This window comes from Eublepharis macularius, chromosome 10 (genome assembly GCF_028583425.1).
Source record: "Eublepharis macularius isolate TG4126 chromosome 10, MPM_Emac_v1.0, whole genome shotgun sequence".
Lineage (NCBI taxonomy): Eukaryota > Metazoa > Chordata > Lepidosauria > Squamata > Eublepharidae > Eublepharis > Eublepharis macularius.
Window position 1 is genome coordinate 31,150,879 of NC_072799.1, and position 101,691 is coordinate 31,252,569.

General features: G+C 42.4%; 1 protein-coding gene across 8 annotated transcripts; it reads left to right on the plus strand.

Annotated features, from left to right (window-relative positions):
- The first annotated feature begins 45,622 nt into the window (after positions 1 to 45,622).
- On the plus strand, positions 45,623 to 101,483 carry SGMS2 (sphingomyelin synthase 2). Of its 8 annotated transcripts, XM_054989852.1 has the most exons (8): positions 45,623 to 46,022; positions 47,389 to 47,477; positions 75,956 to 76,043; positions 82,401 to 83,074; positions 84,734 to 84,851; positions 84,978 to 85,131; positions 92,017 to 92,183; positions 99,334 to 101,483. In XM_054989852.1, exons 4-8 carry the CDS (start codon positions 82,620 to 82,622, stop codon positions 99,535 to 99,537), a joined length of 1,098 nt encoding a protein of 365 aa, XP_054845827.1. In that variant the 5' UTR covers positions 45,623 to 46,022; positions 47,389 to 47,477; positions 75,956 to 76,043; positions 82,401 to 82,619; the 3' UTR covers positions 99,538 to 101,483. The 8 variants fall into 8 exon arrangements, with proteins under 8 accessions (XP_054845827.1, XP_054845826.1, XP_054845832.1 ...); XM_054989851.1 differs by lacking the exon at positions 75,956 to 76,043; XM_054989857.1 differs by lacking the exons at positions 75,956 to 76,043; positions 82,401 to 83,074.
- Positions 101,484 to 101,691: the final 208 nt, after the last annotated feature.

A 101,691-nucleotide genomic window follows, 5' to 3' on the forward strand; every position in this document is an offset into this window, starting at 1 on the left:
CCATTTCCTCACCGTCTTCTTAGTTATCTCTGTATGTATGCCGTGTGTGTTTTCTGTATGCTTGCCTTTTATTCCTCTGTTAATAAAGAAATCTTTTTCACATGCATCTCTCTCTCTTGGGCCGAATAGCTACAATTAAAATGAACATATTACCAAAATATATATTTCTATTTCAGACCATTCCAATTATAAGAAACCAATTATATTTTCAAGAATTAAATAAAATAATTTCAAAATTCATATGGCAAAGTAAAAGACCAAGAATAAGATTCAAAGTCCTACAGAACTCTAAAGAGAAAGCAGGCAGTCATTTACCTGATTGGGAGCTATACTATAAGGCCTGATTGGGAGCTATACTATAAGGCCTGTTCGTTGGTATGGATAAAGGAATGGATCCTACTGTGCAACTCAAGACTCCTAAAATTAGAAGGGCATTATCTTAAGCTGGGATGGCATGCCTTCCTCTGGTACCAAAAAACAGATACACATAAATATTTTAAGGATCATACAATAAGAAAATCCCTGATGAATGTTTGGGAGAAAATAAAATCCCAAATATACACAAAACCGCTAAGATGGATATCACCAGTGGAAGCATTTACCCAACCAAACTTACTAAAATGGGAGAATGTGCACACTTATGAACAGCTACTAAGAGAGGATGGAAAGTTAAAGTCAACAGAAGAGCTAAAATTGCAGAACATAGAGACAGGATGGTGGCTAAGAGCACAAATAGAATCTAGATTTACCAAAGATAAAATTCAAGGATTCTACATGGAACGATACATGCGTGCTCCGGCAGCTGGGAGTTGCTCCCGGCGCCCCCTCCCTGGCGGCGCCGGGGGCAGACTACCCCCCCTGCCCCCCACGCCCCCCGTCGATCCGGCCCTGAGACTAAATAGCTAGAGAGGGATCTATCTCTCATCTTTCCTACCATATTTGGTGTTCCAACCATAAAGAACTCTTATTTATTTTCTAAAGCTTAACAAAGGCTATGAGTGTAAGTTTGTTTCTCTCTCCCACGCACAGTCTGCAACACAGGCTCTCATATGTCATTTCTCTGCTTACAGGGCATCTCTGCTGACAGGAATTGGGAGGGTTGTATTTCATTTCATAGCAAGATAGCAGTTCTTTGGCATAAGCCTTATTGAAATAAATGGGATTTGCACCTGAGTGCTAATTGCATTCATCTTGAAGAGGGAGAGTGTCGGGTGGATTGAGGCCTACAGCTATGATGTCTCAGATTCTTCAAAGGCTTTTGGAATCTGTGTAAGATAATGATAGTTTGGGGTCCCACAAGAAAATGTCATGGAGGAGATGAAAAGCATGGGGGAAAGAGGATTCCCCCCCTTCTTCTTCTACCTAGCCTCTCACATACCCCACCACAATGCTTTCTAGCTATATCAGAGGGCAACTACAGTCACTTAGTCACCCCTTTGTTTGAAAGTCAAAGCACCAAGCCGGGGCAGAAAAGCTGCTGTGACAGCTATCTAGTCTCTAGATAACTGGGAGGATTGAGCTAAATAGTTTTTTTGACTTTTTCCTTTTCTTTGTCCCCCACATCCTTGAGGGACCTTTGATTCAGGAGATGACCACAGCAAAAACTATTCAGGGTCATGCTAAAACAAATAACAAAGAACAGGTATTGGGATCCATTGGTTCTTTCTGAATAGAATTCATTGAGTTTGCAAATGGCATGGGGAAGAATTAAAGGTAAGGTGATTGATTACTTACAAGGTAAGCTGTAGTCAGACAAAAAAAATGGCTTGGCAGACCATAATGCTTTCCCCCCAAACATTAATAAAAATTCCAGAGAGATTATACAAATATGCAACATTCAAAACAGTCACTGCCAAAGACCTTTAAAATTACAGGAAATAAGACATGGTCAAATTTTATTATCCAGTTCAGAGTCTCTTATTTATCAAATTATTTTTCTCCAAACAAGATTCACAGTTTGTAATTTAAACGAAGTGTTTTTGAAGGATATTCATTTTACTAATTTTGTAAACTTTCAAACTATTGTTTTTTAGAAGGTTCTGGGTAAAATTACAACAAATAAGGCTGTTGCAAACAGTTAACACCTGTTTAGCATTCTCTTATAAGTATCACTGTTGTTTAAGGCAAGGTAGAGAGGAGGGGAAGAGGTGGGAAATAGATGGGAAGTGGCATAGAGAAGAACTGGTAGAAAAGAGAAATTGGAGAGGGGATAGAATGAAAGAGAGGAAGGTAGGAAAGGTGCAAGAGAAGAGGAAAGGGAACACAACAATATGACTAGAGAGTTTGGGGCAGGAAGGAAAAAAAGAAGGGGGTAGAGGTGGTAAAAGGAGGGAGGGAGAAATAAGTCTGTCCATTCAATTATTGTAGTCTGCTGTCTGATAGAAATAATACTTAGCATTTATATAGTGTTTTCAGAAAGCAGTGTCCCCAATGACTGGGTGGGAGTATACATATACACACTTCCTCTGCACACAGGCCTCATACAATCTGGCAGCAGACTAATGGCTGCAAGCTTAACTCAGCAGCTTATCTCTCTGCCAAACATCTGTTGGCCTTGTATACAAAGTGAATCTAGAAGAAGGGGGACTGCCTCGATAACCCATTCCAGGCTAAGCCTTTAAGTGTTCTCCAAGAAACACTCTTTTGCTCTTCTGTGAAGAGCTCCTGAAACACCTGGATTCAACCACTACACCCTTCCCTTACTTATTTTAAAGAGTTATACTCTGCCTTTCAAACAGTTGAGCCTCAAGGTAGCTTATAAACAGTAGGACATTTTTTTAAATAAACTCCTCAGCATATTTGGACCTCTGACTGATGGTGAAGGTGAAAGAATCCTTTTTCTCACATCTGCCATCCCGAGGAAAATACCACTTAAACAGAGAATTATTTCTTAAAAGGAGCTGGAAGAATCATAGGGGAAATGCAATGGGTTGGCGATGATATCATTTAGATTCTCTGTTATAGGGTTCTCTGTTATAAGGTGACTTTCTTGTTCAATTTCGCTCCTAGCGCCTGCACTCCATCTCCCTTCCTCTACTAGAAATGTAAAATATAACAAAAAGGAGCGAATAAACAACAAATCCCTCACTGCATTTGTTGAAGCACATCTCAGTTTCTTAAGACAAATTAGGCTAGATTCTGAACACTCTTCACTTTATTTTCCTAAATATTTTCTCTAGCTATTATAAGAAATATATATTGAAACACCACTATGCAGAGTTAATTCAGTTCTCTGGTTTTGTAGATGCTTTCATTAAGCCACTGGAGCCCTGGTGCACAAAAATACATTGACTCCCAGAGAAAATATTTGTTGTTTCTGCTGAAGACAAAATGATCTCTTGGGAATATAATTCAGTGAATAGAAGACCTGAAATTACCTCTTCAATCAGCTATTGCATTACAGTCAGAGATTAAATAAATACAATGTTTGTATATTTGTTTTTGAGCCTTAACAAATAATTTCCCCCCACACACACACAGAAGATATTTTACTGTTCTAAAGACTATATTCTTAATACTATCACGTGCTCTCAAATTCCAAACAGTGATAAGTTCCAGAGGTCCAGCTACCATATTTCATCCTGTGGACAAGAGAGCTCTGGAGACTTAGGGGCATATTTCTGACCACGTAGTTCTTTTTGCAGAATGACATTGTCATTGGCAGAAGAGAGATTTCTGTTGATTCTCTCTTTCATTGCAGACCCCACTTTGCCTTGTGCTGTTCCAGAGGTTCTTCTGACCTCTCAGGAATAAAACAGCTGTGGCAGGAAGGGAAGAAGGAAAGTACCAGTCTGCAAAGTCTATGGAAGTGTAGGTGCATGGCATTTTGTCCGTGTAATATTTGTGATTTCTCAAATCTATGCACAGATCATATCGGAAGCAAGCAGGAACTGCTACTGCAGACCACAGATCCATTGTCTTTGGCCGTTTTCACATGTACCTGTAAGCATCCAGAATATCGTGCGAAACTCACGGCATGAAGCGTCTTCCTAGTGCAATTTCCCAACCCCTTTAACAACAACAACAACAACAACAACATTCAATTTATATACCACCCTTCAGGACAACTTAATGCTCACTCAGAGCGGTTTACAAAGTATGTCATTATTATCCCCACAACAATAATCACCCTGTGAGGTGGGTGGGGCTGAGAGAGGTCCTAGAAGCTGTGACTAGCCCAGGGTCACCCAGCTGGCTCCAAGTGGAGGAGTGGGGAATCAAACCCGGCTCTCCAGATTAGAGTCCCACGCTCTTAACCACTACACCAAACTGGCTCTCAGAATAGCACCAAAACGGCACGATGACGTCAGAAATTGCACCATTAAACAGGATATAATAAACTTGGTAATAAAACTGGAATATAAAATTAGAAAACAATAGAAACAGTATAAGACATTACGTATGTATTTATTTTACTTAGAATGTTTCTATTCTACCTCGCCAGGCCTAAGACTGCTTACAAAATAAAAATAATGAAAACAAAATATTAAGAGAGATTAATTAAAATCCAGCATTAAAAAGTCCCAGCCCAGCATAAAAACATAGATAATAAAAACAGACCACAGACAGCTTAAAACATTTTCCAGGCTAAAATTGTTTTAAAGAGGTCCTTTTAATTAAAAGCCTGTGTGTGTGGAAATGTTTTGGCCTGGTGCCTAAAAGAAAGCTGCAGAGGTGCCAGTCAAGCCTCAAGGGGGAAGAGCATCCCATAAGCAAGATGCCACTGCTGGAAAAGCCCTGTCTCTGGTTGCTCTCTGCCTCACTTTGAAGGTGGGGGCTGCAGGTACGCACTGTAGGGTTTCCAGGTCCTTCTCACCTCCCACCAGGAAGGTAGGGACACCTGGCACTTACCTCATGCTTTCCACGAGGATCCTCTTCATGTGCATGCTGACATCACAAGTTCAAATCGGCCCCAACCAAAGAGTGGGAATGCTCCTGCGGCCACCACAACAATGTCACTTCCGGAAGTGATGTCTCTGCACCTGTTGGGAGCGTATGCACGGCGCACATTCCAACCTTAGGAAGCTTGCCACTTCCTGCTGATCACTGAGCGATCAGTGGATGAGGGTGCAAATCCCTGGGAGTTTGCCCGCTACTGGCGGGCACCTGAGAACTCTAGTACACAGTGCAGGGTTTATGAGACAGATCTTAACTGGCAGTACGATTGCCAGGTCTCCGTACGTGCGCCTCCCGGTGGGAGGCCTGGCTCTTACCTCTTTCTTCCTGTTTTTATTCTTTACTCACATGCAGCATGCACAGCTCCATGGCTGTGCAGTAATATCACTTCACCGCGCAGACACAGAGGGCATGCCTGCTTCACAGCAGTCCAATTTGGGCCTCAAACAGGCCCAATTCAGCTCATTTGGGGCCCAAATTGGCTCGCAGCAAAGTGTGGGAATGCTCCTGGGGCGGCACAATGACGTCAGTGATGTCACCATGTCACCCCAGGAGTGTGTCCAGGAGGCCTGTTCCCATGCCTTCCTCCCCTGCTGGTCAGGTAAGTGGAGGCGGGGGGCAGAGGGTGAAAGCGGGGGATCCCCTGCCCCCACCCATGGAATGGGATCCTTAATTGGCAGACTGGACAATATGTGTGGGGGGGGCAGTCCTTCAGGCACCTTGCACCAAAGCCATTTAGGGCTTTAAGAGTAAGAACATGACATAAATGCAAAAACGGGGTTACAGAAATTAGAAAACAATGCAATAAAAACAAGAAATGTGTGCCATAAACTACAACTGAAGAATACTATTTTAGATGGCACAAGGCCCTTTATAAAAATGCTCTCCTGAACAGTTCCATTTTATACATTCTGTGGGATGATAAAATGGGGGAGCCTTCCTGATCTCCTCAGGCAGGCTATTCCTCAAAGTGGGAACCACAGCAGAGAGTACTCAGGTCCAGGCAGCTGTTGATCTAATCCATTCACTGGGTGGGACCTTCAAGAGACTATTTCAGATGAATGCAGCTGTCACAATGGGGCATATTGAGAGAGGTGGCCCTTTAAGTATGTGGATCCCGGGAAGATACTTTCTCCGCTTCCCTCCCACTAACTGGAGGATGCCACTTCCCAAATACTGCTGGATATTATCCAAAAATGGAAAAGAGATTTCCAGTTATCAGGAGAATGTCTTTTGTACCCATTAATGAAACATCAGACCGTTATTTTAAAATATTTGCAAGCAATCAGCCTTTCCAGCGTCCATAACAGCACTTTTAAAAGACATCGGTGCAAGAACTTGCTACGTGCTGGAACTGAAACTATGGTGATGAGTTTGGCCTTTTACAGTGCAATCCTATGGTGAGTTACTCCAGTCTAAGCCCATTGAAGTCAATGAGCTTAGACTGGAGTAACTCTCCATAGGATTGCACTGTTAGTGAAAGATAGCAGGTGTGAACACAGTGCAATGTGCAAGTTGTACAACTATCCAATGTTTTTGAGTTGTCCCACAGACAGGAAGTGATCAGGCTTGTCATATCTAACAAAACTGGAGAGAAAGCATACAAATGTTGACTCTCTGCAGTCAATCATCCTACATATTGCCATTTTCAGATTGCAGCTTTCAGAAACAGATGTGATTTGTGAGAACGTGTCTGTGCTTTTCAGATTTAGTATGATAAGGAGCCACCCTATGACAAGAAATTGGTCCCAGCACAAAGAAAGATTCATGTGGGATCCAAAATTAAACAAAGAAGGCTCTTTGCCTGCAGCACTAGAGATACAAAAAGAGGTTTCTACATGTATATATTTTTCTTTGCAGAAGTTCACTGATGATGCAATCATGTACATTGCTGCTCGCCTACTCAGTGTATAGGATTAAGGGGAGAATTTCTAAGGTGGGCAGAATAAAATAGTGGTGTGTATAGGAATGAAAACACTGGTGGCAGCTGCAGCCTTCCCTAGTGTAAAGCTGATATAAGTTAACACAGCAGTACTTTAATTCAGCATTCTCATGTTGTATTTCATATTGTAAACAGTTTAGTTAATAATTGAAATAAAAACAAAAATAATTTTTTAAAAAAAAATCAGCATTCTGAAGTCCAGTCAGATCCACTGAAATGGTCTCAGATATCAGGATGAGTGGAGGGTGAGACTTGGATCTTTGAATTCAGAAGTTTCCAGAGCCAGGCATACTGGAATTGTGCGAAATATTTAAACAAAAGCTTTCTTCCATAACAAAATTTATCATTGCCTGGAGCAATGCTTTGTTAGTCCCCAAGTGAGCACCCCTTAAGTTATGTGCTGTTCTAGTTCATCTATTTTTACTTCTGGAGTCTGTGAAGCTTTCCGTTTGTCTCCCACCACACACACACACACACACACACACACGCACAGAGTTATAATTTGAATCAGCAAAGGAACTGTTGACAGTCCTTCCTAAACTACAGAGACTATAATATGTTTAGGTTTGGACTTTAAGTACTAACTCTCAGGGGTAAATGCTTGGCTACAGAGCAAGAACTATCTGGTGGACAAGACCCTGGAGAGAGAGTCTATTTGTTTGTTTTCAAAGGAACTCTACAAACAACCACCATCAGCAGGTGTTGGCCTATAACTAGTCCCCACAGATTCAGGCAGCAGGAGATGGTGACTGAATTTACTGTCCCTTCAAAAACACAACTTATCCATGATATCATTATGAATTTGTGTGTTGGTTACTTATAGCACATAAACCCCTTCTAAATATTTTTCCATATCTCCCTTTTTTACCATTCTTCATTTTGAACATTTAAAAAGCAGCAATATTTCGTCCACTCTGGATCCCCCCGCCATCTTCTCTATTCTTCCTCTATTCCCTTCATCATATTTTCCCCTTAGTTCTTCTTTCTGTCTGTCTTTACTCATTGGAATGTCTTGTGACTGGCTTCAGGCATGTTTACAGAACAGAACACTTCTGGAACACTCGTTCATCTCAGAAGGATGAACACTTCATTTCATATCCCTTTTTAAAAGGATTATACATGTCCATATCTCTACAAACAGAGTTAACAGCGAGGGCAGGAGAATAAATACAGACACACCTTGAATTCTGGGAAGAGGCAGCTGGAAAATATCTGAATATCACTCAGGAGGGATTTGTCAGGTCTACATATGTTCTATGGAGGCTGCTCCGTTCAGCAGAAAAACATTTATTGGTAATCTCTGGCCCTAAGAAGGTTTGCCTTGCTTCAACCAGGACCATGGCTTTTTTGGCACTGGCACTAGGGATCCCATTCCTCCAGCGGGGACAGGGATCCCCTGCTTTCACCCTTCATCCCCCGCCTCCACTTACCTGGCTGGCAGAGGAGGAAGGCACAGAAACAGGCCTCCTGGGTGCACTCTAGGGGCAGCCTAATGATGTCATTCCTGGGAGTTATGTCATCACACACACTAGGCTTGCCATTCCCCTGCCCAGGATGGTGGATCCCCTGCTCCCACCCCACCACCTCCACTTACCAGGCCAGCAGGAGGCATGCCCCTGGGGCACCCCCCCCCCCGGCAGTATGATGCACCCCTGGGCGGCACGCTCTTGCATCCTGCAGTGGGCCTGTTTTGGGCCAAATCGGGCCCCATGGGGCGGGGGGATTCAGCCCTTTGGTGAGGACGGGAGCGCTTCTGGGCTGCCCTTTGACCCACGTGATTATGTCACTTCCTGGAAGTGACATCATCATACCTGCTGGGAGTGCGTGCACGAGATGAACACAAGGGGAAGGAGGGGAGGTAAGAGCCAGCATCCCAGTCTCCCGCCAGGAGAGTGAAGGCAACCCTAACACACACACACCAAGAGCACTCCTGTGCTTTGCAGTTGGCTGATTTGGGCCCCAAATGGACCTGTTTGGGCCTGTTTGAGGCCCAAATCGGCCTGCTGCAAAGCGCACGTGTCCTTGGGCCCCATGAGATGACATCACATCATCGTGCCAGTGCAGGGGGAGGGTAAGAAGATTCATGGTCCCAGCAAAAAAGTAAGTGCCAGGTTCCCCACTTCCTACTCGGAGACTAAAGGAACCTGGCAACCCTTCCTGCACAAACCTGGTGGAAGTCTCTGTCTGTGGAAACTTGGGCCCAGTCGGATTTGCTATCCTTCCACCGGGCCTGCAAGACAGAGACGTTATGCCAGGCATATGGCGGTTGAGACGGGTGGGCCATGAAACCGGCCTCCTGCCATAGGGTGTGTGTGTGTCCCAGATTTTGTATTCATCTGGTAGCTGGCCACCCTGCCCCACAGATGTTAGTTTGATGAATTGCGCAATATGTGCACAGCTGTTATCTGCTCTGAGCCTGTTTGTGGGGACAACAGAAAATAAATCTAATTAAATAAATAAAACATAACCCTATAAAACAATTTAACTCCAGGGTTGTTCACAGCTTTTCCTTGTGTCCTCTGAGAATAATTTCCTGATCCATATTCCCTGAACTGGCTCTAGACATGACAGGAGGCATTCAGAACTTGGAGGTTGGATGTCTTTAGAGGTTTAGGCAGTCCTTTCTCCCCACTTGCAATGGCTTCTGACAGTGAGCAAAGGAGAGTTGTTTTTACAAAGCTCGCCCCGTGGAGAGGATAAAATACCATAACCTAGATTTCTCCCACTGGTCCTTATAAAACTGACACACAGTAAACAGAAATCAAGCAACATCAAAGAGATGAGTGATGGCCATCGGATACAAAGCTCTCACAGAATGTATGGTTGAAATCTGTGTATTTATTTATTTACATTATTTATGTTGTCAGCATATATCAGAAATACCCGCTTGCCGCTCCAAAAGTGCTCGCCACCCTCCCCTCCCCTTCCCTGCTCCCTGCGGGGACTGCTCTGGGCTAGCTGTTGCTAGCCCACTTGCAGTACACCAGCCCTTTCTGTGTGGCTCTTTGAATTTCAACCTTTCCCCCCCTACAGTCGGCTTCTGAGATTTCCCAGGGTTGCAAAGCGCGAGAAGGTGGACTCACCTCTCTCCAGCCTAGGAAATCTCTTACTGCTTTGCTGCTCTGCGTCAGGCTGGGGATTCAAGAAAGGAAGCAACTCCTCCTGTGCACTGGGACACAGGACCTACCCCTGTTTTTTGCACGACTAGGCTCAGCGACCCTGCTAAAGAGCCTGAACTTTGTGCTGGAGGAAACAGCATGAGGTAGGCGGGGCTACCAGACAAGTCTGTTTGGAGAACTGCCGGAACGCCATTCAGGTGCATTCCGGCTGAAAAAAAGCCCTGCCTATGCAAATAAAGTTGTCTTGTTGGAAAGTTGCTTTTATGTCCTACGTTTTTACTTGTTGACTTGTTAAAAACCTGTTTGTCCATTGAGATACTCACACGCCTTTTCCTGGTTGCACTTTCCCTTCCAGCTGTCCGTTCAGCCACAACACAGCCCAACTGCTGTAATTTGGTGAGGGGATGCGCAAAGACTTGTGGGGAGCATCTCATTTCCCCCTTCCTTGCTGTTTCCTCTTTCCCCTCCCTTAAAGCCCCCATAGCTTCCTCTCTTTTCCTGCTTCCTTCTCTCTTTCGTCTTCACCAATCAACCTACCCTTTTCTGCGCCCATCTTCAGCTCCCCCCTTTGGCAGTTTGCTCAGCAAAACTATGTCCAGCTGCACGGTGCAAGCCCCGAGCCAGGCACAGTTGTGTGCTGCTGCTGACCACCAGGTCAGGCACAGTTGTGCAGTATGGAATCCAGAAGGACTTGTGGGAGGCACCTCATTTTCCCCTGTATTCCCTTTCCCATTTTATTTCCTCTCTTCCTCCTCCTGACAATCCCCTATATCCTCATCTTTCCCTGCTTCCTTCTTTCTTTCCCACTACCTTTCTAAACTTTCCCACCTTCCTATCTTTTAACATTCCCCCATCTTCAGCTATATTTATTATGTTTCCTTTGTTTATACCCCACCTTTCTCCATAATGGAGACCCAAAATAGCTTAAATTATCCTTATATTATCCTTCTCCTCTCCATTTTATCCTCACAGCTCTGTGAGTGTGTGTGACTGGCACCAGGTCACCCAGTGAGCTTCTGCTGGAAAGTAGTAATTGGAATCTGGGTCTTCCCAATCCTAGTCTGAAACTCTAATCACTACGCCACTGGATTTCGTGGGGTGGCTGTTGTTGAACAGTAGCAAGCAGCCACTCCTGGGTAAGCCATGCAAGTTGGGCAGTAGCGAGTCACCTGGCGGTTTCTGGTAGATCAGGCCCCAAGGAGTCCTCCCTCAAAGGCCAAAACAGCCCTGGAAAGGGCTCTGCCCCTCCCCCTGCCTTTTACTGTTCAGGTTGCCTAGCAATGGACACTGATGACATTTATTTCTTAAAGTCACAGGTGCTGCTTCTATTATTGAGGGGGGTTAACCCACCTTTTTTAAGTTTTCAGGCTTTTCTGCAATCCTGGGCATTTTCAGGTTTGTGGAAAGATCTGTCTTGTTTCTTCGTGGCTCCAGTCTCTGGATTTTAAGTATCCACAGACTTGGCCATGTTGAGAATTAGATTTGTCGATTCTGTGTGTGTGTGTGTGTGTGTGTGTGTGTGTGAGAGAGAGAGAGAGAGAGAGAGAGAGAGAATGCACATCTAGCTACCCTAGATTGCAATGCTGCAATTTAAGGGACGTTTACAAAGGAACATTTTAATAGATACATTTTGTTCTCCAGAAAATTATAATGCATTATTACATTTCAAAATGCTAGAGCAGCATGAAAAATAATGCTTCCAGTAGTTTGTAAGAAGAGAGGGCAAAGAGGTATTAAAGAAGCTGGTTAAAAAAAATGAAAGAACAAAGCAAGCTTTGAATCTCAAAGCCAAATGTTATTCTGGCAGAATCTCTGGCATGCAAGTTCCCAAACATTTGCCCTCAATTCCCCTTCTGCCTCAACCGGCTGTTGATCTGCACACACAAAGAGAGCTCATCTGGTGGTTGCTGTTGAAAAGCTCCTCCCTTCATAAATTGGACTTTCCTATTCATTTAAATGTCCATTTAATTGGTGCAGTATTGACCGGAGGTACTTATAACATGCATGTAACCGATGCGGCCCAACCTGTAACATCATTTGGGCTGTAATCCAGTAACGCAACCTTGCAAGGGCATGTGATGCTTCCCCATTGCCAGCTGTAGAAATATCTTTCTGGCTAGGGAAACTTCTTATGGAGCTCTATTTTCTGATCAATAAAAGCTCCATGCCTTCTCAAAGATGTAGAAACAGCCTGAGTATGAATCACTGTACACTAAAAACATATGGAAATCAGTGTAGTTTCCCATTAATAAGTGCATTATGTTGAAGTGGAGCAAATTTTCATAAATCTGCTGTAGTGCTGCGACAACAACCCAATTTCATGGGTTCACTGTATAATATTCATGCGGGATTCTCATTCCTGGGTGAGCACCTTCTGAATCACATCTTGGATAAGAGTACAAATAGGTTGTATACTGCAAAAGGCGGTAAAAATAGCAATTGAATCTTGGCTGCACAGATATATTATACATATCTATGCAGCCAAAATTCAATTGCTAGTTTTATTGCCTTTCACAATTTTACAGTAGACACAAAATAGAAGGACTCTTGACACATGGTGACCTTATGAAACAGTTCTTCATATTGGATTAAACAACCCTTGTTAAAATTAGAACTTTGCTTAAATATTTGTACAGCCTACAGAGAAACAAATTCTGAGGGTTGAATCCAATGTTGATTTTTACCATCAAGAGGGCATGTAACTTGCCAACAGGGTGTCTGTTCCAGAGCCTGGACACCTTTATGACATTACTCAAACCAAAAGAGGCTATCAAAGATGCTCACCCACCCAAACTTGCCCAAAAACACAAATGAGCACTGATACAGTGAACTAAATTCTTCACACAATGTTCACAAAAATAATTTAGTGAATTTGAAAGTAATATACAGGAGTGAATACAACATGTGAAATTCTAAAACATCATAATCACTATAATATCATCACAATCAATCACACACAGCAAGGTGTTACAACACCGAGTAGCATGTGTATCCTCAGAAAAGGGAAGAATCCCAAGAGTTCTCTTATGAGCTGTCTTCAGTCAGTACACTGAGGATTCCCGCTGAAACTGCGGGGGCAGATGAAAAGTCCCTCCAGACAAAGTGGAAAGGAGCTGGAAGACTGGGAGGAGAATAGAATGTGCAGGTGGAGAACAGCAACCGGGAGCCCCCGAGGGGGACCTCCCCGCCCGGGGGCTCCCGGTTGCTGTTCTCCACCTTGCTGTGTGTGATTGATTGTGATGATATTATAGTGATTATGATGTTTTAGAATTTCACATGTTGTATTCACTCCTGTATATTACTTTCAAATTCACTAAATTATTTTTGTGAACATTGTGTGAAGAATTTAGTTCACTGTATCAGTGCTCATTTGTGTTTTTTGGCACCTTTATGACATTGACATCCCACCTTCCCTCAGGGCCAAATACATGAGATGATCCTGTGTAACCTTCACAGGAACTTGTGAGGTAGGTTAGACTGAAAGGTAATGACCCACAACCCCTCTGAGCTATGTGGTAATGCAGCTATCTGAACCCAAATCTCCCCAGTCTAGCTCTCTAATCTGCTGAAAGTATCTGCTTCTCAAGTACCATGAAATAATTGTTACACAACAACCAAACAACAGTCCTGAACAACTCCCATTCATTTCAGTGGAACTGCATGAAGATTTCTCCCCCTTTCTATACAAGGATAACAATTCACATGCAACTGAATACTGCACTATTACTGTCAGAAAATCCATGAGGTGAATGGTTACAATTGTGCAAAATCTAATACGTGGAGCCAGTGTCCATATCAGAATCAAGTCCTGCGATAGCCAGTGCATTACAATGTATTGGCTTTGAATGTGGGAAGCCCAGATTCATATCTGAATTCGATATGAATTCAGATTCAACATTGAATTCAACACTGATTCAACATTGAATTCAACACTCAATTCGATATCCTTGAGCAAATCAAGAACTCTCAGCCTAATTTATTTCTTAGGTTACGAGGTTAAGATATCCTTTAGAAGACGTGGTAGTGGAGAGTGCCCTCAAGTTATTCCTGACTTATGGCGACCCCTGGTGGGGGGTGCCTGTGAGAAGAGAAAGTGCAAGTTTTAGTTTCTGGAAGATATAGATGTCATGTGATCAGTAGCAATCGTGTTCTGATATGTTAACACTCTTTAAGGAAGCTTCACAGAGGAAGGAAGATTAAAAACATGATCCAAAGGGAGTTCTTCTTATACTATCTTTAGTGCCCTTCTCTGCAGCTTTCACACGCTGAGAAATATTCCAAGCTTGCACTCAAGCACAGAACAGCCAGGTTTTAGCAACCTAAACATCAAATGCACTAGTATAAATTGCCTAGCATGTTCACTGCCTCTTGATTTTAGAATATTTGCTATTAGAGATGGAAGATTAAATAAAAATTATGCGCATAGATGTAAAAAAAATGGAGTTTCCAAGTCTGGTTTCAAAATAGTACCCGAAACAGGAGATATCTTTTATTACAACAACAGAGCTTTGACATTTTGTTTAGACTATAGCAAAGGCTGGTATTTAAAAGTGTATTGTATTATTAGATTAGATTTCCAAAAAGGGGCCAAATATTTGCTTTCACTTGTACCTCTCGCCATATGTCTCAAGATTTCTGCTTAACCATTGTTTTAAAGCTTTGCCATGTTATTTACTTACCTTATTTACACCCCACTTTTCTACACAACAGAGTCCCAAAATGGTTCATATTGTTCTCCTCTCTTCCATTTTATCATCACAGCATGAGGTAGGTTAGGCTGAGAATGTGTGACTGGCCCAAGGTCACCCAGAAAGTTTCCATGGCAGAGTGGAGATTTGAACCCGAGTCTCCTAGACCTTAGTCCAAAATTCTAACATCTACGTCATGCTGGCTCTCTTTTATCAGACTGTATACTCGGAAAAAACAATCACCTTTTCTGAGGTAAATACTTTGTATTATGAAACAAGGTCCAGGTGGTAAGTCATATTCAGTTTGAAGAATTTATCCCTTCCAAAGTCTTCACTTCATGTGTTTCATTGAGGGATAGGTTAGGCGTATATGAGAACAAGTCATGGGAAATAGAACAACAGTAGAGACTCCCCTCGTCTCTCTGACAGTGGGCAGAGCCACCACAGCCATGGGGCTCCTTCTGCCTGCTGTAAGAGAGACATGGAGAATCTCCTCATCCCTCTGACAGCAGGCAGAGCCGCTGCCATGGGGCCGCTTCTTCCCGCTGTCAGAGGGACGAGGAGAGAATCCCCTCGTCCCTCTGGCAGTGGGCAGAGCTGGCGCCACCACAGGACTCCTTCTGCATGCTGTCAGAGAGACGAGGAGAATCTCCTCACCCCTCTGACAGTGGGCAGAGCCAGTGCCACGGGGCTGCTCCTTCCCGGTGCCAGTGGGATGGAGAGATTCTCTCCATCCCTTTCGCACTGGGAGAGCCAGAGCAGCCCCCTTTGCTGTCATTTTCTCTTCACAGTGGCAAAAACTGTACTGCCTGTTGGAAGTTACTTTGAGGGGTTACAAAACTTACCTTACCAATGTCCAATACCTACCAAATCTGCATGGGACATAGTCCTCAGCGTCCTCTGAAGACCTCCCAAGTTTCAGAGCGATTGCACCCCGGGAAAGGCATAATGCATGGGTCTCCCCCTTTGTTGTCATTTTCTCTTCACAGTGGCAAAAACAGGACTCTCTGCTTTGAAGGGTTAAAGCCAGAAGGAAAGCCAGAAGGAGTTCAGACAGAGTTCAGTCCCTGCCGTTGCCAGGGGAATTGATTGAAAAGCCCCAGACTGTCTGGCTTGATGAAGGCTGACTAAGGCAACAATGAGGCTTGCAATGACCACTTGTTCGTTTAGAATGGAGCCTCATGAACGGCTTGTTCACGAACAGACGAATGGGCCGTTCATGGGTTTTTTCCATTCGTATTGCTATTTGTTCCCATGTCTAGTCCTTAGTCATGAGCCTGGCATTTGAAGGCAGTGTACACAGCTCAGAATAGGGTCACCGTATGCAGAAACAGACAAGTGGTGAACACTTTGAAGAAAACTGGAGATATCAGTTTGCTTTTCTTCATCTTTCCCCTCAAATAACAACAGTTATCACATCTTGAGGATCCCTTTCATTGTACGTACATTATACAGCACAGCTTCCTTTTCTGTTATGACTAATGAAAACAGATCTTTAAACACAGCAACATGTTCCTACAGTTCAAGAATTTATTTAACTCAAATACAGAGACCCATATAGAACAACTGCACTGTTCATTATTTTAAGGTTTTCAAGGGGTTTTTTTACAGGAAAAACATATTTCAAACAAAACCCAAGTTATGTGCCTTTCATTTAAGAAGAGTCCCCAAGTATTATTCTTCTTATGAAAAGTAGCAAAATTGTAACATTTTATTATCCATCCATCAGTGGCCTAGATGTGCAAAAAAAACCCAACACTCATTGCGTTCAGGCACCACATTTAATTTTCCTAGCTTATGAAGGAAATCTTTCAGTTCAAGCATAGCTACCTGATTTTTAAATTTGGTTTCTTGGACTGAAATAATATTAGGAAAGCTCTCTTAAGATTTATAAGGATACTTTAGAGTTTACTCTGCAACAAAAAAGATAGTAAGACTACCTCCTTTTGAGTTGTGTCTAAATTATAAATCAAGCTTTTCTTTAATCTCCTTAAAGAAGGAAAACTTACAATAATATTTTACTCTCCTACTATGCACACAAACCCATGGGTGTTTATTTATTTAGTTGTTTGGTTATTTAGAAATTTATATCCCTCACCCTTAACCTTGCTAGAATCACGAGGCAGCTCACAATCATATGAAAGAGAATAATACAGGGTTGCCAAATGCCCACTGGCAGCTGGAAATTTCCCACCCACAGTGGCCATTGCCTGCTGGCAATCCAATGGCTGGCAAGAAAAAAAATTAATCATCTGTGCTGACGGAGTGCATCAGTTCTCTCTAGGAATTGCCAGAATTACCTATGCTAGGTTTACCATAGAGTTTCCGGCAATTCCTATTGAGGATCAACATCATTTCCAGGTTTTTTCCTGAAATGACATCACAACATCGCCAACAGCACCTCCCCACCCCAGACTCCCACCAGTTGCCATACATGGCCTAAAGATTAAACAATATAAGTATAAAACTGTAACAGTAGATAAATGGTAAAAAGCCCTCAGTTAAAAGGACTTTAACTAAGCACCTAAAATTAGCAAGATTAGGCACCAAGCAAGACTAGACACCAAGGGACTCCTCTTTTGTATTGGTTTTCCCTATTTTAAACAGGAATATTAACAATAACACTAATAAAATAGATTATTTGAAGAAGTAAACAAAGCCCCCAAACCCAAAAGGAAAACCTCTTATTGCTACTAATTAGATTGTTTCTGAAGAATTTCAAGCAGTGTTAAAGATTGTTAGATATTTAACAGTTTCACTAAGCCAATGCATTTGAACACACTTCAAAAGGGCCCATGCTATGGTATCTAAGGTAACCTCAAAGCTAGACTACTGAACTGTATTCGATGTGGAGCTGTCTTGAGGACAATGCAGAAGCTTCAGTTGGTACAGAATGCAGCAGTATGCCTGTTAACAAGGGTAACATTTATGATGCACATTATTCTAAATTTGAAACCTTCACATTGGCTGCCAATTTGCTTCTGGGTTCAAGTCAAGGAACTGGTATTGACCTGTAAGCCTGAGGGATCATCTCCCCCCATATCAGCCCATATGGCAACTCCATTTATCATCCCATGCTTTGCTTTTAACTCCATCCAATAGGACAATGAGGACCGTTTCAGCTGGGATTTGGGAGTTTCAGTTTGTACTCCTATGTATGGAATGGAGTGCTAGAAGTAGCTAGGAATCCAAACTGTTCAAACATGCTTTGGGGTTCCCTGATTAAGCAGCAGCCTTGCTATTGCATATCAGAAGTGCTGCATTTTAAAAAAAAAGTGCTGGATTTTATGAAGTTCTGTGTATTTTTACAAATTGTAGCTTTAAACCTGTGGACAGTTTTGATGTAAGATGCTTTTCTCTGCAATGCAGGAGAAAAACAAGGTGTGCTTTTTATAAACAAGTAGAGATAAATGAATGAATAAACATCCTGAGTTAGGGAAGTCCCACTAAAATCCTTCCCCTAAACCTGTGGCGAGAGATTCTAGAAGCTACTGCCAGAAAATGCCAACTCCCTTTCAGATTTCTGCGATATCCAGACAAGGGCCGTTTCCACACATGTTGGATAATGCACTTTCAATGCACTTTAGCGATCCTTTGGAAGTGGATTTTGTTTCACACACAAAAACCTAGTTCCAAATGATCACTAAAAAGCATTGAAAGTGCATTATCCAACGTGTGTGGAAGCAGCCAAGGAAAAAATGTTCCATCCCTCAGTATTGCAGGCAAGGGCTTTACCTCATTTTTACAAGGAAAAGTCCCATTTAAATAATTTGTGCACGGAAATCAACAATTGTAGGTCCTCTCTTCCCAAGAGAGGTGGCGACCCCAGAAAGGACAGTACATTCTCTCAAAGTTTACAACATAACAATAAATACATGCAGGGGGATGGGGCTAGCCAGTGCCTTCCAGATATGCCCCCTCCCCATACTTTTACCATGTGTGTCTGGTCATCAGAAAAAAGTTAATGTTCAGTCATAATTGCATCTCAGGATCAACTGATTATAGCCTATACAAAAGAAACTCATTAGAAGAAATGGACGGCTAAGTGATTATTTCTCAGACTGAGAGACGGTAAATTATTTTCAAAGATAGTAAAAGAAAAAGAGCAAAATTATTGGGTTAGAACTGTGAGTAAGCAGATAAATATTTGGACTTGGTACAAGGTGATTACGATTCAAGGGAAATTACAGCCCACTCTGGTGTACTGCTGACGCTAGCATGGCACACACGCTACTAAGCAGTATCCTCTGCCCTCTCTGCAGAGGAGAAATCTGTAACAGAAACATCCCACCACAAGGTGCAGAGAACATGGCAATTACTCCAGAGTCCATAGCAACCCCATTGTAAGTCACCAATCACACAGCAGCATGTCATCAATGCTTCCATAAAGTATATCACAGAATGGAAGCCCCAAAGCGAGATGCAATTATGCATCCAAATAGAAAAATCTCCCAATCGATATTTAAATTTTATGTCAAAATTTTTAAGTTTTGTGAAAAAACATGTAAAGTGCTCAGTGCATATAATAAATAATAAATACAATTAATAAATAGTTCATACAAAATAGTCAATTACATCTACAACATTAGCAGCATAATAGCTCATATGTATACAATCTGTGTAGATGATAAAGTCCTTCTGATCAATAGATGGAACAGTCAATCCACTTGTGTAAAAGGGTATTGCTGTCTGGAATCCTCCCGAGGCTCCCACAGAAAGAGGCAACAAGAAAAGAGCAAAGTGCAACCAAATCTTCAATCTATCCTAAGAAATATATCTTGTATGGGTGTGGGATGCCACCGGGGCAGGCTCCGCCCAACCATCTGCTAGCTGTGATTGTTTTGCTATCCAAGCTTTTTCAAGAACAACAATATAGTGGTGACTCTTATTCTTACACTGGATATACCTTTTCCCCTTTCAACAGATGCAGTTTCCTTTTAGTTTCTTGTAGGGAAAAGATGGAGTATTTGCAAAAGTTATGAGTCGAACAGCAATAGGACATATTTACTACAATGTATGCTTGTTTGTATTCAGTGTCCTTTTGGTGTGCAAAGTGGTGTGGGTTTCCCTTCACCTGATATCTTTGGGTGTCAGGGCTGTGGTTTATATAGTGTGTAGGAGGGCTATAATTGACTGCAGCCATGGCATCCTACGCTGTGCGGATATGTTGAGGATGGAAGGGGGGCATTTGATTTTTCACTTCCATTGGATGCTACGGGATGTCTCAGAGACACACCTGGAGTTCTGTGCCAGCACTGGGGGCTTGAGAGGCTTAGGAACTCAACTAAGCCACCTCGGCTTATGCAACACTCCCGATGTTGCCCAGTTCTATGGAAGAGCTGAGGTTACACCAGCACAATCCCAGTAGGGCTTGCCATCAACATATCTTCAGATAGGATGGCATATTGTACTTAGCTGCCATCCTAAACTCTTTATGTCCACACTTTTCATCCCACAGAGAGAAACTGAACTGTAATTTGCATACATATCGTCATATATTGCAAAATAATAAGGGAATCCACCCACTCCTATAAAATGAAAGAAACTAACAATTTAGTAATATCAGCCCTCGGAATAAAATGGTGAATCTTTCTTTATGCCACTCATTCTGTGATGTATAAATCATAGTTTTGGCCACGAACCCTATTTGGATATGCCTAATTTTTAAACACATGGAGGTAATACAAAATGAAGATTTACCCAGAGAGAGGCATGTGAAAATGAAAAGTCCCCACATGTGCATAATCAAATTGAAGACCATGAATACAAGTTATGAGTTTGTACCTATATTTACTAAAATGAGAGAAATGGTTGTTCCAGGGGCAACTAAAATAAATGTTTGGCTTATAGTCATAGAATTATTGGTATACCACAGGTGTTATTAAGTCTTGTCAAGAATGTTTCCATGGCAAAGGACCACAGCAGTTGCTAAGAACATTAAGCAATGTCTGTGGTTCATGGGAGAGGCTTTTCCATAACCAAAGGTGCACATATACCATAGGAGAGAAGAAATAGAAATACTATATTTACAAAGTTAGTAGAGCTTGATTATAAGCATTAGTTATATCAAAATACCCAATGGCTATGGGTATGTGTGTGTGTGTGAACTTTTATATGAGAGTTCGTGTATGTACCCTCTTGCAGCACTTCGCAGCCACACAGGCACATTCCTTTCTGCCCATCTGTTGCCTGATCCGTCTCAGTGAAGGCGTGACTGTATGAGAAGGGACTTACCCGTATTCCAATGTTAGGAGGCCTCGATAACAGGAACCAGAACCCCAAATATACCAAGGCAAGACATATTGGCAAAGTATGAAAAGTTTATTTGAGTAGAAGACCCAAATAAATCGATGCATCACAGATGCCTCTGATGTTGCATGCCATGCTGGGCAAGTCCATATCTTATATAGTCTCTTACAAACAAATTATGAAAGAAGTGGAAATATCGAGTTCCTCTACAAGAATACAAACGCATCTATTCAAAAATAATTAGAAGACTGACAAATATCTGTGAAGTGTTACAATTGACACTGTTGGGGCACCTCTTGTTACTGTTTTGCATACCAATGGGTACATTCAAGAGACAATAAGGGGAATACTGGGGAATCAAAATCACAACATCGGCACAGTCTTGAGGTCACCACCTGTTGTAAATCATGGCACTCCCGGAACATCCCTCTCACCCACCATATCCAGACAAATTTCTACATTACATGTAAAGGAAGTGAGGGGGCAAAAGGAGGGAGGCAGCCAAAACTCATCCCAGCATGCACTGGGAGGTCCAAACTCTGCCTAAACTCAATAAATATAAAACTCTACTTAAAATAAATGTAACAAAAAATGCTGTACATTACAATTACATGTCTATTTCAAACAACACTATTTCATTTATTGCTTTATAAAGAAGGAGAGGGCCCATAGGGCTTCCCCGATAGAGATGAAAGCAGTAAGGGAAGGGGACTTCATGCAAAACAAAAAAGCCGGAGTTTCCTTCTCTCCCCATGCCATTCTCCTTGCCCGCCCCCCCTCAAGCCTGGCAGCTACAGAAAAAAAACTCTTTTAAAAATACACATTAAGACCCAAGTGTTGGGTGGCAGAGGGCATGATTTACCCTTACCCCCACAACGCAGTCATTTGAGTTCAAAATTTTATTCCATTTTGCAAACTATAGTGTATTTTGGTTGTTGGGGGTTTTCCGGGCTGTATTGTCGTGGTCCAAGACCACGGCAATACAGCCCGGAAAACCCCCAACAACCATCGTTCTCCGGCCGTGAAAGCCTTCGACAATATATAGTGTATTTTTCTTTCGATACTGACTACCCTTGACTGATACAAGAAAAAGGTAATACAACACCATATTAAACAGGTATTTTAGAAAAAAACTTTGAAAGAGAGAAAAACAGCAAAGAACAAGAATTATCCTAAATACATTTCACCATCTGCTACTTTATGCCACAGGACAATCACTTTCTTAAAATCTATATTTACCTACCAGAATGATTGTTTATATCTGAATATGGATATTGATGTGAAAAACATCGAGAAAAAAGTTTAGGCTCTCTCTAACGTTTGCTGAGTTGTACGAAACAGGTACAATTTTTATTTTTATAGCATCAGCATTTATTGTATGGGGCCAAAAGGGTGATCTGAATCATAGAGTAGTTCTAGGTAGCACCATAGGCTATGCAGTTTTGGCACTCACAATTCTAACAAGTGCCTTTTCTATAGTTTTATTTATCTTGATCATTCAGGGTTAATGGACTTCTTAGGCAAGACACCATTTGAAATCAATAAAGATTTTAAAATATAAGAAACTATTGCTGCAGAACGCAATACTAGCCTGTATGCACGTAATCAGTGGGCATCAGTGTGCTTTTAATACAGATTATGTTCTTTAAGGGATGAATGCATCTCCTGCTGCTAGTGTTTCAACAGTACAGGAAGAGAAAGAAGAAGGAACATGATACCAATCAAGATCATGTCTCCTAAGATATCGTGTGGCCCACACAGCTTCCAACAACAGCAATCAAACTCCACTGACATCTGGATTCTCTGTTGTGGCGCTGACTCATAGCTGTGATACCCAGTGGGGCAAATGAGAAATCAATGTGCGCCCTAGGGAAAAATATCTGCCCAGAGGTACGCTGATGCCTAGTTTTTAATAGTTTAAACTACAAGAGGTTGCTGAGACAACTCCTTTTTAATATACAGTTTTTATCAAAATTCTTTCCTTCTTTAAAGCAAACTAATAAACATGCTTGAAACCTCACAGGAGAAAAAAAACTGCTTGAGAGGGTAATTAAAAACAAGGAAATGGCAGGCATGGCAGAAAGAGTTAAGCATCCTTCCCTTCCTAATATAGCTCTTCCTTTTAAAAATGGGTTGCTGCATTATTAATATTCGGTTGTGTGCTTCGGGTTTCCGATTCGGGTACCCAAAATACCCAAATCAGACCCAATCTGTAAAGTAAAGAATCAAAGCTTCCCGAAGCATTTGGGTTGCTTCAGGAAGCTTCGGAGCCTGAATTTAAAGGGACCTTTCTCTGCCTCTTGCAAGCAGCAGGACCCTTTAAACATCTCAAGCCCCCCAACCCTCACCTCCAACCTCCCCACTTACCTTGGCCCTGCTGCTGTGGTGGTGGAAGTGGTGGTGTGGCAGCAGTGGCTCTGGCCTTCCCGGCCACCCTGTGGGCTGCTGCAGGCCCAGAGGAGGCAGTGTGGTGGTCAAAGCGGTGGCTCCAGCCCTCTCCACTGACCTGAGGAGCCACTCATCAGTGGAGGAGGCAGAGAAGGCCCTTCTCAGCCTTTAAATGTCCACTGCTGTGGCCATTTGAGGGGCAAGAAGGGATGGAGGTGATGGCTTCGGCCTTCCTCACTGCCGTGCAAGCCGCTGTGGGCCTGGAGGAGGAGGCGTGGCAGCAGCAGTGGCTTCGGCCCTCCTTGCCACCCTGCAGGGCCACTCAGTGGCGCAGGAGGCGGAGAAGGCCCTTCCTGCCCCTCAAATGGCCACGGGGCCATGCAAGTCAAGGAGGCAGTGTTGTGGCAGCAGCTCTGGCGCCTCTGGCCTTCCCTGCCTGGCCAGGTAAGTGGGGGGGACAGGGGGCTAAAGGGGGTGAGGGCGGGGGTGGGTGGGGTTGCTGAGAGAAAGCCTCACCCCCTGAATCACTTTGGTATGCTTCGAATCTTTACGGAGCATACTGAAGTGAGTTTTCGAGTTTTAGGTATTCCCGAATTTCTTTTCCTGCTTCGAGTAAACCCGAAGTGGGAAACTCAAATATTTTCAGGGTGCACACCCCTAATTAATACACAAGTTTGCTTGTGACAAATTTGTTGGCCCTAAGAACAGTTGCTATATGTGCCTGCTTGTTCCACTGATTGACAGTCAATGACCAATGACCAATACAATGTTTTTGCTAGGGGGTTAGCTCCAACCAGCCAGTGAAAAAGGGAAGGAGGAGTCCCTTTTGACTAACGATAGATGCCTTCTTGGTGATCATTATGAGACCTGCATGTACAAAAGCTATGTAGAATGGGGGCTATAGTAAGGAGAAGAACTGGATGAGGTTGAGCTAAAAAACTGGCTGAATCCAATGCTTGGTTTTATTTTGTTCCATTGAGATAATAAAAGATTATATTGATCTACGTGGTCTTGCTCACTCACTTACTCTTAAATGGAATAAGAAATGCTAAATTTTCAGTGAAAAATTTAGTCACTTATGTTTTAAAAAACTATTAATTACCAGATTCTCCATGTTCTTATCTAGAATCATTTGACTGTGTCAACTGAGAATGCAAAAGGAGGAACTACAAAAGTATATGAGGATCTCTGATTAGGATGGCACAGTATATCTTCCACTAAAATTAGTAGCATGTGGAAGTGCTTTCACTTTAACATGTCATGAATATTTGATGATTTACATACTGGCATTATAACAACAACAACAACATTTGATTTATATACCACCCTTCAGGACAACTTAACACCCATTCAGAGCGGTTTACAAAGAATATTATTATCCCCACAACAAAACACCCTGTGAGGTGGGTAGAGTTGAGAGAGGTCCTAGAAGCTGTGAGTAGCCCAAGGTCACCCAGCTGGCTTCAAGTGGAAGAGTGGGGAATCAAACCCAGCTCTCCAGATTAGAGTCCCACACTCTTAACCACTACACTAAACTGGCTCTCATTGCCAGAATGCCTAAGATAAATTCATAAAAAGGGGGGTCCACCTTCCAGAAAACCTATAGCCAAATTGAAAATCAGAAGAGAAATCTAAATTTTCACAGGGTGCAGCACCAGTATCAAAGACTGACTATATTAACTAAATAGTATATAATTACTGAATAACAAAATATAGCAATGATGACAGACAAAGCATCAATATCCATAAATACCGTGAAAATACTTTAGGTGTGCCCCATTATGGTTTAAAGAGAAGCTTATAACATAAATACTGCATGGTACTACTTATATATATATAAGTAGTATATATACTACTAGTATATATATATATATATATAAGTAGTACCATGCAGCATTTATGTTATAAGCTTCTCTTTAAACCATAATGGGACACACCTAAAGTATTTTCACGGTATTTATACATATTGATGGTTTGTCTGTCATCATTGCTATATTTTGTGTGTGTGTGTGTGTGTGTGTGTGTGCGTGCGTGTGTGTGTGTGTGTATACACACACACAAGTTTGGTCTCTCTCTCTCTATATATATACACAAGTTTGTTGCCCACAATCAGCTCTTTAATTTTGTAAAGTTTACTCAGTTAAAAAAATAGAAGAATTCAGAAAACCCTTTCAACTACAGAGGGGGTAAATGTTTGAGCTCACCACTTTCTTGTTCACAACAAACCCAGCAAACCACCAGCCATTTCTGATTTTTTCTAAACACATAGTTTCAGAAGTTAGGAAACTACCACACCCTTTCTACTTTATTTATATCATCATTTGAACTAGATCTGGTTGCATTGGAAGCATTTTGCCCCAAACAGCTCCATTCTATATGGCTTTGCAATTCATTTTTATTTATATTACAACTGCTGCTTCTTCTGTTCATATCAATTATACATAGGCTGACGTTACACAGAACACAGGAGCACTGGGATCCTTTACAATCTAATGCTCCTATCTTAAACTTCAACATACTTGCTGGTGACATCAGCAAATGTTGCAATGTGTGGTTTTTGTGAGGCTCTGTGGACACACCCCATTCTAGGGATTATAATGTTTAAGAATGATTTACAAGAGTAAATCTTATTTGTTATGTATTGCTCGAGTAAGAATGAAGGCTCTGAATCCTGAGGCCGACAAGACTACTGGTCTTTTTGTGCTGGCAATGGCCAATCATAACTGTTGCCTTATCGTCCAATCACTGTGCTGCATGTAGTTACTTTGTATATAGTTCATGCAAATGAAGGATTCTAGTGGCTTACCTTGTATTGGTCGTTGTTAAATGTGGGTGTGGTTTCTGCAAGTATAAATTAGTTACTGTTGAGCCTGAGTGTTGTCTGTCTGCTTCCAGCTTCCAATGAAGATGTCTACTATAATAAAGAGCTGTTAATCTCAATATATAATACTATTCATATGCCTGCTTTTCTTATTCATATGCCTGCTTTTTCACTGTTTTTACTTCAACAGTGTAAAAACACTTTTGTAGAACATACATTAAAAACAACAGACAGAGAAGCACTAAAACCTGTTTGAAACACCTTAGAGCCCTTCCCCCAGCAGATTGTCCAACTCTGCTCAAACTCCATCAACTCTCTGGAACAGCTCTGTTTTGCAGCTTCACTAGAAAGCCAGGAGGCTGCTTCAACTTCCAGAAGCACTGGATGGCCTTGGATTAGGGGGCTACAGACAGCAGACCCTGTTGGGTTTAATGAAGCTGCCCCAAAGGAATAGGCAGGGAGAGGCAGTCATTCAATTAAGTACGCCCTGGGTCATGATGGGCTTAACTCATTTAATCTTATTTAACTATGTTCATCATAGCCAGGTAGATGATAAGATAAGGTTGTCATAGAGATTTCTTTCTCCTTCATAATATTTCATTTTTTTCCGCTGAAGGAAAGTCTTCTGATTCCTATTATATCTTAGATGGTTTCCTGATGATATTGAAGCTAATAATAACTTCTTGCCAGCATGAGTAATCAGAATTAAAGGCACTGTTAGACAGCACTGTAGGATGACTCAGCCGCAGTCTCATATTGCAAGGACAGGCACTTGGAACTGACCTGGATTCTAGGTGCCAGGGTACTTCCACGGGATATCCAAATCAACAAGATTTATAATATCCCTACCAGCTCCTTCCAAGCACTCCCGTGAATCAATTTAACATTGAGAAAACTAATTGTAATTCGATGAAGGAGTGTTTTTCGGGAACTTTCATAATAACTGGCTAGGACTTCAAACTCAGCGAGGTAGATAAAAATTTTTGTTGTTATTCCATACTGTTTTCTGTTGGTCTCTAGCCCAGTTTTGACATGGTTGCAATTTACATCTCATCAGGGCTTTTTTTCTGGGAAAAGAGGTGGTGGAACTCAGTGGGTTGCCCTCAGAGAAAATGGTCACATGGCTGGTGGCCCCACCCCCTGATCTCCAGGCAGAGGGGAGTTTAGATTGCCCTCTGCGCCACTGAGCGGCACGGAGGGCAATCTCAACTCCTCTCTGTCTGGAGATCAGGGGGCAGGGCCACCAGCCATGTGACCATTTTCAAGAGGTTCCAGAACTCCGTTCCCCCACGTTCCAGCTGAAGAAAAGCCCTGCATTTCCTACTGATATTATAATACTGCCCAAAGAAAAGTAAACAGCATGGGGGACTAGTGAATTAGTAAGCTTTCACAATGGAGGTGCTAGCATAGTTTGCTATACTCTTCAGGGTTTTGCTTCAGTGTTATTACAGGGTTTTAACATCACACATGGAAGTATCCATCTAATCTCTCTTTGTGTGCAAATGAATAACCTGAAAAACAGCCTCATTTTTTTCCAGATTTCTCCTAATTTCTTCTGTTTTTTCCAATGTCTGTTAAAAATAGCCCCAAATCATAATTCAGCAATTATGCTGAATTCATTACTTCCATTCTTGTTGTTTCAAGGACAGTATCTTAATCCAAAACATTATAAAATTTAACAAATATTTTTTGTCTTAAACACTAACATTCAGCGATGTCCTAATAGGTTGCATAGCTGACTTCTACTTGAAATGGAAATTCATATATTGTCACAATGAAATACATCAGATTCATGGAGATTTGGAACTTGGGACATCTCACCAAAGGGGAGAGGCATGCTTTCTTTCCTCAAAATTTGCTCCAGAAGTGAGAAAAGAGGACATGCAAGCCACTCTTGCACTCTGTGGGCATTTATTTGATATGAACCCACCCTTCATTTAAATGATGCCAACCGTGCATGGCCATTCTTCTTTTTCTTCCCTAGTTATGGAACAGATAGTCCTTCTAGTTATGGAACAGTTAGTTACGGGGGGGGGGGGGGGAATCTGAAACAGCAATATAGCATGAATGTGCTAAGTATTCCTTTCCTGAAAAATTTTATATCTTCTTTCACAGCCTTTGTATTAGCATTAAAATATGATATGGCCACTAGGGACTGGAAAAAATTGCCCTGGCAGTTCAGATTTGGCCCTTAGATCTCCATTTGGCTCTCTGAGTAACAGGTCAGACCTTGGGTTTCTGGAGAAAGACGAAAGCAATCTAGTAAAAAGAAGAATGGATAATATTAATAACATTAATTCCCCACTTTTATCCTTTCTGAAAAACATCTAGATGATTACCCTAATTGTTGAAGATTTGTTTTTTAAAAATAATGCACATTAAAACTTAAATGAAGTTAAGTTTAACCAGCACAATATTTTAGAAATACAAGCAAATAGTGCTGTGATAAAGCATTTTTTGTTCATTCCAAAACATACAGTGGTTGGATCAGTGTCCAGGAGAGCCTGGTTCGAATCCCCACTCCGCTGTGGAAGCTCACTGGGTGACCTTGGGCTGGTCACTTTCTCTAGCCTAATATAGCCCACAGGGTGGTGGTTGTATGAGGATAAAATAGAGGTGAGGGGAAGGATGTCTTAAGTGGCTTTGGAACCTCAATATACGTGGGGCATAAAATCCTAAAATTCTTTTTATTATTTTTAGCTTTTTAGATGCAAACTTATAAGGAGATTTTTGTTTTTTATAATATGCATCTGACAAAGTGATCAGTAACCTGCAAAGGCTTGTACTCCAATACCTTTGTTGGTCTTCAAATTGCCATAAGATTCTTGTGGTTTTTGCTACAACAGATTAACACAGTTATCCTCCTGGCTCTTGTGTGTGTGTGTTACGTGCTGTCGTGTCTGACGGATGGCGACTCTATGAATGAAAGACCTTCAGAACGTCCTATCATTAACAGACTCCTGGCTCTTAGCAACTACAAAAGATTTGGAAGTTTGCCCTGTTTGTGTTTATACCAAGCGTGCATCACAAAAGAATTCCGAACAGATCAACCAATTCCCACCCCCTTTCTGCCTGTGAAAGGATGGAGACAGCAGCAACACCACACCCTTCATAGTTTGGTTTGTCACTTCCATCCAGTGGGGTGTTTATATTCACATTTGCTGGTGAGTGCTTTATTATTCAATTTTGGGGGATCATGCTTTCAAAAATATTGAGCCCCCTCCCCATTTGACGTGGGGGAGAGCTGCAGGAAATCAAGGCTTGTAAATGTTGGATTGTCCATATAAAAACACAAAACAATTATAGCAGATCACAAAGCAGGCTCATTCTGGGAACAAAACCTGGTCTCCAGACAAACACCATCATAATAAATACTAATGGATTAGGGAAGCACTGAAATTTCATTTTTGGCAGGCTTTCAAAGTTTAGCTCAGCATCCTAGGATTATACGGGTACGACCCATTTTACTTGGCAGCTGCTTCAGTGTGTGGCTACTTTAAACAGATCTTCAGCACTTTCAAGGTTCCGATCGACTTAGGATCTGGAAGAGATGTCATCTCGTTTTCAAAGAAACAGGGCCGCACTCACGCCACAAGTTTCCACGTTCCTTCTGGGGCCTCTGTGCATGCAGTGTGCCTGCAGATAGCCTCCCTGTTCTTTCCTGCCCAAGATCCCCACGGCTACCATTCCTCTACCATTACCAGAGAGGGTTTTTTTCCAAAAAATTAGTAATTGACATATTGTTAGACATTAGCCATGATAGTTTAATTAAGCTTACTGTTAGCCTGTAGGGGGCAAGACCTCTCCCACCCCAGCTCCTGTTGCCCACAGGCACTCCAATGGTCAGCAGCAGGGATGGGAATTAAAAATGACCATCAGATGACAGCATTGTGTTACTTCCCCAGAAGTGACATCACACCACGACAGGCATTGCAGAAAATCTGATATCTCTACTTCCCCCGCTATGTCCCCACCCCCCTGGATTCCTGCCAGTTGCCAGGTGCTGGCTGGCAATTCTAAGCTGAACGCCGTGTTTAAAAAAAAATAGTGCCAGTAATATTCATACCTAAGGTTGTGTCGATTTCCACCAATTCCCCCTGCCTCTGCAAATCCCCCTATGGCTGTTCCTGGGAGTCCACTCTCTCCTCTTCTGGCCGATTGAGGAAGCCCAGTGCACGAAGAACAGATTTTGGGAGAGCCAGAAAGAGGGTGCTGGTAGTCAGTACCAATGAGTACTGTTACCCCAAAAGACCTAGCTGAATAAGTTCTCCAGTTGCTGGAGAACAGCAAGTGGAAACTCTGGCCGTTGCTTGCTGGCCTTGGTGGGCATCTGGTTGGATACTGTGAAACATGATGGCTAGACTAGGCAGACCATTGGTCTTGCAAAAATAATATTTTGAGACAGGTAGGGGAGGCAAGCTAATGTAGCAATGGCATATGGTTGAAATATGGTACTACACCAGGATAGTGTAATGCTGGCATTGTAATGGCATCTCTCCAAGTGGCGCTAGCATGGGATCTTAGGCTTTGTACATATGACCCCTCTGGGTGTTGACTGAATATGTGGAGACAAAGAGCAGTCATGAGTGTGCTGGTCCTGCGCCTGCTTCATTGGTGGCTCATGAGCATGTTGCTGATCGCATGGAAGAAGAATATGTGTGGACACTGCCTTTGCACAGAGGAGCCATGAGTCAGCAATCACATGGAAGTGGGGGTGGGGGCGGAACACTGGTGCTCACTTTCCTTCTTTGCGCATTCAGTCAGTATGCAGAAGGGTTGTGTCAAGGTTGCCATCCCAAGCCATTGTTCAGGATATACTGAAGAAGTATTCTGTGCAGAGTATATTGCTTAATTCAAAGAAAAACAAAAAAATTCTTGCAAGCAGTACAGCCTAATGGATTCGGTTTCTTTGATCTAGCTGCTGCTGCTTTGCTAAGAGTTCATAATGCTAGGAGAGAACAGAAAGGGAAAAGATCTAATGCTGATTCTAGTAGGTTAGTGAAGCAGTCCTGTGTAATTCAGGATATAAAACAGATATATTATATAAATATTCTCTACAAAGGGAGAGAATTTGCAGATGAGCTATGAAGATAGCCAACTGATCACTCACTATCCTGTGAGTCACAATGGAAATGAAAACAGTGTGGTTTAAATAAATCCTGAATTGACTTCTGTACAGCCAAGTGAAGAAAGATAAGTCTCAAAATTATTTATCTTATGAGAATACTAAGAATTTACATTGCTTTATTTCCCCCCAGCTTAATTAATTATCACCTTTTGTTGAAACCTAGATATCTTCCCTGTAAGAATGGACAAAGGTATGACTGGAAGCAAGAAAATAGGAGACTTGTATTTACAGTTGAAAACAGGAGCTTTGAACTTCTCGAAGATACGCTTATAGAAAATAGCGATGCCAAAAATCATTGGGGGGGATTATCAACATTACACTGTAGTGCAGGAGGGCCAGCTGCAGATAATTTAAAAAGCTGAGTACTGACGGGAGGTCTGTCCTCCAAAGGAAGCGTGGGAGGAAATAAAGGTAATTCTATTTGGATGGGGATAATCCAGGCTTTAGAGACAGGGTAGGGCTGGTTGGGGCAACAGAGTACAAGATGAGTTAATTACTCGAGCTTTTGTCCCATTTTCTCAGAAATGGTTTACAGCTGAGTAATATTTCTGTAATTTAAAACTAGTTTCTAAAATGTATTGGTTGAAACCTCTCTCACCTATTGCTACTGGATGTTTTAAATGTATAACTTTTCAGTAGTGCTTTAGGTACTTCTTCCAGACTTTCAGAGGGTCAGTTAAATTTTTGTATCCTTGTAGTGATGTTTGCTCATAAAAACACAAATGAAAAATGGATGAGCAGGCAAATGCCCAGTTGGTGCTAGTCTGCAGAGCAGCATTAGTTTCCCAACAAGGCGGCATGCCCTAAAAGCCCAGCAGCTAGCTGCAAAAGTTCTCTTTCAAAGCCTACCTATCTTCCAAAAGATCTAGCTGTTACTCTTCAGTCCTGACCTGGCTAAAGGAACATTAACTAGATGAAGGCAGTCATTTTGCACACCAATGTGCACGTTTGGTATTAAATGCATGGTACGAACTGTGCTGTCTTCCTACATTTCCCCACAGTATGTTTGATAGTATTTTCACAGCAGTTGCACAACAATGAGATTCAGCAAGAGACAACCCCCTTTTTGGTTACTCTTTACATCAAACCAGGAAGAAAGGCTTGGAAAGGACAATTAGGAAACAGATCACTGTTCTGCAATTTGTTTGCACAATCTTAGTATTCATTGGGATCTTCCAAATAGTTTTGATAAATATACAGTTCCTTGTTGAGCACAAAAGTGTCTTATTTTTGTTGTACTGTTCTCACAATAGAATATAAACAGTTTTCTTTCTTTCTTTCTTTCTTTCTTTCTTTCTTTCTTTCTTTCTTTCTTTCTTTCTTTCTTTCTTTCTTTCTTTCTTTCTTTCTTTCTTTCTTTCTTTCTTTCACATTTCTATTCCACCCTCCCCGCAAGCGGGCTCAGGGAGGATCACAGCCCATTAAAATACAGTAAAATTCCATCTCCATAAAACATTTTAAAGCATCATGAAAATAAAAACATATTTCTAATTGTACAGTTCTGTCATGCCTAGGTTCCTAAATAGCCAGAAGAGGGATCCCCAGCTTTTTAGATCCTGCAGGCACCTTTGGAATTCTGGTGGGTGCAACTCCAAAATGGCTGGAGGTGGCTGGAGATCTCCCGGAATTACAACTTATGTCCAGATTACATAGATCAGTTCCCCTGGAGAAAATGGCTGCTTTGGAGGGTGCACTGAATAGCATTATACCCACTGAGGCCCCTCTCCTCTACAAACCCCACCCTCTCTGGGCTCCACCCCCAAAATCTCCAGGAATTTCCCAACCCAGACTTGGCAACTTTATGCCCTGCCCACTTTATAAAAAAACTTGGAGGTTGCCAGGAAAGGTGTCAGCAAGCACCTCATAGGGGATGCCAGATTTAGAATGAACTAATGAAACACATACCCTGATTTTGCAAAGCTTTCCTTTGGTAAGACAAACGTGGTAAAGATGGAATTGCAGGGCCTAGATCTTGGAATGGTTTCTGGACTTAAACAGTAAGGTACACAGAAGGGAATATTCTACCAGAGGTGGCTTTTTTCACCTTTTGCCATTATAGTACTGAGCTGAGTGATAAAATTCTGCCTTCTGCATAGTTTGAAAGTACAAGAGGCCTTTTAGGTCTGGATGTGGAATCACCAGGTGCATCAGATCTGATTCTTGAAGAGGACGTCTGCAATACAGATGGGCACAAACAGCAATACGAACCAAAAAAAGCCACAAACAGCCCAATCTGTTGTTCGAGAACAAGCTGTTAGTGAGGCCCCATTCTAAACGAACAGGTGGTCATTGCAAGCCTCGTTTGTTACTGTTCGTCAAGCCAGACAGTCTGGCACCTGCAATCAATTCCCTTGGCAGCTTAGGCAGGGATTGTCTGAACCCTGTCTGAACTCCTGCTGTTGCCCTGGAAACCCCAATCTAAGCCCAATTTAGCTTGATAGGCAGGTCTTCCTTCCAAGTGTGGAGCTCCAAATTTGTTACAAGAGAGCAAAGACCATGGGGGATGGGGGGGGCTCCCAGCTTTGGCTAGTCTTTGCAGACAGTGGAGAGGGAGAGACGCTGTTGGCATTTTGATAGAGACACAGGGAGAGTTCATTGGAGCTTGAATTTTCTTTGTGTGTGGTGGGATATGGATCTACCACTTCAGGTTCCAGGGCTGCTGCAAGGCTATTATTTACTATTGGTACCTTTCCTGCTGCCTGCTGAGGTAGGGTTTCTGGGAGTGGTGCAGTAGGGATCTTGACCAAACTTGGATGATGGCTGGAGGAGAACCTGCTGGCCCCTACGAACAATACAATAAAAGGGGGGGGAATCCCGCGAGGAGTTGAAACGAGCAATGCTACAAGACAACAAAGCTTAAGAAATTAACTCACATGGAATGAACCTCAAGCTCTAGAACCAATATCAATAAAGTCTACAACTTTCAAAGCTCCAAAAATTTATAAAGTAAGCAAAATAAACTTACAATAGGCAACGCCTTACTTTTCAATGCTCCAAAAATTTTTTAAATAAGCATAAACTTGCAATAGGCAATGCCTTACAGCATATTCTTCATAGGGGAATACAAACACAAGTACCAATAGGCGACGCCTCACAGCAAACAGGCTAAAAGGTTTAGCACCGTTATAACAAACAGGCAACCCTATTATGCAGTATGTAATACAGGCTAACTATATACAATTGTAATCCATATAAACTACGTGACAGTCCATTGAGTGACAATAATAACTCGTTGGAGAGAGGAGGGGGGCTAGGCCACCCTAGCGTCGTTGAACATCTAGACACGCCCAATCTGGGGCCGGCTGAAGCACAGAACAGCCAACCACAAACATGTTCTTGAACAGGGTCATGTTCGTGGTTGTTCATGAGTCCCTGTTTGTGGATGGCAACAAACAACGAACATCATGTTGGGTTTTTTTTCTGTTCATGCCCATCTCTAATCTGCAACTATCAGAAATAGAAACTGAGGAGAGTCCCAAAGGTATCACTGAACACTGCACAAGTGTGCCCATGTGATATATATTAAAGGTTGCTGCCTTGTATTTGGCAAGACTTGGCTATATAGATACTGGAGTTGTGTCATGAAAAAGGCAGCATCCTGTGAATGTTTACACCTATTTCAGTTAATAGTGGCATAGGCAAATCTATTTATTTTAACTCTTTAATTGTTCACTATGTTGAATGATTGCATTGTGGTTAAACAACATTGATTTTTGCTTATCTGTCTGATCAATTCAGAATATTTATTGCATGTGGCCATCACAATCAAGCGAATAAAGCCGAGTAAAACACATAAGCACAACATAAACACCAAATAATAAAACGATGTTAAAAAACATACAAAAATTACATAAGCACCTTCATTATACATAGGTGAAGGAGTCTCACCATTAAGCATAGCTCGAGCCCTGATTTTTTAGCTGCCAGGGAAAACTGTGCTGCTCTATAAGAGAAGGGTAGATCCAGGTCAGAAAGAAGGAGGGTTAATTTTTCCACCACGGGGGAAGAATCAATGTTTTTTAAAGATTTCCCCAAGAAATTTATTTATGCATGTATAGTAGCCAGTAATTCTGCAAACTAAAGAGGAAACCAATATTTTACATTCTAACAAAGCTTTCATGAACTCAAGGTCTAGGTAAGAAAAGATTCAGGATATTTTTGTTACGGCATAATTTAAGGAAATATATTTTTGATCAGTTCTGCTCTTTGCTTCTCTTCTTACCATTTATTTGATCGCAGCTTTCGATAATCTTCCAAAACCCTTGTTTCTTTCTTTTTTCTGCTTTTATTACAGAATTATTTAGTGCTACTGCTTTACTAATCACAGAAATAAATGACACAATCAGCCTATCTACCTTAGATTTTCATCCCACCCTGTATACTTGAATCATCCTTCTCCTGTTCTTGTCATTACAACAGCCCTGCAAAGCAAATTAAACTGACAGAGAATGCCCAAGGTCACCCACAAGGCATATTTACTCAGATTTATGTCCCATTTTATTCAATGAGACTCACTCCCATATAAGTGTTCTTAGGACTGCAGCCTCAGTCAGCTTCATGGTCAAGCAGGGATTTATTTTTTTACTTCATTTATACCTTGCCTTTCTCCCCAATGGGGACCCAAAGTGACTTACATTGTTCTCTTCTCCTCTATATGATCCTCACAACAACCCTGTGAGGTAGGTGAGGTAGGAAAGCCATCAACGAAATCGCTTCCCGTCGCCCTCTCCGTCCCTGAATCAGACTGGCTCCCTGGTATACAGAGGAGCTACGTCTGATGAAGCGGGAACTGAGATGGCTAGAGCGAGTGTGGCGGTGGAATCGGGGCGAAGAGGCGAGAACATCTTATAGAGCATTTATGAACGCCTATGAGGTGGCTGTGAAGGCAACAAAGAAGGAATACTTTGCCACCTCCATAGCATCTGCAAGCTCATGCCTGGCAAAATTGTTCCAGGTAGTTCAGTCCTTGGTTTCCCTATCGCAGGGAGACCATCAAATTGGAAATTTGGCTATTAGCTGTGAGGCTTTGGGGAGCTTTTTTGCAGATAAAATCTCAGCCCTCTGTCGCAATCTGCAAGCCACGATTGATACAGTAAGGGAACTGGACGCCCCTTGGCCATCTTCCGGCACATTTTTGGATCACTTCAGCCTGGTCTACCGGGAAGAGGTGGACAAGATCCTGCGGCTGGTGAGGCTCACTACATGCTCCCTGGATCCCTGCCTGTTGTGGCTGGTGAAAGCCAGTTCCGATGGGTTGGGGGCCCAATTGGAGGTTATTATTCATACATCATTGAGCTCTGGGGGTTTTCCTGGGGTGCTAAAGGAAGCCATAGGGACGCCTCTTTTGAAAAAACCATCTTTGGACCCCACTGACCCGTCCATTTACCACCCGGTATCGAACCTCCCATTCTTGGGAAAGGTGATTGAGAGCGGGACCACAAGTGACGCCTGACACAGGTTGGACACTAGTCAGCTTCCCTCAAGTTTTGATGGAAAATGTAGGCATCCTGGTCTTGCAGCTTGACTCTCTGACTGCTGTCCAATGGACTTTTCAACTGTCACTTGTCCAACATTCCGCCAAGCTACCTACATTTCCCATCAAAACTTGAGGGAAGCTAACAAGTGTCCAACCTGTGTCAGGCGTCACTTGTGGTCCCGCTCTGAGCGGCCGGTGGTGGATCAGCTACAGATGTTCCTGGAAGAGACCTCTGTCCTGGACACATACCAGTCCGGGTTCCGTTCGGGTCATGGGGTGGAGACCGTGTTGGTTGCCCTCATGGACAATCTCCGCAGGCACCTGGATTGGGGCAGGTCAGCGCTGCTCATCTTGTTAGACCTTTCAGCAGCGTTTGACACAGTCAGCCATGAGTTGTTGGCCCACCGCCTCGCCGATGTGGGGATTCGTGGGATGGCCTTGCAGTGGCTTGTCTCTTTTCTCCACAGCCAGGGACAGAGGATGGCATTGGGGAAGAGACTGTCTGCACGCCAACCTTTGGAGTGCATCATCCCACAGGGGGCAATACTCTCTCCCCTGTTGTTCAATCTTTATATGTGCCCCCTCGCCCAGTTGGTGCAGAGTTTCGGACTGGGTTGTCATCAATATGCAGATGACACCCAATTGTATCTGTTGATGGGTGGCCAACCTGACTCCGTTGAGAGTTCTGGAGGCCATATCTGGGTGGGTAGAACAGAGCAGGCTGAAGCTGAATCCCACGAAGATGGAGGTCCTGTACTTGGGCCGTGGACTGTTGGAGGCAGGGATCCTTCTCCCGACCTTTGCGGGGGCACCACTTGTGCCTGTACCATCAGTTAGGAGTTTGGGCATGATTCTGGATTCCTCCTTGTCTATGAAGGACCAGATCATGGCTGTGGTTCGGGTGGCCTTTTTCCACCTTCGGAAGGCCCGGCAACTGGCGCCCTACGTCTCAGCCCAGGACCTAATGACAGTGATCTATGCAATGGTCACCTCCAGGTTAGACTACTGTAACTCACTCTATGCAGGGCTGCCCTTAGGCTTAATCCAGAGACTTCAATGGGTCCAGAATGCTGCTGCGCGTGTCCTAACTGGAGCTTCGTGTAGGACACACATTACACCTATCTTGCAGCAGCTTCACTGGCTCCCAGTAGAATTCTGGATCCAGTTCAAGGTGTTGGTTTTGACCTATAAAGCCCTAAACGGACTGGGACCAGCATACCTAAGGGACCATCTCTCTCTGTATGTGCCCCACAGAGCTCTTCATTCAACCGGGAAACATCTACCGGTGGCCCCTGGCCCTAGGGAGGCATAGCTGACCTCTACCAGGCCCAGGGCCTATTCGGTCCTGGCCCCAACCTGGTGGAACTCTCTGTCTGAGGACACTCGGGCCTGCCAGGATCTTGTGTCATTTAGGCGGGCCTGTAGGACAGAGATGTTTCTCCAGGCATATGGTGGAGGCTAATTTTAGCCCATAATTGCCGAGCCTTCCACCAGTCTCCTTCTACAAGGGCTATGGAGAGTCCACTGATGCTAGTTGCCCCGAAAGGGGTACAGTATTTTTTCTGTTGCTGTTTTTATGATTGATTTTAAGTTGTATTTTAATCAGCGTTGTACCCCACCCTGAGTCCGCTTGCAGGAAGGGTGGGTTAAACATAAATAAATAAATAGGTTAGGCCAAGTGGTGTGACTGGCCCAAGGTTACCCAGCAAGCTTCCATGGCAGATTGGGGACTCAAATTGGGGTGTTTCAGATCACAGTCTAACCACTAGGCTCAGAATGCTTACAATTTCAGGACACATCTGTATATCTGAAGATACTTCAAATTACTGGAGAGACTGTGGTATTCATGAAGCTATGTGGCCATCTGCCACAGACAGTGATAAACAAAGGACCCAGAACATTTATTTGTCAACAGATGTACTGCCTTCAGGACAGCCCAATACCATTAACTTTTCTTTTACTGACAATATACCTGTGGGAGCTGCTCTTCATGCATACTTTGGCAGCAATTCCTGGCATAATACCATACATTTGAATCAATTTGACAATCCTTGCAAGCAGAGAGGAGAAAGGGGGACTGAACCAGGAGGTAGCTGCTCTGAAAATGGCAGAATTTGTGTAGTAGTTTTACTGAAGGAAAGGTGACATTCTAGTACATATCCTAGAAGTAATGTTAAAAAAATTGGCTTCCTAACCACCTACAGCTCCCATTCACTTTGAACTTAACTACTGTGAATGTTCAGTACCATAAAAACTACACTAAACCATTTAAAATCCATGTATCTCCACTGAACATCCTATTCCAAATAAAGACCACATTATTATCTTCTTTAAATCTGTTTTTCTCTGAAATGAAAAGTATGCTATGAGCAGCGCAATTTAGATAAGGGGACCTGGACTGTGATTTATTATAGTAGATAAAGTACCTTTCTGATCAATGCATGATGTAATGCATATTTGTTTAGCTGTGAACCATCTCCAGCTAACAGGATGGAGAACAGCAAGAAAAATCTGACAAACATCTGATTGGTTCTGGGAATTTTTCTTCAACACTGAATTCACCTTTCTTATTACAAAACTGCAGTAGTATGAAATGCTATGCCTTTTAATTTCTCCGTGTCATGTAGCCTTGCTATCATCAGCAAGGGAGTAAATAAGTAGTATGGATTTTCCTATGACCATTACTGGGAATTATCCTATTACATACCTTTGTAGTTGTAGGTGTGATGAAAGGCATCCAGCATATGGAACTCACCAATTTTCATGTACTCAGTGAATGTGTGAAAAATAGCCAACTTCAGTGAGCTAAATGAAAAGTGAATGAGAGACTTTAAAGATGTAAGAGCAATTTTTATAAGTAAGCTGCAAATCCTTCACAATCACAGACCCATACTTCCAATACTGCACAATAGTATTTTCTTAAAAGTCTTTGCAGACATTATCTCAGTATGAGGTTATTATGTCCATATTGCCAAGCGTAGTATAGTAATTAAGAGTGCTCAACTAGGATCTAGAAGACCCAGGTTTGAATCCTTGCTCTGCCATGGAAGCTCGCTGGATGACCTTGGGCCAGTTACCTACTCTCAGCCTAATCAATCTTGCAGGGTTGTTGTGATGACAAAATGAAGGAGAACAATGTTGTAAGCTGCTTTGAGTGCCCATTGGGGAGAGAAAATGAATAAAAATATTGCAGATAACAGGATAAGAATGGGGAGGAGAAGATCTGAAATTTAGACAGTAGGCCACCAGATAAATTGGTGACTGAGCTGTAGAATTAAACCAGACACCAGTTTATGTGCTTAATCAACACTAGCTCTCACTGTGCTATATGGTATAGGATTCTGCATTTTGCCTCCTTGTTTGCACTATACCACATGGGCACAGAGTTTACCACTTTTTTTATTCCTGGCACTTTTTTATTCCTTAGCAGCTATATCACAGCGGGATTAGCTCAAGGATTTGGGGCTTTTCTGCAGTAGAGAAAGGTCGGCTTTCTCAAGAGATCCCATGCATTATCCCACAAGTTTCTAGGACACAGCTTATTCATAGTTCACATGGGGAGTAGGCCATGCAAAAACAAATGTGAGAGCATGGACTCTCACAGTACTTCTACAATAGTCAGGTCCTCATATGAAGAGTAATTTCTATTCAGAACTACCAGTAACATCTCAGAGAATTCTAAAGCGAGCTCACTGCTTGTTTAGGGAGCCTGTCAGACTGAAAACATAGTGAGAATTTGTTGCCCGGTCTGCTGTATGATTCTAGTCAGCCTTGATGACAGGCAGAAATCCATTTTCCAGCGTAGAGAAGCAATGATGAGATAACTTCACAAATCTCTGAAAGACAGAATCCCTACCTATGTTCATATGATGATTCTGCAGAGCAGACCACTAGAAGATAAGCATGGCTTCATGGATTAGTGTTGTTGTACGGTTTGTGGGAATTTGGACGAAGATTAGTTCTTGATTGAATTGCAGACTTCCTGTGTGGTCTTGAGCAACAGTCTTTATCTGTGTTCATTGACTCATTTTCCAGTCGCCAAATGAGGGTGTAATATCGCCATAGAACGTTATGACAAAGTCCACTGATGACTTGAGGGCTCAGATGAGGATTTATTTTAACTGTTTAGTAGTAACCGTCGAGGTATAGCAGAGGTTGGACTCAGAAGTCACATTCCACTGCTAAATACTGAAAGCTACCCACCTTGGTACACAAGAAGAGAGTATCATTGTATAGTCTAAAGAGCACTACTAAGTTTCTGACAACAGTGGAGTTTAAACAATGCTGTTTCTCTCTTTCCCCCTACCCCCAAAACTTGGTGCTTTAGCTGCATTCTAGTCACAGTCCCTTCGCTGCCCAGCATCGTTCTGGAAATCATCACAACTTTAATGCATAAGCATGGCTGTGTCCATTTATAGTAATACCATCTCCAATAATATCATTACTGGTGTCATGAAAGAAATGCCGCAATGAAAATAAAAATACATTGGGTTTGCTTCAGCTCAGATGAACAGAAAGTTCTCTCTGGAAAACCCTCTTGGTAAAAAAAAAATACTGAGGTTAATGATGACACTGTCCTCGATTCTAGCCCCTTGAAAGACTAGCTCTGTAGTGATATGCTTCTGCTAAGAATAAACATTTCCATTAATTATGAAACTTTTAAAGGGACTATTACAGTGTAACTCTGAAAATAACACCACTTGTTATATAGTGTGTTGTACTTGATTTATTGCAAGGGTGTGCTAGTAGTTGTAATAATATTACATATTATTAGATGGAGACCACTAGTGTTATGTTTCCTGAGGGGTAGACAGTTGAGGAACAACATACTTTTTCTCTCTTGTTGGGTACAGGACACATAATGTACTTTCTACAAGTACTTCTCTGGAAGCTGTGAAAATAAGATAAAACCATGAATGCTACCTGGTATCTAAGGGAAAGCTTCCTAATCACTCCATTTTAAGGTTGCCAGCCTCCAGGTGGAGCCTGGATATATCCTGGAATTATAACTGATCTCCAGACTACAGTTTCCCTGGAGAAAATGATTGCTTTGGAGGGTGGACATTGTGGCATTATCATCTGTTGAGATCTCTCTTCTCCCCAACCCTACCCTATCCAAGCTCCACTCCCAAATCTCCAGGAATTCCCCAGCCTGGAGTTGGCAACCCTACCAAGCCATAACAAATCAAGTGCTACATGCTAATTGTCAATGTTAGCTTATGTAAGACTCCTGAATTTTATATTGGGGAGGAGGAAAGTAGTATGGAGTTACTTTGCAGTCCCCAAAATTACATATGGTTAGAAGGGGTTTTTGAAAAGTGCAATATGTTTAAAGTGGGTCAGGGTGCCACTTCAGGAAGTTTGAAAACCACTAATCTAGAGAGTTCTGCCTTGCCTCATCTTTTTTGGATTTTTTTTCAGCAGGTATTTGGGGCAAACTGATTTTGAGTTCTTTACTGTTTCTTCTGGTATTCTTCAGTTTGTGGTTTGATAGAATAGTCAATCTATGCTTTTTATGTCGTTGGTCACTTCGGGGCCTAGAGAGATCAAAAACTGAAATTTAAAAGATGATTTATCTTAAATAATAAACCACTGAGTTGAATGGAAAGCTTGAGAACAGTATATAGTTACTTTATTCATGTACTAGTTAATATTTAAAGCATTCTAACTAAATATTGCCATGACAGACAGAACATTTGTGAAGAGAAACTAGTAATCCTTATCCACAGAACATGCTGGAATTTGATTTCAAAAACTCAGTGACCTGTTTATTTAATTTGTTTCCCAACTAATCTCCAAATTTCAAGATGTAATACAAATTGTCCTGATGATCTCATACAGCCTCACAACAGCTTTGCAAGGTAAGTTAGGCTGAATACACAATGTGCTCCGGGCTAGCCAGTGAACCTCTTAATGAAGCAGGCATTTTAATCTGGATTTTCAGATCCTCACACTATTCACATATTGCCCTACCAAGATTTCCTAAATTAAAACTCTCCACAACCTGTTTTGCTCCTTTTCTACCACTGCCCCGACTAGTTCTAACTGTTGAGCTAGGAAAGGAAAAATGGCTAAACTGGGGATGAGCTAAATTACCACAATTACTGCAGTTGCTAAGCAACCCCAAGACTCACTTCTTAACAGGCTGGCTGTTCAGTGTTAGGCCTACCAACAGGGCAACTGTTCATGAAACAGGACACCCTCCATACACTCATTTTAGGACTCTTTAAAGGTAGAATTTACTTTATGGCTAACAAAATATTTTCCTGACTAAAAATTTACAGCCTAAGAATATGGTTGCCAGCTCCAGGATGGGAAATTTCTGGAGAATTTGGAGGTGGAGCCTGGAGGGGGCAGGGTTTGGGGAGGGGAGGAACCTACAGAGTCCACCTTCCAAGGCAGCCATTTTCTCCAGGGGAACTGATCTTTGTTACCCGGAGATAAGATGAAATTCTTGGGGATCTCCCACCACCACCTGGAGGTTGGCAAGCCTATCTAAGAACTATATTCTTTTTGGGTTTAGGCCCTCAATTTTAACTACATTAACTGCATTCATAAAAGTGGGAGTAGTTTAGAATATAAACTAGGAAGATCTGCCATGTCAGTGAAGTTTTTTGTGTTGTTCAGTTTTGTGATCTGAAAGGTTATTCACTTCTACTATCTTGTTTTAACATCTTTTAAAGTATTTTGGTAAACAGATAACAAACTTAAATTGGTCCTTGAGTCTGTTCACCTAACCTCAGTATTAACCCTACTATCATGTTTCTAGGGTGCAATCATATGCCCCTCTCAGTGTACAGTTGTCCTTTTTAAAATCAGCTCTGGTCATGTGCTTTACACACTGAAACAGACATGTATGAGGAGAAGGATTTTCCTCCTGTGAAAATAAAGTGATTTGCCAAAATTTCTCTGTCAGTCTATGGCTGAAGACACAGGAACAGAGCCAGAATTTTAGTTTGTTTTTTAAAACTGTCCCGTCTTCAGACTCATGTTTTTTAAAAAATAGCATTTCGATCACTTCTCACACTATATCTTCAAGCTGTGTATGTTCTCTCACAAGCTACCTGCACAGCGGAAAATTTATAAAGCTTAATGCACGTGCAGGTGCTCATTTGACTGTTTATTTTGAAGTGAGAATGTTCAGAGGTGCTTGCAAGTTAGTTTGCACAGGATTGCAGCCTTAACTGTTACTAAAAAGTCAGATAGCTGTAGTAGAATAATACTTTTATTGGGTTCAGCTAAAGTACTGAGCAATCTTTCAAGTTCTTCAGGCAGGGTTGTTTTCACATTCATACACTGATCAATGCGAAGCATAAACAAATGATTACTCAGCAAGAAAATAATCTGCAATCTATTATACCCAATAGCAACCTTTCTATCTCCTACCCCTTTTTCTTTCTTTAATATCTAGGGTTGCCAGCTTTGTCTTTAGAAATTCCTGGAGATTTGGGGACAGTACCTAGGTAAGAACTTCCTTTTCTCTTAAACTCTGTGGTATACCACAGAGCCTGACCTTTAAAGCTGCCATTTTCTCCAGGAGAAGTGCTCTGTGTTGTCTGGAGATCAGTTATAATTCTTGGGGCACTCCAGCCACCACCTGGAGACTGGCAACGTTATAACATACAGACTGATCAAGGTCCAAATATTGTTTCTTGGGGACCTGGAACAAACTTATTAGCATGCCTCCCTCCACCTATATACATTCTTTCCGATACATACAATCTGACCACTCATGAATGAGTGGTCAGCCCAAATAGAGCCCACATTCACTCCTGGATCCTTCTAAAGTGCACCTATTTTCCTCTTCATGCTTTATCTGTAAACCTGTAGAAGAATTCTGGAGAATTCAAAAGCATGCTCACAAGTCCCTCTGAAGGTGGCATATATTTTAATTATTTCTAATAAAGATATTTTCCTACTGTTACTTTTGGATTTCTTTTTAAGAACCAACACCTCTGCCTGTCAGTTCTATTTCTAGTAAATTTTAAGATTTGTGCTCTCTGGGCATCTCTTTATTGCAAGAACCTAGTTCTCTTATTACACAGGTTTGGAGATGTGAACTAATTTAGAAGGGATGTTTATGAAAGTTTTCTTGCAGAAGGCATGGGCTAGATGGCCTTTTAGTATCCCCTTCTGCACCTACATCTTGAGTTTAATCTCACAAACACACTTCCTGGAACAGTACAGATTGAAATGAATGTATATTAAAGTCTAGGAAATACTAGGAAGGGACATTCATTTGCCAGGAGGGTGGCAGGAGAGGCGATCTCCCAGAATTACAATTGCTCTCCAGACCAGAGAGATCAGTTCCCCCTAGAGAAAATGGCTGCTTTGGAGGGTGGACTCTATGATATTATACCCCAGTGATGGCTCTCTCCTCCCCAAAACCCACCCTCTCCCAGCTCCACCCCAAATCTCCAGGAATTTCCCAACCCAGAGCTGACAACCCTAATTATCCACTGGATGTTGACAGTATTTCACCCAGTAGGGAGTTACTTTCTTTTGGCTAACATTTTAAGGTGGTCTTAGAAGCATCCATAGTTTTGTAACTAAACTCTTCCCCTACTCCCTTTAATATCTACCCTAAGTTTTTTTAACTCCAGCGGTTGGCTGAAATGTAATTTAGGGTATACGTTGCAATGCCTGGGGTTAATGCCTAGCTTCTGGACTGGGGCTTCCCACTCCTCGGAATTTTTTTTTTTAATGTTCCTTCCTCTTAATCGATTTTTCTAGCCCAGCCTTTGAAAAGCAGCAGGGCTAGGGTGAGTCACTGTTTGGAAATGGAGTGGGCGTGTGTGTGAATGTAAGAGAATGAATGATGTCAGGCAAGGCTGTGGCAGACGGGGAGGGAGGGGGCAAGCCAAGAGCATGAAACTGGCTGTAAACACAGCGGCGGCTCCAGAGGCAGCGGCTAGGGCAGCCAAGAGAAGCTGGCTGCCTCTCGGTCTCCCAGGAGCCGCCCTCCCACAGAGGAAGCCTCTCCAGCTGTTGCAGCGCCGAGGTAACGGTGCATCTGGCAGGCGCTTAAAGAGGTGCGAGGCGGAGAGTAGGGAAAGCCGCCGGCGAGGCAGAGGGCGAGGCGCGAGCAAACTTTCTTCTAGCTGTTTCTGCTTGCGTCGGCGAGCCTTGGGGTGGGAGTGCCTCTTTCTGGCCAGGAGGAGCTGCAAGTGCCAAAGAGCCCGGACGCTATAAAGGAGGCGCTTCCCTGCTGGGCACTGGAAGACAGGCGTAGCTTTTGAGGCTTTTCCCTCTTCAAACGTAAAGTGGGCAAGGAACGAGCTGTCAGCAGTTCTGCAGGAGAAGATCTAATCGCAGGTACTTAAAAATGTGTTGCTTTTGACACTTTTCTGGGAAGAAAATCTGTTTAGCAAAAGAGTCTTGTGCTACTAAGCGTGAATGCATTGAGTTAACCTAGTAATCTTTGAAGCATTGAGTTATTCCAGTAATCTTGGGGAGGGGGGGTTGTGTTGTTTGTTAAACATCTGTTTGGATTTTTACCCTCTCCCCCTCCCCATATCTGATTTTAGTTTTAAAGCTGCTAGAAACTGCTCTTGGGTTAAATTAGGTGAAGACCAGGGATCGTCTTAAAAATTAACAGTATGGAATGATTTTGTAATCTCAAAATTCCAGGATACAGTGGTTCAATGTTGCTGGAATAAAATATAATAAGAACTTACTTGTAAACAATCTTTACTTTTAGAGGGTCCTATAATGACAACTCTTGTCCTCGGAGGAGCCCCTCATAGTTTTGAATTGATCTTCATTAAAGCTGTCGAAGCGTAAGAACAGTCTATAATTCAGTTTATTTTAAAACATCTCTTTAGAGAAAGTACAATAACTTAAAAGTGCTCAGAGGCTCTTGATAGGCACGGAACATCCTTACACTAGACAGTTGGCTAACCATTATTGCCTTTCATATAGATTATAGAATGGACTGTTCCATTTAAAAAGACAACCCACACAATCCTAAACAAAATTACCCCAGTCTAAGCTTACTGATTTCAGTGGCCTTAGACCTGAGTAACTCTTTTTATGATTGTGCTGAAAATCACTTAAATGGTCAGCTTGTTAGAATGTACTATGACTTTGCTATGTTCCTGTTCTCTTGTGTTTGAAAAGTCTCTGTGAGATGCTTATGAGTCATTTCATCTTGGTGAACTTCATTGGCTCTTGAGCAAGTCTTCTTGGCTGAAAGCAAGGATTCTTAAAATACCAAGACATGCCTTTGTATTTCCATTCTTTAATTTTTCAGGTGATGAATATCTGGAAATTGCAGCTTTTACTCAGAAGCTTTGAATCCAGTCTATTTCCTTAGAAATGAACAGTCTTGAAATTAGCTGGCCTGTTGTTTTGAGGTGTATTCCTCTACTAATTAGTTGTCCTCTGTGATTACATTCTGAAAACACTAAGTAATCCTATAGATAGTGCTTCAGGAAATGGTTGCAGGTTTGCAGATTATTATGATCGGCCAGCTTTGAAACACTGCTACGAAACAAGAATGATCATATATGATAAAGGGAAGGTGTGTGGAAATATACATGTAGCAAAAAGAATTCTAATACTTTGATGACACACATTGTTACATTAGTCTGAGTCTGTAAGTCTTTTTCTTTTAAACACGGAACACATTTCTGACTTTTAACCTTGGCTGACACGTTGTTCTTGTATTTATCTCTTTCAGACCATAAAAGTCCTTGTGACAGTATGATCCTAAGCAGACTTGCACCCTTCTAAGCCCATTAACTTCAATTCACCTAGAAGGGTGTAAAGGTAGCAACGTAACTAATTTATTTAAATGTACTTTTAAAATGAGAATCCTAATTATGCCTTGATTATTGTTTGCTTTGTGGTCTATGCTGTATTAGATGACAATGTTGAGGGTGGCTTGGATCAAAAGACCCATGAGCATAAGTAAATGAGTTGTTGCTATTGTTATTCTGCAAATGTTTGTGTGTTTGCTGTGTTCTATAACTATTTTGAAACTTATACAAACAGAACATCATCTTTGAATGTAGTTAAACTTTCTATCCTTAAACTCTACAACAAGGTATAAAACAGCCCCCCCCCCATGAACAGAAGACACTTTGCACATGTATCCAACCCAATGAACTCTGAATACTGCAGCACAAAGGTTGAATTGGTGAATAAAAGTTTGCAGTAGGATACTGACAACAAATTAAAGGGTTGTTGAGATCTTGTATCAGTTACAGAAGAACAGAATATTAATTTCAGTCAAATAAGAATGTAGTAATTTTATTTTTTTACTTCATTTTTCTTAGGATAGGTATCTTTTTTATTCTTTTTAAAAATGATTATTCAGTAAACGCAAGTTTTTTGGCCTGAAGGCCACAGATAAGTCACTGCCTGCTTCTGAGTGCTCCAAGTTGGATCCTGACTCTTCCTGCTTCCAGAACCAGCAATCCCTCATCACTTTTTGATGAGTCAGAACTCCCTTCTTCAGACTTAAATCCTGCTGTTCTATCACAGAACAACCCGGCTACCCACCTAAAGTATCCACTTTTTGATTGTCCAAGTTTATGTTTGAGGGAGCCATTGTTGCAGCAGGAGGCTGTTGCCTGCTGCACCAGAGATCCAGATGTGGCCTTATCGCTTCCACAACTCTTAATAACACTCTGCCCTTGAGGTACTTAGTAGCTGATCAGAAGCATTGACCTGCTACTCCTAAAAGATTGTAAAGCAGTTGAGGGCCTGGATGAAAATCTTCCACAAACCAGATGGTGCCTTTAGGCTGTGTAATTTGCCCATTCCTGGTCTACAGTAAATTTTATAAAGACATGATACTTTTGGAAATTCGTACAGATGAGCATAATTCTTTAGGTAGGTAGCATAAAACACTTGAAAATCTTTTATATTTCTATAAATGTTAAGCCATTACTTAAAGTAGTATGTGGCTGCAATCAATAGCAGCTGGCTTTAAGGCCTCTTATTCTGTAAATCATCATTATAAGTGTTCAGTTCCACTTTTGGTTTCTAGAACAGCATACATTTTATAATATAAGAATAGCTATATATCTTTCCTTTACCTGTTTGATGATATTATGGAATACTGATCCACTTTCTGATATTCCCTGTTAGTCCTTGTATCAGGCCAGCAGAGGACATGTGTACATCCATTTTCACTTTCGTGAAGGTGTATATACTTTGTAATGCATGGGTTTGTGTATGAAATTGTAACATGAGAAGTAGACCTTAATGGCTAGAAGCACTGAGAGCATTTGTAGTTACAAAAATGAGAGTACTTGGAATAAGTGGTTTGAAAACTGCAGCCAAGCAGACACTTTAATGTTCTAGGGCTGCCAGCACCAACTGCTCAATAAGAATTAAAGTTTAAAGTTACTTACTTTGACCTTATGCGCATGCCTGTTTTGCATTTGGAAATACACACCCAGGGAGAGGAGGGCAAGGTAAGTTGTTTCAGGGCTTTCTGCCCTGTTTGGCATAATTAAATCTGGGCTGTCATAAGAAGAAACAAAATCAGTCAGCCCACTCATGTAATTTCTTCCTTTCAAACATTTTAATGAGATGCCTCAAAATGTATTTAAAAGAAAAGATTAATGAGATCAAGGTGACAGTAATATTTTAGCAACACTCCTTGTTACTACAGACACTTTAAAAGCTCTTATACCAGTAGTTTATGAACTAGTGGGAATAATTCATAAACTGCTGAAGGTTATGAGTTTAAGTCATTCCATGTATTAAGTTGGAACTAGCGGAGTTTCATGGACCTGTTGGAGCTAAAGTGTCTGTAGAAACAAGGAGTATTGCCAAAATATCATAGTTCATGATTTGTTCAGATACAGAGATTACTAATAAATATAGCCACTAATAAATATAATATTAAAGTCTTGAAATAGAGCTGTCACTGGTTAAAATCGGGTTGTGGATTGGGCTGAATGTTCCTTTTCTTCTCTTTTTTCTAAATGAACTACTTTAGTTTCCACACCAGCTTTCTAAAGACTGCTTTTCATTCAATGAATTTTACTCCAAGACTTTCTTTATAAGGGTTCAGGTAGTCTTTAATTATTTTTCTGATCACTATATAAATGTGGGTACCATGACACTTCATTTTAATATGGATACAGTGCTGCTATATGCTAAACAGATGCTGGGAAGCTGACTCTTAACAGAGGCATTGCTGTCTCTGCAGATCTCTGCCTGTTAGGATAGTTATTGTACCATGGACACTACTGTCCCAGTCTATTCCAAAGGGCATTAAGAATCACAGACGGTACTGTCGCAGCCGATGCTATGAGATTTATTTAGGAGCTAAAACAGGCATTGATAGGAAAGTTGCTTCAAGACAGTCCGCTACTGTTTCCTTGAATCTGCATCTGTTCAGAGAACTCCTTAGCTGTACTGGCTATTGCTGGTCAACTATGGGCAAGTCAGATTTAGATTTAGGCTATGATGATTTGGGAGTAAGTTCCATTGAACTCTGTCAAATTTTAGCTTTATATGTGTTTAATAGAGAAGGTAGCATACAGATGTTTTTAATTATTTCCATGCAAGTATGAATAAAGTTAAACTGCATTGCTGAAATCTAATGCAAATATACTTGAAAGCCCACTGAAATCAGATGGATTTATTCCAGAGTAAATTGGGTTAGAATTACATTCTTCAAAATACAAACTTTATATAACTTGTGCTGTAAAAATTAGCTCAGAGAAATGCCTTGGATAGGGACAGGATCTGTAGACTGTTCTACTGGGTACTGTCTGTTGATGTAGATATGCTCCTACTGGGTAGTTTCTGCATCTTTAAAGATCTCATGTTTAATTACTTATGCTTTGTTTCAACAATGTTTCATCTCTCTGATTTAAACAAGTTTCAAATTTCTGCAAGCTATACTCTATTCTTTTTGTCCATTGGATGTTCTAGTTATTGATCATTTTGTATTTGTTCATTGAATGTCCTAGCAGTTGTTCTTACTGACTTGCCCTGTGTAATCTGCCTTGGGTCTCAATGAGAAAGGCAGACTATAAATAAATAAAATAAATATAGCCTTAGGGTTGGTTTACCAGTCGCATATCCTCAGTTAATCATCTATTCTTTAATTGCAGTGATATATTGTCAAACATTTCATTAAGTCAACAGTGGAGGAAGCGTTAATTTTTTGCTTAATTGTGGCACAATGTTAGCAAAGCCAGAAATGAGGGTTGCTTGCTGCCCCAGCTGGGCAGTAGTCATCAGCATTGCAAAGCTGTTTCTTTCGGCCACCTGCTAAAAATGCAAGCGTCTCCAAACAAGAACACAAGCAACAATCAAGAGCAAAGCTACCCATTGCACCATCTTGTTTTCTGGAGAAACCAAGGAATGCTCCTTCCTGTTGCTTTTATTTGTTGTTAGTTTTTGAAGTTGTAGACTGACCTGGCATTCCAGGATAAAAGCAAATGAGAAGAACTGGGCGAAACCTTAATTTATTGTTAACATTTATGTCATAATTTTTTGTTTCCTAAACATGAACCAGCTGCAATAATTTAATTGCTGTGTGTTGGAATGAGTGGTGTCTCAGTGTATGACTTATCCTGCTAGAGTAAATGAATTGCAAAGTTGGAGAGGTGGGAAAGGTATGTACAGTAGCAAATGGTGTGTGTGTGTGTGTGTGTGTGTGTGTCCAAGTTCATTTTCTTCCTCTAGGGAATGTTTTCTGACATAACTCAGTTTTTGTCACATGTTCAAACAGTATTAACTCAGTAAGAAGTCTCAGGACCCTTTGCAGTTCAATTACCTTGTTGATTTAATTCACATAATAAGAAATAACGTAATAAGATGCTGTCTTAAAATATACAAGCAATAACACGGTTGCTAGTTAATATATGGTCTCAGCAGGTTCTAGCGTAAATCTGATGTAGTGTTTACTTTGAGACCTCTTTGTATGAGATTGCATGAACACGACAACCTATTGGGAATGTTAGCTATTAACAGCTTTAAGTTTATAATTGAGGATAATTAAATAACTTGAAGAATTTAAGTGTTGGCTTACAGGCCAGTTTTGATTTCCATTCCATTTGAAAATGAATACAAATTTCTTCCCTTCCTCCAGTAAATGATGTGATGCAAGGCAGGAGTTGACATGACCGAGGAAGCAGTTTAGAGGAAGCAGTTGGTGTTCGAAAATGAGCAGCCTATTTTAGTTCAAATTGGCATTCTAGGTGTGTCTGCATTAACTCTTTTTCTTAAAATACGTCCAAAGATAAATGAGCATAGCCACACTTTAGCACAGATGGTGTCTCTAATCAGGATATGTCCTTAAAGAGGGGCAGTATTTTTCACAATGTCTGTCTAGTTAGCATGAGGAACTTTGTCCACTACTATTGTGTTACTTGAAAGGGCACACCAGGGTACTATTGTACTACTTGAAATGGCACACAGAACCATTTGCACGTTGCCAAGTTAATGTCCCAGCCTGCAGCAGAACAGGCAGGATGGCTCACTGTCTTGCTAGTTGTTCCATTTGTGCTCTTTGCACATATGGATTGCAAGGAAGTATAGAATAGTGAAGGCTGCTTTGCTTTTCTTGTTCCAGAGAGCACTGCAAAGAATAGCAGTGGTACAGATTCTGCACAAGGAGATCTACAGAAGATCTTGGTGATGCTATTGGCATTTGGGTCCCGTTCCATGGCTGTTCTTTCTGGCATGGAAATAATTGGGGCTGTCTTTCAGTAAATCCAGCTGCTGCCGCATGCAAAGTTTTAGAGGAAATGTAATGGTTTGCTGTTCATGTGATCATTTTCATTGTGGAATGGCTCCCAAATAATAGCCTTCTTCCTTGCAGTTAAGGATAACATTGAAGGTCATTTCATATTATGGAAGAATTTTAAACTCTATTTTATGTAATTATGTAAGCCATCTTGGATACACATTGGAGAGGAAGGTGGGATATAAATAAACAAAGAAACAAACAAGAATAGCCTTGTGGTAGTAACTCCTTTATTTATACAGTATTCAAATATGTATTCTAAAATAGCACTGCTAAGTGGACAGTTCTGGTATATGCTTGTGTAAAAGTTCTTGCCAAAAGGAGAATTTACATGTATGGCTTGCATGTGTGATAAAGTGGATACAGTATGGGAAGGGGGGCAGGAAGGAGCACGGAAGGAAGTGACCTGTTGATATTAAATTTCTTGAAGTTAGAAAATGTAAAAACAAAAATCTGAAATAAAAACAATTGCGGCCTCCCCCCCCCCCCATAACAATAGCTTAGGATGGAGAAATGCGTACAGCTGTTAGTCCTCCTCCCTCATGTGTATAAGGTCAACATTTCTCAGCTTTTAGGGTGCAGAAGTGGTTCTGATGGGGCTTTAACTTAGTAAAACTTGTATCTTTATTCTTAGTTGCTCTTCTTTTATGTAAGCCATGGATTATAAAAATAGGCTTAATCAGTACTGACTTGCTATTTATGTAACCCCTTGAGCTTGGAATAGAGAACAGCAAGCCTTATTGGCTGAAGGAAGAATATATTGATTTCCCCTGTTGCTTCTCTGTATTACTAAAATCATCAACTTTGCTCTCCAGGAATGTCATCAGTAAATGACAGCCTCTCATCTTTCTATTGGAGCTCGTTCCCCTATGAACAGTGCACAGTTATTAGCTATTTGAAGTATTTCATTGTAATAAAGTCAATATATTTAACAATACTTCACACTGCTCCTGGTTGGGGCAGAGATGCATCTGTTGGTCATGAGAAGCGTGCAGAATATTTTATACCTAGAGAGCTTCAAGAGGGAAATAGCTCATTACTTCAGGTTTCCATCAAGGAACAGTACTTGGTAAATTTATATATTTCCTACCCCTTCCAGATCGAGGTAACATATTGGAGCTATATGAATCTGACAGACTACTTCAGCATGCTGTTTTCTGTCTTGTAGGCAACTGCCTCCTGAATTAATTCCAAGAAGGCAACTAAATCAGAATGTGTTAGTCTTGGGGAATATGACAGATCAAAACTGATTGGCTCAATGAAATTGCTTCCTGTGTGGGTTTTTTTGAGCCTGGTAAAAAATAGTTCAGTAGAAATAGTAACCTTGTGGTTATATACCGTTCTTCAGAACAGATTAGTGCCATACTCAGGGCAGATAACAAGTCAGTATCATTATTATTCCCATAACGGACACACTGTGAAGTAGGTGGGGCTGAGAGAGCTGTGACTGACCCAAGGTCACCCAGCTGGCTTCAAGTGGAAGAGTGGGGAATCAGACACAGCCTTCCAGATTAGAGTCCCACCACCACTCTTAACTGCTGCACCAAACTGACTCACTGAGAGATTAAGTTTTTAACTAAAGAGTGGTATCTTCAGTTCCTGTTTAAGGTGGTTTCCATGTAGGATAGGCTTGTGTGATTTCCTCATTGCTGTTGCAAGTGCCAGTACAACAGCGGAGCTGCTGTGGTGGGAGTAGGAAATGGGCACCAAGGGGACAGAAGCAAGAAAAATGGCTGCCATGTGGCTGGAAAATCCAAAATTGCTCACCCACATAGCAGTCATCCCAGCTTTACTGTGATTTTTCCAAAACATTCACAACAAAGCTAATTTGATAAAGATCAGAAGAAAATGGGATGATGCACCACAATGCTTTGGGGGAGCCAGAACCACCACCACCACCACCACCACCACCTTATTTCCCAGCACCTCGGAACCCAGGAAAATAACCTGTGTGGAAATGGCCTAAGAATATACCTCCAAGAATATATGTTAACAAGTTCGCAACCCCCCACGTTGTATGCATGTTTTAAAAAAATATTTTTTGTTTCGCTGCAAAAAACTGTGTGACCAAAATCTAAAGATTTTGCAGTCTTGTCAAATGTCACTGTGAAGTGAGATTGTTTATTTTAAATCTTAACATGCTAATTGGCAATTGTGTAGGTCATTTTATGTGGAAGAAAATATTTGTATTTAACATGGCCAACTTGTCCCTCATTTAATCAGTGACACGCCTTATTATGAGGTTTTTATATAGGATTGTAAAGGAGTTCGCCTTACAGGACCCTACCATAACTGGTATTTATCCAGTGACTAACCATGATTTGTATTTGATTACAAATGCAGCATAACTGGATTGTTAAAGTTAATCTGACTCTTTCTGGCTATGTTATGAAAAACTGAACCATTGGAATGACTCCAAAATTCCAAAAATCAGAATAAATCTCGTTCTATCCTTAATAGTTATTGCCAAATTAGTAATAGCTTCCAAATGGAACTAAAAAAGCCTACCCACAATGTCTAATGGGCGTGCTCATATTTGTGACCATTTTATAATGGAAAAGATTTCGGACCAGTTAGCCCAATGTGAAAATCTTCATTACAAATCCCACCTATTAGAGCAATGGTTCCCAGTTCTTGATTACTTAACAAATAAAGATGTTAAGATAAAAGAAAAAGCGAAAAAAGACTTATACTTCTCACTAGCATACCTGTGACTTTATGTGACAAATTTACGGTTTTCCTTAATCTATTGTTCAGTTTTAAAGACCAAACAGTTTAAGTATTATGAAATAAGGGATAGGATGTGAACTTACGTTCTAAGCATTATATCCTATTTTCTTATTTACTGTGACTTGTTGGTTAATTTTGAAAAAGTCTGAAAACTGAATAAAATACAATTAAAAAAACAAATCTGCTTGATACACCAGATAACAATGAATTAAAATGTGTGCCTTACTAATCTTATTGAAATTGAGTCTTGCAATATATCTTGTTTAGCCAGTGATAAGTCTGCCCAGTTGCTTTGTTCAAAATATATTTTTGAGCAATTGTTGGCTATCAGGCTGCCACAGTAGTGTTGCAGAAAGAAAGATTTTAGGAATTCTACAGCGTTAATCCCATAGATGGTGCCAAGCTACCGTTCAAAGCAGGTTTGCAAACCATGGTTAGCGGCCAGGGACAATTAGACTGAAGAACAGCAGGGATATAAAGTGCAGTCAAAAACTATTCAATTAATATATTTAGAATGTGTTAAAGTGCAAGAGTGCAATGCAATACATTCAATAAATACAATAAATATATCAATAAATATATCAGTAAATAATGCTATGCAAAATCAATTCATGTTTGTCTGTCCAATAAATTTCAAACGTTCTGAAATGTTTTGTAATCACAGAGAGCACCAGGACGTAAGGGGGATGGAATTCTGACTCGCTGGTCTCCACTAGGTGAATATAATGCCAAGAGGCAGAATTGCCGACGGGATGGTGCAGGCACGATTCTCCAATTCCTGTTTCGTACCACGTCTTCTTCTTGGGCAATATCTCTAGTGGTCTACAATAATAAATTTCAAATCATAATTTACAGAATTAGAATAAAAGTATCACAATATGTAACAATACTCAAGCCTGTTTAACTCACTCAGACCTTCCCCATGTTCCTGTGTGAAGTGCTCCAAGAGGCAATCATGTTGTGACAGACAGTAACTCATTGATTTCTGGGAAGCTACTAAATACGGAGCTATTGCAATCAGTCTTAAAGGGGACATGCATATCTAATTCACCATTCCCCGCGGTAAGTGGTAGCAAAATCAGCACCTTTTGGTTGCTGAATCATTTCAACCAATAAAGCATGAAAGATCTAGTTCTTGGTTCAATCCATGTGGAGTTAAAGTATTCAATTTGTAAATCCACTTCGCCTCCAGTTGGAGAAGTCTCCTAGAGTAGTTTATTTGGGACTGGTCCTGTAATGTTGTCAACACTGAGATGCTCAAATCACAATTTCCTCTATGTACTGAATGGAAATGAGTCACTAAGGGGGCATCATGCACCTGGTTCCTTATTCGTGAAAGGTGTTCCTGGATCCTGACTTTGAGTGGTCTAGTTGTGCTACCCACATAATATAGACCACATGGACATTTTATTACATAAACCACATTATTTGTTTTGCATGTAGAAAAAGCCGGATCCCTGACTGCTTCAATTCCAATACCTTCTAGTTTAGTCATCATGTGGCACGTATTGCATTCTCCACAAGGAAAATGTCCTTTAGGTAAGGATCTATTTGGGGCTGCCCTTACCCTATATTCCAAAAGTATTAGAATGTCTTTTAAGGATCTAGTACGTCGGAGGCCAATCATTGGTGGAATTTCACAACCAGGTATATCCTCTATTAGGTGCCAGTGCTTTCTAATGATCCTGCTAATCTGGTTGGCCAAAGGTGTATAGTCTATGGCCCACGGAACCCCTGTTTTACCAGGGTGGTGCCTAGATGTCAAAAGTTCCGCCCGTGGTGTAGCCCTGGCCCGGCACCGAGCTGTTTCCACCACCTTCCTCGGATAGCCTCTGGACTCGAAAGCATTGCCCAATGCCTTGCTATTATTTTCAAAGTCTCTGATGTTGGTAGAGTTTCTTTTTAATCTGAGGAATTGACCTAATGGGATGTTATCTTTCAAGCCCCTCAGATGGAATGAACTGTAGTGTAAATATGAATTGCGGTCCGTTTTCTTTTTAAAAGGACGGACCCCTAGGCTGGTGGAGCTAGTTTTATAGATGGTCACATCTAGAAAGTTTATGCACGTTATACTGCCTTGCCATGTATACTTAATATTCCTATTTAGACTGTTCATCCAATCTACAAATATTTCTGCTATATCAGCTGTGTCCAAAATAACCAGAATGTCGTCAATAAAACGATGGAATAGCAGTAGATGGTCATGGTAGGGGTTATTAGCAGGTTGAAATATCCACTCATTTTCTGTTGTTGACATAAAGAGGTTTGCTATACTGGGCGCAGCTGTGCAACCTATAGCTACTCCCTTGGTCTGGTAATAGTACCTATCCCCAAACTTGAAATGATTGCGCTCCAAAATATCTAAAATATTAAGTAGGAAGGGAGTGCTGGGTTTTTGTGACTCCCTCTTGTAGAAGGCTCCTTCTACCGCCGCTCTAGCGTCTTCATGCGGAATAGAAGTATACAGTGATGTCACATCTAGAGACATCAGATAGGCATCTCCCAGAACTGGTAAAGTTTCAATCAGAGTGATCAAGGACATAGTGTCCTTTAAATAACTCTCTGTATTTATTACTAATGGCTGCAGGAAGGAGTCCAAGAAAACAGATAGGGGTTCTAACATGGAATTTGAACCTGAGACAATTGGTCTGCCTAAGGGTGGGTTGCCCTCCTTGTGTATTTTAGGGAGGGTATAAAATACTGGCATTCTAGGGTGCTCGTTAATCATAGCATCATAAGTTTTTTATTTACCTCATTGAACATCAGTCCCTCATCCAGGACCACTTTAATGACCCTCCTGATCTCAAAAATCGGATTATAAGTAATGAGTTTATAAACTGTCGCAACAGACAATTGCCTCTCAGCCTCCAGGACATACTGTTCAACATTTTGTATAACCACTCCTCCTCCCTTATCAGCCGCTTGCCAGGGACAGTTAGGCAAAATTCCAATTCAGATGTAATAACTGTAGTTGGTTCCAAAACCAAGAGAGGGAGGCAAGGGAGGGGATGAGCACATGAGTCTGAGACACTCTTGATCTTCCGATTATCGCAGGAGACTGAACAGTATTAAGTTTGCACTGAGCCATAACAGTGGTGCCAGAACTTTCCCTTAGAGAGTAAAATTTTCTGCCAACTGCATTTCTAAACCCTTTTTTATACATAAAATCTAGACTTAATTGTAACTGTCGGTAGCAGTTGTCAAAAAATTATACATTCATACTCGATGACAATCTCTATAGAAAATGTCATAGTTTTGCTAATATACTAAATGGCATTTGATATACCCTTCCATGACATTGAAGGAATTGCTATCTACTATATTTTACAGCTATAGCTATTAAATTGGAAAGCACCAGATTGCAATTATGTGTATTTTTATCCAACAAGTAATGGTGATTCTCAGTTTAGGAGACAACTGTTTTAGTTTATCCTAATGTTGCTTCTGAGTAATGGGAAGTTCACTGATTTGTGACATAATCTGATTACCTCTGAGTAATTGAGTTGATTTACTGGTTGCTAAGATGCATAATATAACATACCTCTTTGAGAGAGTTTGTAACAGTGTAAATGGAAACTCTTAGTCCAGTCACTTTGGTGAAGGTTAGAATAAAAGAAGCATAGACTCTTTATTTGCATTGGTATTTTCAGTGCCTTGGTCATACAGGAGTACATTGGTGCTATGCAAACAATGAAAATGGTCTCTGCCTCCCAACTATTTTTCTGCAAACCTGAGATTTTCCCCTAAATTTGTAGAACCCTACTATAATTTCAAAATTATGTAAATTCCTGTAAGGTAACTTAATACATCTTGGATTTCTTTATCATATTCAAAGGTTTTTTTTTAAAAAAAATGATACTTCTATAATATGTTGTTAGCAAGAACCATCCATGACATGAAACTTAGGCTCCTTTCACCTGGGGATTTTTCCCAACATGGAACACAAGAGGCCTTTGGGGAATGTCCACATGACATTCTCTCATTCCAAACATGACTCATGGCCAGGGCTCATTTTGAGCGGGAATGCACAGGAACGCAGTTCCAGCAGTTCCCCAAAGAGGTTATATGACAGGTGGCCCTGCCCATCTAACTCTCAGCCATTTTGGGCCTGTTTCTGCCTGGATTGGGGCCGAAACGGCCCAGATCAGGCCTCTGATGGGTGGTGGATCACTCTCCCGCTCAGCAGCAGCCCGATCCTGACCATTTTGGGCCCCTTTTTGGGCATTTTCAGCTGCTTTTTGCCATTTTGGGCCCAGTTTCGGCCCTGAATGGCCAAGATTGGGTCCAAAACAGCCAGGATAGGTGATGTCAGGGGGTGTGGCATATGCAAATCAATTATGCTAATGAGTTCCTCCAGCTGTTTTTCTACGAAATGACCCCTGCTTATGGTGTTCCTGGGGCTCTCTTATTTAATCCCAGTTTAAAGGGGGAACTGCAGGTGGAGCAACCTTCTGAATGGGGGGAGCAGGGGCAGAGCTAAGTTCCACTTTCAGAAGTGGAAGGGGCAGCCATTTAATCCTCATTTTATTTCTTTAAGGGACTCTTCTCCCCAACTGTGCTGTAGCATTAAAATGCACCTTGATAGAGAAAGTAAGGAAAAGAGTGAGGATTGGGGATGGTACCTAGGGTTGCCAGCCTCCAAGAGGTGGCCGGAAATCTCCCAGAATTACAATTGATCTTCAGGCTACAGAGAACAAATCCCCTGGAGAAAATAGTGGCTTTGGGGGGTGGCCTCTATGGCATTATACCCTGCTGAGGCCCCTCCCCAAACCCTGTCGTCTCCAGGCTCCACCCCCAACCTGAAGCTGGCAACCCTACCAGTGAGCAGAACTCAGAGGTCTGCAGGTGCTGCTGGCATCTGCTCCTGCACCACTTGCTGCTGTTGCTGCCAGGGTTGGGGTCTATTCTCTCACTTCCCAGCTGGAAGCAGCCTTTAATATCCCATGAAGAAATGTTGCAATGATCTTGTAGTGATTTTTTTTCTCCCCCAAGTGTATTTACTGCCTAAGGAAAGAGTAGTTACGGAGCTCAAGTCACCACTGTAAAATCTGCAAGTAAAAGGAAGAGCTACCTGGAAACACAGTATAGCAAACATGAGATGTTTTAAAGTGCCATCAAGTAGAAATCCAGACAAAGCTTTCTCCAAAAGTATATGCAATTCAATTGCATGTGCTGGATTTTCTAAAAGGCTTCTTGCCAGTGCCTATAGTAAAAGCATTTTGAAAACATTAACAAGAATGCCATCATCAGTTTAATGGATGTCTGGATGACTCTGGAGTGAGTGGAATTACTGTTGGTGCATGATCAGCACAAAACCCAGATCTTAAATTTGCAAGAAGTTTCTGAATATGAAAGCTCTCCTTCTCCTTCGATTTTACTGAAAGTATGTTAAGTAAATGTATTGAATCTTGGGTATAAAACAAAATGGACAACAGATAAATAGTGGGGAATTCTTTAATTGAAGAACATATTGACAATTTATTACCATGGCACCCACCGTCTGGCACCCACCAACTGTCCTTAGAAAATTAACAGGACCAGACAGGTCTTTTGCCTCATAAGGCTTCTGATTGGCTGTTGAAGATTTCAACAGCAGCTGCCACCATATTACAAAGATCTTCACTGTGTGAAAGCAAGCTACAGCAGCTGTTGTGTGGCTGGCTCCGCCTCTTGTGGCAGCCATTTTGTGGATGTGCCCACCATGCTGTTTCAGAATTCCAAAGATCTCCACAGGCTGAAAAAAGTTGGTGACCCCTGATTTATAACATTGCATCTTATAATTCCTCTAAGAAACTAAATGGACAGTAAGCCTTGCATCAACTTTGTTTGGCTGAGAATTGCAAATAGTGATTTTTTTAGAAAAAACTGCAGAGCAGGATTTAAACTTTGGTTTGAGTCATCTTACTAATGATCCACATTGACTGATGATGATTGCAAGGACAGGTAGTTCCAAGAATTTGTGTGTGCGTGTGTGTGCGTGCATGCGTGCTCAAATGCAAACAGACATATTATGCCTTAATTCGAAGGTAAAAATAAAAGGCAATTAAAAAAATATCATACAAAAATGCATATTCATAGCAAATGTTGCAGTATCTGGATTTTATTAAGTGTAAATGCTGAGCTTGAAAAATACTTAAAAGTTGTACTTCTCCCCTTTATAAACTGCCATCCAGTAGGTCGATACAATTCCACACACTGCCTGACTAGGGCTTGTGGTGGTGATGTATAGAATGTTTCTTATATTTCTGAGTTCTGATGACCTCATAAACAGTTACACCTCTGTACTCAGTTACATCACAACCCCTTTTGAGTGCATGTTCTGTACAGTCACTGCATAGACTCTTGGGCATGAGCAGGCTATAACAGCAGCTAAAAGTGGCAAGTAATGTTAAACATAAGCATAGGGTTGCCAACTCTAGGTAAGGAGGTTCCTTGGAGATTTTGGGGGTTGATCCTGGGAAGTAAAGGGTTCAGAGAGGGGAGGGACTTCAGTAGGATATAATGCCATAATAGGGATCCTATTCACCAGGCGGGGATTCCCCTCTCCCAGCCTCTGCCTCCTCCACCACTTACTTAGCCAGCAGGGGGGAAAGGTGCAGGGAACAGGCTCATGAGGCAAGGAAGCTCCTGGGCAAGCACAGAGTAGGCATGCGCCTGGTGAGCATGATGACATGATTGCCTCAAATGATGTCATCACACCTGACGGCGAGCATCCTTCTGCGCTTCAGAGGGATCAGTTTTTGCCCTCAATGAGCTGAATTGCCCCCATGCGAAGTTCTGGAGCAAGCCCGCTACTGGCACGATTATGTTACTTCCGAGAAGTGATGCCATTGCATCAGCTCCAGGAGCGTGCACACTTTGCGGGCACATAGGATTTACCCTCCAAGTGCCAGGTTCCCCCTTCTGCCAGGAGGGTATAAAGATCTGGCAATCCTATGTCACAGAATCCTCCATCCTAAACAGCCCTTTTCTCCAGGGGAACTGATCTCTGTAGTTTAGAGATCAGCTGTAATTCTGAGAGTTCTCCAGACCCTGCCTTTAGGATGACAACCCTATGATAAACAACACAGTTGCCTAAAAGATGTCTGATAACAGTGGTGTTTGTGTTGGGGGTTGTATGTCTTCAGCTGTCACTAATCTAGTATTCTTTCCTCTGCCCCCACCATTCCCTAATGCATGGTCTCTATTTAGCAGAGTAATGTCAATGACGTGTATATATAAACCCTGAAGTTCTGTTGTGTATCTCATGGACTTCTGTTGGAATATCCAGGTATTGCTCTTTTATCCATTACAAATCCTCAAGCAAAGCATACTCCTGTTTGAGTATATTATTGGTGTCACATCTGTATAGTATTGGTATCATAACAATCCCTCCTGAGATGGGTGGTCTTTGAATTCCTCTAAAATCGTGAAGAAACCAGTACCTGGACTGATGACTTAGACTCCAAGTATTGGAGCTAACACCTATGTCAAAGGTATATGTTTCACACAACTGTTCACTCATGACACTTTCTAAAAAACAATTTCTGTCAAAGCAAGAAAAGAAAAAGCTTCCAACACACACATGAACAACCAGTGATACATTTGCAACCACGCTGCCAGAAGATTTCAGAGATGTGAGCTCTCCTGGCTTTAGTTCTGTGGCTAAAGGTGATAGCAAATATTGCAGTCTTCAGAGTTTAACTCCTTGCTTATCAAGTTAAAAGGATCTTTATAAACATTTAGTTCTGCTTTAATCAATTAGTCTTTCTTGTGGCATTCGCAATGGCTTCTTAGAGCTAAGGTCACTTGTGGGATGAGGTAGCTATTTAGTACTTATTACACTACAGTCATTCTAGTATCAGGCATATGTGAACTTTGCAAGCTTAACAGTTTTTCTACGCAATAAAACTATATACAAAGGTATTGCAACCAACAAGTTATAGAACAATCAGTTAATAAGTAAAAGCCATACCTGGGTAGTGTAACTTAAGTACAGCTGTGGCAATCATTCCCAAAGTCCTGCCTATCCTCCAGGGCTCCAAACCAATCCTAGTGATTTTAACCTTGTGTACTTCCAAGTGATGGACTAGCCATGCAGAGGCTATGGGATGTTCCTGGATGGGAGGGGGTGAGCCAGTCTCAGTTTAAGAAGGGAAAAGAAATACTTTCCCCGCTCAGATAGGGAAACTGCAGCCCTGGATAAGGGCATCAGCTTAGTTAGGCTTTTTAGTTTGGCTTTTAGTTAGAATTTGGGATCAGGTTAGGGAAGAAAACTTGTTTTAGTGAAATAAATATGCCCCCTGTGAAGTGCCCATGAAATCTTAACTTTCTGTGTACATGTTCTGTGACCAAGATCTCTGTGAGGTAAAGGAGTGGCCTGGAACCTGAGTGTAAGCTGTGTCAGCTGTGGTAAAAAGGTTACAGTCGAACCTTGAGAACTGAGGATCCCTGTCTGGAGAAAAAGGAGTCAAGTCTCTCCTCAGTGTTTGTGTTTGGTTAACTAAGGCTCAGTTCAACATCTTAACTCACAATGGGAGGAAAGTATGACCTCTGGGAAGTGAAGTTGAGAGCGGTTGTACCATCCATACTGAGTATTCCACACTAAACCTTTACTGTGTTATACTCCTTATTTTTTTTAAAAAAATGGTTGCTGTTCAGTGTGTCCGGGGTCTGAGTCCCAGCCCCCAGACTTGCCAGGAGGGAACAGTGGGAGGCAACTGGGAGGCAGCGGCCCTGCCGCCCCAGCCAGCAAGCAGGTCCAGGACTTGCCTACTCCAGGGGGAAGGGGCAAAAGGCCAAAGCCTCAGAGGGCTGGAGGGAGCAGGGAGAGACCAGCTAGTCCCACTCTCCAGGGGGAGGAGAGGGAGCTAAGCAGGCCATAGGAAAAGGGCCAAGGCAGGGGGAATAGGGGCCCAGCAGCAGCCCAAACAGAGCTCTTACCTGGCAGAGAGGAGAAGCAGCCACAGCAGCTCAGAGCCACGCCCCAGCCTCCACCTCAGCTTGAAGACAGCAGCCTGGCTCAGGAGGTGCTCACACCCAAGCCCCTCCAGGTGGAGCTGCTGAAGGCATTCTGTGGGAAGAGCTGGGCAGCCAGCCAAGGGGCCACAGCTGGGCCTACCTTCAGTAATCAGCTCAGCCAGAGAGGCCTGGCAGCCAGCCAACATAACACAGCTGTTGCTGATCCAGGCAGCCCAGCCAGCTACCCCAGCTGTAGCAGCTTGAGACAGCCCAGGCCAATGCTGGGAGGTCAAGGAGGGGTATGGCCTGGCAGGCAGGACCTGCAAGGAGGGCGGGGTGCTGAGAGAAGGCCCTATAAAAGCTGGCTGGGAAGAGCTCTGGTGTGGTTGGGTGTGAGTAAGGAGTGATGGTGTGGAAGCAGAGCAGTGTGAGAGTAAAGGCTAGGAGGAGAGTGGATGAAGGAGAAGGTGATGGCGAAGGAGAAGGTGATGGCAGAGACCAAAGAGGGTGAGTGGCACAGGTTGAGCAGGCCAGCGAGTAGATTGAGAGGGAGTCTGGGTGATGTATACCGTCCCTCCTTCCACAGAGCAGGGTCCTGCAGAATCCCTGGCCCCCCTTTGACGTCAGGAGCAGACTGCCCAGTGCCCTGCCCAGTGGTGGCTGCTGTGAGCCCTGACACAGTTCCATCTGCATCTTGGCCATCAAGCCAAAATAGCAGTGTGGAAGAGATTATACTTACCTCACAATTAAGTACCACATTATTCTTGTAGAATCACAACTAAAAACCCTTTAGGGAACACAAAAGCTTACATGCTATGAACTAGTTAAATAAAACTCATGTCTCCCCTTTTATTGATTGGGGGTGGTTGGGGGGGGGGGTTAAATGAATAAAAGAAGAATCCAGAGTGTGGAATGTGCATATCCACAAGTCTAGAGGGTAGTTACCTCAGAAGTCTTCCCCGCCCCCATCATCGTTGCTACCACAATAGCAAAAGTTATGGAATAATAAGTAAAAGTCACACCCTGGTATTTATTTTTTTTAGATATAGCAGAGGACAGAAGAAACATTTACCACCCTGAGCTACTTGAAGGAAGAGTGCTATAAAAATATGACTGAGAATAGCAACACTGTCATCTTCAGTGGTTGGGTGCCACTATGCCTAAATCAGAGATGTTGTACTGAGGATTTTAAGGGGAATATTTGCTACTAGATTCAACTACTCAATCCAAATTAATATGGATTTCTTAGTTTAGTGTATAGTTATTACATGTCAAATAAAAGGAGTTGTACATTTTGTGACAAAAATAGTACAAGTAAGCCTAGGTATCCTTAATTTTATTTTATTCTTAGCTGTTTTTACCATACTTGCATGTGCATGCAATGTACTTGACAACTTTTAGAGCTAAAGACAATCTTCAGCGTTTGTCCTTTGACACATACATGAAATGAATAAAATAGCTAAAGCTGTTAAACTTTTAAATCTGAAATTGAATTGTTTTTGCTTAGTGCCTCATTTGAGGTGATCTGTATTGTAACATTTTTCATAGAGATAGGTATGATCTTGCAATTGAGTATCAACTCTGACATAAACAGCTGTTAATGCACAAATATGCCAGCCTGCCATGTCATTTGACAGCTTCTCATGGCAATAATAATAAATATAAATGACACATTCTAAAAATAGTTGTCACTTCTAATGAGGTGAGCATATGACTAACGACTCCTTTTTCTGTTTGCTTGCTGGCTGACTCACACTTTCTAGCTGAGGTAAATGAAAGTAGGGATTACTTAGCACTCTCTCCTCCCTTTTGGTTAATATGTGTGATTAAACATTTTCCATTTTTGAATTGGGTGCTGTTGCAACCCCAGTCAGTGAGGATGAGAAAGCGCTATTTGTGTCTCAATCTATGAACTTCTTTTGATTAGAAAAAAATGGCTCACACCTTTTTATGATATGCAAGAAAGCCTTTGAATGGATAGCAATGTTGAGACCACAAAACATTTATCTCAATTTTTAATCTTTATTGAATTTACCTTAAGATCCTAGATATACTTTAAATAAATAAAGATTATTCTTGAGTATATTTTACTTATGCTTTAGCCTAATACATTGCCAAGTATGACTATCTGAGCAGGATAAAGGAAGGTCTTATGTATGAGCATGTTCTTCTAGCCTATTCAGGCACTTCGGGGCACCTCTCAACAAATTGCTGTTTTTGGCATACTCTTTACCTTCAAGAGATATTAACATAATAAATTATGTACTAAATGTGATAGAGCCTATACCATGCTATATAAACTTAATCTATAAATGTAAATGAACATCTGAATTGAATCTAACTGTAAAAATATTAAATTCTTAGCCAGCTATCTGATTGCAGGTAGATACTTTCTTAATTCCTATATATTCCTCATCCTTATCCTAGATAATCTTATCCTATAGCTCCCCTTTGCATGACACCAGGAAACTTTTTTTCCTGACTCCTCATACTTCCCGCAGTCCCTTCCTCAAACTTCACCCTATTCTGCCTGTAGATGAGTGATGGTGACACAGCAAGCAATGTACCTATATCTCCTAAGGAATAAGCCATGTTCCATATTTTTTTCTTTACATCTTAGTGACGTTTGTACTTACTAGGGGATTTAGGGGTGGAGTCTGGGGATGGAATTTCCCCTCTTTACAGAGCCAGCAAAGATTGTTTCTCAGAGGGTTTGCTAATTTTCTCTTTGCCTTCCAAAGGGTCTGTCAATTTCACCTCCCCTTCTAGGAGGTCAAGAGGAAATAGACTCTCTGAGGAGCATCTTTCCTGGCTCTGTAGAGAGGGGAAATTGACAGACCCTTCTGATCTCTTTTAAAATTCAGCTTCCTGGCTAACATTGTGACTCCCTTTATGTGAGCATCCTTGTGTAATTTGTCTTTTGTAGTTTAGCTCTGAGTCATGCATATCATGTGGTAACAAATCATTCAGAGGTCGCTACTGGGCTTGGCTCCAAAGACGTCAAAGGCCTAGACAGCCCTGGAAAGGTCCCTACCCTCTGCCTTTTCCAGACAGAAACCAAGCCTGGAATAGTGTCTATACTGTTATGGTTGCCTAGAAACAGCCATGAAGGGCATCTGGTTAAAGCTACAGGTACTCTTTTTAAAATCATTTTGGTTTTTTTTTTAAGACTTCAGATTTTTCTGCAAATAGGTATCCCAGGTCCCCTTACCCTCCCAACAGGAGGGAGGGACCCAGCTCTTACCTTCTTGGTTCTCCTGGTGATGTCATCATGCTGGCGCGGGAGCAAGCATTCACTTCTCAGTGGACGTATTTGGGCCCCATGTTGCCCCACTGTGAAGCGAGGAAGCGTTCTTGAGGTGGCATGGTGATGTAAGTTATGTCATTGCACTGGCCTTGGGAGCACACCAAGGAGACCTGTTCCCTGCCTTTCCTCCCACTGGCCACGTAAGCAGTGTCAGGGGGTGAAAGGTGGGAGAACGGTATCCTCAACCCCCACCAAGGGAATGGGATCCCTAGGTGCCCTGGGGGAGCGGGCAATCCCCCCCCACCACTCACCTTGTCAGTGGGGGAGGGAGGTGGGGGAATAGGCCTCTTGGGTGCCCTCCTGGGGTGGCATGATGATGTCAGTCCCGGGAGTGACATCATCATGCTGCCCTGGGAGCACTCCTGCGCTTTGCAGCTGGCCGATTTGGACCCCAAATTGGCACTTGTGCAATGATGTCACTTTCTGGAAGTGATGTCATTGCGCTGCTCCAGGAGCACATGCACAGAAAGCATGCATTCAAAGACATCAAAAAAATGTGAGTGCTGGGTCCCCTCCTTTCCGCTGGGAGAATAAGAGGACCTGGTTAACCCTATCTGCAAACTTGGGGCATATTGCAGGTGTATAGGAATTGCACACCCCTATTTTTGCATAAGATTGCACTATAGCTGTAGTATAGCCACTAGAATATTCAGAGCACAAGCTGGTATAGTTGGAATTGAAATGTAATTGGATTTGAATTTGGGAGAATTGGCAAAATTTGGTGCAAATTCACAAAGACGATATGCCTGGCTTATTTTAAGACTCCTAATAGGGTATGATGTGGTACAATGTTTACTAATTTTACTACAAAAAGTAGTTTAGCTCCTCCTTTTCTTTATGATTTGTTATGGTGATTTATGAATGCCCGTGGCCAGCACGACAATAAAATTGGTTAGTCTTAAAGGTGCTACTGGACTCTTTTTTATTTTGCTACTACAGACTAACACGGCTAACTCCCCTGGATCTATGAACTTTAGGAAGTGACATCATCATGCCCCACTGAGCATGTGCCTGCTGCTCGCTTTCCCATGTTGCCTGGGCTCCCGGGTTGCCACCGATGGGCAACTGGGAAGCCTACATGGAAATCTGCTTGGTGATCTTAGGCCAGCCGCACACTTGTCAGCATACCTACCTCACACGGTTGTTGTGAGGATAAAATTGAAAAGGGGAGAATCTTGTAAGCTACTTTGGATCACTATTGGGGAGAAAAGGCGTATAAATGAAGTAAAATAAAAATAATTTTAATTCCTCATGGTTCATCTTTTTAGCTAGGAATGCTTAAGGATCAAAATGTTGTGCAGCTTAATTTTCTCCATACAAGTGCTCTTGGGAATGTGTGTATCCTAATGTGTAGGGGAAAACAACATGTGAATGGACAGGTATGTACCTTCTGCAGCAGTCTTCATGGTTGCACAAATAGCTGTAAATATTGTGTGTGTGTGTGTGTGTGTAAATATCACCTGATTCATACAATTGGTTCTCTGAGGCTTTAGAAAAAAAATAATGGCAGCAAGTGACAATGTGAACCAGCCTTCAATTGCTGTGTTTTCCATACTTGTTTTCATCTCCTCTTTAGAATCCCTGCCTGCTGCAAGGTCAGAAAGGCAAAACAAACAATGGCTTTCTGGACAAGCCAACAAACTAGGTGCTTTCTAGCCATGAGGAATATAGCAGGTGCCACTTCAGAAGGCAGCTAGAATGCTTATAAGGAACCAGTCCCAGGCACTAGTTTGCTGCCAGGTTTCTTGTTGCTTATCTATAAAGAAGCTTTTCTTTCTGTGTAACTGTAACAATGTCATATTTCTGTGTGTATTAGGGTTGCCAGCTCATGGTTGGGAAATTCCTGGAGACGGTGGGATATGGGGAGGGGAGGGACTTCAGCTAGCTATACTGCCATAAAGTCTATCTTCCAAGGCAGCCATTTTCTCCAGGGGAACTGATCCCTGTCACCTGGAGATGTTGTCATTCCATGGGATCTCCAGCCACCACCTGGAGGCTGGCACCCTAGTGTGTAGATAGATTATACATATTCATACGACTTAACGTTGTTCATCAAGAGTGATGCTCATTCTAAAATACTAGATACAATATAGTATTAACTGATTGTTCTATGACTCGTATATCATGGTTGCATGTTCACAATTTCATCTGTAATTTTGTTGTAGCTTTAACAATGTTGTTTTTAAACTTCATTATAAGTCATCCTGAGTCTGTAATTGGAGAAAGTCTGATTAAAAGTGTCTTAAATCAATGCTTCAACATATTTTGGAATATATCACAATACAGTATGCTATATTCATCTCTGCCTGTATCTTTGGTCTAAGGCCTAGGCCTTCAGTTGGTGGTGGAAAATGCCATCAAGTCATAGATGACTTGTGGTGACCCCCTGCTGGGGCTTTCAAGGCAAGAGACTAACGGAGGTGGTTTGCTATTGCCTGCTTCTGTATAGGGTCCCTGATCTTACTTGGGAGTCTCCCATCCAATTACTAATCAAGGCCAACCCTGCTTGGCTTCCAAGATTTGACGAGATCAAGCTTGCCTGGGCTATCCAGATCAGGGCAGGTCTTCAATGAGTGGTGCCAAATCTGGTCAGGTCCCTTAACCTTTGCTCATAACTTCTCCTTCTAATGGAATGCTTTGTTCCTTTGCAGCTCTTTCTCAGTTAAATAGTATCTTTGCTGCCTAAGAAATCAATGCCTAGTGAAAAGGATCTAGGAAGCTCCCCTGGACCAGTGTCTCAGACTGAGATCCCATTATCAGAAGCTACTGATTACATCTACTCCCCCCTCCCTTCTCCACCTATATATCTGACCAGTTTCTTCTTACTTTCCATGCATCTGAAGAAGAGAATTGTGATTCTAGAAAGCTTATGCTACAGTAAAGTTGGTTAATCTTAAAGGTGCTACTGGACTCTTTTCTATTTTTGCTACTACAGACTAACACGGCTAACTCCTCTAGATCTGTAAGACAGATCTGTGGCTCGTTGGGTCTGTGAGGGTAGTTGAAGAAATCCGCAAGTCCTCCAGAAGGGCAGAAGGCTACCATACTCATGCTCACCTGCCTAACACTGAAAACAGAACCCGCTGAGTTTTTTAGAAATGGGAAAAGGGACTCTATCTTAGGAAATCTGTTTCTCCCTTTTTAAAAAGGTAGGAGAACATTGAAAAAATGTCCTTGATATTGATTGTCTTAATCTCACACTGTGCAATCTGCCTTGAGTCTCAGTGAGAAAGACAGACTATAAATGACATAAATATATAAAAATAAATACTAGGAAATTGAGTCATATTTTTTCATGGAGAGAGGCTACTGGAGAAAGGGAAAGAGGGAAAGCTGAAGTCAGGGTGGTATATAAAGGTAGGTTGGTTGGTAGGAGTGAGGGAGAGAAGGAAGCGGGTAAAAGGTAGAAACTAGGGATGTGCGTTTCGGCATTCAGAATGCCGAAAGAATGCCGAAACAAAAGTGTTTCGGCTTCTTTCAGGGAATGCCGAAACGTTTCGGGGAATCCCGAAACGTTTCGGGTAGCCGAAAGAAAAAAGCCGAAACGTTTCGGGATTCTTTCGTCTTTCATTCGGCTTTTCAATGGGAAAATGCCTCCGTCTTCCCGGACGTCTGGGGGAGGCATCTTCCCACCGAATAAGCCCAAAATTGGTGGGGACCTTCCTCTAACCCTTCTCTAACAACCACCCAAGTTTCAGACAGATTGGACTTTGGGGGGCCATGTTATGGCCCCCCAAAGCAGGTCCCCCCATCCTCCCATAAAGGAGCATCTTCTTCATTATTTCCTATGGGGAAAAAATGAAGAAGCAGGCTTCCTTTGCCAGGGGTGGCATTTTGCATGCAAAATGCCCCCTTACCCTCAGGGGCCCTTCTCCCACCCCTCCTCCCACCCCCCACCAAGGCTCAGCCTGCTCCCACTTGGGGGGGCCATTTCATGGCCTCCCCAAGTAGGTGCTCTAATCTCTACCACTGACAGCTGGGGGAGGCTTGTGTTGCCAGGGGTGGCATTTTGCATGCAAAATGCCCCCCAACCCTCTGGGGCCCTTCTCCCACCCCTCCTCCCACCCCCCACCAAGGCTCAGCCTGCTCCCACTTGGGGGGGCCATTTCATGGCCTCCCCAAGTAGGTCCTCTCAGCCCCTAAATTCCACCCCTTACAGCTCCACACAAACCCAATTCCCCCCAGCTGCCACACACAGACCCAAATCCCCACATTAGCCCCTCACAGACCCAAATCCACCCCCACCTGCCCCACACCCATAACCCCAGGAACAGGCTGGCAAAGGCCAGCCCTCTCCCTTTGTTCCCTATGCTGGGAACTTCTAAACTCTCTTTCCCTGGGCAATTCTGCACAGCCCAGGGGTGCCACAATGGTGGGCACACTTCTGAGTGCCAGCTGGTCCCTGTGAAAGAGCACCTGAACCACAGACACCCTCCCTCAAATTCCCCCACCACCTACAGAGATGGCTGGCCAGCCAGCCCCATTGTTCCCTATGATGGGAACCAACTGCACAACAAAGAATAAAACAAGAACAACACAAAATAAAGTTTTTTAAAAATTATTTTCTCCCTTCCAAAGTACAAGTAGGCAAAGCATTATGACACATAACACCAGCAGTCCCCCACACAGAAAAATAACACAACTCACTTAACATCAGAGAATCACAAAGCACGATTCCTGTCAAAAACACTTTATTTCTTGAACAGCTTTAGGCTACACAGCAGGGGGGGAACACCAAAGGGCATGGCAGCAGTATCTTACACAAAAATAACACAACTCACTTAACATCAGAGAATCACAAAAGCACAATTCCTGTCAAAAACACTTTATTTCTTGAACAGCTTTAGGCTACACAGCAGGGGGGGGAACACCAAAGGGCATGGAAGCAGTATCTTACACAAAAATAACACAACTCACTTAACATCAGAGAATCACAAAAACACAATTCCTGGCAAAAACACTTTATTTCTTGAACAGCTTTAGGCTACACAGCAGGGGGGGAACACCAAAGGGCATGGAAGCAGTATCTTACACAAAAATAACACAACTCACTTAACATCAGAGAATCACAAAAACACAATTCCTGGCAAAAACACTTTATTTCTTGAACAGCTTTAGGTTACACAGTAGGAGGGCACAAAAGGGCATGATAGCAATGTACTACAAAAAATAATACAACCCACTTCACCGTTTTTGACAGCAATTGTGTTTGTGTGATTCTCTGATGTGAAGTGAGTTGTGTTATTTTTGTGTAGTACACTGCTTTCCTGCTCTGTGGTGCCTTCCTACTGTGTAACCTAAAGCAGTTACAGAAATAAAGTGCTTTTGACAGCAATTTTTTGGGGTGATTCTTTAATGTGAAGTGAGTTGTGTTATTTTTGTGTAAGATACTGCTTCCATGCCCTTTGGTGTCCCCCCCCTGCTGTGTAGCCTAAAGCTGTTCAAGAAATAAAGTGTTTTTGACAGGAATTGTGCTTTTGTGATTCTCTGATGTTAAGTGAGTTGTGTTATTTTTGTGTAAGATACTGCTGCCAAGCCCTTTGGTGTTCCCCCCTGCTGTGTAACCTAAAGCTGTTCAAGAAATAAAGTGTTTTTGACAGGAATCGTGCTTTGTGATTCTCTGATGTTAAGTGAGTTGTGTTATTTTTCTGTGTGGGGGACTGCTGGTGTAATGTGTCATAATGCTTTGCCTACTTGTACTTTGGAAGGGAGAAAATAATTTTTTAAAAACTTTATTTTGTGTTGTTCTTGTTTTATTCTTTGTTGTGCAGTTGGTTCCCATCATAGGGAACAATGGGGCTGGCTGGCCAGCTATCTCTGTAGGTGGTGGGGGAATTTGAGGGAGGGTGTCTGTGGTTCAGGTGTTCTTTCACAGGGACCAGCTGGCACTCAGAAGTGTGCCCACCATTGTGGCACCCCTGGGCTGTGCAGAATTGCCCAGGGAAAGAGAGTTTAGAAGTTCCCAGCATAGGGAACAAAGGGAGAGGGCTGGCCTTTGCCAGCCTGTTCCTGGGGTTATGGGTGTGGGGCAGGTGGGGGTGGATTTGGGTCTGTGAGGGGCTAATGTGGGGATTTGGGTCTGTGTGCGGCAGCTGGGGGGGAATTGGGTTTGTGTGGGGCTGTAAGGGGTGGACTTTAGGGGCTGAGAGGACCTACTTGGGGAGGCCATGAAATGGCCCCCCCAAGTGGGAGCAGTCTGAGCCTTGGTGTGGGGTGGGAGGAAGGGTGGGAGAAGGGCCCCAGAGGGCTGGGGGGCATTTTGCATGCAAAATGCCACCCCTGGCAACACAAGCCTCCCCCAGCTGTCAGTGGTAGAGATTAGAGCACCTACTTGGGGAGGCCATGAAATGGCCCCCCCAAGTGGGAGCAGGCTGAGCCTTGGTGGGGGGTGGGAGGAGGGGTGGGAGAAGGGCCCCAGAGGGTTGGGGGGCATTTTGCATGCAAAATGCCACCCCTGGCAACACAAGCCTCCCCCAGCTGTCAGTGGTAGAGATTAGAGCACCTACTTGGGGAGGCCATGAAATGGCCCCCCCAAGTGGGAGCAGGCTGAGCCTTGGTGGGGGGTGGGAGGAGGGGTGGGAGAAGGGCCCCTGAGGGTAAGGGGGCATTTTGCATGCAAAATGCCACCCCTGGCAAAGGAAGCCTGCTTCTTCATTTTTTCCCCATAGGAAATAATGAAGAAGATGCTCCTTTATGGGAGGATGGGGGGACCTGCTTTGGGGGGCCATAACATGGCCCCCCAAAGTCCAATCTGTCTGAAACTTGGGTGGTTGTTAGAGAAGGGTTAGAGGAAGGTCCCCACCAATTTTGGGCTTATTCGGTGGGAAAATGCCTCCTCCAGGCGTCCTGGAAGACGGAGGCATTTTCCCATAGAAAAAAGCCGAAAGAATGCCGAAAGAATGCCGAAAGAATCCCGAATCCCGAATCCCGAAAGAGATTCTTGTTTCGGCTTTCAGCTTTAACGATAGAGAATTTTCTTTCGGCTTTCTACTTTCGGCTATAGCCGAAAATTTTTGGCTTGCACACCCCTAGTAGAAACTGGTTTATTGGAGTTTATTGCTACTAAAATTGCTAGCCAATCTTGCCGTTTCTTGTTCTGATAGTAATGTTGAAGATACCTGGTGGGGTTTCATTCTCTGGGCATCCATGCCTAAGAATAGGATTGCCAGCTCCTGGTTGGGAAATTCCTGAAGATTTTGGGAATAGAACCTGGAGAGGGCAGGATTTCAGGATGCAAAGGACAATCAGCAAGGTATAATGCCATACAGTCCATATTCCAAAGTAGCCATTTTCTCCAGGAGAACTGATCTGTATGGCCTGGAGATCAGTTGTAATTATGGGAGAACTCCAGCCACCACTTGGAGGCTGGCAGCCCTACCTAGGAATGATGCTATTGCATTGGCAATGCTGACAGGGTTTTTGCCTGGAAGTATTTGAGGGCTGTTTGGTAAGGTATTTTCCCTCCTTCTCTACCGATGCCCAGTAAGATATCCAAGTGCCTACTTCTGCCCCACACTTTTGCTGCTCCTCTCTCTATTAGCAAGACCAGGGAAACCACTCATTAAAGAACAATCTCATTGTGAATCGCTAGTTGAGAAATTAATCATTTGAAATTTGTATAGCAAATGGAAATCAGGTTATAGGAAATGGAAAAATAAGTGGTTTGTTTGTATCCAGCAATCACCATAGTGTTCCGCTTAGAATAATCTGGCATTTAATTTGAATTCTGAAAGGTGAAACTGGAGCCATTTCTTAAAGCAACACATATTGATAATTGATGCCACAGTAGACCACCTTCAAGCATGAAAATATTTAATGTATATAGTTTTATATAGTTAGCATCCTTAATCAGTATCTCTCAAGTATTCAACTGATATATGTAAGCCTATTTTTTTTCTAGCAAAAAAAAAGGGGGGGGGTAGAGCAGGGATACCTACAAAATCAGCAAATATGTCCATACAAATCTGCCCTGTGCCATCTAAAGCAGCATCTGTCGCCATTAGACATGGGCACAAACAGAAAAAAAACCCGAACATGGTGTTCGTTGTTCGTTGCCATCCACGAACAACGAACAATGAACACTGACTAACATGATCCTGTCATGAACATGTTCATTGTTTGTTGTTTGTGGAGGCCAGCAGGCTCTCCTCCAGCCATCAAGATCCCTACTGCACCACTCCCAGAAACCCTACCTGAGCAGGCAGCAGGAAATAATAAATAATAGCTTAGTCCCAGAGCCTGGCAGCAGCCCTATTACACCACAACTGTTGCCCATATTTATTTTTATTTATGTTATTTATAGTCTGACTTTCATGTTGTAAGAAAACAGGGTTTCCTGCTCAAATGGGCGTAGGATGGCAGATAAATTTAATACGGAGGCTTCATTTTTCAAAGTATACTTTAGCCCCTCTTGTAGCACACAACTTTGAAATTACTGTTCTGAGCATAGTTCCCTGTAGTGTTTAGAGACCAGTATTTGAATTTTTTTGTTCTGATGCTTCATGTAGCCTGCTTTGGTTCATTTCTAGTAACTGGTTTTGTTTCATTTAGATTTAAAGTCATACTTACTACACTGTCCCTACATGAGTAATATCCTGTTGGCGGATGCCTTTGTGTACACTGGTGTGTTAAAACAAAGGTGAGCTAAAACAAATAAACTCAGTGAATAAAACATTCAGATTGTATTCCTTTGAGCATTGGCTCAGTCATATATTGGTCCTGATGAAACTGACCCAAGTCTTCTCATTATTAGAGGGATAACTTTTCTAATGGCTGCAGATGATTTGATGCTGCTTCTAGAGCTCAAACAAATGCTAAACTGTGCTTGGCAATAGCTATGAAAGGAGACTTTGGGTTAAAAATAACTTTATACTAGAAATGCTGATATTAATGACATAACTACTTGTTACAAGGGAAACCATGGCTGTTTCCATGAAGATTCTTTGCTGATTGTTGTATTTTCAGGAATATCTATATAACATTGTCTTCTATTTGTCCTGTTCCTGTGTTTTTCACTGCTCTGTTGTGATCTTTTACAAACCTGGCTTGGTATGATCTTTTTGGAAAGATCACAGTCAACATTCCTTTAGATGCCTTGTAGACAGAAAGAGGCTCGCTTTTGCAAGCCCCACCCATATTGGTGTCCTTTTCCTTACCACAGACCCTGTGTTTGCCATTCCACCCCCCACCAAAGGTGGAATGCTTCAACAGACTATGTACTCTTTTTATTCATTTATTAACTTTCTTATATTATGAATGCTGTCTGATCTCTTGATTATAGAATACCTCTTCAGTCTTGCTATCTGAAGCCTGGTAATGGGAGGGGGCATGCAGACAAGCTCTCTCTCCACGGAGCACGATATCACAATTTTTGGAATTTCAAGCTAGATTTTCTCCATTCTGCCTTACAGGAGCAAAGCAGGAGATGGAGAAACCAACTAAAGGTTTTTAAACAGCAACACAGGACCATAGTGCTAGATGTGCAGCTCTGTCTAGCAGGAGATATTCCTAGTGTTGCTGGTGGCAGTGGCTGATGCCTAATTTGTTTTTGGTATCCTGGGGAGTTAGGGGGGGAAGGGGCATTGTTGCCAAGAGGAGGCTTGGGACAGCATTAACGTTTTTTGACCTCCCAGGGACCAACCCAAAAGAACAGGCAGGGCTTCCAAGTCTGTCCCTTCACAGTACAGTTTAGCTTTTTAACTACAGTATACTGAGCAGCTCACTGCACAAAGTTATCCTACCTTTTTCATGTGGCTGTTATAAAGTACAGCATATTCCCTTCTGTCTTGTTTCTCAGGATGACATTAAGAGCTGGGCATAGAAACAGGCACACATTTTTATTTCCATCTTTGTGGACATTCTGTTTCCCCTTGTAAATGGGCCTACTTAAAAGGCTTAATCTCCATCTGGTCCATCAGAAACAGATAGATTAATGCAGGGCTTTTTTTCTGGGAAAAGAGGTTGTGGAACTCAGTGGGTTGCCAGTAGGCCCTTATTTACTATTGTTTAATAGAGTGAGACTTTTAACATGTTTAACTGAAAAAATTGTTTTGGTAGTGGAGCGGAAGTCTCCAAACCCTGAGAAAAGAAAGAAGTGTGAAGATAAAGTATTATGCCTTTGCCAAGTAACTAAAATGAATCTGCACACCTCTGGCAGTCTACCAGCTGTCTATAGTCAAGCCACAATATGTGAGCTGTGTTCAGTATGGGAAGTCAAAAACTGTACACACCATGATTAGAAGGAACGGTTCCTCAAAGTTGGATGTTTTGATCCAGTATAACAATAAGAACAACAACATTCGATTTATATACCGCCCTTCAGGGCAACTTAGCACCCACTCAGAGCAGTTTACCAAGTATGTTATTATTATCCCCACAACAAATACCCTGGGAGGTGGATGGGACTGAGAGAGCTCCAGGAAGCTGTGACTAACCCAAGGTCACCCAGCTGGCTTCAAGTGGAGGAGTGGGGAATCAAACCCAGTTCTCCAGATTAGAGTCCTGCCGCTCTTAACCACTGCACCATGTTCTAGAAACTGCATTGAAGGAAGCTACTTAGAGAATAAATTTCTTCAAGAGACTATTGAACCACAAGTTGATTTGCAAAAAAAGAGTTTCCTGAGCCTGCTCTCATTTTTAATACTTAAAAAAGAAAGGAAAGGTGCAGATTGTTGTTAATCATTACTGTTAATGGGCCTTTCTCTGATGCAGGTCTAAAAGGGCTGCAGACCATGGTGATGTTTATTCAGGTATACAGTATCTGCTTCCTGTCACTGTCTTGTTTATCTGACAGCTAATTCTAGCATGAGTTTAATTTACTGAAGAGGATTTACATGTTTTGTTAAACAGTTGGCTTTCTTTTGCCAGTATGTAAAGCACGGCTTCCAGAATAGTTGATGTTCTGTGTTGTATCTGCAGCAACGTTTTAAAAGGTATCCTTTCAGATGATCCTTATTTGAGAACAATATTATTCATCTACTGTATACATGACCCAAAGGTTAAAAATATTCACAGCGATGTTCTGTAATTTCTTTCCTGTGGCTGAAAGAGCTTTTATTAAATTAGGTAGACTTTTTAGTTCACCCTATTATATAAGCAAATGAACAACCCAGCTTCATTTTTTTTAAAGCATGGACAAATATCAGTAGTTCTTAACACTATTATAGTTTGTGGTGCAGTTGCATTGTAGTTCCTTAAGTTCCTCTAGCATCAGTATATTATGATAATGATTTTGAGCTAGCTGTGTCATCAAGCAGGAGGGGGCAGCCTGCTTAAAATAGCAAGATTTAGGATGCTGAGATGTTGTCACATCTCAGAAACTAAGCAAGGTTGGCCTTGGTTAGTAATTGGATGGGAGATATCCAGCAAAGACCAGGGTTGCAGATGCAGGCAATGACAAACCACCTCTATTAGCCTCTTGCCATGAAAACTCCACCAGGGGTCACAATAAATCAGCTATGACTTGATGGCACTCTCCCCCACCACAAAAGATCAGCAAACTGACAGTTCATTTGCTTATTTTACTACAATGCATGAGATAATGCCACTTGGCATTTAAGCTCTAGATACCAAAATATCTTGAGCCATCTCTGTAAAGACTTATTTGTGGAGAAGCCTGACACCTTCTCATACAGGGTATTGATAGATGTTCTCAGACTTCTATGTCGTTTCTTATATGAGCTAAGTATTTCTGAAGCCTCAACAGGTAACAAGAGGCATCTAGGCTAAGTCCTGATAGAACAGCAAGATTCGAATCTTGCTCTTCTACTACAGATCAACACAGCTTTCCACCTGAAACTAAGTTCTGATAGTAACTCATGAGAGAGACCTGGTATAGCAAACCATTATTTGGACAGCAAGTGCTGTTTGGCCAAATACATCGTGAACCAGAAGATCTACTTTGCATAACATCTTTTGTGCTGTGGTCCAAATGCTTTTGCCTCCTCACTGAATAACTGCAGAATGCTTAGACTTCAGCACCTAGTTACCTCCTGACAATGGTGTAGCTCAGTCCAGACTGAAAAGTGCCACAAGCAGGAACTAAAGCAGCCTTAGGCAGGATCTTGGGACATAAAGGCTAACCTCATAAACTTCTTCCCTTCACAAAAATAATCCACTCCTGATTTCCCTTTCACTCCTGCATTTGTAATTTGAACTTAATTCAAACTCAAAGAGGGATCTCAAAAGAAATCCTTCTTTGATAAAAAATTGAGGGAGTTCAAGTCTTTGGATCCAGAGGAGTTAGCCGTGTTAGTCTGTAGTAGCAAAATCAAAAAGAGTCCAGTAGCACCTTTAAGACTAACCAATTTTATTGTAGTCTGATCTCACCTTGTGATTCCTTTATTAATAAAAATAACAATAAGCAACTTCAAGTCTCATCTTTTTTTTTTTACCATAAAGCATAGTGTATATAACAATAGTTAAAGTACATAAAACAATAATTAACAGAAAACAGATTGGAGGGTTCTCACAGTCTGACTTTGATCAAGCCAGTCCCTTGAAGTCGAATGGACCTGCAACTCTGCTCTGCCTTGGTGTGTTGTCCATCATCTTTCTTTCCAAGAGTTCCTAAGATAAATTTTTAAGCAAATTGGAGTCCTCCTGAGGCAAGCTGCCTGCTACTCTAAGCCCTCCAATCACTTTAGGAAGATTGTGCCTTTTTTTCCCCCTTACGTAGAATAACTCGAATCTTTAGCCCCCTAGTGGAGTCTGGGTTACACAAACACACAAGGTATATTTTAAAACCAATTACCAGCATAGTGGAAGAAAGCACTTTTTGCTTACTAAAAGTTGATATTGATGCATAAAACAGTAAAATTAGTATGAGGCTTATGTGAGTGTTCTCCTACTCTCCATATCATATCCATTGTAGCTGTGGCTGGCTATGCAATGGACTGAGAGATGGAATTGTTCAAGAAGAAAAGAATCTAATTTTGCACTGAACACCAAATGTCAGATGCAAACAAATCAGCAAATGTACCAATTTCTTCTCTTGTGAGAACCTTGCTACTAACAATAAATAATGATAGCTTTTATGTATCATCTCTAATAAAAGAATGGGTAATTCTATCTTGTCTGTGGAGGCATAACTTACAAGAAAATAGTGATGTGGTATATAACAAAGCCTTACTACTAGAGATGGGCACAAAACAGGGGGGAAATGAACCCTCAATTTTGTGGTTCGTCGTGTTCCATGAACGTTCACAAAATTGTCCTGTTTTGCAAAACGATTTTTAGGTTCGTGATTTATCAGATCCCGGGGCCCTACAACAGCCCCCTTCATATGCAGAGATGCCAAACTCACAGGGAAACTTCAGCAGGCTCTCCTCCAGCCACCCTCCACGTTTGGTAAAGATTGCAATACGTTGACCGGTAGACCACCTCTCTTCTGTCCTCTGTCAAGCTAAGTCCTAGAGCCAGGCAATGCCCTGAGACTGGGGTGGGGTGGGGTGGAGGAAAAAAGGCACCCTCACCCAACAACTTTCCCAGCAAGGACAACTGCAGAAAATAAGAGAGAGGCTTTTTAGTCTTTTTTTGAAGCAGCAAATCCAGCCAAAAGCTCCCAAATCCACTCTCTCTCACTCCAAATTCCAGCAACAGTTCCTCCCTCTCTGTCTACTGAAACTGAAAGCACGAGGCAGAGAGCTGTGCCATATATAAGAAACACTCACAGAGCAGAACAGGAGCTCTCTGGTTGGCAGATAGACCTGTCTTAACAGGGTTTGGAGGGATGAGATTAGTGTTCCCCTGGCTACAGAAGGTTCATCTCCCCCCTGCACATTACTCTCATAGAACAGAATGAGAGCTCCCAGGTTGGCAGGGAGAGCTGCCTCTCAAGGTTATATGGGCTAAGATTGGGGTTTCCACAGCAACAAAAGGTCTGCAGACATTCCAGGCCTATGTTACCTAGGTAATCAATGGATCGGCGCCAACCTGTCTGGCATCACAAAGCATTCACGAATTGAACAAATCAGCCCAAAAAGTTATGGATTTTGTGAAAAATGTGGCCCTACCAATCGCATTTTCCTGATACACAAATTGGCCCAATTCGTTACAAAATTTTATTTATATTTTGATTTGTGCCCATGTCTACTTACTACCATAAATATTATTTTGCTCTTTTCAAATAATTATTAATCAATATTTATAATTTAATTACTTATTAGTTACGATTCTTCATACCTGTGTAAAATGATTGAATATAATTGTTGTTTAAATTAAGAGATTATTAGGTAAACTCAGTTGCTGCACTACATTATATACCAGCAATGCATAATAATTGTTTATATGTCTTCTAAAGCTAATTAAAATCTAAATACTATGTTTTTAAATTCAGGTGTTCTAATTGATTTCTTTTAGAGAATAGTTATCTTGACAAACAAAATGTATTGAGCAAACTTATCCCTATAGGAGAAAAAAATGGTCAAGTATAACTTTTGAGGTTAGCCCCTACACAAACATATTGTGAGCGCAGCAGAATATGGGGTTGATATGCAGAGTGAACTTTTAGGAGACTCCATATTTTGTAAAGTAAGGGATGCCAGGTCTCCTTGGCGACTGGCAGGAGGGGGCAGTACTTACCTGGTTGTGTGCGCTCCTGATGCATGATGATTTCACTTCCGGAAGTGATGCCATTGCATTGACTGGGAGTGCCCGTGCCATCCATTTGGCTGGGTGGCCTGCCAGTGGCAGACAATCCCTGGTGGCTTGCCACCTCCCACTGATCGTGAGGGATTGGTGGGCAGAGTGGCAGACTGCACGGAGTTTGCCAGCCACCAGAGGGCATCTGGCAAGCCTATTGTTGGGCTTCAGTTTTAATTTCCTCAGTCAAGTATTGTGCAGGGGAGGGGGGCAACTACTGCTTTAAAGTTAGGATCATTTGAAAATGGATTTTTTTTCTGGGACAGAACTCTAAAATGGAGCTGTCCCGATTTTGGAGGGATTGCAGCTATGTGGATTTTTGCAAATTTTATGTCTTTCTTGACTTTGATTACAGAGAGTGTCTTGCCAGTTCTTGGAAGGAAAATATGGGAAACATATTAGAAAACTGCAGCTATAATTGAAAGAGAAAGTGGAATCACCAGTTTCAGCAAGATTTATTAAAAAACCAAAATTGGCTGATAACTGTGGAAGGCAAACTTTTAAAAAGAGCTGGAAGATAATATATAAAAAGTCAGACGGGAATTCATTGGTTTTGCAGCACGTGCTAGACCTGATGGATACCATAGAGACAGCAAACCTGGAGGAGCACATGGAAGGCCAGAACAATGAAACTTCAAATGGTTATGCACGATCTGCTCTCACAGTCAGTGAGGAAAACAAAAACAGCAACAGCAAAACAAAAGGATTACCCAATGGCTTGCGGAAGGGCACCAAGACGTACCCAGACTATATTCAGATTTCTATGCCTGCTGAATCTAGAAACAAATTTCCTTTGGAGTGGTGGAAAACTGGCATTGCCTTTGTATACGCTCTCTTCAGTTTAGTTCTAACATCTGTTATGATTACAGTAGTTCATGAGAGGGTACCTCCCAAGGAACTTAGTCCTCCATTGCCAGATAAGTTTTTTGATTACATTGATCGTGTGAAATGGGCTATTTTTGTATCAGAAATAAATGGAATAATACTAGTTGGATTATGGATAATCCAGTGTCTGTTTCTTAGATACAAGTAAGTATTCCTGCTTATTTCGTGCTTTTTAGTAAGAGATTCACAATTGTGCTTGTTGAGACCCAGTGTGGTGTAATGATTATAGTGTCTGATTAGGGTTTAGGAGAGTCTAGATTCAAATCCCATTCTACCATGGAAGCTTTCTGGGTGACTTTGGGACAGTTACACACTCTCATCTCACCTTTTATGCTCACCTTGTTGTGAAGGAGAGGAGAACAATGCTTTGGGTTTCCCTGTTAGGGATAAAGGCAGGCTATAAATGAAGTTAATAACTTTTATGGCATATCAAACAGTGATTTCAGAACAAGCAGAACTAAAGCAGTTTTTTATCATGCCTTTCCTCCAAGGAGCTCAGTGTGGTATATGCAGTTCTCCCTTTTTACATTGTGAGAAAGTTTAGGCTGAGAGAGTGTAACTAGTCCAAAGTCACCCAGCAAACTTCACAGTAGAATGGGGATTTGAACCTGGATTGCCCAGATCCTAGTCCAAAACTTTAACCACAACATGCTGACTTAAAGTAAATGACCAGCGATCTCATGGGGAAACTTTCTTCAACCATTAGCAACAGAAAGAGCTATTGTTAATCTTGGGTGACCAAGTTAACAGAATAAGTTGGGGTGGTTACATTTGAAATGGGTTGTAACTTGGGAGCAAAATCAAATTCATTTGTTCAAATACGGAGGGAGAGTGATACAACCTGAAAAAGCGGTTAGTGAGGGGATGTAGCTTAGCAGTAGAGCACATACTATAAACACAGATGGTCCTTGGCATCACCAGTGAAAAGCTTTCTGGTGACAAGTGTTGGGAAATACTTTTTCCTGTCTGAGATTCTGAAGAGCAGCTGCCAGTCAGAGTAGATAATATATTAATGCAGAAGGAAGAAAATATTTTGATGTTAGTTGTTATTCATGACCTGGCTCCTCATGCGGAGAGATGTGGAGAAAGTTACATAGTGAACCATGAAACTTCTTGGTAGTAATTTACACAGACATCGGCAATTCCTGCAGTGAATGGAAAGCAGTTGAGAGCCAAGCTACAAGTGACTCCTGACACAGGTTGGACACTTGTAAGCTTACCTCAAGTTTTGATGGGAAATGTAGGCGGTCCTGGTTTTACAGCTTGGCTCTCCATTACAGCTGCAAGACCAGGATGCCTAGATTTCCCATCAAAACTTGAGGGAAGTTGACAAGTGTCCAACCTGTGTCAGGCATCACGTGTGGCTTGGCTCTGAGAAGCTGCATGATGCTCTTCCACACATATACATGTGGCTGCTGTCTTAGAAGTGCTGCATGTGGAGATTTCAGCCTATGTGAACTAGACCTATGATGGGAGTGGATTTTCAAATTTTGCAAGATTCAGAATTCCTTCATAAAATATAGGAGCAATTTGTCCTGTTGTATCCCTTCTGACAGGAAAAAACAAGTGATCGATTCATGCTTGCTTTTTGGAGCAGGAAGTGCAGCTTCAACTTCTTGATAAAATAATAATTACTTTAAGTTTATCATTACGGCACACATGCAGAATACAAATTAAGAATAAGCAAGGTTAAATGTAGGTTTTTCCAGGTGCTGCAAGAACATTGTAGCTACTTCTGAAACATTTTCCATGAATACTTGTAGCAAAATACTCAAAATGATCTCTCTTCAATATTGTTTACAGATCAATAGTGGGAAGAAGGTTCTTTTTCATATTGGGAACTCTGTACCTCTACCGCTGTATTACCATGTATGTTACCACCCTTCCAGTGCCTGGAATGCATTTTCAGTGTGCCCCAAAGGTAAAAAGAAAATACTGATGAATATAAATGATTTTTGTTTTTTGAGTGTGAGAGCTTGAAATGCTTTGTGCAATCAACTGCCTCCCTCACCTTGTATCTGTTTTTCTGCCCTGCCTTTTGTTGTAGCTAAATGGAGATTCTCAAGCGAAGGTTCAGCGGATCCTGCGACTAGTTTCCGGTGGTGGATTATCCATAACAGGCTCGCATGTCTTATGCGGAGATTTCCTGTTCAGTGGTCACACTGTATCGCTAACTCTCACCTATCTATTTATCAAGGAATGTAAGTCTATAGCAGTTGCAAATTAACAGTTGACAAAAGCACTTCAGGGATGCTTTTCTAGTGATTTTTATACCAGTGTAAGTGTACCTGAATATACTGTAATCTGGCATGTATATGTACAGTTCGAGCAGATGTTTCTTATTTTTTTTGGAGTACTAGGTATTATGAAATACCATGTGAAAGTCCTTTGAAACTGCTCTATATGGTGGCACCTATTTATTTATTTATGTCATTTATAGTATGCCTTTCTCACTGAGACTGTCATTTGTGTGGAGCAACTGACTGCTCTGAGCAAATTTTTTCCATGGCAGTGTGTGCATCTCGTTTGCTGTCCTACTCCATGGTGAGTGGATCCATGCAAATGATTTATCAAGTGAGAACAGCCACAACATGGATGTGGTACACAGCACAGTGACAGAGTACATTCTGCAAGCAGAAGTTCCCAGGTTCTTACACTCTGGCATGTTCTTTTAAAAGATGTCATAAACCAAGATTAGGAAAGACCTTTGCCTGGAACCTTGGAGAGTAATTGCTAATGGACTTAGATCAGAAATTACCAAACTATATACCAGGGCTCGTTAGTGTGCCTTGAAAGACTTACAGGTAGGCTGTAAACAGACTTTCACACACTGTTGGATAATGCACTCTCAACGCATTGTAGCATTTCATGAGTTGCAGGTAATTTGACCATGTATCTGTATCAGAAATGAATCGTTCCCAATGCAGAGATCCAGTAAAATTACCCACTATTAAGATTGTCTTCTGTGTCTGTTCTGGGCTCCCAATTCACAGAGATGCGCAGATGAGGTAACTTTTACTCTTAGGCTTTTTAACATGTAAAGCAAGCTTCAGGTGGAATAGCCAACTTGGAAGGGTATTTTAACCTCTTCTTTCTTAGATGCTGTCTGTTCAAAATAACACATGCATGCACCTGCAAACACACACAGAGGGTAATACAGATGAATCACCATAAAAATAAAACTTTGGGTTGCAAAACTGAAACATGAGCCAAATCCACATGTCCTTACATTTGTGCCACTTTTCCCTACCGCGGCGCTATATGCACTGCTGTTCACACATTCGCTATTCAATTCCGTCATTCTCTCACTATGGTTGCGCTTCAGCTGTACTCAGTTGAGAACGCCTTGACAAACGCTCTCCCGCTTGGAAATGATTCTTTCATGCTATTTTCAGTATGCATGTGAATGCTTACAAGCACTTCTCAAGAGACTGCCCCCCAAACCACCCCTCCTTCCAAATGCCTCCCATTTAAGGAACAAGGTTTCCCTCTGTAAAAGGATGCATATGGCCAGGACTGTGTCCGAAGCTCTTACGCTCCCTCTTTTTTCAATTTTTTTTAATATAGGCTTTCCTTGCGCTACTGCGACATCGCATTCTACTTTAGATCACTGTTGCTGCTTTGAATGCGGCGCCCTGTTAAAAGCAAAACCACATGCTAATGTTGGGTTGCAAGTTTAAGGGTAGGAAATTCATGGTGATTGCAGTGGCTGAACCTGGGAAGGGAGTTTGGAGAGGTATGGAGTGGTGGAGTCCACCATCCAAAACAGCTGTTTTCTCCCGGGCAACTGATTTCTATCATCAGGGGATCTGTTGTTATCCTGTGAGATCTCCTGGGAGGATTGCAACTCTGAGATCACTCATCACCAACTCCCACACCCGAACTTAATTTTTTCTTTTTTCTTTTTTGGTTTTAATAGCAAGAATTGTGATATAGTGCAAATGTGAAAGTGCCTGATTGATTAGCATTTGAGCGGGAACCTAACGGTCATGCAGAAAATAATCCAATCACAGCCTTCAATGGGGGCAGGGTGCTGCTTCAGCAAAATAATGAGAAATTGATATTGCGCAAATCTAAACCATTTTTAAAAAATTCTGTTGTCATCGGTGATATTGTCTCACTCCTCCCCATATCCTGAATTTCTCACAGTAATGTGCACAAATTATAGCGCCATGCAGATGCTATTTGGGCAGGAATGTGAATGCCTGCTCGGTAATTGCGGAATAGAAAATAAAGAAATCATTGCGAGAGGAAAGCAGAAGGCAAGACAGTGTGGATTCTTCTATGATTTGTCTATGTAGGCCCATGAGCTGTCTACATAAGGTGGCTTCATATGTATGATTTCACAAATGGCCTCAGTAAGAGAGCAGTCATGTATAAACCAGCTATAGGTTGTTTCCAAGCACAGGCTATTGAATGTTATTAGCCCTACTTTTTGAACTTTTCTCTAACCTGCAGGGGAAAAAAAAAGAGATTTGTATCTGGTTTTTCCCAAGCCCTCCTTGTCTATGAATTTGCCTAGAGCAGAGCGAAGTGCTTGTCTCACCAGTCACCATGCAAACTGTACTAGTTGCTTTGTTCCTAAATTCTTTAGGTAGCTTATATATATTTTTAAAAGTACTTGCAGCATGCATCCCTAGAATCAGAGCTGCCAGAGGAAGATATGATATGGAACCTTTATGTTCCATGTAGTTTGGCAAACGGTATTCCTGTGTCATTAATATTTTATGGAGGTGCGATTACAGATCATCTATGGATATTTTTATAATGATAATAAAAGTTATTAATTTACCTACTCATTTAGTATATGCTACTGGGAAAATGTCTCTCTATTCATTTTTTTAAAGGAGGGAAAGAATTTAGCTGTGGTTTTTTTCAATATCAACCGGTATAACAGTCTTCATTAGACTATCCTATGCATTTGATCTAATAATGTAATAACCTTTTTCCTATTGACACTTCTGCTTTGTAATCAGAGTGGGCTGTACATCAAGAGGATGTCTACTGATTTCTGTTTGGAAAAATTAATTTCTGAAGCAAGAGCAAATTCCGTTTCTGAAGCGGACTGCAATATGCTCTAATGATCTCCTTTGAACAGGCATTTTGCCAGTATAAAAATGTTTCCTGTGTTCTCATCCCTGTTTATCAATATATTTTATTCCCTGGCAGGAGATGCTGTACAAGCTTCCTTTCCCCCTCTTGCCCTTTATTTTTGGATTACGCAGTAAAAGACAGGAGTGCACTGCTTATTTTAGAGTTAATTTCATAAACTAGATGAAATAAATTTAAATTGGCAGTGGTTCTGATATCTTTCAAAAAGGCAGGGGAGGTTAGTGATCATCTGATCTAATTTTGCTGTTCCTTTCCTTCCTCAAACATAATTCTGATTTGTATTCTACCATGCATAATGGAGTGGCTTTTAAGTCAGATTCATGGATTGTGGAAACACCAGGGCTCATTTTGAGGGGGAACACGAAGGAACGCAGTTCCGTTAGTTCTCCAAAGAGGTCACGTGTCAGGTGGCCCCACCCACCTGATTTTTGTCCATTTGGGGCCCATTTTGGCCAGGATTGGGTCCAAAATGGCCAAGGTTGGACCTCTGACGGGTGGTGGATCACTCTCCCGCTCAGCAGCAGCCCAATTCTGACCATTTTGGGCCACTTTTCAGCCCCTTTTTGCCATTTTGGGCAGAATTTCGGCCCTGAATGGCCAGGATTGGGTCCAAAACAGCCAGGATAGGTGAGGTCAGGGGGTGTGGCATATGCAAATCAGTTATGCCAATGACACACTTCCAGTGATGTCAAGGGACATGGCATATGCTAATGAGTTCCTGCAGCTTTTTTTCTACAAAATGACCCCTGAGAAACACAGTAATGTGGAATGTTGGTCATCATAAACTGCTGTTGGTGAGCAGTCTGACTATATGGATGGATTTCTTTAACTTTGCATTTAAGAGCGCCAAACTATTGCAGAGCAAACTACATGGTTCCTGAGAGATTCAAATGTAAGACTACAATCTTAAATGAGGAAAAATTGTTCTGAGGCTGAGTGCAGTATTCTGTAATGATCTCTTTGAACTGGCATTTCGCCAGTATAAAAGATGCTTCCTGTGTTCTCATCACTGCACACTCTTTGTTAGAAAACGACCTGTGTTCTCATCCCTGCACATTCCTCACTTTTCTTGCTGCTGTTGTTATTATCTGGCTACGTGGTCCTACACCAACCTCGTTATAGTAGCCGAGGAGGAGGGGTTGCTGTTATTCTCCGTGAGTCCTTCAACTTCCGTAGATCTCCAGTACAAGCTATAGCTGGTATCGTACCTGTCTCTGGGAATTAAAGACAGATTGGGTATCCTTCTTGTGTATAGACCTCCTAGCTCCCCCATAAGCACCCTTTCTGAGTTGGCAGAGTTGCTAGCAGACATGGTGTTGGAGACACCTAGACTTATTGTTCTGAGAGACTGCAACATCCATGCTGAGTGTTCAAAGTCAGGCCCGGTTCAGGAATTTATAGCTTTACTGGCAAACCTGGGTTCACAAATTGTGACAGGCCCTACACGTGAAAGAGGCCACACCTTAGATTTAATATTTTGCACTGAGCCTTTAAGAGGAAACCTTGTTTCAACATTGGAAGTTTGACCTGAGCCATGGTCTGCTGAACAATGGTCATCATCTTCTGAAGGCAACAGTTAATATAGCCCCAACTCCCCACAAAATTGGACGTCCAGTTAATATGATTCGCCCACAAAGGCTCATGGATTCATCTAGATTCCAAAATGCCTTGTTGGATTTTAGAATCCCAGACACATGCCCCATGGTACCTGCTGTAGGAGTGTGGAATGCAAAGCTCCTTGAAGCTATTGACACCATTGCTCCTTATCGACCGCTCTGGACCCTTTCCAGTCAGGTTTCAGACCAGGGCATGGGACAGAGACAGCATTAGTAGCATTAGTGGATTATCTCCATCTGAATATGGACAAAGGCCATGCCTCCTTATTGCTTCAATTGGATCTCTCAGCAGCCTTTGACACAGTAGACGCCATCTTGTTGAGGAGTTTAGAAACAGAAGTGGGCATCAAAGGATGTGCCCTGGACTGGTTTAAATCGTTTCTCTTGGAGCGGACTCAAAGGGTGGCCGTTGGAGATCAACTATCTCCAGAATGGGAACTATCTTGCGGGGTTCCGCAGGGCACAATCTTATCTCCCATATTATTCAACCTCTACGTAAAACCTTTAGGAGAACTCAATTCGCAGCTACAGAGTTGGATGTCATCAATATGCAGATGACACTCAACTCTATATCTCACTATCCAGGTCCCCACAGGATGCAGTGGAAATCTTAGATCGCTGCCTGACAGCCATGGTGAAATGGTTGAAAAACAACAAATTGAACTTGAACCCAGACAAGATCAAAGTGATGCTTGTTGGGAAAGCAGAGATCTTGAAGAACATTGTACTCCCCACTTTCAAAGGAGTTTGTTTGACCCTTGCCGACTCAGTTAACAGGCGAGTAGTTATACTGGATCCAGTGTTATTACTAGAAAAGCAAGTTAAGGCAGCAGCAAAAAATGCTTACTACAACCTCACTCTGGCCTGGAAGATGGCTTCTTATCTTGACCCAGCCAACCTGGACACTTGGATCCATGCTATGGCAACATCAAGGCTTGACTATTGTAATGCTCTATACATAGGTCTCCCATCTAAGTTAACTAGGAGACTCCAATTAGTGCAAAATGCTGCAGCTTGACTGTTATCAGGAGTGAGCAGGAGCATGAACATCACTCCCATCCTACGGTCGCTCCATTGGCCACCCATCAGTTACCATACTCAGTTGAAGGTATTAGTTCTTACATACAAAGTTCTTCACAGCTTTGGTCTGGCGTACCTACAGGACCGCTTCCCTCCCTATGTTCCTCCACGGCAGCTTTGCTCATCTGAACAGGGTCTCCTGCAGGTGCCAGGCTGCACACAGGTGAAGTCAGCAGCAGCCCGTTCAAGGGCTTTCTCTGTGGTGGCCCCTATCCTGTGGAATGACCTGCCTGAGGAAGTCAGAAGAGCCCTCATTCTCCTGGCTTTTCATAAACAATACAAAACCTAACTATTAAAAAAGGGTTTTTTACTCAAGTGGGAGGGCTGTATTGTAGGGAAGGGGTCCAAGATGCTTCGCTAATGAGTTAGGGATCATAGACTTCATCACTATATGGCCTTACATATTATCTGCTGCTTTAAATATGTACTCCTATGTACCACCAGTGCTCCATGTTGTCTAATGTTAGTTCTAGAATTGATTATGTTCTGCTTCAGTATTTTTTCTATTCTGTATTGGATTCTTGCTAATACTATGTCTTTTAAACCTGATACTGATTGTAATAATCTCGTACTGTGTAATCCGCCTTGAGTCTCAGTGAGAAAGGCGGACAATGAATGATTGAATGAATGAATGAATATCCAGCAAGCCAAGAAGGAAGGAAGTTAGTTGTTGAGTGGAGAGAGTTGAGTGGAACAGAAAGAACAATATGGGAGAATGGTAGAAGCTGGCAACAAGGCTAGGTAGGAGGCTGGATTAGACCCTGCGGTCAGTAAATAGTAATCCTCATAATAAAGAAATAACCATGCAGTCTGAGATAATGCTGATTATGAAACCACATGTGAACATAGAAAGCTGATTGTACTGTCAGATCAATGCTCCATTTAGCCCCATTGCTACTTACTTCAACTGGCAGTTGCTCTTCAAGGTCTTTCCCTACTGGGTGTCAGGGATTGAGCCTGTGACAGTCTGAATGCAGAAGATGTGTTTTGTTCCCATGTGCTATGGGTTACCCAGGTCAGTTATTGTTATCTGTTGTGCAATCAACTGACAACACAGTGCAAAGTTTGCTGCTCAGCTGTACAACCTTATTTGCTTTCATATACAACTAAGAAAGATCTTTTCTCGCTCTGCCTCCAATGTGGCCTCTGTGTTCTAGTGACCTAAAGCACTGAATTTTGAGACTTTAGATGCATGCATTTGTATATGGTGATGATTTCAAATTAATATATATTGGTTCTACTATTTAATTTCTTGTACATATCTTCGGTTTTGGATAGATTCTCCTCGTCACTTTTGGTGGTATCACTTGATCTGCTGGTTGATGAGTGCTGCTGGAATAATCTGCATTCTGGTAGGACATGAACACTACACTGTGGATGTCATCATAGCTTACTATATCACCACAAGGCTCTTCTGGTGGTACCATTCAATGGCTAATGAAAAGGTGAGTAGTAACACATCAGCTTCAGGTCTCCCGTGTTAATTCTGATCTCTGCAAAGTGTATAATGCTAAGATGAGAGATGCCACACAAGCTAGGCTTTCGGACATTTCTCACTTTCCTTTTGAAAGAGTTTACTGGAGTCATAGGGTTGAACATCTGGAAAAATCTAGGACGTAATTCATAAAAATAAGTCACAACTAATCTAATTTAAACTCAAAGAGACTTACAACCTGCGCCCTTGCATGTATGTTGAGAAGAAAGTATTTCTGAGTCCATGGGCTGTAGTTGCAAGCAAGTGTGCGCAGGAGAGCAATCATGGATATTTAACTGTATGCTTTAACAGCATTGTCTTGAAAGAGACTCAATAGAAGCTAAATCTTGCTTAATTGTATCCATAGCATCTGTGTACACTGTGTTGGAAAGAACAGGCTTGGAGGGGGAAAATGGCGTAAATGTCTCCAAGAGATTTTTTTGTTTTTATGTTAGATTATTGTTTATCAAGCTGGCATTGCTTTCTAGAAGATAAAAACTATGTGATCAAGGATTGCCCAAAAACCTTAGGTTCACTGTCCGTCTTCTGTGCAGCCCCACATGGGACTGCGCCTGCGCAGGCCTGCCGACCGGATTTTTCTTTTCTAGACTATGTCCACTAGGGGGTGCACGTACGCACCAATGCGCATGTGCGGCTTTTCCCGCCCGAGCGACATTGGGCGACGTCGCCCCCTTCCCCTCAGTTTCTTCTTTGCCGCCGACCGGTAAAGATCTAGCTGTCCACTGTGAAGAAGATAATGCCGTTTTGTGAGGAGATCGTTCGTTTCGGCGAGAGATGGCTGAGAAAGCCTTATTCAAACGCTGTTCGACTTGCGCTACCAAGATGATGAGGATGGATGGCCATTCCGTTTGCCTCGAGTGCTTGGGTGAAGGACACATCGTTGAGAAGTGTGAGCATTGCCAACGATTTACGCCTAAGGCCAGGGCTGAGAGGGCTAACAGGTTGAATGCCCTACTCTGGAGGAGGGCTATGAGGGCATCGGGAGTCGCAGATACCCCTCAAAAAGGGCCGTCGCCAGTAAGCGGGACAGTTGAAGCCCCATCGGAGACTGCACAGTCTGCCCGTAGCTCCATTCCCACCCCCCGCTCCCGCTCTTCGGATCGGTTCCAATAAACTCCGACTCCGATCTCGGATCCGAAAGACGCCTCGGGCTCCACTTCGGATCGCGTGAAGCCTTCAAAGTCAGATCCGACTCGGAAACGACGATATCGATCCAGGTCTCCCTCGAGGTCAGAACCATTGCCTACGTCGACTCCGAAGGTGCAGAGGACTTCGTCGGATCCGAACATCCCGGCCGGATCGGCTCCTGAACCGTCGGATCCGACGCCGGAACCAACATCATCGATTCCGAAGCATACGGAGCCGACTCACCTCAGCCTCGCTCCGAAGCCTAGTGCTCGGTCGGAACCGCAGGCTTCGGATCTATTGACAACATCGGATCCGGTGACTTGGAGTCGAGACTGCGACCGTACCTTGCCCTCTCAGGGTGAGAAGAAAGCCAAGAAGAAGTCGAAGTACAGACAATCGACTTCGGTCCAAACTGATGAGGTGTTCTGGGAGAAGCCCAAGACTCCTTCCCCGCACCTGTCGCCTCCATCATACCATTCTTCTGGTGAGGATGGTGACCTGCCTGACGCTCCACCTCTTGCATCCCGTGCCAGGCCGGCTGATGATTTTACTGGTAGAGAGAATCTACCCTATCATTCACCGTGGAGAGGTTTTGAGAGAGAAGGCTCCCTCTATGCAAGGTCTCACCGATACTATTCCCAGTCCCTTGGCAGAGAGTATTGGGGTGACATATGGAGTGAGTTCTCCCGCTATGGGTCCCCCGGACGGGGTTCTCCCTACCAGCAGCGTGGGCCTTACCAAGATCCGAGCCCTAGCCCTCTGTCTGACCCATCACACGAGGACATCATTATTGGGACTGGTCGTATTTCTCCAACGGAAGATTACAGGCTCTATACAGAACAGATGGTCCGTATGGCCCGTTCCCTGGACATCGAGATTTCGGCTGTAGATCCGAAGCCAAAAGATAAAATTCTGCAGTATGTCCAATCTGGGAATCCGTAGACCATCTCATTCCCGTTCACAGAAGGATTAGTGGAAATCATCAACACGATCTGTGAAAAGCCAGCATCAGTTTACCCGACATCTCGTAAACTGGAAGCTCTATATAAGACCAGAGATGACGTCTGTACGTATATCTTTGCTCATCCACCACCTTCTTCCCTCATTACTGAGGAGATGCAGACCCGTCAGCGCCAGGGTTCCCATGCTGTACCCATTGACAAGGAAAGCAGGAAGCTAGATTCATTGGGCAAGAAATTATACTCGTCGGCGGCCCTTACACTGAAAATTTCCAATTACTCAGCAATCATGGCAGCCTATCAGATTTTCCTATGGAATCGCATGGCGGTCTTCATGGAGAAGCTTCCTGCTGATCAAAAAGTATTGGCTAAAGTAATACTTGATGAGGCGCTACGGCTGTCGCGACAACAAATCAACGCTGATTGTGACACGGTTGACACCTCTGCGAGAGCATTGGCATCCTCCATCGTGCTTCGCAGACACTCGTGGCTCCGCACGACTGCACTGCCTGTCGAGACACAAAACAAAGTAGAGAATCTACCTTTCGAGGGTCAATCTCTATTCTCATCCAGAACGGATGAGTACCTCTCGCAGAAGCATAAAGATTGACTGACGGCTCGCTCCTACGGGATCCTCCCATCCAGGCAGTTCACCGACAATCGGTATCAGTACCGCTTGTCTCAAGGCTATCGTGGTAGGCAACATAGATATCAACTGTATCCACGTTATGGGTCCTACAGGCCGTTCCAACCCCCTGCGAATACCTTCCACCGCAGGAGACCTAGTTACCGGCCACGGCGCACTCAACAGGGCCCCGATGCCAAAGAGTCAGCAACTCAACCCAACCAGTTCTGACTAGAATTTGAACAGTCTGTCATTTTTGGAAACAGATTGGCTCAGTTTGCCTCTGCGTGGGCAGAGATTACCCGTGATAGTTGGGTACTCAACGTTATTGCTGTTGGTTATAAAATTCAGTTTGATGTTTACCCTGTGTTGTCTCTTCCTGATTATGCAGTGCAATCCTCTTCTGATAAGTAACTGGCGCTTCTGCAAAAGGGAGCGGTGCAGGAGGTTCTCCCTCAAGACCCCTCCTGGGGTTTTTACTCTAGGATGTTCCTTGTAGACAAAAAGGATGGTGGAGCACGGCCTATTTTAGACCTGAGAGAATTGAACAAGTTCGTTCTCGTTAAACGGTTCAGAATGCTTACCTTAAATACAGTCCTCCAGTTAATGCCTGAGGACATGTGGTTCGCCGTTCTGGATCTCAAGGACGCATATTTCCATATTGCCATCCATCCTGACCATAGGAAGTACCTTAGATTCCTTTGTAATAATAGGACCTACCATTATCAGGTGCTCCCTTTTGGACTATTAACAGCCCCCCGAGTTTTTTCTAAATGTATGGCTGTTGTAGTGGCACATTTGAGGGAACAAGGTTGTACCATCTATCCCTACCTTGATGATTGGCTTTTGGCAGCACCCTCTGCTAATGCCCTTCAGGTCTAAATTGATACGGTGATGCTTACCTGCTCCCGGTTAGGACTTTTGGTTAACCTCAAAAAGTCTAACCTTACCCCGTCCAGGAGAATACTATTTATCGGTATGGAACTGGATGGTGATGTAAATAGAGGTTTTCTGCCCAGGGAACGCGCATTAAAGATTGGCAGGATGGTGAACCTTTTTTTGAGATGTAGGTTCCAGTCTGCGACTACTATCCAGAGACTACTCGGCCTTATGGCCTCGTCTACAGCAGTTACCCCTATGGCTCGGTTGCATATGCGACCTCTCCAGCTGTGGTTCCTCTCGGTTCATGATTTTGAACACAAATCTCAGAACAAGAGATATTCTATCCATAGAGGGGTTCTTCGTTCCTTACAATGGTGGCTTAGTGAAGCTAATCTCTTAGGTGGCGTTGCCTTTGGGTCAGTCCAAACCGAGATCACTATCTCGACTGACGCCTCCATGATAGGATGGGGAGCCCAATGTGGGTCCCTTAGGGCACATGGGGTTTGGTCAGAGCAGGATAGGGAAGATCACATTAACCTGCTAGAATTGAAAGCAGTACGTTATGCCCTTATCACATTCGCAGACACGCTACAACAGAAATCCGTTCAGGTGCTGACGGATAATTGCACCACGATGTTCTACCTGAACAAGCAAGGGGGCACTACCTCCAAGGCACTCTGCGACGAGGCCATTCGAATTTGGAACTGGGCCAGGGAAAGGAACGTGTTTATTCATGCAGTCCACATTCCGGGCACCACAAATGTGATCGCAGACAAACTGAGTCGTATGCGGTCCAACAATTACGAGTGGACCATAGCGGACTCCTACCTGAATACCGTCTTTTTGGACTGGGGGTTCCCAGACATAGACCTCTTTGCATCAGAGGACAACAAGAGGGCTCCACAGTTTTGCTCCAGGGGAGGTCTAGGTCGCTATTCCCTAGGGGACGCGTTTCAGATACGCTGGACAGGGCACCTGTTTTATGCCTTCCCTCCATTCCCGCTGTTGTCTCGAATCGTCAGCAAGGTTCAGGGAGATGGGCCTCACATAATTCTAGTAGCGCCCTTTTGGCCCAGACAAGCTTGGTTCCAACACGTCATGCAGCTGTCACAGGGGTCATATTATCAGTTCCCTCTGAACCTGGACTTTCTGTCCGGCAAAGGGGTTTGGTATCACGACCTACCCAAACTGAGCCTCACTGCTTGGCACATTCTGGGTCGGAAGGGATGTCTGACAGAGTAGCTGAGATTTTGCTGAATGCACGTAGGGACACTACTCGCAGGTCATACTCTGCTAAATGGAAGCGTTTTGAAGCATGGGCTAATGACAAAGGAGTGAATGTATGGGATTGCCAGTTATCGTCTGTGTTCCTTCTGTCTCTAAAGGATGGGGGACTCTCTAATTCCTCTATTAAAGTTTATTTGGCGGCTATTTCAGCCTTCCACCCTAAGATAGATGGGAAAACAGTTTTCTCCCACAGTTTGTCGAAATCTTTTTTAAAAGGGTTGTATAACATGTTTCCACAAGTCAAGGAAATTGTTCCCCAATGGTCACTGCAAGTAGTATTGGCGGGGCTTATGAAATCGCCCTTCGAACCGCTGGCTACTTGTTAATTAAAATGGTTGTTCTGGAAAGTGGCTTTCTTGATCGCTATTACCTCTGCCCGCAGAGTTAGCGAGTTGGCGGCCCTCAGGTGGGATCCTCCCTTTTTGAAGGTCCATCAAAATAAAGTGGTTCTGAGACCTGACCTTCGTTTTAGACCCAAAGTCTCCACTCAATTTCATACCTCACAAGACATTGTCCTGCCTATCTTTTTTCCTGACCCTTCTGATAACTCTGAAAGGACCTTACATTCCTTGGATGTGAGAAGGGCTATTTTGTTTTACCTTCAACGTACTTCACAGTTTAGATGTGCCAAACAACTGTTTGTGTGCTATTATGGGCCCAGGAAGGGAAAAGCTGCTACAGCTCAATCAGTTTCTCGCTGGGTTACTCAGACTGTTAGGGCTTGCTACTCGCATGCTAAGTTACCTTGCCCTTTGGAAGTAAAAGCGCATTCTACCAGAGCGCAAGCTGTCTCTGCGGCCTTCCTTAAGGGCGTGTCCTTGCAAGACATCTGCAGGGTTGCAACGTGGTTGTCTTCTGACACATTTGCTAAGCATTATGCACTAGATGTGTGGGAAAGGAAAGAGGCTGCTGTTGGTCAAGCAGTACTTCAGTCTCTTTTTCAATGAGAACACATGCCCGCCTCCTGGGTAAGTGGCTTGTGAGTCTCCCATTTGGGGCTGCACAGAAGACGGACAGTGAAAACAGAGTTGCGCTTACCGTAACTACTGTTCATTGATGTCTTCTGTGCAGACACAACCCTCCCTCCTACCCCGCTGTGTTCTTCCAGGTAATGTGAAGGCATTTGGTGGCAAAGGAGAAACTGAGGGGAAGGGGGCAACATCACCCAATGTTGCTCGGGCGGGAAAAGCCGTGCATGCGCATTGGTGCGTACGTGCGCCCCCTAGTGGACATAGTCTAGAAAAAAAAATCCGGTCGGCAGGCCTGCGCAGGTGCAGTCCCATGTGTGTCTGCAAAGAAGATGCCAATGAACAGTAGTTACGGTAAGCGCAACTCTGTTATATGCATTATGAAAAATATCCTGCTGTTGATATGCAATCTTCATATAATATCTATGCAATATATGGAACTGGAGTATGTCAGGAAACTATAGAAGCTGCCAATCTATTATCCTATTTGTCTAGTTCAGCTAATGATGAATGCCCTCCAGGTCCACCTGAATTTCCTCTGCGTAACTTATGAAGTAGCCAAAGGTAGGAAGACAGGTGCTTTTGTCAAACACATGGAACCTCTTTCATAATGGAGGTGGTTTCTGAAGAGGCAAGCAAAGCTAATTACGATAAGCCTACGATGGTGCAGAAAATAGTTTGAAAATGCCTCACAGGGCACCATGCATTTGTTTGTTATCTTTGTATCCTGCCTTTCTCTGCATGTAGAACTCAAGATAGTATATACAGGATTGCCAGGAGACCTCCTATGTAGGTGTCACAGACATGCTTAATTGCAGCAAGGTGGTTATATAATGTATCTTCCAACCATTCCCTGGGATCCAAAAAGGGTAATACAAAGCTAAGCAGACCTGAATATTGCTAGATGAGACAATGCCTGGAGTCCTATATCATGTGAAGTTATTTGAAAGGGTGGGATAAAAGGTAAACATTCTACTTTGCCAGATTTTTAAAAATTGTATTTCCCTCTACTGACAATGAGAGCAGCTGCTGAGGTTTTTATAAAATTGCTGTGCAGAAAACCAATTCTGGAGCAGGAATAAGGTAAATGCTTGTGGATCATCTGCTTGATTGTTGTAGCTGTGGTTTTCACGCTTCGGTTCCATGCAAATAGTTTCTATGAAAGATCATCTAATGCTTTCTGTGGCCTCAGATGTGATTTTTAAAAGACGTAAACACAATGCCATATGTGTTTCTTCCCTCTCTGTACAGAACTTGAAAGTCACTTCACAAACGAACTTTCTCTCTCGAGTATGGTGGTTTCCAGTATTCCATTTCTTTGAGAAGAATGTACAAGGCTCAGTTCCTTGCTGTTTCTCATGGCCAATATCTTGGCCCCCTAGCTGCTTCAAGTCTTCATGTAAGAATTATTCCCGGGTTCAGAAGACAGGAGAGGACAATGAAAAATCCACCTGAAGAAAATGAAGGCGGCAAGAAAATGGATCTGCTTTTTACCTTCTTACCAAAACACTTGTGCTATAACCAAAGTTCTTAAGGGGATTATATTGTTAACTGAAGAAGTGGACCAAATGTTGTGCAATTTGATTTGAGAAAAAGACAACTGTAGACTTTTTTTTTAAAAGTCCGTTTGGTATGTTTTTCTAGTCAGATTGTACAGTTCCATCCTACTCTTCAGTGCTAGTAGACACTGGCGCTCAGTAATGCTCTGGTGCCAACAGAATACTTCCTGAGGAGAAAAGGAGCCAGGACTTTGGTTTCTTAATGAGATTAAGAGGTGCCAAAGAACACACTGCGCCATCTGTTGTTAAATGTCACTTATCCACAGAAGCATCAAAACAAAATAACTGCTTCAGGGTGCTGAAGTTTGAGCGAAACCATAGTAAAGGTATGTTAAAGGCATAACCCTGGTCTCTCTCTATCTGTTTAGGGAGAGTAACCAAAATCAGCAGGCAGTGGTTTTTACTATTCCCACTAGTGAAGGCAAGATCTTGTGCACGTGACTGATGGAAACCAGAAGTGACCCTTGATATTTTTATATTGTTTACAGGAATGAATTTATTATGACCCTGTAATACCATCACAACTTCCAATTATTTTGTTTACCCTCGACTGACTTTTACATTTTTTTTAATAAGCGATAATTTTATATGTGAAAATAAAAAAGCTATTTTACCTGATGATACTGTAGGTTAGAAACAATGTCTGCTAACATCATCTAGCTTCTACAAGGAGAAAAGTAATTTTATTGTTAAAATACATAGATGTCAAATGAGATAATTATTTATGTTTCTGCTGGTTAGTTAGCTTGCAGAATGTGAATACATGCCATGTGCATAATACCATTAGAATGTGTGTATATGTATGTATATGTTACAGTGAATGCACAAAATAAGACTCTGCAGCTGAAAAAGAATGTTGACAATCCCCCTTCCACAGCTACTGAAACAACTAGTTTACCACTGAATGTTGCCTAATGGTCATGTCTACATTTACAAGTATAATCCCATACATTTGATATTTTCACCAGATTCCTGTAGGATTGTCTACACCTTTGTGATCGTCACTGTAGCCTATATGCACATGACCATACCTTTACACATCGTGAGGACCTAGCTCATTCCTTCTACATCCAGCCTTGCAGATCCTCTAGCTGCTCTCCTGTTAAAGGGAGCCCTGCCAGGCTAGAGACTGAGATAAGGAGAAGGCTCCCTCTCATCCTTGGCTTCCTCTACCTTCCCTGTAGCAAGCCACTCACACAGAGACTTGCCTCCAGGCCTCTTTTCCCCAGCGGTTACTTGGGGTCTGCCTTAAATACACTGGAGCAGCCTTCACATACTCAAACCCACAGGCACTTGGGCATCTTTTTTCTAGCTCGTGAAATCCCGGGGCTCCGTCTTTTCAAGCTGTGCCATGGTGATAGCCTTGGCCCCTCTGATTCCTTGCTGGCCCGATCTAGAACCCACCACCCTGGCTCTAGCGGAGTTTCCTGTATTTAATTGTTGGTCTTGTGGCCGCTTGTTGCCACACTGCGGTTTTACAAGTGTCGGTAAGTCTGCCACACACATAAGCATTAGAAAATTATTTTAGCTCATATACCACATAATGGCAGTGGGAGCAAAATCCCCACTGATTCCTATTCACTGGCTTTGGTTTTGCGTAGACAGGCTTGCCAAAAGGATTGTTTTGAATGCTTGAGTAGGAATGTTGCCATTTTTGCAAAAGAAAAAAAAATGTAATGTTGAGCCTGAGAGCCAGATGTGATGTATTTACAGATGACCATCACTTTTGTTTTCTGTTGGGATTAATTTTAATTGTTCCAATACTGATGCCAAGGCTATTCACTGCAATTGGTGTGTTTACTTCACTATTATTAAATGGTCAGGTGGCCAATCTGCTACTTTCTTGCTGTAAGGTTTCTTTGTGTCTATATAATGTTGTCTTTGTAGAACCAGTTTTATTTGGCAAATGCAAAGTAAAGCTAACATGGTCCTCTTGGTTTGGTTTCTGTTTTATACAACAATCCAAGAGTGCCGTGAGCATGACAATATCCAGAAGTTAAGGATGCTGTAATTTTCCCTTGCTGCCAATAATCTTTTTTTAATCCAATCA

Coding starts and splice junctions, on each gene's coding strand:
- SGMS2 (XM_054989852.1), top strand. CDS start 82,620: ATGGATACCATAGAGACAGCAAACCTGGAGGAGCACATGGAAGGCCAG. Junction 83,075..84,733: donor TGTCTGTTTCTTAGATACAA/GTAAGTATTCCT, acceptor TATTGTTTACAG/ATCAATAGTGGGAAGAAGGT. Junction 85,132..92,016: donor CTATCTATTTATCAAGGAAT/GTAAGTCTATAG, acceptor GGTTTTGGATAG/ATTCTCCTCGTCACTTTTGG.